We start from the raw sequence: 131,231 nt of genomic DNA on the forward strand, positions 1-131,231 counted from the left end.
CACACAGTTGAATGCCTTTGCATAGTCAATAAAACACAGGTAAACATCTTTCTGGTATTCTCTGCTTTCAGCCAGGATCCATCCGACATAAGCAACGATATCCTTTGTTCCACGTCCTCTTCTGAATCTGGCTTGAATTTCTGACAGTTCCTGTCGATGTACTGCTGCAGCCATTTTTGAATGACCTTCAGCATAATTTTTCTTCATTTTGATATTAATGATATTGTTTGATAATTTCTGCATTCCGTAGGATCACCTTTCTTTGGAATGGCACAAATATGGATCTCTTCATAATTTTTGATTACCAAAATGTCTCCAGACATTGTCAACTGTCTCCTGGGTGTGCAAAATTGACCCCAGTTGAGAATCACTAATGTAGGGGAAATAGCTGGAAATGGAATCACCAGGTCATAGGATGTGCACTTTCATTGTTTCCAGATCTGCCAAATTGTCTTCCAGCGTTTATCCTCACTGACACTCCCATCAGTATAATTTCAAGTCTAGTGATTTACTTGTTTAAACTAAGCTCAGTTGTCTTCAATAAAGTGATTACTGCCCGCGTAAAGGACAATATGTCTGAGTTTTCACAGCAGGAGTGGAAGTGTAATCAACCCTATCTCTTGTGGCTCTGGTAATAAAGGGATTAGACTTTATTTAAGCGAACTATAGCCCTCACACTTAAAGTATTGATGAGACAATAATTATGGACTGGTTACTTTTTCTCCCCTGCTGTGGACACTTGTCTGCTGTTCCCTCTTTACTCACAATACAAAGATCCTTAAGGGAGAGTATCCAATGAATAACTAGGAAGTCCCTGGGAAGGGGTCACCCCATCTTTTCGGGTATCTGAGAGTTAAATGGGAGAAATATGAGAGATGATATCCAGGGTTACTGAATGGAGTGGAGCTTCCTGGGAATAAGTGTCATATAATTGAATATCAGACTCACTGAAATCTGAGTCCTCTTCTTTTCCCAGTGGGTTTGGGTCAGAGTCTCTCTTCTGTTTCTTAAGTGGATGCTTACTAACCCTGAGATATCAACAAGAACCATAACTTACATTTATTGAGTGTCAAGCACTTTGCTGAACACTTGGCATACATTATCTCCTTTAATCCTCACAACAACTCAATGAGGTAGGTCCTATTATTCCCATTTTACAGATGGGAAAATGGAGGCTCAAAGAGGAGAAAAATATGCTCAGCGTACCCAGCTATTACATGGTGGGGCTAAGGTTCAGACCCAGGTCTCTCTGGCTCGGAGGATCAAACCAAACCCATTGCAATCTAGTCGATTCCAACTCGTAGCTACCTATAGGACAGGGTAGAACTGCCCCATAGGCTTTCTAAGGCTGCAGTCTTCACGGAAGCAGGCTGCCACATCTTTCCCTACTGAGGAGCAGCTGGTGGTTTCAAACTACCGACCCTTCCATTAGCAGCCAATCGCTTAATCACTGTGGCACCATGGCTCCTTAGTGTCAACCAACTCTGCTATAACTCTGACTTCAGTTCAAGAACTCTGTCGTTCACCATGAAGACTCCTGGCACCAAATCTGGCCCTGGCACTAATACATGGCTTCAGGAAACACAGCTGTCTGGAGGACGCAACAGCTGTTCTTTCATTTACTACTCCACCAAGCCACCCGAATTAAAACACCATAAGGTAAGCTCACTCGGTCTCAAACACTAGGATAGGTAATTGTTGTTTTAATTAAAGGAAATAAATACCCACCTTGCTTCCTATGCAAGACACTTGACTATTGATTTCTATAGGAGGTATGGGAATGATCTGAGGCAAGAAATATTTTTTATATTATTTATTGTAACAATTCTACATGCATCAGTGTGTATTTGAAAGAGAGACAGATAAATCAGGGATGCTTACCATACGTTCATTCATTAAAAAAAATTATTGTGTTTTTGGTGAAAGTTTACACAGCAAATGAGGTTTCCAAGTTGATACCTTCTATACAAATTGTTCAGTGACATTGGTTACATTTTTCACAATGTGTCAATATTCTCTCTAATTGCATTCTGGTTGTTCTATTTCTAGTGCTCTAGTTTCCCTACTGCCTTATCTTCTCATCTTCGCTTTACGGTAACTGTTGACTTTTGGTCTCATATAGATGGTTTTTAAATGGAATGATGGACTCACGGATAATATCGTTTCCTTTGTGTGCCAATCTATTATTTCACTAAAAGGTGACCTTGGAGGATAGCTTTGGTTCAAAGCTGAAAGAGTATTTCAGGGTGATAGTCTCAGGGAGCCCTCTAGTCCCAATTGGTCCACTAAGTCTGGACTTTTTAAGAATCTGAGTTCTGTTCTGCATTTTTCTCCCATTCTATCAGGGTCCATCTATTGTGGCCCTGATCAGAATGGTTGGTAGTGGTAGCCTGGCACCATCTCGTTCTGCTGGTCTCAGGGTAGATGAGGCTGTGGCTCACGTAAGTTATTAGCCCTGTAGACTAGTTTCTTCTCTGAAACTTTGGTTTCCTTTTTTTTTTCTTTTGCTCCTGATGAATAGAGACCAATAGTTGTATCTTAGATGGCTGCTCGCAAGCTTAAGACCCCAGACGCTACTCACCTCACTACGATGCAGAGCATGAACTCGTGAACTATATTATTCCATTGACTGAGTTGTCCCATAAGTCATTCACTCATTTTTTCCTTCAACATATACCAGAATGCATACCTTATTTCTTCACTCTATGTGAGTGTGGTTGCACATCTTTGCAACTGGTAGGAAAAGTTTTCTCCGCGTGAAGGTATCAACTGGATTTCCATGAACTGTTTTCCAAAATGTTGTTGTTGTTAGGTGCTGTCCAGTCGGCTCTGACTCATAGTGACCCTGTGTACAACAGAACAAAACCCTGCTTGGTCCTGCGCCATCCTCACAATCATTGCTATGTTTGAGCCCATTGTGCAGCCACTGTGTCAGCCCATCTTACTGAGGGTCTTCCTCTTTTTCACCGACCCTCTACTGTACCAAGCATAATGTCCTTCTCCAGGAACGAGTCTCTCTTAGTAACATAGCCAAAGTACATAAGATGAAGTATCACCACCCTGGCTTCCAAGGGGCACTCTGGCTGTTCTTCCTCCAAAACAGATTTGTTCGTTCTTCTGGTACTCCATGGTATATTCAATATTCTTTGCCAACACCATAATTCAAAGGCATCAATTCTTCTTCGGTCTTCCATATTTATTGTCCAGCTTTCGCATGCACAACGAGGTGACTGCAAAGATCATGGCTTGCGTAAGGCACAACTCGGTCTTCAAGGTGACATCTTCGCTTTCTAACACTTTGAAGAGGTCTTTTGCAGCACATTTGCCCAATGCAACGAGTCCTTTGATTTCTTCACTGCTGCTTCCATGAGTGTTGACTGTTGATCTAAGTGAAATGAAATCCTTGACAGCTTCAGTATTTTCTCCATTTATCATGATGTTGCTTTTTGGTCCACTTGTGAGGATTTTTGTCTTCTTTATGTTGAGGTGTAATCCATACTGAAGGCTGTAGTCTTTGACCTTCTTCAGTAAGTGCTTCAAGTCCTCTTCACTTTCAGCAAGCAAGGTTGTGTCACCGCTTATCACAGGTTGTTAATGAGTCTTCCTCCAAATCTTGATGCCATGTTCTTCCTCATTTAGTCAGATTATTTGCTCAGCGTACAGACTGAATAAGTACAGTGAAAGGATATAACCCCGTTTCCAAATAAATAAATAATCCCCTAAAAATCCTACTCCCTTCAAGGTCTCCAACAAGACACACAAGAGGAAGAAGGGGAACAGCTGAATAGTCCTAGAACTCACCACTTCTCAAGAACTCAGAAAAATGTCCAAGTACATGCTCACCAGTAAAGGCAGTCATGGTCTAGTGAAGTCTCTGCTTCTAGTTTCCCTTTTATGACGTTTTTCATTGCCCTCCATCCTTCTTCCCAAGTCCCCAGTGGCAACATAATGCTAAAGAGCACAAACTCTGTATGATCTTGGATAAGCTACTTACAAGCTCTGCGTCAGTTTATTCATCCCTATTACAGGACTCATAAAGTACCTGTCTCATAGGTTTGTTAGAAGATTAAAGAAGTTGATATGTCTAAGGCACTTAGAACAGTCCCTAGCACAGAATTAGCACTCTATAAGTGTTTATTCCAAGAGGCAGTCGTTTGAACAGAACAAGGGGATACTGTGTGACTTAAAATTGGAAAAGATGTGCACCATGGTTCTATCCTTGCACCATACTTATTCAATCTGTATGCTGAGTCAATACTCTGAGAAGCTGGGCTATATGATGACGAATGCTTGGTAAAATAGAGGGCCAGAGAAAAAGAGAAAGACCCTCAGTGAGATGCAATGACACAATGGCTGCAACAAGGGGCTCAAAAATAGCAATGATTGTGAGGATGGCGCAGGACCAGGCAGTAGCAATAGTTTCAGTGGCAACTTTTTTTTTTTTTTTTAAGCAGTTGCCAGAAAAAGCAAATTCTCAGGGAGAGTAACATGAGTCCTAGTGGTACAGTGGTTACACAGAGGGTTGCTGTTAGTCGGAGCCGACTACATGGCACCTAACAACAACAACAACGTGTCTATTAACCTAAACATTAAAATTAAAAATTCACTTATACTAAAGTGTTAACCCATTACTGTCAAGTCAATTCCAACTCATAGTCACCCTATAGGACAGAGTAGAACTGCCCCACAGGGTTGCCAAGGCTGTAAATCTGTACAAAAGCAGATTGCCACATCTTTCTCAAGTGAAGCAGCTGGTGGGTTTGAACCACCAGGCTTCTGGTTAGTAGCCTAGCATTTAACCACTGTACCACTAGGACTCATGTTACTCTCCCTGAGAATTTGCTTTTTCTGGAAACTGCTTTAAAAAAAAAAGTTGCCATTGAGTCTGTTGCTACACATGGTGAACCCATGGGTGTCAGAGTACAACTATGCTCTGTAGGGTTTTCTATGGGTGATTTTTCAGAAGTTGATCACCAGGCCTTTATTCCGAGGCTCCTCTGGGTGGACTTGAACCTCCAAATCTTCAGTTAGCAGTTGAATGCATTAACTGTTTACGCCACCCAGGGACTCCTGGACATTGCTTAACATCAGTAAATTCACAGTAGGGCAACTATATTTGAGGGCATGAATCGCCAACATTCTTCGAAGCACATCATTTAGCGATTACATGATCTATTTTAAAACATCAGCAGTAGCCAGTGCCAGGCACTGCGCTAAGAGCTTTACCAGCATTATCTTACTTAACCCTGCCAACAACCATGTGAGGTAGGTACTGTTATTATTTTCACTTTGCAGGTGAAGAAACAGAGGCTCAAAAAGCCAGGGCCCAAGGCCAAGTTCTCCAGTTAGTGACTGGTGGGATAGGACAGGATAACTCCAGTGTGCCCAAATCAGGGGCTGTCAGATTTAGAACAGCGGGGAGAGAGTGGTCTCCCCTCTTTCCCACTTTTTCATCAACAACTTCTCCTCTCCCTCGGCTGAATCATGTGTCCCCATGGCCAAGACTGCACTCTCAGCTACAGAAAACATCCAAGCGGCTGGGACTGGACCCAGCCACCTTGTGAGCCCAGCATTTCGAGGGGCAGGCTTCCAAACAGGGTAATAATCGTCCCATTAAAATTAATGTCCATGAAGTGAGCCGTTAAAAGCGTGCAGATTAAAAAGGGGCAGGGGGAGAGAGGGAATTGTTCAATTTAAATCCAAAGGGCTTTTTAAATAGACACTGTATCTTCATTCTTGGAACGCTGCACTTGGGCAGTGGATCAGGGCCCCTTTGCAAAGACTAGGAGGGATTAAGGAGGTGAGTCCCAAGAGAACAGGAAAGTGGCTCTGGCCAGAAGCGAAGGGAACCGAGGTTTATCCAGGCCCCACTGCATGCCAGGTGCCTGGCATACATTTCTCTCATTTAATCTTTGCCCCAATCCTGGGAGGGAGGTATTATACTCACAGATTACAGGGGGCAGTATAAAACCATGGTTAAAACTTTGGAGCCTGCAGCTGACAGACTGCCTGAGTTTAGATGCAGGCTGTGTTCTTTACTAACTCCATGAGCTTGGGCAAGAGACTTTCCCTCCTGTGCCTCAGTTTTCTCATCTGTAAAATAGAAGTATAACAACATCTTCCCCACAGGATTGTCGGGAGATTTGCATGAGACAGCATGGGCTAGGATATTCACCCAGTGACTGACACAGCAGGATGAGTAAGTGCTGGGCATTATTAAAGGTAGGAAAACGGGCTCATTGAGGGTAAGGGCCACGAAGACCACACAGCAGAGCTGAGAATCTGAGCCTTGATCTTTTCATTTCACCATGTGCAGAAGCCAAGGGGAAATAGCTCCTCAGGATAAATCCAGATCAATGCTAAATTCACAGACTTCAAAGAACCTTTTCCCAGGGACTAAAGGAATCATCAGGCCTTCCCGTGGGAAGAAGAGAATGGAAAGACTCAGGAGCATTGGCAGCTTGGAGCCAGTGTTGGGTGTCTCCATTTTCTGGTTCCCAAAGTTGTCCTAAAAACAACTCTCAGTCCTCAGCCTTTAGCAGTTTTTCTCCCAAGGGAACGTGCGGGCCATGATGAGGGTGGGGGCCTGTGATGGCTTCTTTTTAGAGACTTAAACCTGCCCTTTAATCTTGGATAAATATAGCGGCCTACAAGGAAATAGAGGTGTGCAGATATGCTGATGTGTTGTGGAGGAGGGGGAAGATCCCCCACAATGGATTTAAGATTAGAAGAGCTCATTCTCTCCCAAAGAATCCTGTGAGTCGCCCTTGCCCATCTGTACCTTCACTAGTGGTGACAACTGCAGAATTTCTCAACTGGAGGGGCACAAGGGCGGCTGTCAGATTGCAAAGAGGGGGAGCCAAAATACCCCCACCCGCGCTGGCCAATTAGGGTCGCCACTGCGCATTTGCTGGGGATTGCCGCTAGAAACTGTAATCCTGCTCGGGTAAACAATATTCACAAAAGAAAGCAGACAAAAAGAAGAGTTTCCTTCTAGAAAGGCCCTTGTGAGGTTCTTTTGGGTGCGGGTGCTCCACGCCGCGAATGCGTGTGTCCGTGCCCTGCCAGTTTAAGGACAGACCTCCCCAAACCACCCCTCCACCATCAGGGTTTCCACTGTCCCCTTGCTGCAGGTGCGTTAGGGTCAGGCCGCGAATCCCAGAGGCGAGGTGGAGGAGTGTGCCTGATGTGCTCAAACGCGAACCCTACAGGTGCCAAGTCAGCCCTGAAATGGGCAAGTTGGGTTGAATCTGGCCCTCGCATGAGGTTTTGAATCAACCCACCTCCCCAAAGCCAAACAACAACCTCAGAATATTTTTGAATAAAGCAGCAGAATTTGGTATCAGCTTCATCCAAAATGGCAAACAAGCTTCCTTCTCTCGCCAAATCGGAACCGGAGCTGAATTCAGGAAAAGAGGTAGGAGAAAATCTTTCCTCGCGCTCCTCGCCTCCGCGGGGGCCTCCCGTGGCCCCCAAAGCCCAGGACCTCCGCGGCGGGACGCCTTCTCGCGTCCCCGCGCGCCGCGCTCCTCCTCTCCCCTACGGCGCGCCCCCTCGCTGCCGGCGTCGCTAGGGTTAAAAGTTACCTCTCGGTTTCTTCTGCCTGCAGCCCCCCCCCGGGGGCCGGATGATGTAACCCCCCTCCTCGCGCCCTCCCCGCCCCCCTCCACCATGTGACACTTTAATTAATAATAGCGCCGTCAGCACAACAAACGCACAACACAAGGAGAAACTTGGTGTCCAGGGGAGGCCCCCCGGCGGCTGGAGCGCGGCGGCGGTGGCGGCGGGCGCCCAGGCCGGAGGGAGAGGAGGCGAGGGGCGACCCGAGCGCGGGGAGGGAGCCAGGCGAGCGGTCATGTGCCCTTGCCCCCTGCACCGCGGTCGCGGCCCCCCTGCCGTGTGCGCCTGCAGCGCGGGTCGCCTGGGTCTGCGCTCGTCCGCCGCTCAGCTCACCGCCGCCCGGCTCAAGGCGCTCGGCGACGAGCTGCACCAGCGTACCATGTGGCGGCGCCGCGCGCGGAGCCGGAGGGCGCCAGCGCCCGGCGCGCTCCCCACCTACTGGCCCTGGCTGTGCGCGGCGGCTCAGGTGGCGGCGCTGGCGGCCTGGCTGCTCCGCAGGCGGAACTTGTAGGAACGCAGGGCTTCTTGGTGGGGCCGGAGCCGAGACCCAGCCGGAGCGAGCAACAGGTACGCGAGCGAGCGCCAGGGCGCGGCAGCTGAGGATTGGAGACTCCGGGCTCGCCCGGGAGCGGGAGAGCGACAAGTTTAGCTTTCTTCTCTTCCCTTCTCTTTCTTCCTCTTCTTTCTTCTCTCGCTGGGACCTCCATTCCGTTTGACTACGTCCCCTTCACTCCTTCCAAGTGTCAGGGCTACAGTTTCTGTCCATTTCTCTCCTACTCCTTAAGCACATCTTGCCACGCCCTCAGGTGCGGTGGCTTGCAGGGCGCGGGGTGGCGCGAACGTTAGCCCCCATAGTCCCCACCAGCCCTTCAGGTAAACACACAATGCAAGTAAAAAGTGTGCTTGCTGTTAGAAGGTAGTTTCAAGCCTCTGCAAATAATTATAATCTGTCGCGGTTTCAGGACAATTCCAGGTCCTCTTAGAAGCAGTTCTCCGCCCCTAAGTCGCCACCATCTCCATCACCTCTGCTTTCAGCCTGCTTCTCAGCTTCCTCGCCTCTGGGTTTCTGGCTAGCTCTCTCTTCCTCCCCAAGGCCCGCGGACTTTGCAGTTTCCCTTCACTCTGTCAACTTCTTAGCGCCTTCTCCAGTGAGGTGTCCCGTTTAAGGAGTGTCGCTTCATCTTCTCCAGACCTGGCGGTTGGAGCTGCGATGGAGGAGATGTCCCCGAAGAAGGATGGGATCGGATGCTCTAAGGGAAACGCCTGAGAGACGCCTTAATCTGAGCATTTACTGAGCTCCTTCTGGGTGCTGGGCCCGGTTTAGGGAGGGGATGTTTTGAGAGCAGGCGTGGTTAGCTAGGCACTGTAAGGGAGTGGAGGTGCGGGGTGCATATTGAGCGCCTAGAGTGTTTGATACCTCGGGAGGACGATACTGAGCACCTACTGTGCGCTAGGCTTTGGGAGTGAGGCAGTTATTCAGCACCAACTGTGCGCCATGCAATGCCCTAGGAGCCTTGGGGGAACAAAAGTGGGTGAAGAGCTCCTTATAGGTTTTGGAGATGAGGGGAGCGCCGCAGAGAACGAGGGTGGAGAGAATCAGGCGGAACCAATTAAAGATCGGTCTAGGGCCGGAAGGTGAAGGTCGAAGATGAGAAAGAGGCACCAGGATGAATCCACCGCCTACGGGTGCCCCGCGCTCGGATCCAGGCCGAGCCCCGCCGTGCACCGACAACTTGGGAAGTTGGCGCGGCGCCCGCAGGCGAGGCCCGAGCGTCTGCGCCCTCGGGGAGAGGCGGCAGCCGGAGCGTGGGGGGTGGCAGCGCCCGGGGAGCTGCGGGGGTGCAAGCCGGGAGCGCGGGCGACAGATGCCGCGTGGGCTGGCGCAGCTCTGGCGCTGGCGACAAGAGGTGCGCGCTGCAGGGCGCTCTCTGCCCGGCACGCAGGCGGCGCCCGGATGCCGGGCGCTGGAGGTCCCCTCCGTTGCTTCTCCGCAACGCGGAAGAGCGGCCCCGGCCTCCGGCGGCCAGAAGAACCCAGGGCTGGGGCTGCCGAATCCCGGGGCTGAGAACAACGGTTGGGGCACAGCGCCGGAATGGGAAAAGGGATTTGAGCGAAAGAGCAAAGGGAGGAGTTTGGGGAAAAGGAGAAAGGAGGAGGGAGAAGAGGGAAAGAAACACCGGCCTCGAGATGGGGAGGGAAAGGAAGGGCGGGAGAGCTAAAACAAAAGAGAAATTGTCTGGAGAACAAGTTGCAAGACAGTGGGAAAGTGAATTTAGAAGGGAAGATGGGAAGGGAGAGAAGTCTCAGAAATAGGGGAGGGGGCTGGACACGGTTTCCTCTGGTCTTCTTATCCAGGCGAGTTTGGCAAAGCGCTCCCTTTCCTGGGACCAGGCGGTGCGGGATGCCGGGCGCCCCACCCAGGGTACTACGTGTGTCTGAAGGCGTGTGTGCGTGTTCAGGGTCGGGGTGCTCCGAGACCTCGAAGGGGAGGCTGCGGGCCTGTAGGTGGCCCTAGGCTGTCAGGAGGCCGCCCCTGGCGAACAGAGTGCGCCCCTTTGCGCCTGGACGCGGGGGAACAGCTGGGAGACTGGGGCCCTTCGGGCAGGGGTGAGGGGCGGAGAGGAGTTTCCCTGGGGCGGCGTTGTGCTGGAGGGAAGGCGTCATAGAATTTCTTTCCCCTTCCTCGCTATGTTTCGGCCCCAGTTAGTTCTCTGCTGCGTCCTGACCTCGGGCCACCCTCTCACCACGCCTCTAGGTTCTCCTGCCTCCTGCACTATCCTGCCAGGCTGTCCCCAGCAGCCCTATCTTCCAGGGTTCCCCCGCCCCGGGGGCCTTGACCCCAGAATGCCCCGTGGCTGTCCTCCAGCGCCGCCTCACGCGCTCAGGGTGTCGACGGAATCGTATCACCCCCCCCTCCTGCGCTTCCCTCCCAGGCTCGCGGTCCTCCCCCGGACCGCACCCCGCTCCCTGCTGCAGACATCCTGATCCCAGTACCTGCAGCTTTGAGCTTTTTTTTTCTGGCGTTTTTGGTTTAATCTGTGGAAACTCATCTTCTTCCAGCCTCCAGTAAATGAGGAAGAAGTGAAAGAAGATCCACTGGAGAAAAGACAGTATGTTGAGTTCCGTGCTGGATGAAGGGTGTTCTCCACCTTTCCCTACCCTGTCCGAGCAATGGGAATGCTCATCAGTACCATATGTGTTTCAGGGAGGCCTGTGCCAGCCACAGAGGGCAGAAGCCACCACTTAATTCTTCTGTTAGGTGTTAAGGGTGAGCTTACCTATATGCAGGATCAGTAGTTTCAGCAAACTTGTTCTGAATCCCTACTGTGAGCCAGCCATTCTTTTCTCAGAAGACATGTACTTAACCCACAGGGTTGTTGAGAGGACTGAATGAATTCATATACAGAAAGCTCTAGAACAGTGCCTGGTGCATAAGAAGTGGACATGAATGTCTTATTATAGTGTACTTAGTATCATTCTTTCTCAAAGTAGCCAACATTTTACCATTGTTATTGCTAGCGATTCCACACCATTCTTACTTGTCCTGGTGGGAAGTCAGTGCCAGAAGGGCCAGGATACCATAATGATTAAGAGAATGAGTTTAGGGATCAGATGGAACTGGATTTAAGTCCCAGCCCAGCTACCTGCTGGCAGTGTGACTTCAAGTAAGCAGCCGTACCTTTCTGAGCCTGTCCTTTATCTGTAAAATGGAGCTACTACCTCCAGAAGGAGCCCTGGTGGTGCAGTCGCTAAGTGCTCGGCTGCTATCTAAAAGGTCAGAGGTTGGAATCCACCAGCCGCTCTGTGGGAGAAAGATGTGGCGATCTGCTCCCATAAAGATTTCAGCCTAGGAAACCCTATGGGCAGTTCTACTCTGTCCTGTAGGGTTGCTGTGACTTGGAATCGACTTGATGGCACCTAACAACAATAACAATTTCTTCCAGGGTTGTTACGAAAATAATAGGAGATCATCTGTTAAAAAGCCCAGTCCAATGCCGGGCACTTAGTTCACACCCAAGAGGATGTTATGATATGGTTACCAAAACAACAAACCAAACCTGTTACCGTAGAGATGATTCCGACTCACGGTGACCCGGTGTGTTACAGAATAGAACTGCTCCATAGGGTTTTCTTGGCTGTAATCTTTACAGAAGCAGATCGCCAGGCCTTTCTTCCGCAGCACTGCTGGGTGGGATCCAGCAGCCAAGCTTTCAGTTTGTAGTTGAGCACAAATTATTTGGGCCACCCAGGGACCTATATATTATATGGTTGGTTCCCATTCTTATTATTTCAAAGGGGAAACTGAGGCAGAAAGAGTCCACTTGAGTCATCCCGAAGGATCAGGAGCAAAGTCAGAATTGCAGTGTCTGCTTTTGAGGGCCTGCTTCATGCCAATACTGTGGGGAATGCAGGAGAAGAGAAGATACACCAGGCAGCAAGCAGAGGGGTGGTGAGCAGTGAATTCTTGCACTAGTGAGATTCCCTGGGGGAGGTTCCTTGGGAGGCTGGGGAGGCCTGGAGGAGGATGGGTACGATTTAACCAGTCACTGCTCAGAGACACAGGAGAGAGGGAACAAAAGATGCTTTATGGTGAGTGCTGGCTGGGGGAGGTGTGGGAGGGAGAAGAGTGGCTTTGGAGGGGGCGGGGAGGGACAGAGCAAGGAGCCTAGGAATCTGGCTGGGAGACAGGGCCAGGGTAGGCAGACTCCTGCCTTGGGACCTCGCAGAAGGGGAGAAAGGAGGACTCTGCAGGCCCAAGAGGTGATGTGGTCAGTGGCATGGATATAATGGGCCAGCAGGAGCCTGCTTTAATGAATTAATGACAGCCTGGCTCACTAGCCAGACATGCTAACTGGTTCTTGGCAGGTACTTTGGGAATTAAGTGGTTAAACCTCCAGGCGCATCCTGTGGGCCTCCCTCCGGGCCCTCAGCACCCTAGCCAGGATTACATTTATAGCTTGAAAGCCTGGGCTTCTGCTAGGAGCCTGGGAGGGAGCTGAAGAAGATAGCTGTTGGGGACAAACCCCTGCGAAGGGGCCAGATGTGTAGGACCCCAGCAGCCTTCCTGCCACATGGTCCCTGTCGAGAGTCATCCACTTGTCTAGTGAGAGGCCGGCGCACAAGTGACAGAGCTGTGGATGTAAAAACAGCTACGCTCAGGGATAATTAAATACACCTCCAGATGTGGCTGGGTGGACTTGGCAGGCATACCTCTGGTTTTTGAAAAGTCAGCTTTTCAGACCTGTGTTGGGGGGTAGGGAGGGGTGGGATGGGGGCTTCTGTTTCCTTTCTTATCATCACTGAGTGAACCACAGAATTTCATCAGAACAGTGAGCTAGCTCCTGGTGTCCCTAGCCCCTGGTGACTTGCTTGTCACATAGTAGGGGCACATTAAATATGTGTTGAATCCATGAATCAGTCAGAAACTATGCAAGATAGGTAGTATTGTTTCCCAAATTCAGATTATTTCACTCATTCAGCTATTAACTATTGAGTGCCTACTGTGTGCAGGGCACTGTGATACTCTCAGAGAGCTTATGTTTTAGTGGGAGGAGACAGACAATAAGAAAATAAAGATTGTTCCGGTTACTATTGCTGTGTAACAAATTATCCCAAAATTAAGCAGCTTAAAACAACTATTTTATTATGTTCACACATTCTGTGGATTAGGAATTTGGGCAGGGCATAGCAGGGGTGACTTATCTTTGCTCCAGGATGGCAAGGGGGTTGGAATCATCCAGAAGCATCTTCATTTATATATCTGGTTGTTGATGCTGGGAGTCAGCTGGGATCTCAGCTGAGCTGTCAATTGGAGCACTTCCATTGAGCCTCCTCCTGTGGTCTGGGCTTCCTCACAGCATGGCAGCCTCAGAGCATGGTGACTCAGAGCTCCAAGAGTCAGTGTCTCAGTGAATAAAGTGAAAGCTGCTTTGCCTTTTCTGACCCAGCTTTGGAGGTCATGTTGATTAGAAGTGAGTTGCAAGCCCACTCAAATTCAAATCAGACTCTGGTCCTTGGTGTGAGGAAGTAGAACCTTCTTCTAGAGGTTGTGAAACAGGAGATATTGTTGTGGCCATCTTTGGAATATGCAATCTAACACAGAAATCATTTCAGAAAGTGCTGAGGTTCTCTGAATATAATGCATGAAGGTCAGTGGAAGCTTGTGTGTTGCTATGATGGCTGAACAGGTTTCAGTGGGGCATCTAGACTAAGATGGGCTAGGAAGAACAGCCTGGCAATCTACTTCCAAAAATCAGTCAGTGTAAATTCTTTGGATCATGATGATCCAATCCTGTTGTGCGTGGGGTCGCCATGAGTCAGGGGCTGACTGCAGGACAGCTAACAACAACAATGCAGTAGAAACTGCCTGGGGACTCCTCACCTCTGGAGGCCAGGTAAGGCCACTTTGAGGAGGAACCACTGGAGTCATGACTTAAATGACAAGAAGGATCTGGCCATGTGAAGACCTGAAAGAAAGGGGTTGTGGGACGAAAGACTAGCAAGTCCAGTGGCCTAGAGGTCAGAATTCTCATGGTATGTATGGGGAACAGTAAAACAAGCAGTGTGGCTAAGGCCATATGAACCTGGGGGGAAGAAGCTGGAGAGGTAGGCAGGGGTTAGATTGGACCATGGGTGGGAGTTTGAGTTTGAGTCTAAAGATCCATCAATGGGAAGCCATTGGAGGCGTTGAAGTGGGTGAGAAAAGCGGGCTTAGAGAGGTTTTTGTAAGTAAAGAGATTCACAAATGCCAGCAGTGAATGAGGAGGCATGTTACAAGAGGAAGATTAGATGGGTTGCAATCAAGGGGACTGTATCCTGTCTTCAGTCATCATGCATTTACAAACACGAATTAAGCACCAGCTCTGAGCCAGGCACTAGGATGCAGGGATGCAGAGATGGTCAAGTCCAGGCCCCTGCCCTCCAGGTGCTCCCAAGACTCCTTCAAGAGGCAGCAGACCTGGCTCTGACCCCCACCCCAGCCTCTCAGGGGAAGCGAACCAGTTCAGCTCTGAGCCAAGGTCTGTGAGGTCCCCCGACCCCTGTGCCAGCTCAACCCTCAGTGCAAGGGGGCATATTATGGATCCTGTTTGTATTTCCATTGCCTAAGAACTTTCACCATTCAACTTGGCATTGTTTCCCCTCTGCTTCCTGCTGTAAACTATGCCCCTGCTATTGGGTGGGGGAATCTGTCTCTGTTTAGCCTACATCCATGAGACACATCCTTTTATTACTGCTGGATACCCAGGAAAGAAGAAAACTCCTTTACCCCTGTCTTAGGTTCCTACAGTTGCCGTCGAGTCGATTCCAATTCATGGCAACCCTATGTGGGTCAGAGTAGAACTGTGCTCCATAGGGTTTTCAATGGCTGATTTTTTGGAAGTTGATTGCCAGGACTTTCTTCCAAGGCGCCTCTGGGTGGACTCAAACCTCCAGCCTTTCAGTTAGCAGCTGAGTGCGTTAAACATTTGCACCACCCATAACAAAATGCCACACAGTGGGTGACTTTAAAGAACAAAAATTTATTTTCTCATAGTTCTAGAGGCTAGCAGTACAAATTCAGGGTGTCAGCAGCACCATGCTCTTTATCTGCACTAGGAGAAGATCCTTCCTTGTCTCTTCGAACCTCTAGTGGCTGCCGACAATCCTTGGTGTTCCTTGGCTTGCAGATGTGTCTGTCACAGGGCTGTGCTTTCTCCTGTGTGTGTCTCCCTGTCCCCCTTTTATAAGACACCACTCAGAAGGGATTAAGATTAGGACCCACCCTACTTTCTACTCTGTCCTATAGCGTCGCTATCAGTTGGAATTGACTCGATGGCAACCGGTTTGGTTTTTCTTTTTTTTTTTGGTGGGGTGGCACAGTAGTTAAGAGTTTGGCTGCTAACCAACGGTTGGCAGTTTGAATCCACCAGCCGCTCCTTGGAAACCCTATGGGACAGATCTACTCTGTCCTATAGGGTTGCTATGAGTCAGAATCAACAGCAATGGGTTTAGTTTTTTGGTTTTACTTCAGTATGATTTAACTGATAATATCTTCAAAGAAAGACTCTGTTTCCCCAAACAAGGTCCCATTCACAGGTTCAGGGGTTAGGACTTCAACATGTATTTTGAGGGGACACAGTTCAGTCCATAACAGTCCACTGTCTGGAGAAAAAATCGGCCTGTCCAAGATGGCTGCCCCACAGAGGTTTACCATCATTGAGTCTTTGTTCCATGGGCTGCAGAATTTGGCAAGATGAAATTTTAATTGCTCTGGGAAATTTTGTTTAATACGCCTTTAAATTTTTATTTTTTTCTCATTACAAAAAATGTTACAAATTCATTATCGAATGTTTGGAAATGGTGAAAAAAGAAAATGTTAGTTGATGGTTTTTATCTCTCTACCCATGTTTACATTTTGATATGTTTCTTTCCATTTTCTACAATGCATTGATAGGTACTTTAACAAATAGAATCACTCTGAATATATTGTTTGTAATCATCCTTTTTTGGTTTATCATGGGCATCTCTCCATTTCATAAAATACTTTTCTATCACATTCTTCTTAGTGGTCGCTTAGTATTTATTTTAGGGGTCTTCCATCATTACCTTCCCAATCTGCTATTCTTGGACATTTTGATTGTTTCCAATATAGTGAAGAACATCTTTGTGGATAACGCTTGGTGCATATCAATGGTTATTTTCTTAAAAAATTCCTAGAGGTGGAACTTTGATATCAAAGCCTATGCTAACATTCTTTTATTATAAAAGTTATCTGAAAATCAGTTGCTGTCAAGTCCGTTCTGATTCATGGCAATCCCTGGTGTCTTAGAGTAAAACTGTGCACCATAGGGTTTTCAGTGGCTGATTTTTCGGAAGTAGATCGCTAAGCCTTTCTTCTGAGGTGCCTCTGGGTGGACTTGAACCTCCAGCCTTTCCATTAGCAGCCGAGTGTACTAATCATTTGCACCACGCAGGAACTCCATAAAGGCTGTCTAAGGAGTATAAAATCTTGTGGAAGGGTCGATAAGAGTTTTCTAGACAAATATTGCTGTTTGTTCCCATTTCTCATTCATGACACCGACCTCTATATTAATGTGGCTACTGGCTTGGCTCTTGAGCTGGATGTTACTGTCCTCAAGTAAATCTGTTGTCTTCTTGTTGAATGTTGTTTGCATCCAGTAGACCGTACCTCTAGCCATTGTTGGAGTCTGTGAGAGCACACATGGCTCCTTGCATGCGTGTCCCAGCTTCAGGGAGAAGGCTGCAAGTCATAACGATGTCACTAAGGTTTGGGGAGCTTCCCTGCCTGCTTGGTTGTACCCAATCACCCTGAGGGCAGGAATCGTGTCAACTTGATATTATGGGGTGTAGCCCGTGTTGTTAGATGCTGTCAAGTCTGTTCCGACTCATAACGATCCTAAGCACAACCGAACAAAACTACCTGGTCCTGTGCCATCCTCACAATCGCTGCTATGTTTGAGCCCATTGTTGCAGCCACTGTGTCAATCCATCTCACTAAGGGTCTTCTTCTTTTTCGCTGACCGTCTACCTTACCAAGCACGATGTCCTTTTCCAGGGACTGGCCCCTCCTGATAACATGTCTAAAGTACATGAGACAAAGTCTCACCATCCTTGCTTCTAAGAAGCATTCTGGCTGTACTTCTTGCAAGACAGATTTGTTCGCTCTTCTGGCAACCTGTGGTATATTCAACATTCTTCACCAACACCAAGATTCAAAGGCATCAATTCTTCTTTGGTCTTCCTTATTCACTGTCCAGCTTTCGCATGCATATGAGGCAAATGAAAATATCCTGGCTTTGGTCAGGTGCACAGTGCTTAATAAATACAGATGATGGGAAACTTAGACAAAGTGGCTTTGAGGGGGTCTTCAGTGAGTGAGGCTGTGTCAGGGGACAATGGGATGGATGAATTCAAAAAGGAGTATCATGTATACAATCATTCCATGTTCAAGGACAGCCCAGATTTAAAATATTTTAGCACTATTTAGCAATATTTAACCACTGGCAACTGTTTGTCTGATTTACCAATATTTTATGCTGAGGCAGGGAAGCTTGGTAGAAAGCAACATGAACTTTGGAGCCAGGCAGACTTTTGGATCAGGTCCCTGATCTGCCATTTACCAGCTGTGTGCCCTTAGGCAAGTCCCTTTACCTTCTGAGCCTCAGTTTCCTTGTCTGTGAACTGGAAATAATAATAGCATGTGCATTGGAGGGACATGGTGTATAAAGGGCCTGCCACATAGTAGGCAGTCACTAGGACACGGTGTATAAAGGGCCTGTCACATAGTAGGCAGTCACTAGGTGTGAGTCACTGTGAGAGCTGATCCTGTCTTGTCTCTGTAATTAAGCCGTGAGCTCCTAGTGTAAGGGACACATGCTATATTTAACTTAGCACAGGGTAAGACACGCTGTTGGTATTCAGAAAACGGTGTAATGGTGTGGATGGAGTATGTGTTGTCTTTTTTAAAACAAACAAACAAACAAACCTCGTTGCCATTGAGTCAATTCCAACTTATGGCCACCCCATGTGTTACAGAGTAGGGGTCTTCTGGACTGTGATATTTATGGAAGCAGATCGCCAGGCCTTTCCTCTGCAGCACCACTGGGTGGGTTTGAACCACCAATCTTTAGGTTAGTAGTCGAGAACAAACTGTTTGCACCACCCAGGGCCCTTGTATGTTGTCCTTATTTGGTGTAAAATTCAGTCCATGGGCCCATATTCATGGTATGGGTGGGAGCTCTGGGGACTTATCTGAGCCTTTTCCTGAAAGCAGCTGCTAATCCTGCCTCCCCATTTCCGTGGCTCACCAAGAGTTGCTTAAGCCACTTTGCGAGGGCTGGGAGAACCTACAGGACAGGGCTTCCCAACCCGGGCAACACTGGCCTCCAGATCCCATAAGGGTGGAGACCATGTCTATTTTGCTCATCACTGTATCCCAGCACATGGCATAGCACACAGTGGTCATTCACTAACTAGTGAATGAATGAATGGGGGTAGGCCTCAAGGAATTTGTGACCCCCCAGAAATTAGACATAAAATTGGCTGATTTCATACTCCTCTGCTTCCCCCTACCTGAGAGAGAAACCATAGTTTTATCCAATTCCTCAAGGATCTGTGACCCTAAAGGTCACAGCCAGAGCTCAACAGGACTTTGGAGACCATTTAACCCAACTCCCTCACCTTACAGATGGAGAAACTGAGGCCCAGAGATAGCTCAAATACTCTTGTTGTTCTTGTTGTTAGGTGCTATTGAGTTGATTTCGACTCACAGTGACCCCATGTGACAGAGTATAACTGCCCCATAGGGTTTTCTAAGCTGCAGTCTTTACGGGAGCAGATCACCAGGTCCTTTCTCCCGTGGAGGTGCTGGGTGGGTTTGCACTGCCGACCTTTTAAATAGCAGCTGAGTGCTTAAATTCCAGTTGGGTTCAAATAGTAGCTGACTCAGAGTATAAGAAAGTCTGAGTATCTAAGGCAGGGGTGGAAAATTGGTGGACTGTTGGCTGAATTTGGCCTGCAGTTGCATTTTATTGGGGCCTTGGTGCAGTGGTTAAGCGTTTGGCTGCTAACCTAAAGGTTGGCAGTTCGAATCCACCAGCTGCTCCTTGGAAACCCTACAGGGCAGTTCTACTCTGTCCTATAGGGTTGCTATAGGGTCACTATAAGTCAAAATCGACTCAACAGCAATGGGATCTTATTGGGAGGGCCTGTCCTTTCCATCAGGACTTACAAATTTAATGCAGTGTTTCCAAAAATGTGTGGTACTTGTACTATGAGTCGGAATTGACTCGATGGCAGTGGGTCTGGTTTTTTTGTTTGTTCGTTTGTTTTGAGTTGTATTTGGCTTCCACAGTTTTTTCGCCAACACTTAAAAATAAGGCATTTTTGTGTAGAAGCCTGTATATCCAGTTTTCCTTGAAAAATGGAAAGATCAGGTAATGCTGAGTCTATATTCCCACTTGTCAGCAATGGACTGGAGATGAGTGTCAGAAACCCCAAAAGATGGGACACAAACTCTTCAGCTAGCTCCAGTCCCTAAAGGGTGCACCATATTGGCTCAGTGCGTTTAAATTTGTGCCCTGATTTAGGGGACCATCCTGCTAGACATCCCTTGATGCATATACACACCCACACATGTATCCTATTTTAAATACATGAGATCATACTGTTCATGCTGTTTGGTAACTTGCTGTTCCCTCCACTAAAACTAGGTTATTGAGATCTCCCCATGTCCATGAAGAAAGGTTTTCATCATCCTTTTTAATGGCTGCATGGTGCTTCAGTGCTTGGATGTACCATGATTGACTTAATCGGTCACCTCTCCCAAGGGACATTTCCGTTGTCTCTCATTTTCTGACCCTGTAAACAAGGTGTACCGGAGATTCTTGTTTGGACAACTTTGCAAACAAAAAGTGAAGTTCCTAGAGGTGAAACTGCTGGGTCAAGGAATGAGCATATTTAAACATTTGGTACATAAGAAAAAACCCAACCTGTTGCCATCCAGTCGATCCCAACTCATAGCAAGCCTACAGAGCAGAGTACAACTGCCCTGGAGGGTTTCCAGGGGGCAGCTGGTAGATTCCAACTGCTGATCTTTCGGTTAGCAGCCAAGCTCTAAGCCACTGCGCCACCAGGGCTCCTTTGGTACGTATGACTAAGATTATTCTTATAGGTCACAGTTTAAGAAGGGTCTGCACATTTTTATTTGGTGTCGATTCTGTGCTGAGCTACTTCCTCCTAAATCTCAGTGCTTCTCCTCTTGGAAGTCAAGTTAGTTTGGCACTCAAGGCCCACCTGCCATAATTTGCAGTGTGTGGGAGCTAGGATTTTTCTAGTCTTTCTCTGTAGACTTTGGGTACTTTGGGATTTGTCAGCTCCTGCAACCATGAGTCAGGAGAAGCCTCCAGCCTGATGCCTGACCCACGGATTTGGGACTTGCCAGCCTCCACAGCTGTGTGACTAGAAATAAATCTGCCTGTCTATATATTTTTACATATATACACTTCACCGGTTTTGCCCCTCTAGAGAACCTAGCCTAAGATAATGGGGCAGGGAGGAGGTAGATAATCCAGGGGCTGGGGACAAACTAGGTGAGATAAGAAACCACGAGTTGGTTACATGAGCTTGTCCAGTCAATTTGCCTAATATTATTTTAAGAGTTTTCGCTCTTCCTCCTAGTTCAGTGGGTAGTAGCTGGGATGTTAAAAGCTTGCGAAAGGCCATCCAGTATACAACAACTGGTCTCTAATCACCTGGAGCAACAGAGGCAGGAGATCCAGGAATCAGAGAAGGGAACAGTTTGCAGGTCTAACTGCCTTCCTGAAATTCTACCTCCCTTGCCATGAGACTTCGGGTAATCAATAACTATTCATTGATAATATTGGTTACTATTCACTGATGGTATGGGGCTGGGCAGATGGGGGCAAATACTTCTTCCAGAGGCTACCAGGTGGCCTCTTTTGCACATCCAAAACCTAGCCTTTCACACTTTCAGCATCTCATCATAGTCTTCTTAGCATACAGCTTCCTAACTGGCCAGTATGAGCTATATGGATGCATGGAGACTTAAGTGATAACAAAGACCAAAGCAACCTTCTTCCTTCTAGAAGGATTCTTTGTGGAGAGCTTCTCCCCATGGATCTGAGGCACTAGGACAGCTGGCACCATCAGAGTTCCGTGGTCAAAACCAACCCTCTGAAACCAAAGATGGAAGAGCCGGGAGGTTGCCACCATTATTCACTTGCATCGAGCACCTACTGTGCCAGGCATTGTGCTGAGCTCTGGGGACATAATGGTAGGCAGAAATGAAGAAATAAATAAAGGCAAACCCACTGCCATCAAATCAATTCTGACTCATAGTGACTCTAAAGAACAGAGTAGAACCGCCCCATAGGGTCTCCAAGGCTGTAGATCTTCACCGAAGCAGACTGCCACATCTTTCTCCCACAGAGCGGCTGGTGGGTCTGAACTGCTAACCTTTTGGCTAGCAGCGAGCCCTTTAACCACTGCACCACCAGGGCTCCTTAAATAAAGGCAAGGTGTCTGTAAATGCACACAAAATACTTCGGAAGCCTATACAACCAGCTGTTAATACCGGCTGCCTTTGGGAAGGGGAGTGAGATTTAAGGGTGGAGTGAAGGGAACTTTACTTTTATTTCCCTCTCTCTTGTTTGAATTTGTAACTTATCACTTGTGCAAATAATAAGAGCCGAAAAAGGTATTTTTTAAATTAAAAATTGGGTTCGAATTCTTAATAGAACCCAGACTTTCTGGACCCACTGAGACTGGAGGAACCCCTGAATCTATTGCCCTGAGATAATCTTTAAACCCTGAAGCAAAAACTATCCCCGGAAGTCATCTTTAAACCAAATAATAGCTTAGCTCAATTAGTAAAGAGTGTTAGCCTTGAGCACTGCATTCTTTTAAATAATTATATACTGTATATGGGATCAAATTAAGAACAGTAACTCTAAAGCACAGATGAGAAGCTGAAGGGGCAGAGCCCTGGTGGCACAGTGGTTAAGAGTTTGACTGCTAACCAAAAGGTCGGGAGTGTGGATCCACCAGCCGCTCCTTGGAAATCTTATGGGGCAGTTCTAGCCTGTCTTATAGGTGCGCTGTGAGTTGGAATCGACTCGACCGCAACAGGTTTGCTTGTTTGTTTTTGAGTCTAAATTAACAGTGATGAAATAATTTGGAAAGAGATGGTGAGAATGACGTCACAATGCGAAGACTATAACCAGCATCACTGAATTGTACATATAGAATTTGTCGAATGGGTGTGTGCTTGGCTGTGTATGTATTTTCATCAAAAACAATAAAAAATTTGAAAAAAAAGTTGGGACCTCTTAGGAGGGAACCAAAGACTTTTAACGCTTCTCAGATACGGGTATCCCCCGCTTTTCAAAAGTTCACTTTTCGCTTTTACGAAAGATCTACATTAGTACCTGTTTTCGAGAACAGAAAGAAATCTGAAGAGAACTCTTGCTTTTACGAAAAAAGGTGAAAGGTGGAAATAGCATTCAGTGCTTGTTTTGCAGTGAGGTGTTGAAGGCAGCGCGCACCCCCAGCAGCGGCAAGAGTGGCATCCCCAAGCTCCTTCCCTGGGAAATACATTCAGCATCAAGCTGCCATAGCTTTGAACTGTGTCTGTGAGCATCTGTGCTTTATCTCGATTTATTTTGTGTATCCGTTAGCAAGAAGTGTCTTAAGGTATGAGAAAAGCCTAAGATGATTTAGTAGGTTATTTTTTGGGTCTGGGAACGCTCAAAATATTTTCCCATATAAATTAATGGTAATTGCTTTTTCGCTTTATGCCATTTCAGCTTACGAAAGATTTCATGGGGTGGGGGCGGCAAGGAACCTGTATAGGAAAAGGGGAATGAGGGTCTTGTTTCATCAAATGCTGCAGTAGGGGGTCACGGTTTGCAGCTCAAGGAGTTAGGACCCTGAGCTTTCACATTCCCCACCTCTGCCCTCCTCTCCTCTCCACATAGGGGGTGAAAAGTGGAACTACGGAAATTTTTAAAAAGACGTTTCATTACTCTCTTCAGTCTTGAGCTTTGGTTGTAAGTCAGCATCTGAGAAAGTTCTTTATGAGCCAAGGTTGAGGGGACACATCCCTGGTGCAGGACAGTGGCTCATAGTTTGTGATGGACTCGATGTTTTAAAAATAGTTTGCAATTGTACAACTAATACTTGCTCCTTCCAAAAAAAGAAAGAGAAAACAATACAAAAGTATGTAAAGTAACGCACTGCAGGTACCCTTCTTTCGCCCACACAAAGAAACGGAGGCCCGGAGAGGTTAAATAACTGGTCCGAGGTCACATAGCTTTTAAGTGACAGAATCAGAATTCCAACTCAGGCATCTGACTCCAGAGTCTGTGCTCTTAACCATTATGCTATTTTGCCTCTCTGTCATACATTTTTATGTACATAAGTATGGCCAGAATGCTCCTTAGAAGCAAAGATGGTGAGACTTTGTCTTGCTCACTGTCATGGATTGAATTGTGTCCCCCAAAAGTATCTGTCAACTTGGCTAGGTCATGATTCCCAGTATTGTATGACTGTCTACCATTTTATCATCTGATGTGATTTCCCTATGTGTTGTAAATGGTATCACTATGATGTAATAAGATGGATTAGCGGCAGTTATATTGATGGGGTCTACAAGATTAGATAGTGTCTTAAGCCAATCTCTTTTGAGATATAAAAGAGAGAAGCAACAGAGAGACATAGGAACCCCATACCACCAAGAAAGCAGTGCCAGGAGCAGAGTGCATCCTTTGGACCTGAGGTTCCTGCGCTGAGATGCTTGCAGACCAAGGGAAGACTGATGACAAGGACCTTCCTCCAGAGCTAATGGAGAAAGCCTTCCCCTGGAGCTGATGCCCTGAATTTGGACTTGAATTTTGGACAGCAACCAACAACAATACTTATATGCAGAAACGTATGTGCGTGTATATCTATCTATCTATATATATGGAGCCCTGGTGGTGCAGTGGTTAAGAGCTACGGCTACTAACCAAAAGACTGGCAGTTTGAATCCACCAGCTGCTCCTTGGAAACCCTATGGGGCAGTTCTGCTCTGTCCTGTAGGGTCACTATGAGTTGCAATTGACTCGACAGCAATGGGTTTGGTTTTTTTTGGTATCTATATATATGAAACAAATATACATATATTAATTAAAGGAAAAACATCTGGGATCATGCTCTTTGGCCATTTTCTTTTTTCAGTTAAGAATCATAGCCATTGCTCTGGCTCAGCACATTTTAGATGTACCTTTTTCTAGAGTCCCTTAGTGGTGCAAACAGTTAACACGCTCGGCTGCTACCTGAAAGGTTAGTGGTTCAAACTCACCCAGAAACATCTTGGAAGAAAGGAATGACGATCTGCTTTCAAAAGGTCCCAGCTATTGAAAACCCTATGGAGTGACGTTCTACTCTGAAACACATGGGGTTGCTGTGAGTCAGAATCAACTTAACAGCAACGGGTTAGTGAATCATGAAATCAATTTAATGGGTCACAAGCAGCATTTAAATAGTAACTAAAATAGAATGAAAATAGATCTACCTCCTTCTAATATGGAGTCCCTGAGTGGTGCAAACGGTTAACGTGCTTGGCTGCTAACTGAAAGGTTGGAGGTTCAAGTCCACCAAGAGGGGCCCTTGGAAGAAAGGCCTGGCACTCTACTTCGGAAAAATTAGCCATTGCAAACCGTGTGGAGCACAGTTCTACTCTGACACACATGGGGTCACCATGAGTTGGGACTGACTTGGTAGCAACTGGTTACTAGTCTTTCTAATACGTGTGTAGCTTAGTATGTTAATCCAGGCCCCTATCGATGGACAGGTAAGTTGTTTCCAAATTGCTGCTACTACAAATACAGCTGGAGGGAGCACCCTCAAGCACATGTCCTTGCACATTTCTGTGACTATTTCTGCGTGCTAGATCCCTAGGGGCTATCCCCGGGTGGCGTACAGGATTAAGCGTTGGACTGCTAGCTGAAAGGTTAGCCATTTGAACCCACCCAGAGGTGCCTGGGAAGACAGGCCTGTCGATCGGCTTCCAAACGGTCACAGTACTGAAAACACTGTGCAGCAGTTCTAGTCTGCACACATGGAGTCACTATGAGTTGGAATCCACTCTATGGCAACTAACAACAACAGGTCCCTAACTTAGGGTGTCCAATTTCAGATCCCTTCAAAAGGCCCATCCCCTGACCATGGGATGGGGTGACGTGGTGTCTATGGCACGGGAAGCACACCTCTGTCGGTGCTGTGCAGAGGCGTGTTCCTGTTGTTGGTGTGTCACTGTGGACACCAACCCAGACATGTAAGTGGGTGCAGGAATTCATCTGGTTAGCCACCTGGGAAAATCCCTTAGAAAAACTCCCTGTAGGCTCAATGATTTACAGGCAGGAAAAATGAAAATCAGATAGGCTGGCTGCAGAGAATGCTCCTTAGAAGTGAGGATGGTGAGACTTGTCGCACATACTTTGGACATGTTGTCAGAAGGGACCAGTCCCTGGAGAAGGACATCATGCTTGGTAGAGGGTCAGTGAAAAAGAGAAGACCCCTTAACAAGATGGATTGACACAGTGGCTGGGCTTAAGCATAGCAACAATTGTGAGGATGGTGTACGACCGGGCAGTGCTTAGTTCTGTTGTACGTAGGGTCGTTATGAGTTGGAACCGACTCGACAGCATCTAACAACAACAAGAAGAAACAGCTCAAAAGCAGAAGGCTTGTAGTCATTAATTCAGATCCTCATGATAGTCAGCTAATGTAGATTGTGTGGTCCAGTGTTTATGACCCACCTCTTGGTGCTGTAGTGGTTAAGGGCTATGTCTGCCAACCAAAGGGTCGGCAGTTCGAATCCACCAGGTGCTCTTTGGAAACTATGGGGCAGTTCTATTCTGTCCTATAGGGTCACTGTGAGTCAGAATTGACTCGACAGCAACAGGATTGGGTTTTTGTTTGTTTGTTTGTTTCTTTCATGCAGCTGTATGTACTAGTTAGGGTTCAAGGAAGAGGCAGAGAGCACCCCCAAACTGAGTAATCGGAGGAGAGTTTAGTAAAGGTTTGAGCAGGTGTAGGCAGTGTGTAGGAAACAAGGGGTGATGCAGTACCCCAGGGTTGGCGATGGAAAGGAGCTGTTACTACCCTTAGCCTGAAGGGGCAAGGGGAGGGAACAGGATCTGGATCTTGGAAAGGGGGCTATAGCTTACCAGTGGGCCACCTGGCAGGAGCCATGGCCAACCTGTGACCCAGCAGGAAGCCAGAGACCAAGAGAGACTCTTGATAAGGTCAACATGTGGGGACACAGAGCATGGGAGTGGGAGAAGGAGAAGGTGGAGTTTGGGTCTGGAGGGGCAAATGGGCGATGATGTAGCACACCATTCCTTCTCTTCTTCCAGCTGGAAATAATAAGGTGATTTCTCTTCCTTCTACATCACTTGGTTTGTATTACACACACTCCAGTTATTATACTGCCTGCTTTAGAGCAGGTGTGGAATGTTTTTTATCTCCCCTGCTATCTCATAACCCCTGCTAATTTTCCACACTCGTCTCTCCCCAGGCCTCATCACTCTGTCTTTGCTTGAGCCTCAACAGGCTCCACTGGGGCTCTGACATAGTCATGCTGTTTCATTCCTCTCCCCTGGCTTTCTTCCCCCTCTCACCCTTCGCTCTATCCTCCTTCTCTTCTTCTTTCTTCTGATATAATTAATGTCCCATAAACTCCACCCTTTCAACATGTATCAGTCAGTGGTTTTTAGTATATTCACAGGGTTGTGCAACCACCACTACAGGCAATTTTGTGGTTGCTGTTGTGTGCCTTTGAGTCCATTCCGACTCATAGTGACCCTGTAGGACAGAGCAGACCTACCCAATAGGGTTTCCTAGGCTGTAATCTTTATGGGGAGCGGAGGGTGAGTCTTTTCTCCCTTAGAGTGAGCAGCTGGTGGGTTCCAACTGCCAACCTTTCGCTTAGCAGCAGAGCGCTTAACCATTGCCCTACCAGGGCTCCTTACAATCAATTTTAGAACATTTTTATCTCCCCAAAAGAAAACCTGTAACCATTAACAATCACTCCCCAATCCCCCCCACCCCGGCCCCAGCCCTAGGCAACCACTTAATCTAGTTTCTGTCTCTAAAGATTTGTTTATTGTGGGCATTTGTATCAAGGGAATCATGCAGTATGTGGCTTTCTGTGCCTGACTTTTCACTCAGCATAGTGCCTCCAACTTTCATCCATGTTATGGCATGTAGCAGGACTTCATTCCTTTTTATGGCCAAATAATATTCCATTGTATGGATGGACCACAGTGTATGTTCCCATTCATCAGTTGATGGACATGTGGGTTGCTTCCACTTCTAGGCTATTCCAAATAATGCTGCTGTGAACACTGGTGTACAAGTTTTTGTATGGACACCCGTTTTCATTTCTCTTGGGTATGTGCTGTTTCTTCTGCTCTGCCTGGAGGGCCTCATCTTCTCATCCTGGCTGATTCCCTGGTATCCATCCACACTCAGCAGGGGTCTTCTTTCTCCAAGGACTCCCCCCTCCCACGAGCCCACCCATGAGCACCCAGATTCATGTTTGTCACACAAGACTGTCATTATCGATTTCTTTCCGTCTCCTTTTGTTGGCCTCTGACCCCTCAAGGGCAAGATCACTGGATCTGCAGCACCTGGAATGGTGCTTGGCATGTTTGGGAATAAATGAATGACTGACTGAATGAATGAGAGTAGAGGCTGTCTTACAACTCTGCCTTGAGAAGGGATCTATGACATGAATAGATGAAGGTCCTGTTCCTAATTTGGAGGAGCAATAAGGTAGTATGGCTGTATTCTTGTTTTTAGTCACACAAGATGATTATGTAAAGATCTAGGTCTGAAAACGGAGCAGGGTGCTGTGTGTGTGCAAATGTAAATTTAGCGAGGTTGCTACATGGACAGAACTTCTGTGGGAAGCCCTAAAACTAGCTCTTGGGGACCTTTCTTCCAAAATCAGAGCTCGGTATCTAGCTGCTGTCCCCCATCCCCCATCTACCGCGACATACAACATACGGAGGCTGGCTGTGCAGAGCCCTCTGCGCTGACGTCATCCCCATCAGCTGTCTGCATGCGACTACTGACCGAAATCTAAATCTTTCTCTCTGCAGGTTGGTGAAAACCCTGTGTCCTTGGAGAAAGCTGGTTCCCGTTTTTCTGAGGGGAGCCCAGAGCTTGAGAGGCCTTGGTTGGCACTTCGAGAAGGAAGTGGAGAATAAAAACAGTGCCTGGAGCAATAGTAGAAATGCGGAACAGGACTGGGGAAGCCCTTCGGCTATCCGGCTGCGGAAACAGACACCCTGATGCTGTTTACATACAGCTCTATATATTTAAAAAAGAAAAAGAAAAGAAAAGAAAATATGAATATTACTAATCAGTGCATGCCTTGTCGAGGACGTGGTCCCCTCCCTTTTCTGCACCTTGCGATGTGAACTGTGATTCTCTTTCATGTCTCGGGCACCAGAAGAGAGATGCCTGCCTAGAGAATTTGCAAAGACTGGTGGGAATTAGCCTCACAGTCAAGCAATTGCCTGGGGGATAGATGCTGATGGAGGAGGAGGGGAAGTTGCAAAAGGCAAGAAGATAAAAAAGACGTTGAGGTGGACTTGGGGCCAATTTTCTAAGGGCAGTCTGGGATACCTCCATCTCTAAAAATCTTGACAAGTCTAATCTATGTATACATACCTAGATAGATGGATCCCACTATCACAGCAAGAGAAATGGGATTTTTTTTTTCCCTACTGATTTTGTGTCTCTGGTGCTTCACTTAAATTTTGCCGGTGCTACATGTGTTTTTGCTGGTGCTGCCACGTTATTTTGTTGATAGACCTGTAAGGCCAGAGGACAAGAGATTTCTATTTTGCTGTTTAGGATTCTTTATTTAAAGGGACGAGTCGCAGAAGTGCCACTTGATTGTCTCTTCTCTTTACATGGGGATGGAGCCAGAAGTGTTTTGAGTAAACCTTGGGGTCTGGGAGGGAGGAGAGAGGGGATGGCATTGAGCGACTCCATGATTTCCACTGATATGGAAAGCTGACCTCACAGGTGACTCGTGTGTCTTCTCTCCACCCCTACAAAAGTATCCTGGGAGTTTAGCCCATGGCCTCCCCCACTCCTCAAGGGGATTTCAGAGTTTAGGTTTTATGGATTAAAGAGCCAAGAAATGGCTACCTTGTGGTCAAGGGTGATTTATAACCAAGGGATGTTGGGGGGGGGAGCGGGTCATTCAAATGAAATGCACCAGCATCTCAATGACTGACAGATGGTCTGCTTTTTCCAGGAGAAGCTACTATTTTCAGAAGTTTCTAGAAGGGCTTAAAAAAAAAAAAAAGATGTGTGCTGGACTGAGACTTGGCTGCAAAGACTCTTCAGGGAGCAGTAACTATTTTTTGCTTTCATTTTTAAAAATCCCACAAAAACAGGTATTATTTCTCTGAACAAGGTGTCATGCACTTCCATTTTCAAAGTGGAAATGGCGAGGTGTCAGGCTGCAGATTGAGATGGAGTCATTCCACAAAGCTGGCTTTGCAGTCACCACCCAGTATGTATGGGGGGGGGGAGGGGGGGGAGGAGGTCCCGTGGGCTGGTTGGCAGAAAGCCCTCCAGTCCTAAGAAGTCAGCAGAAGGATCCGGAGTTGTTAAGGTCCATGGGGCTAAAAGGTAATGCCCCCCACCGCCCCCCATAGCCTTTGATGCAAATAACCAGATCCTTTAGAATACACCACATCCCTCATGCTGCGGCAAGCTGGGAGCATGGTTTCTTTTCTTGCTTTCTTTTTTATTAATCCATGCCTTATATTTCCCTAAATAACATTTGAAAGAAAAATGCAACCCAGAACTGCTGAAGGTGAGGGAAGTCCCCTCAGACAGCTTTGAACTCAGCAAAGCAAAAAGGAAAGCTTGTTTATGGACAACTTGTTTCTCAGCCTAGCTCAAGCCCTCCCCCAGCTGATGTGTGCAGGGCACAGGCATGTAGGCAGGGCAGCAAGAGCAGCTGGTGAGCTCCCCACCAAGGCACGGACTTAAAGAAAGCAAATTAAGTAGAATGGTATGAGCCACAGTCTCTGCTTGTATTTAGGCACCTGTTTAGCCTTAGATTAGATCTTTCCAGCTCACCCCATTTTCCGGGGAGGGGGTTGGCATCTCTACTGTTATATTTGATCACAGTTCTCTGCTTCTAGAAGCCTGTACCTTCAAGACCACAATGGGGACATACTTGGCCACCTAGACACAGGAGAAGGGTGAAAGCTCAGAGAAACCCTTTTTGGACCCTGAGTTGCCTACTACCTTAACACATTTCCCCTGAAGGATCCAAACTCCCGAATGGTGGGGTTGGCGTTTTGGGCGGTTTTGATTTCAATGAAGCCAAATTGCTGAGAGAACTGGGCACCCACGACCTCCTGATGAAGCTTTACAGCCAAGTTGCTTGTACATAATTCTCATGTATTATTAGAAACCGTGTATTTATCTAATCCCTGCCTTTTCTTGCACATCATTCGAGTGCACTTCTTGATTGCCCCGATTTTTGACAAGGGGTTGTTTTTAATGGTTGTTTTTATATGAGATTTGACTTCTTGAGGGACATTTGTATTAGGAAATTGAAGCATGAGATATATACACATATATATGTGTATATATATATATGTGTATATATGGTCCCCACCATCTCTCCTGTTGCATTACTTGGATTGCATGAGATAGTGGGGTGGTTTTTTTTGTTTTTCTTTTTACTATTTCCACAGTGTGCAAAGTGCTGGCATCATCCCTCCCTCTCTCTCTCCTTTTTCTCCAGCTGCCAAGGAGTCATTGATTTTGATTAGCTTCACTGTAGAGCGTCTGTGAAGAGAGAGAGAGGGAAAGAGGGAGGCTTTGAAATAAATTTTAAAAAAGACCTCATCGGGTTTCAGCAGACGGGGTGTGTGTGTGTGTGTGTGTGTGTGTGTGTGTGTGTGTCCACGCAAAGCAGAGGGAGGCCTCTGAGATCATCGTTTAGGTAGCTCACTGCATAATGAGGTGGGGGCAGACAGAAGGGCCTCCTCACTGCTGATGGGGCTGCTTGCTCGCAGAGGTGGGGGTGGAGGAAGCTGTAGAGTCTGGGGCCTCCTGGGACTCCAACATCCCAGATGAGATCCATTCCCTTCTAGGAAGCTTCTCCCACCCCAAACACCACAAGCAAATAAGATCTCCTTCCTCCCTTTCAAGTGTGGGCTTCTATTTCATCTTCCCTTTGGCACAGGTGTAGCGTGAGTAACATGCCTCTTAAACCAGTTGCTGTGGAGCTGATTAGACTCACGGTGACCCTATGTACGCCCCATAGGGTTTCCAATGGAAGTAGATCGGCAGGCCTTTCTTCTGAGGTGTCTCTGAGTGGACTCGAACCTCCAACCTTTCGGTTAGTAACCGAGAGCAGTTAACTGCACCACCCAGGGACTCTAACATGTCTCTTTAGGGAAGCCTGCTAGCCCCACTGGCTGCTGTCCATGCTGAGTCATGAGTCTTCTTGGGCACAATTTGTGTCCCCCCCACCCCCCGGCCTTGCTTCCTTGGGATGCTGGTGACTTCTTTTCCACTTCTTCCAATGGTCACTTCTTTTTCTCTCTTCTATTTTGATGAAAAACTAGTGATTTAAAAATACTGTCACAGAACAATGGAGCTGTGATTCCTGTTTCACAATTTATGTAGCTGATCTAACTCTATTATGTTTCAGACAGCTAAAAACCATCATTCCCCCTCAAGCGGAAATTAGGGGATCCCTCCCCCAATCCTACACAAGGATCTTTTGGGGATACTGCCTCATCCCTGTGGACTTTTTGAGGGTCCATCTGGTATTAGAAGCTGCAGTGACTATCACATAAGTTTTGTTCCTTTGTGTTGATACCAATTCCTTTTCTGGATGTTCCCTTGAGTCATCCTGGGCCAGTCAGAGGATCAGAAGTGGGAGGGTTGGGGGAGCAGGCTAGACACCCTGGCCTTGACCCGTGGGAGCTGATGGAGGAAGGAAATTGATGTCAAAGTCCTTTCAAAGCTGAAACAGACATTTTTATTTTTAAAAATTTCATTCACTCATTCAACATTTATTGAGCACTGACAATGTGCCAAGTTGTAGACACCGTCTTGGAAGAGACTCACTTATTGATTGTGGAGGAGCAGTCCTGCTTGGAACCAGTTGATACTAGATGCCCCTTTCCAGCCTGGTTCACGATTTTTCACAGATTTCTTGGGTCACCACTGTAACCCCACACCTGGTTGGCAGGTTGTTATGTGGTGTTTACCGAGAGCCACGCTGTTCATCTAAAGGTTGTTAAAAAGCCTGTGCTCTCAGCTCATTCCCAGCATGAAAAGCCTGGCTTTTGCTGCTTTCCATAACCATAAAAGCTACTGCCCACTGAGTGCTCACCATTCCCGAGCACTGTGCTGAGTGCTTCATGTGGAGTCTCCTCAGTTCTTCCTCCTGTCAACTCTAATGATTCCCCTTTTATAGTTTAGGAAATTGAGGCTCAGAGAGGTTAAGCAACTTGGCCTAAGGCCACAAAAATAGTTAAGTGGTTGACTCAGATTTGGACTTAATCTGTGTACTCCCCAAGGCCATGAGTGGACTGCTATGCTACATGGGATCCCCCTGTGATGTCCTTCCATGGAGTTGTTAATTCAAAGGGAAGTGCACAGCAGGGAGCCTGACTTAGGTCTGCTGTAAAGTGTCACTTTTGGGGATAGTTGGGGGCAGGTTGGATTGTTTAGCTTGGGATTTTATATATTCATTCCCTACTCTTCCTATTCCTGGTTTCTATAAGGTCCCTGGGAGAAGCATCTAATTTGCAAACAGGGCCCGTTCCACTTTTCTCCTAGGACGTGGAACGCTTTTACTTCCTCCTTGCCCCTCTCCCCCCCTGAACCCCCAAGTTGCTTCCCAAGGTCTTTTGCACTGTAAGTGTTGAGGAGCCCGTGTGTGTGGTAGGGATGGCTGTGGGGGTATCTGGAACCTCAGTGAGGCCCCTCACCCAGCCAGAGAGGCAATAAGCTTGGGTAAATTCCGTTCTGGTTTCTGATGTTGTTGGTTCATTCATCTTTTGTAAGAGGAATTTCATACCTTGGAGACACTTTGTACATATTTGTAATGTCTTTATTAAAAAATTGGTTGTGCACTTGTAGCCAACAGTCTTTGTGTTTTCATTTCCTTTTGGGAGGTTGATCCCCAAAGACTATGGGAGTACCTGGCTTCAAAGGAGGGAGAGAGAATCCCAGTCCCCATATCCTGCACACCCCAATCTTCCTGGGGGACAGAAGGCCACACACTCACCTCCGTTCTCTGTCCTATTCCTGAGAACCCCCCAAGAGAAAGGTTACCCTAAACAATACCCTTGGTTTGGGCAACAGGGTTTGGGGAACTTACCCAGCGGTACAAGGCCAGTAGACAAAACTATAATGTATGGCATCATGTGATATGTTCATAAGCCTACAGATTGATTCTCCAGCTATGGGCAAATAGGCCACTCTGGGTCAGTTACTTTTCACCTGCATTTATCTGGTCTGAGATGTACCAAGAGACCAGGTTCTAGTATTATCCTAAGAATGGTGGGTGGAGGCCAGGTTGTTTTTCTCGATGATCGATCCCCTCCTTTCCTTTGGAGACCCTTCCTCACTCTCAGTCCACGTGATTTAGAAGGGCTAATTCCATCCTTGCCACCTACTTCTATCCCCATTTCCAAGCTCGACACCTGATCCAGGCCTGGCCAAAGCTCTGTATCCCACAGACCATAGTAATTGTTTTGGGGACAAACTCATGAGAGTCAGGCTCAGGTCTCTTGTGGGAGTTCTGGGGAAGCTGTATCTCTGTTTGCTGGGATTGTTAAGCTGGTAGAATATGAGCATACAGCTGCTGGAAGCCATCTTACATGGGATGCAGCTGCCGAAAAATAGACCATCTCAGAGGAAAACAGCGTCAAGACATGCTTCTAATGTCATCACTGGAGCCTCTGGATCCAGCTGTGCCTGCCATACCATTACATGAGCCAAATAAAATCCTTTTATTTAGGCCAGTTTGAGTTGATTTTCTAACACTTGCAGCCAAAAGGTTCTGGCTGATGATACTTTTCATGGCTGGCCTCATAATGTTGCCCTGAGGGGAAGGAATTGTCACCTAATGCTGTTAATTTACATTTAAGTGTCCATCATAATCTGGCAGCACTTCTTGAACCAGTCTCTACAGTCTGGGTCCATACAACCTATAGTTGACCACTTAGTGGGCACTCTGGGTGCCCCACCGAGATCCCTTCTGATCCCTTTCATCAGTTCTGTGTTCCCATCCCACAGCTTTGTGAGTTCTGCTGTCACCTGTGATCTTCAGAGACTTGCCCTTGGGCACTGGGGCCTCCTCAGTGGAGAGTCTGAAGTGCTTGCAAGATCCCCCCATCAACTCACAGCCAAGGACTGACTAGCTCTCCCTGGGGAGGGACAAACTCTGAGGTGCAATTTCTGCTCCAGAGCTCCCCATGGGATCAGGCTGAGGCTGGGATTTACCTTGAAGTTACACTCTTGACTGGCTTCTTCTCCTTCTCTGCCCTGTTTCATTCCTTTATGGATGGTTTCTACTGGGATGGGAACACTTAATAAACCACGTGCACCTCAGTCGGGTCTGCTTGGAGGATAACCCCATTGAACTAGGGCTTCAAACTAGTTCTTCCCAGTTCAGTCATGGAAGAGTAAGCAAAACCGGAACAGATCCAAAATTTGTAAAATCTAGGTGAACCAGAACGATAATGGAACGGGAAAAATCATAAGTTGAAGCCCTGATAGAAACCTAATCTCCTCTTAGAAAACAAAGGCAGCATACATGTTGCATAGCAACCAAATCTCTTGCCACTGGATTTTGAGCAGTGCAGGAAACAGCGGTGACCTGCTCAGAGATGGTGGCTGACTGAGCCACTGTAAATGTGTGTCATTCTCCACAGTGTTGGCAATAATCCAATCTCATGCATCAGGCTCCTGAAAGGGCTCACTATGCCTCTTCCAAATCTCCCATTGCAGGGCTTTGACCCGTAATTTTTCCCATTCCAGTTATTGTTCTGGATCACTGAAATTGTAACAATTTGTTTTTGCTTCATCAGCCATGACTGAACCGGTTTGAACTGGCTTGTAGTCCTGTATTGAACAACCATGTACTTCTCATTTGTTCTGAAACAGTTCCACTTGGCTTCAAGAGGGGAAAGGCGAATCAAGGCCACAAACACAGGTTACACTGAAGGGTGTTATTTATCAGCAGATGGGAACTTAAGACATTAAAAACACCACAGGCAGCTCTGTTTGGCTGAGAGCACAAGTACTAGAAGATTCCAGGAATCACCTCACATTCCCTCTTTCCAATCCCGAGTCTTAGCAGTCTGAATGTCTCCCCAGTGTTTAGCACGCTCTCCTTTTTTGGAAGTGATGAATATGTTACACCCAGGTCCAAATCGTGCCTTTGTATTCTATCACGTTTATTATTCTCAAGCTCTTTTACATTTGTGGAACTTGAGTCAGTGAATCATAAAATATTAAGAGTAGGATACTCTGAACTTGATACTTGATTAATCCTTCTTATAGGAAATGAGTCGCAGAGCCAAGATGGACAAAGGAGAGTGGCATTGTTCTTGATTTACAACAGTGACTCCGGGCTGCCGTTGAGCTAGCATGGGGGAATCCACACAGCCCCATTTTCTTCTTTGATGCTTGCAAAACGGCATTCTCCACTTTTTCTCCCTCGGGCAGAAGTTAAATCCTCCCATCCACAAGGAAACCTCCAGACAGGGCTTTCCCCCAGAGGGTTCAGAATGAATAAATAAAATCCTAAACTAAACCATCCCACCCGTCCCCGAGTGCCCCCCACATATGATGCTCTTTACAGCGTCAGAGCCATGCTCGTTATTTGTGGAATGTTCGAGAAAACCATTAGCGTATTCACTGGTAAGCTACATTGTTATCCAGCAGATAATGTACTAGATTTTGTCACCAGGGAGATGGCTATAGGGAGGTGAAGTGACTTCCCAAAGTCATGCAGAGTTTGGAATCAGAGGTCCCAGGTCTGACTCCCAACACGCTGCTTTGTCTGCTCCATCCCAAGGGCCACTTTGCTAAGTCTTCTCCAGCTCTAATTTATCGTGATTCCTTGGTGGCATCTGCAGGCAGGGAGATCTTTCTGACAAAAACCAGTTATAAAAACTCCTGTTGCTTCCCTTCAGTTCCTCAAGGCAGAGAGAGCAGAGCCGCCGCACCCATTCAGCCCCGTTTCCCTTGCCTTCCCCTTCCTACTTGATTATCTGGGCAAGTGGGATTGTAACATCACAGCCATTTCCATAGTAACAGGGCTTGAAAGATGCCATGCTGCCCTGGAAGAGATGTCTTGCTGGGTACCGGGAAAGAGCCAGGGTTGTCAAGCAAAGGAAAAAGTGCTGGCTTGGTGGCACCCGGGAGCAAATGCCCTGAATCTAGTAGGGTGGGGGGCATGTTAAAACAGGCTCAGGACGAGAGGGCAGCGAAGCGTCCACCATTTCTCCTGGGGCGTGCATGCTAATCTGCTTACTAGCAGCACAGATTGCTTTCTCGGTAACGCCGCCGGCACCAGCCCGTTGTGCTGAGGTTGACAAGGAGACCATAGAGCTGGGAGAGGGGTAGGGTAGGCCAAGACTCCAGTGGCTTCTATGTGGTCACCTGTTCCATTGCATCCCAGATTTCAACGTAGGGTGGTGGGGGGAGGGGGTTCACAGATGGAGAAGGAGTTCTGTTATAGGCATCACAGAAACACTGATTGGTACCGTGCTCTTTGCCATCACTGTGGCTTGTAGAAAAATGCATAACATGGATCATCCCTTTGCTCTGAAGGCTACTGGGAGAGAAAACAATGTCCACGGGAGTGGCTGACAGGCCTGAGACTTAAGTGAGGGAGAGGGCAAGAATAGAAGGGGGAGGAGAGAAATAAAGATGGGAGTGGCCCCCCGAAACTATGGCCCCTGTAGACTCTGCTAACTCAGAACTGAAACCATTCCTGAAGCCCGCTTTTCAGACAAAGATTAGACAGGCCTATAAAACAAAAAATAACACACGTGAGGAATGTGCTTCTTAGTTCAATCAAATATACGAGATCAAATGGGCAACTGCTGTCCAAGAGCAAGACGAGAAAGCAGGAAGGGACAGGAACTGGATGGACACAGGGAACCTGGGGTGGAAAGCGGGAGCATGCTGTCACATTGTGGGGATTGCAACCAACGTCACAAAACAATATGTGTATAAATTTTTGAATGAGAAATTAACTTGAGCTGTAAACTTTCACCCAAAGCACACACACACAAAAAAGATGGGCGTGGGGACGGAGTAGTACTCATACCTGGGCTAAGCCTGCCTTTTCTTCCTAGTCACACGTGACTGAGCATCCCATCCAGAATCCAGAAAAATAGTAATTTTTAGGACCCAGTCTCTCTGTGGATCCGACTACAACTAGATTGTAGGAGCTAATGTTCACCGTTAACATTCGCTATGCAGTGCAACGCTAACATGCTACACACCTGGACCACTGATCCTGAACCAGAGATAGGCATCAAAATCACCTGTTGTGATTTTTTAAATCACCTTTGCTGGGCCCTGCACCTGGAGTATCTGAGCAGATGGTCCAGCACAGTGGGTGACAAAGCAGACTCTGAGGCCAGGCAGGCCTGTGCTGGAAACTTGGCCCGCCGTTGCTAGCTGGGTGACCTTGGGGAAAAACCACACCAAACTCTGTGCCTCAGTTTCCTCTTCTGCAAAATGGAGAAACAACAGTACCTCCATCATAGAGCAGTTGTGAATATTAACCTAAGGAGTCCCAAGCAGGATGCCGGATACTGTGCTTGGCACGCGCTAAGTGGTTGGTACATTAAATCATTAAAGGTATCAGGTGGAGCCCAGCATATGTATACTGAAGATGCTTCACAGTGATTCTAATCCGTGGTCCTGGGCCATTTTGGTGAGAGGCAGGGATCTTCAGGCCCCTCCCCAGTTTGCAGCATTAGGTACTAGGTCACCACAAGTTAAAATAACCAAGAAGTGGAACTTGATGTATTAGCAGTTCCTTTTCAACTGACTTACAGTGGGGCTGAGGGACCTACCTACCTGGGTGGAGACCAAGTCAGAGTTAGGAGAACTTCCCCATTTATAGGCGAAGGGTGCACTGCTCACACTATCCCACAGAACGAGAGAAGAAGGTGAAGTGGGGGCAGCTGGGGGCCTGGCTCTTCACTTCCTCGGTTTCCGGCCCTAATACACCTGGAAGTGTGCAGACGTGGCCCCGTCCTTCCAGCATCGCAGGGTGTCCACGGCAACAGAGCGGCAGAGCGGGCAGGTGTGCTCGCGGTCCAGCCAGAGGCACAGGCACTCCTCGCAAAAAACGTGCTGCAGGGACAGCAATCGGCATGACCAGCGACTAGTTACAGAGTGTCGACTGCCTGTCTGCCATGGCTCTAGGAGCTGGGGACAAAGCGGCGAACAAAACAGACAAGCCCTGCCCTCAGGCTTGCATTCTCGTAGAGGAGAAAATCGACAAAATAAATCACTAAAATATAGAGAATGTTTGTGGTAAGCGCTAAGCTGAAAAAGGAGGGGAGGGCTGGAGACAGAGTGCTTGCGAGGGTTGTGATTTTAAACAGGGTGGCCTGGGAAGACTTCACTGAGATTAGTGACATTTGGGTAAAACTTAAAAGAGGGTGAAGAGTGACCCTGATGACATCTGGGGGAAGAGCATTTCTGGTAGCGGGAACAGCATGTGCAAAGGTCCTGGGGCAGGAGCATGCCCAGTTGCTGGAGGAACTGTAAGGAGAAGAGTATGGCTGAGCTGGGGGAGAGGGAAATAGAGGAGATGAGGTCAGAGAGGTGCTGGGGAGGCAGACAGTGCAGGGCCTTGTAGGCCACTGGAGGACTTTGGCTTTTATTCTGAGAGAGGTAGGGAGCCACGGCAGGGCTTTGAGCAAAGGAGGGACCTGATCTGATTAGTGTTTTAAAAGGATTCCTTTGGCTGCTGGGTTGAGTAGAAGGCAGGGGGACCAGAAAGACCAATGGTGAACAAGGCCACCAGGCTCTACCACTTTCTGATCCTATAAACTTAGGCAAGTGACTTAAACTTCCTGAGCCCCAGTTTTCTCATCTGCAAAATGGGGATAATAATAGTAACTCCCTCATAGAAGGATTAACTAACATACGAAAACTACTTTGACATGACAACCAAATGCAGTACATGATTTTTGATTAGATTCCGGACGGGGTTGGGGGGAACCTAGCTATAAAGGACATTTTAAAGACATCTGGAGAAATCTGAATGTGAACTATATACTAGATAATATTATATCAATTTTCCTGGCTGTGAAAGTGGAATTGTGGTTTTGAGGGAGAATGTCCTTTTTCTGGGAGATGCATACTGAAGAATCACTATGTCTGCAATTTACTCTGAACTGGTTTAGGGAAAAAAAATTATATCAAGAAAAGGCAAATGTGGTAAAATGTTAACGATTAGCAAATCTAGGTGAGGGACAGAAGGATGTTCATTCTACTTCCCTTCAACTTTCCTGTAGGTTTGAAATTATTCAAAGTAAAAGGTTTGGGGGAAATAGTAATATAAAAATCTAAGCAAAATAAAGTAAAAAAACAAAAAATAAGTCACTTAGAATAATTTCTGGCAAACAGTAAGTTCTCTATAAATATTAGCTTTTATTATCATTATCCTATATTAATGATATCATTTATTATCTGTTTGGCATGTTTTACAATTATTATCATCTGTTTCTCGAGGCCAGACTATAAGTTCCTCATAAACCCTTTCCTAGCATGGCATTCAGTAGGTGCTCAATGGTAGACAGTGCTCTACAAGACAGCTCCATGGTGCTATGGGGGTGTGTAACAGGAGGGCCAGACTGATCTGGGTGTGGTCAAGGAAGGCTTCCTGGAGGCGGGGACACTTGATTTGATGTCTGAAGGATGTGCAGGAGTTAAGTGGGCAAAAAGAGGGATAGGGAGAGAGCATTACAGGCTGAGAAACAGCTTATGTGACGCTCCTGAATCCTGCCAACACCCATATGACTGAGCTCTGAAGCAGATCCTTCCTCAGTCTAGCCTTCAGATGAGACCCCAGCTGTGGCCAACACTTTAACTATAGCCTGTGCGAGACCCTAAAACAGAGGACACAGCTAAGCCTTGCCCAGACTCCTGACCCACTGAACCTGTAAGATCATAAATGTGTGTTGCTTTAAGTCACTGAGTTTTAGGGTAACTTGTTATGCAGCGATAGATAACTGATATACAAGAAATGTATGAAAGCAGGAACTCTTGTCCATCTGACCTAGAAGACCATGACTATGTATAGTGGTCACACATAGAAAATGTGGGAAGGGATGTCTGAGGTACTTTGAAGATTGTGAAACATGACATTATTGAAAATGTGGCTACGGCATGTTGCTATGATGCTAAACAGGTTTCAGTGGCGCTTCCAGACTAAGACTAGGAAGAAAGCCTTGGCGATCTAGTTCCAATGAAAACCCTACGGATTACACTGGTCTGATCCACAACTGATCGTGGGGATGGCGCAGGATCAGGCAGTGTTTTGTTCCATTGTGCATGGGGTTGCCATGAGTTGGGGGCCGACTCAATGGCAGCTAACAACCAGACAGGGAAAACACACACATACACCCCTAACCACAGATCTTTAATTACACAAACCAGGTCAGCTATGTCCAGATCTTTGAACTAAACACTAATACTGAATATTGATATAGTACACTGTGCTTTTCAAAACCCACACATAACTATGCATATCATTTGATTGTATTACCATGCAGGCTTTCCAGGACAAGTGTTTTCACTCTTGGGTGACAGAGGACATGGAGGGTCCCAGAAGGGAAATATGCTGCTCAGGATTACGAAGTCAGTGCTTGGGATACTGTGGGACACTGTAGGTGCTCAATCAATAGCTGAGGCATGAAAGGATGGATGGATGAATGATGGACGTAGGAGCTGGAAGCAGGTGCAAAGAGCTCCAATCCCAGCTCAGCCATTCCTTCCTTCCTGGGAGGCAGTGTGTTGTGCACAGGCTCAGGTGGACAAGGCACTCTCAGGAATGCCCAGAAAAAGCACCTGCATCTTTTAACGCAGCCTTTAAAACGTCTCAAAGCAAGAGGCTAAGCCTAGTGGAAAAGACACGGCCTCTGGATCTGGGTTCGAATCCTGACTCTGCTACTGAGGAGCAGTGGGACCTTGGGCAAGTCCCTTTACCTTTTTGAGTCCAAGTTTCCTTCTCAGTAAAATAGGACTAATATTTCCTTCACGAGATAGCTGTGAGGATGGAAACAGATAAGGCCTATAAAGGCATCAAGTGTGGGCAAAATGAACGCACAATCAGTAGGAGTCGCCATTCTCTTGCCCTCTTTCCTTTACATCATAAAACACGCCAAAACCAACAAATTCACAGTGACCAAGAACTGCAGGCAGTTTGTTTTCTAAAAGCACTCTTACTCTTCTCTTTAGCAAAGGAGTCCTTCAAATGAACCAAGCTGCTGACTTCATTTTCCAAATGCCCTTCCCCTGGCCCCTGTAGCCTGGGCAGGAGGCATGCTGTAAATACTTGGGGAATGACTAACTGGGCAAGAGTGCTTTGTCGGAGCCAAGAGTTCTAACCTCTGGGTATGCTCAGTGTCTGCCTGACTAGCTTCAACAGACAAGCTGCTTCCCAGGCCTGGCTCTGGGCAGGGGAGAAGTGGGAGTTAAATACCGAGCTTAATTTGATAACTCTTTGAAGGGGAGACACGATGTTCCATTGGCCTAGTGGGTTCTTCTCTATCCACTCCTTGGTCTATCCGTCTATCCATCCACTCATCCATTTATCCATCCATCACCCAACCATTCACCCATCTACCCTCCTATTCACCCATCTAGCTGTCCATCCATTTGCCCATCCACCCAGTCACTTATCTACTTATGTCTCTATCCACCCACCCTTGCACTCACCCACTAATTCCTCCATCCTGCCACCATCCCTATCTATCCATCCATCCCATCCCATCCCATCCCATTCATATCTGTCCATCCATCTATCCATCCTACCCCATCCATCCAATATTTACTGAGCCATATTGTAGCTCTGCTGCTAAACAAGGCAGACATGGTCTCCACTCTCAAGTTGCTTATAATTTGGCAGTGGGGAGACAGACCTGATGCAGCCATTTACACAATTAACCATGTTATGAAGGAAATGTACAGAGATTTATGAAATCACATAGCTGGGAGCACTGACCAGTGTGAAGAGGCGGCACCAGGGAAGGCTTCTTTGAGGAAGCAACATTTAAGCTGAGGCATTTACTCATTTGTTCATTCATTCATTCAATGCATTCATTAGGTCCTTTTACCTGTAAAGTCATCTCTGCCATGCCAGCTCCAGCTCACAGCCCATCTCTTCCCCATGACATAGAAAGACTAGGGGGTGTGCTTGTGCTTGGCCTGGACATGTCTGTGGTCCTAAGCCACCACTGGGCATGGTCATTGCTCCCAGATCTGGGATAATGGTGACTCTTGTCTGGCTCCTCCCAAGAATTCTATCAGATTTGTGTAGATGTAATGGTACCAGGAGAAGAATGGAAGGGAGACAGACTGAGGCTTGCTGAGATTGCCAGGAAGGAAAAAAAGAAAGACTCTGACCTTGGCATCATGCTCAAATAATCATTGCTACTGAAAAGGAAATACAGATGGCTGAAGCATATGAAAAGATGCTCAACCTCACTCATAATTAGAGAAATGCAAATTAAAGACGCACAGAGATAGTGTTTCTCACCTGTCAGAATGGCAAGGCTCAAAAAAAAAAAAAAAAAGCTTGACAACGCAGTGCTGGTAAGGGCGGGGAGCAAGAGGCCTTGTCACACTCCGCTCTGGGAGCGTAAACTAATACACTCTTTATGGAGGGCAATTTAGCAATATCTGTCAAAACCATACACCCTCTGACCTAGTAATTCCACCTCTAGGAATTTATCCTACCAAGAGGTGGCATACACGTGAAATGTAGTGCGTGACAATAAACCAAAAAACCCAAACCCGTTGCCATCGAGTCAATTCTGACTCATAACAACCCTGTGGGACACAGGAGAACTGCCCCATAGGGTTTCCAAGGCTGTAAATCTTTACAGAAGCAGCCTGCCACTTCCTTCTCCCATGGAGTGACTGGTGGGTTTGAACTGCTGACTTTTTGGTTAGCAGCCGAACTCTTAACCACTGCACCACCAGGGCTCCTCGGCTATTGTAAACATTCTTTTTAATAAACTTTTTATTTTGGAATAATTTTAGACTTACAGAAAAGTTGCAAAGAGAGCACAGGAGTCTCTGGGTACCTCCCACCCAGTTTCAGTCTCCCCTAATGCTATCAGGTCACATGGCCGTGGTACAATTGTTACAAATAAAAAATCCACAGTGGTACCTTAGTACTGACTGAACTCCAGACTTTATTGGATTTTATCCATTTTTCCACCAATGTCTTTTTCTGTTCCAGGATCCAATCCAGATCCCACAATGCAATGAGCTGTCATGTCTCCTTAGTCTTTTTAACTTTTGAATCATGCAAATATATGATTGATTTAAATATAAATAAAATTAAAACTGACAGTTGCTGTGGAGCTGACTTCGACTCATGGCGACCCCACGTGTGTCAGAGTAGAACTATGCTCCATAGGGTTTTCAATTGCTGTTTTTTGGAAGTAGATCACCAGGCCTTTCTTCTGAGACACCTCTGGGTAGACCTGAACCTCCAACCTTTTGGTTCACAGCAGTGTGTTAACTGTTTGCCCCACCGAGGGACTCCAAAAAATTAAAATTTTTTAAAAATTAAAAATAATCCCCTAAAACTCCAAAACAGCAATCACAAATTTTTTTTTTTCCAAATGCACAAAAAGGATCTCTGGGAAGATATGGTGGGGGGTATATGCCCTCCCATTCCTTCAGGTCTCCAGGCTTATCCCTCCCCCTGAAATCCTCTCCAGTATGGAATTCCTCGCTCTCTAACCTGGTCCCCAGAGACATGGCATGAATCTCTCTTACACAGCATTTATCACCACCTGCCTTGTTTCATAGTTATTTATGTATGTGTCTGTCTCCCCAAGGAGGCCGTGAGCTTCGAGAGCAGGGGCCAGTGTCTGTGTGCCCTCTGTCCCCCAGCCCTGATGTCTGCTATGGTGCTTTGACTCAATACTCATTTGCTGAATTGACATTTTCGTCCCTGATGTTGGGAGGAGGCGGAGGGATGCATTTGGGGAGTTAAAAGCAACTGACCAGCATTTACCACCATGTGACAGTGACCTAGAACTAATAATAAAAACTAATGATAATAATGATTGTAATGAGACTAACAGCAGCTTCTACGGCTGAATAATTCAAATGTAGCTCTTTTCTTAGGTGATCTCATTTAGTCATAATCATAGCTCTATGAAGTCGGCATTATTATCACGCCCAAGGCTCAGGGAGATGGAGTGACCCACCCGGCATCGGGTGCCGCTGGGATTCAAACATGGGATATTCTGACCCTATGCCATGCTGAATTTGGTATTTTACTGATGAGGAAGCTGAGGCTCAGGGAGGTGAAATAGTCACCATTTCATCATTTCACTACATGGATATCTGGTGAAGAACATGGACTATGGGACTCAGACTGAGCTGAGTTTGAAATCTTGTCTTGATGCATGTCCTTGGGCCTCAGTTTCCTCATGTACAAGATGGGCCACCCAGCTAGTAAGAAGTAGAGCTGAGATTTGAACCCAGGTCTGACTGAATCCAGTCCTGACCAGACCAGATTGCCCCCAAAGACCCATCCCTGAACCCCAGGGTCTGACATTTCTGGCTTTTCCATGGGACCCTGCCATCCCCGGCCTCAAGCCTCCCGAGGCTGTGCCCAAACTCTGCTCACCTGGCACATGAGGATCAGAGGCTCTCGGAACTCGGCCTGGCAGATGGCGCAGATATCACCGGCTTCTGTGCACTGCTGTCCAGTGGCCCGGACTCCATAATTCTGTGTGAGAGAGGAGAGAGACAGACACAGTTCCGCACCTTCAGAGGAGTGACAGCCTCAGAAGCAGTGTGAGATCTGCGGGGCGAGAAAGGGACCGCTTGGGTTCCCATCATCTCCGTTGGGACCCTCTGAAGCCAACTCACCTGAGAGGTGCACAGAAGCTTCAAGGCTTTCCTGACACCACCCACACGGCCACAGATGTCGAATGACTGAAAGGACAACAGGGTGATGGTTGAAAAGCATCCACGGTTTGTCCAGGTTCTCTCCCACCACCCCTGAACAACCACTGTGTTATAGATTGAACTGCGTCCCCTAAAAAGATGTGCTGAAGTCCTAACACCTGTCCCTGTGAATGTCACCTTGTTTGGAAATAGGGTCTTTGAGATGTTATGAGCTAGGTTAGTACAAGGTCATACCGGAGAAAGGAGGGTCCTAATCCCATCTGAGTGGTGTCTTATAAAAGAGAATGATAGACACAGGGAGAAGACACCACGTGAAGGTGCATCCCTAAGCCAAGGAATGCCAAAGATTGCTGGGAGCCACTGAAAGGTAGGAGAGGCATGGACAGATTGTCACCCAGAGCCCTCAGAAGGAATTGACATGACTGATAGCCTAGTTTGGACTTCCAGCCTCCAAAACTGTGAGACGATAAATTTCAGTTCTCCAGAGCTGCCCACTTTGTGGCATTTTGCTCTGGCAGCCCTAGGAAATTAAGACACCCTCAGTCTTTGACCAGGAATTTCTCAGAGCACCTTGTCAGATTCGAACCTCTTCATTCTCATCAGGTTTGCTTGCCTTTTGTCTTGCTGCTTTGTATCAGCAGTCTCGTCTCCGTTTCTACCTAGGCCAGGATAGCGAATATGTGGCATGCATACTGCCTTTTTCCCTCCCAACCCCAGGACAGGCATTGTTAATCGATTAAAGCACTCTTCCTCTCATCCTGTCCACCAAACCCAAACCCGTTGCCGTCAAGTCAATTCCGACTCATAGCAACCCTATCAGACAGATTAGAACTGCCCCATAGAGTTTCCAAGGAGCAGCTGGTGGATTCGAACTGTCGACCTTCTGGTTAGCAGCCAAGCTCTTAACCACTATGCCACTAGGACTCCTCAGCCTTTCCAGAGCCTGATAATCCTTCTCCACCCAGCACTATAGTCAGCCACTGCCAGTCTATAGAATCAGCAAGGAAGATAAACTACAATGGCTGGCACTTCCTGGCTAGTCCTGCTGGGTGAAACGAAAGAGAAGAACACATGCATTTCCCCCAGGATTCTCTAAAATCAGAAACAGAGATGGGAAAAGAAAGAGGAGGATGCTTTTATTGTTAGGGGGAAGAATGAATTTGTATTATTGATGAAAAGAGGACTGCATACTGATTTGGGGAGTTAAGGCTGTGCAATTTAAGAGGGATAGAAAACAAGTTTAGTGCCTGTCAATTAAAAGCTGCAGGTCTTTGGGGGCAACTCTGCCTGGGCTTCATGCTCTTCCTATTATGTCTAGCTGAGTGACAACTTGGGCAAGTTATGTTATCTCCCTGGGCCTCAATTGCCTCATCCATAAAATGGAAGCAATATTGGTATCTATCTCAAAGGGTTGTTGTCAAGAGTACTACGTGAAAAGTTAGCATATGTTGACTTAATAGACAAGAAATTAGGGTGGTTATCCCATGGGGACTCCCCAGTAACCCATCCAGTCCCCAGGCCATGTCACCTTGCAGAGGCTGTAAAGAATGATCAGGACCCCTCCCAGGAAGTAGCTGTTGGAGGAGTCGTCACCCATAATGTACTTGTACCAGAGCTGGATGGGAACGAGCGATCGGAACAGCTGGCTCAGCTCCTCGATGACCAGATAGAACTTTCCCTGCAACCACATCAAGAGCATCAACTATTATTAGTAGTAAAGACCCAAAGGACTGAGCTGGGGGGCCCTGGCCGGAGCAGTAATGACATTCCAGGTCACTGGCAGGCCATTAATCAGCTTTGGAAAGCACTCAGACCCACTCCTAATGGGGCCAAGATATGGCCAGGGAGACGTGGCCCCTGCCCGCTGCCCTCGCCTGCAGCCCACCAGCCCCGAAGATCAAACCACTGAGGATCGCGTTTCAGGGAGGCAGAAATTCTACACCTCTGGCAGAGGGCTGGAGTGTGGGGTCACTCCCTGGCTCCTGCTGCAGCCAAATGTGGGGCACAGTTCCTGCCCCTGCACCCAGACACTGTCTCCAGACGGCTGATTTAGGCATGACTGGTGGCTGCCTCCAGGGGCATGGGCCACAGGGTGCAGGTGGGGCCAGGCCATGAGGCTGAAAGCTAGGGAGACGTGGGTCCTCCTTCCCAGCTCCATCATTTACTCCCTCCAAGGAGGCAGGAAGAGTATCTGGTACATGAACATGGACTCTGGGACTCAGACTGAGCTGGGTTTGAATCTTGTCTTGCTGCATGTTCTTGAGTCTCAGTTTCCTCATCTACAAAACGGGAATCACAATTCCTACCTTATAGGGTTGTTCTGAGGATTAAATGAGATGAACATGAAAAGCACCTAGCATTGTGCCTGCCACAGAGCTTGTTGTTGTTAGCTGCCACAAATCAGCCCAACTCATGGTGACCCCGTGCACAACAGAAGGAAATGCTGCCCAGTCCTGCGCCATCCCCATGATTGGATGCAGACTGGACTGTTGTGATCTATAGAGTTTTCATTGGCTGATGCTTGGAAGTAGATTGCCAGGTCTTTCTTCCCAGTATTCTTAGTCTGGAATCTCTGCTGAAACCTGTTTAGTGTCATAGCAACACGCAAGCCTCCACTGACAGATGGGTGGTGGCTGCGTATGAGGTGTACTGGCTGGGAATTGAACCTGGGTCTCCTGCATGGAAGGTGAGAATTCTACGCCTGAACCACCAAAGCCTTACTGTTGGGTCTTGTTGTTGGGTGCCATTGAGTTGATTCTGACTCACGATCAGCCCCTCTTTTGTATATTTAGTTTGTTATTTTTTCTTTCTTTTTTATTGTTACAAAGAATGTTTAGTGATGTTTCCAATTGGCACATCCTTGCCCATGTCCCTGATCATTCTGTTGACCCCACGTGACAGAGTAGAACTGCCTCATAGGGTTTTCTAGGCTGTAATCTTTATGGAAGCATCCTGGTGGTGCAGTGGTTAAGAGTTGGGCTGCTAAGCAAAAGGTTGGCAGTTTGAATCCACTGAGTCCACTAAGCTGCTCCTTGGAAGCCCTATCAGGCAGTTCTCCTCTGTCCTATAGGGTTGCTATGAGTTGGAATCAAATTGACGGCAACAGGTTTTGGTTTTTCGTATTGCCAGATCTTTCTCCCACAGAGCCACTGGGTGAGTTCGAACTCCCAACTTTTCAGTTAGCAGCTGAGTGCTTAACCTTTGCGTTATCAGGGCTCCTTCTTGGTAGAGAGTCAAAACCAAAAACCCATTGCTGTTGAGTTAACTGCAACTCATAGCGACCCTACATGACAGAGTAGAACTGCCCCATAGGGTTTCCAAGGAATGGCTGGTGGATTCGAACTGCTGACCTTTCGGTTAACAGCCGAGCTCTTAACTACTGCACCACCAAGGCTCCTGGTACAGAGTAGTGGTCAATAAATTCTACTTCCCTTCCTCCTTTTGCCCTTGGACACGTTCCTCAAGCTTTCTGTTGCCTGTGCTATAAAATGAAGGTGAAAATAACCCTGCCCTGTAGTTTCTAACAGAGTTAAACATATATACCTAGCTTACTGCTAGGAATTCCATTCCTAAGTATTTACCTGAGAGAAATGTAAACATTATGGCCTTTACAGTAGAGACTAGATGAACCCCGAGACTATGGCCCTGAGATACTTTTTAAACTTGGAACTCGAACCACTCCCAAAGGTCAACTTTCAGCCAAATGACAGATTGGCCCATAAAATAAACAATACCACCGTGAGTACTGCACTCCTCAAAATAATTCTCTAGATGAAACCAAATGGTTAACATTTTCCTAAACCAAAGATGAGAAGGCTAGGGGGGACAGGGAAGTTAGATTAATGGAAACAGAACAACCAAAATGGAAATGAGAATGCTAATATATTGTGAAGACTGTAACCAACGTCATTGAACAATATGTACAGAAATGGTTAAATGAGAACCTAATTTCCTGTGTAAACTTTCACTAAAAACACACTAAAATATTTTAAAAAACAAACTAACCAAAAAACATTCTGCCCATTTGTATGCAAATGTTCATAGAAGCTTTATTCATCATACTCCAAAACTGGAAACAGACCAAACGTCCATCATGGAGGAAAAGATAAACAAATTGTGGTATATTTATACGATAAGATACTACTCAGCAATAGAAAAGAAAAAATGGCTGACATATGTAACAACATGAATGAATCTCACATACATTATGTCGAATCAAGGGCAACAGTCCTAAGAGTATAAACTATATAATTCTGGTTTATTTGGCTTTCTAGAATAGGTAATGCCAACCTGTGAGAACAGGAAGTAGTACAACCAGAATGCTCCTTAGAAGGAAGGATGGCGAGACTACGTCTTACATACTTTGAACATATTGTCAGGAAGGATCAGTTCCTGGAGAAGGACATCATGCTTGGTAAAGTACAGGGTCAGCGAAAAAGAGGAAGACCTTCAATGAGATGGACTGACACAGTGGCTGCAACAACGGGCTCAAGCATAACAACGATTCTGAGCATGGCGCAGGACCAGGCAGTGTTTTGTTCTATGGTGCATAGGGTTGCTATAAGTCGGAACCAACTTGATGGTATCTAACAATGACAACCTGTGAGGACAGAAATTAAATCAGTGTCGGGGGAGTGAACTTCTGGGGGGCATGAGGCAATCTTGAGTGGGGAGCGATGAAAATATTTTATATTTTAATTGAGATGGTGGTTATATGGATGTGTACCTTTGCTAAAACTCTTTGAAATATATGCTTCCCTACACTCCTCCCTCTCTTCTATTACTGAGTGCCCACTATGTACCAGGCTCTGGTGATATCAAGATAACTATTACATCATTCCTGTCCTCAAGAAACCCACCACCTAATGAGGAAGACAGCTAATAAACAAATTATTATACTATATTTAAATTATATCTCAGTAAAGCTGATCAAAACAAACAAACAGACATACAAACAAGTAACCCTGTCCCAGGCATCCACAGCCTTAAAAATGTAAATAATCTTTGCTTCAGCAATTCTACTTCTAGGAATGTATCTTAACTAAATAATCAGGGAGATGTGTAATGCTGTGCTAACTGGAAACATCACTGCAACATTCTTTGTAATAATAAAAAAAGAAAAAAAAATAAACTAAATGTGCAAAAGAGGGGCTGATTATGGTAGAACTGACAACAGAAAGCCACGCAGCCACTAAAAAATTATCCTAGGAAAACAATAACTTCACAAGGAAGAAACGCGCCACACACCACATTAACCAAGTAATCAAGATCCTGAAAGACAAAGGAAAAAAACAAGAAGGAACTGTCAGATTGGAAAGGATTATGAAGCCATGGCAAGTAAATGCAATGTGGGATCCTGGATTTAATCCTGGATGAGAAAAAGGACAATAGTGGGACAACTGGTGATTTGAATAAGGGCTGTAGTAGTTAATAGCAATGATATCCACCTTAAGTTCCTGGCTTTGCTCATTGTTGTATAATTACATAAGATGTTAACATTAGGGAAAGCTGGGTGAAGGGTATATGGGAGCTCTCTGTACTGTTTTTGCAACTTTTAAGTCTAAAATTCTTTCAAAATAAAAAATTAAAAAGTAATCATCCTGGTAAAAATATTTATTGACCTACGGAAATGCTGCATACAAAACCATTCATTTTCTTTGTGTTTTTCTGCTTTTTCCAATTGTTTTGTACTAAGCATATATGTTTAAATTGCAGGGAAAAAAACAAATGTTATAAAAACACGTTGTATATCCATCAAATGGATGATACCTAATAGAGACTTTATAGCTACCCCTTTATATTCCGTTCTGATGGGCAGGGTATCCCTTGAAGCCGATGTTCCCACATCTGCCAGAGATCAAGGACGCTCACCCCAATGCCTGACCTTGTGGCTATTTGGCCCCTCCCCATTGTGAGGTCACCATTTCCCAAGGGATCCTCCTCTCCTGACTCCCACAAACACAGTAAATGCTGGTTTCCCTCCGGAGCCTATGGCAAGGGGAGGAGGCTGGGGAGGAAAGATGTGGGAGACGGCCACCATGTTTGTTTTACATGGCCAATAGCATGACGGGATACTGGACCAATAGTATAGCTGCTCAATGAACGGCTACAGTTGCCCCATCCTGTCCACATCCTGACAGCAGGCCCTAGGCTCTGCAGAATACCCATGTTTTGGCCTTTGTTTTCCTGAACCACCTGACTTCAGCTGCCTCATGCTTCCCTCATTGCTCTCAAAATGCTCAAATAATGCATGTTCCGTCTCTTCTTGGATCAACAGCCCAGTCTCTTGCAACTTCCCACTTTAAGCTACTTTTGTCACTCCTCTGTGACTTCAGGGCATTCCCAGAGAACTCTCCTTTCTTTCCTGTCTTTATATTTTTCTTCCTCCCTCCCTCCCTCCATCCTGTTTCCTTCCTTCCCTACCTCCTACCTCCTCTCCCATCCATCCATTCAGCTTTCCTTCTTTCCCATTCATCCTCCCACCCACCCATCCATCCTTCTTCTTTCCTTTCTTCCTTCCCGCCCATCCGTCTATCCACCATCTACCTTCCCCTTCCTCCTTCCTTCCCTCTCTCCCCCTCAGTACACTCCTCCCTCTCTTCTATTACTGAGTGTCCACTATGTACCAGGCTCTAGTGATATCAAGATAACTATTACATCATTCCTGTCCTCAAGAAACCCACCACCTAATGAGGAAGACAGCTAGTAAACAAATTATTACATTATAGTGTAGTAGAACTATGCTTGAGGTAAACACAAGGGGACCCTGGGAGCAGAGCTGAGGTATGGTGGTGAGTGGCAGGTGGTGATGGTGGTGGTTAGGGAAGTCTTCTAAGAGAAGGTATCATCTAAGCTAATGTTAAAAGCCTTGCTACTCAATGTGTGGTCCACGGACCAACAGCATCAGCATCTCCTAAGAGCTTGTTAGAACTGCAGAATCTCAGGTCCCACCTCAGATCTCCGTATCAGAATCTGCAACTTTACAAGGTCCCCAGGTGATTTCTGTGCACATTCAAGTTTGAGAAGTGCTATTTTAATGGATGAGTAGGAGCCAGGTAGGTGAAGGAAATGTGGAGAGGACAAGGGAGAAAAGGGGGAGAGAAAGGATGGCTAATGCCCCCTGTTCTCTGTTGGTGGGCAGCCTCCTGCTCAGTCCGCCTGGCTTCATGGCGTGTGACGACGTGGCCTCTAGATAAAAGGTCCTATGTCCCTGTGTCTCTGGGGGTCTCTGCATTCTGGCATCTGGCTGACTCTCGACAGACCCTTCTGGCCCGTCTGCTCCTCCTCTTAGGCTAACCTCCCACAACCAGGCTGGCTTAGTGGTTAAGACCGCAGCCTTGAGAGCCAGACAGCCTGGGTTCGGAGCCTGGCTCTGTCACCTACCAGCTTATTATTATTATTCTTATTTAGCCTTCATCACTGTTTTTGGATCTCTCAATCCTCAGAGATTAGCTGTGAGTTGGCTCCCTATCCCAGACTCTAAGCTTCTCACGTGTCTATTGAGGGGGTCTAGAATAGGGTTCAGCAAACTTTTTCTGAAAAAAGCCAGACAGTAAATACATTGGCTTTGCAGGCAATATAGTCTCTGTTGCCACTACTCAACTCTGCCCTTGTAGTGTGAAATCAGCCACAGACAACATATAAGAAATGGGCACGGCTGTGTTCCAATAAAACTTTGTTTACAAAAACAGGTGAAGGGCCCTATTTGGCTTGCAGAGCATAGTCTGCCAATCCCCTGGTCTAGGACATCAGAACCTACATAACTCAAGTCACGACAGGGACTCCAACACATCCTAGACTTTTCCAGGAGGCTCACGTGTCAGCCTCTTTACCCTTCCTTTCTGCTCCTTGACTACATCAAGCTCTTGCTTTGCTGATGGAACACCAGGCCCCCTACTCTTTGCTGGGAGTCTCTGGGTAGTGCAGTTACCGTGCTTGGCTGCTAACTGAAAGCTTGGAGGTTCGAGTCCATCCAGAGGCAACTTGGAAGAAAGACCTGGCAATCTACTTCCAAAAAATCCGCCATTAAAAACCTTATGGAGCACTATTCCACTCTGACACACATGGGGTTGCCATGAGTTGAAGTCAATTCGACAACAACTGGTTTTACTCTTTGCTGAGCCAACACCTACCTATTCATCTTTGGGTATCAGTTAAACGTTACCTCCTATGAGAAGCCATCTCAGACTCCTTAATTAAATTAGATTAGATCCTCCTGTTACACTCTCCCAGAGCACCCTAAAGCACTTCTTCAGAGTGCTCCTCACGATGTTTTAAGAATTATTTTAGTATCTGTCTCTCCCATTGGAGATACAAGATAATTTGGTTTGTGCCTGCATCCCCAGCATCCAGCACATAGTAGGTGCTCATTTAATAGTCAGAAGCCTCTGAAGCTAAAGTTCATTTCCTAGAGTTCACTGATGGAGAAGGAGCGTTGGAACAATGGGAGGGAGAACTTCTCTGTATAAGCAAACACAGATGTCATGGAAAATTAAAATAAAAGGAGTGAGGGCTTGTGTGGCACTATGTTAGAGGTAGCAATTAGCTGCAGAAGGGCAGGCCACTTTGAGAAGGAGATAAAACCACCGGGGAAAACTGGGCATATCCCAGGGAAACCATCTCTCCCTAATTAAGCAGTTTTATAATTCCAGGTTTCTCAAGCACGTTATCTCTGACGACCACCAAATGGAGTGTGTGGTTTCTCCAGGGTGTCAGAGCACAAGGAAAACAATCAGACGCTGAGCCGTCTGGCCTCCCTGCCACCCGTGACGGGTGAATGGTAGCAACTGCTGCGGAACGTGCTTGGGCACGGAAGGTTCTCCGCCTGGATTCTGATACAGGGGGCGGGAGCATGCATTGGGAAGGCAGCTTCTATTCTGACTTCTTCAAGGCTGGAATGGGGGGTTGGGGTGGAGGGCTTGATAAAAAGTGAAATAGGAAACAACAGAGGGCTGGCTCCGGAAGGGGGAGGTGGTATGTGAAGGAGAGTGGGATGCGATGCTGAGAAACAAGGAGAGATGCATAGAGAAGGGGAATTTCTGAGAAAAAAATGCATCTACACGGGGAAGAAGATTTGAAGAATTACAGGGGTGGGGAAGAAGGGAGGAGACACATATTTACAGAGCTGTTAGTGGCGTAAATGCATAAAGATCAGAGAGATAAATGAAAGGTTTTTTTTATCTGCATCAAGATTAATAATGAATTTTTATACAACTCGGCCTCTTTACAAACCTCTTTTATATACACTCTCATCTACAGAGGCAGGACGGTATAGAAGTTAAGGGTATGAGATTTTTGATTCCAAGCTCAAATTTGCCACTTACTAAATTGTTGCTTTGGGATACTAATTTCACCTCTCTGTGAGCTTCAGTTTCTTCATCTGCAAATTAGGGTTGATTTCATATGTTTATATAAAATCCTCTTTGCTACTCCCTCACTGAACTTCCAGAGGTCACCTTCCAAAGAAACAACCCACACCCAAATGTGTCTCAGGGTCTGCTTTGAGAGGAACCTTGTGAACTTCACAGCGCCTACACTATATAGGGTTACTATGGGCATCGAACTAAATCAGCACTTCTCAAAGCGTGGTCCAGGACCTTTCCAGAGGGTCCGCAAGGTCAAAACTATTTTCATAATAATACCAAACCGAAACCCATTGCTGTCGAGTCAATTCTGACTTATAACAACCCTACAGGACAGAGCAGAACTGCCCCATAGGGTTTCCAAGGAGCGGCTGGTGGATTCAAACTGCTGACCTTTTGGTTAGCAGCCGTAGCTCTTACAGTGACCCTATAGGACAGAGCAGAACTGCCCCACAATGTTTCCAAGGCTGTAAATCTTTACAGAAGCAGACTGCCACATCTTTCTCTCATGGAGTGGCCGGTGAGTTCGAACCACTGACCTTGCAGCCGGCCGCTTAACCACTGTGCCACCAGGGCTCCTCATCATCTATTAAGCCAGACACTAATGAAATCTGCAAAAATGTAAAACAATGCCCCTCCTCAAAAAAAAAAAAAATTTTTAAAACACAGTTATGTTTCATTTAAAATATTTATCTTAACAGTGTAATGGGTTAATTAGTGTTACTTTAAATTAATTAGTAAATAAGTATTGTAAAAAAAAAACTCTCAGTTTTGATTTTATGGTAAATATACTCCAAAAACAAAAGCTCTTTGGGGGTCTTAAAATTTTTTTTAAACTGTAAAGAAGTCCGGAGTCTAAAACATTTGAGAATCTCTGAACTTGAGTAATCCACGTATAGCGCTTGGCAGAGTAAGTGCTCAATAACTTTGTTATTGTTGTTTTTGTTCTTATCTGTTTCACTGATTAGGCTGCGAGCTTCATGAGCACAGGGAACCACAGCTTGGTCACCATCTTTCCCCTGTGCCTAGCCAGGGTGTGGTGCTAGCTACTGGCTGTCACCCCCACATCTCTTTTTCTCTTCTTCCTTAGTACTAGAGCTCTCAATTTCTTAGCCGGATGCACAGCTATCTTGAATGAAGGCTATATCTCCCAGCCTCCATTGCATCTAGGTGTAGATAGGCTATCATTTTAGTCTCTAAGATGTAAATATAAGTGTCATGTGGCAATTTCAAGGAACTTTTGACCTTATTCTTACCCCTCTTCTTCCATTCTGTGGTCTGGGACTTAGATGACTGGTACTCTAGCCACCACACTGGACCATGAGGAGGAGTCCCATACACTAGAGCTGGTGGGGCAGTAAGCTGGAAGGAGTCACCATAACAGGCTTGGACTGCCTATCTTTGGACTTCACATGAAAAAGAAATAAATTTCTCTTTTATTTAAGCCACTATTATTTTGGGTTCCTTGCCCCTTGTCTCTTACAAGTTGGTAAGGCCCTGAAGCAAGCATGATGGTGGTCATGAACTCTGGCGTCAGATGACCTGGGCTTGAATTACTGAGAGATCATGGGCAAGTTACTTCATCCTTCTATGCCTCAGTTTCCTCATTGGTAAAATGGGGCTAAAAATAGTATCTACCTCCTAGGATTGTGGGGAAGATAAACGAGCTAATGCATGCATAGCATTGAGTTCAGTGCCTGGTACATGGTACGTATTCAATAAGTGTTAGCTGTAGCCATGGCTAGCAATTTGGCAATCATTTAAAAAAAAAATCAGACAAAATGAATTAAGCCTGATTAAACAGGATGGCAGTGGACCAGGAAGGCAGAGTGGGAAAGAATATATTTTTACATGTAACCATTTGTGATGTGAAATCAATGTTAAAAATGTGGAGTTTGAAGTCCGCTAGCTAGAGTGCATCTTTCACGGCTGTGTGGCCTTCACAAATTGCTCTCCCTCTCTGGGCCTCAGTCTTCTGTTCTGTGATGGGGGTGTTGGTCCAGCTCTGATATTCTGGGCCCCTAAGCACTGTTACAAGAACTAGTGGTTTAAGAGTATGTATAATAGTGTCACTTTTGGTTGTAAGCGACAGAAAGCTAACCCAAGTAGTTTATACAAAGATGATTTATCGGGTCACAAAACTGGGAATGTGGAGGTGCCTCTGGCTTCAGAAGCGCACACAATGTGATCCAAGATCTTTCTATATTGCTATAGTTCTATCTTTCTCTCTCTCTCTTCTTCCCCACCTCTCAGCCTAAGTTGTCCCAGCTGTTCTTTGTGTGCAGGCCTCATTTTCTCCTGCCAAGGAGATGCTCCTTCCAACATAATGATAATGATAGTTCAGCTCCCACTATGTGCTAGGCACCATTCTGCACACAACAGTATGAGTTAAGTGCTATTAATACTCCCATATTGCAGATGAGGAAATGGAGGCACAGAGAGGTTAAGTAACCTGCGCCTAGTCACATAGCTAGAAAGTGCTGGATCCACTTATATCTGGTAGGAAAGATGGCCACTGGCAGCCCCAAGTCAACACTCTTACAGCTTAAATTCCAAAAGGAAGAGTGACCCTCTTCCTTCCTAGGTGCATTTACCAAATCGAATGGCAGGTGTCGGATGCCCTGCTGGAGTCCAGCATCCACTCTTAAAACCAAGCTCTGAGGATAAGCAAGGTGACGGGGTTCCATGATTGGCCAGGCCCACTCACATGGTGGACAGTGCACCGTGACTCACAGTCTAATCAGAACCTTGAGGGAGAGGTGGTTCGCCTAACAGTAAAAGGGTGTCAGGAAAGGAAGGAGCAAAGCCTCACTGAACAAAAGCTAGCTAGAAGTACCACAGAGATGAAAGGAGTCCACATTTAAAAGCTCTCCTTTAACTTGGAGGAAAATGAGCAGGAATTGCTTCTAGCCTCCCAGGTAAGAAGTGCTCCTGGGAAGACCAAACAGCCCTTCTGTCTCCACAGCGATTTTCCCTCCTTTGCTCTCCTTCCCCTGGACTGCTCGTTAGCGCCTAACTGCCACAGGGGACGGGGCCACATTTCCTGCTCTGAAATGGGAGGGCTAGGCAGGCGCCCCGGCCTGAAAATAAACGCTTGTTTTCCTGGGAAGGTGGCCTGCGGGTCTGTTATGATTGTAGGGCCGAAAGGGGGACAGCTGCTGACAGAGCCCTTTAGAACAAAACAGCCTGAACACCTACCTGTGGAATGCTGAGCCAATGGGCAGAGGGGACAAGCTGCCCAAGCTGGGTCTGCTCCATCTTGAGAAGGCTTTAAAAGGAGGGGGAGGTTTGACAAGTAACTTCAGAATGAAGGAATCACTGGAGAAAATAGTGTTGATGCCGGGGGGACAAGCAATGGTAGAAAGGCTACAGGGGAATGAAGTAAGGGAGGGAGGGGTGAGATAGAAATAGACGAGGAAAAGGCACTGCAGGCAGAAGAGAGGGAGAATGATAGTTATAGGCCTGCAAAAAAAGGGAACCCAGGAAGGAGAGACCAGAAGAGGAGGAGGTGGAGAGGGACAAAAGTAATCTCTTTATTAAGCACTTACTATGGGCCAGGACCACCATCTATCTGTCAGTTTGTCCTACTACAGTGGCTTGTGTGTTGCTATGATGCTAGACGCTATGCTGTTAGTATTTCAAATACCAGCAGGGTCACCCATAGTGGATAGGTTCCAGCAAAGCTTCCAGACTAAGACAGACTAGGAAGAAAGGCCTGGCAATCTACCTCTGAAAATTAGCCAATGAAAATGTTATAAATGACAACAGAACATTGTCCAATATAGTGCTGGAAGACGAGGCCACTAAGTTGGAAAGCACTGTAATAGTTGCAACAATGGACTCAAACATACTGATGAACATGAAGATGGCATGGGGCCAGTGAACATTTTGTTCTGTTGTACTTGGGGTTGCCATGAGTTGGAGCCAACTTGATGGCAACTAACAACAACACAGACCAGTAATTGTACATCACATCCTCCCCATAGCCTTATGGGGTAGGTATGGCCGATTCCCATTTCTCAGATAAGAAAGCTCAAACACAGAGACAGAGGAGGAAGGAAAAGAATGTAGGAGACTAAACAAGTGAGACGATTATAAGAGGGCAGAGAGAAGAGACCGGCGAAAAAGGGAAGGACCAGGACAGACTCAGAGCCCTGATGGCACAGTGGTTAAGAGCTCGGCTGCTAACCAAAAGGTCCGCAGTTCGAATCCACCAGCCGCTCCTTGGAAACCCTATGGGGGCAGTTCTACTCTGTCCTACCGGGTCGCTATGAGTCGAAATTGACTCAACGGCAATGGATTAGGACAGACTCATAATTCAGCGATGAAAGTTTCTTGGTTGAACACTTACTACCTGAATGCTGCTCCCAGACTCTAACAACAACCCTAGGAGATAGCATCAGGTAACACCAGTTAACACCAATTAGCACCATTTAACAGATGAGTAAAACAGAGGTTCAAAGAGGTGAAGCAAGTTGTCTAAAGTTGCCCAAAAGTAGTAGAGATAGGATATAAATCAAATCTGACTTTCCACCTAGCCCGTTTTGAGCCACAAAGATAGAAAGGGAGACTCTATGAGAGAAAGTGCAATGTGGGGAGAGCGAAAGAAAAGAGAAGAGGAATAATGATAAAATTCAGATTAACAGTACTTCAGCAGGGTGCTGTCTGGAAGGGGTTACCAGGAAGCCTTCCAGGTAGGTGCTGAAAATGTTCTAGATCTGCACTGCTCAATACAGGAGCCACTCATCACACGTGGTCATTGAGCACTTGAAATGTTGCTAACCAGAACAGAGAGGTACTGAAAGTGTAAATTACACAGGAGGTTTCAAAGCCTTCAGAAACCTGAACCAAACCCGTTACCATCGAGTCAATTCCAACTCACAGCTACCCTATAGGACAGAGTAGAACTCCCCCACAGGGTTTCCAAGGAGCGGCTAGAGGATTCGAACTGCCGACCTTTTGCTTAGCAGCGGAAGCTCTTAACCTCTTGCCGATAAAAAAGAAGGTAATATAGCTCATTGAAATTTTTGATACTTTTTACATGTTGGGATGATTCTATGTTGGGCATATTGGCCTAAATAAAATATATTCTTAATATCACCTGTTTCAGTTTACTGTTTAACGTGGCTAACTGGAAAATTTTACATTGCCTACGCAGCTGCATTATAATTCTATTGGACAGAGCTGTTCGATATCCTGATCTGGGTGGTGGTTACGTACATACAAAATTCATCAAGCTTATATACTTATAATTAGAGCACTTTACCGTATGTAAGTTACATCTTAAAACGGATAAAGAAAAAAAACAAAGACCAAGGACGGAATGAGGCCGAAAGCGCGGCAGGTTGGGGACGGGGACGGCGGCCGCGCGTTGCCTGGGAACGGGCGCTGCCGGTGACGTCACCGGCCGGCGGCGGCTATCAATCCCCTCTCCGCGTGGCGCAGGGGGGCCGGGCCGCCTGCCTCCTCCTCCTGCTCTCCCAGGCCGGATGAGATCACCGCGGCGGGCGACCGGCCGTCCCTGGGCTCCCAAACAATCGACTCCTCGGCGAGCGCTGGCATCTCATGATCTCATGGCCCCGCGGGACGGCGCTGGCCGATGAGGTCACAGCCCCGCGCCCCAGGCCGCCCGCTCTGCGTGCCGCCGACTTGGGGCCGGGGCCTCCCGGCGCCCCCGACTGGTAACAGACCCCGGGCCTGAGGTCCTTTTGCCTTTGTAGACAAAGGAGGTGGCCGTTTGCGAAAGGCAAAGCCGTCTTCCATTTTTTTTGACGCGTCTTTGCCCGCTCACACCAGCCCTCTTATTTGAAAATTTCACCGAGGCTCCCTTGGACTTGAGGTCTGGAGCGATGGGAGGCGACTTGCCTGCATGATTCACAGCTGCCCGGTGAAAGGAGTTCTGTTCTCAGGGAACTGAGGCTTAGAGGGATAAGAGACCTGCCCCAGGTTACCCAACTGGGGAATGGTGGCGCAGGCACTTGAACCGAGATGGTGTGCGTTAGTCCTTTGCCTTTCCCTTCCTCTCTCTAGTTTATTCAAAAGGCTTTTTGAGGAAGTCACCTCTGCACCTTTTCCCCAGTTCCTCTTTGCTCTAGTGGGAACAGTGATGATAATGGCCCACGCTTGCTGGTGCTCATGATATGCTGGGCACGTTATACTGAAGTCTTTGTTCCACATGGTAACACCCACGGGAGAGGTATTATCACATGGACCATTTTACAGATGAGGTACAGAAGGCTCAAAGAGGTGAAGTGACCTGCTGCTGAGCCAAGATTTATACCTGGGCTTATCTGATTCTACAGCAGAACCTTTCTATTACTCTCTACCACCTTCTCTGGAAAAAGATGAAGCCTTTCCTGTCGACCAGTGGACAAAATTCCCCTTCCCTCATTCCCCCACTTCCCCTGGAGGCCTGGGGATACAACACTGCTCACTAACACAGCTGCTCGTGAACACTTCTCAGCAGACCTCTGGCACAACACTCAGCCAGGGTGGACAGGGAGCAAGAGACAGGACATTTCTTGAGCCCTATGCTGAGCCAGGCACCGTGCCAGGGCCAGTTACCAAGAACAAAGCTGTGAGGTGGGTATCATCAGCCCCATTTTGCAGATGAGAAAACTTTATTTTAACCTAGTCAGATGGCGAATGCATTTCAGCTTCAATGTGATTTCCACAGAGAAAGCCCGCTTGTGCATTTATTTGTTTAATGGTGATCTTGATTTCCCTAATCGAGGTCAGGGACCCTGTCTGTTCCATTCACCATGATATTCTCACACCTAAGCAGTGCCTGGCAGACTGTAGACACTCAATAAATAATTTTGTAGTGAATGCAAAGAATCAGTGGCTTAGGCTAGTGGGGAGTGTTGATATTCAAACCCAGGTTTGAGTGTAAAACTTGGGCTCATTCCATACTCTCCAGGAAGTCTAAGCCCCTTGATGTATGTACTTTACTCACAGTAAAGTCCCTCTGGTGTTTACTCAGAGGCTATTAATTCTGAGTTTACTACATATTGACAAGCTTGATGTCTGGTTTCCCTTGCTTGGTAGCAGAGAGAAGGAGACAGGAGGAGGAACTTGGTAGGAAATTGGGTATGGAAGGGAGAAGGTTATGCTAGTCTTTAGTAATACCTTAGCAAGGAAGGAGTTAGAAAGACTACAAAAAGTGGGCACAAAGGGCAAGGGGAGTGAGGGAGAAGGATGGAACCCAGGAAGCATACAGAGGGGGTTTCTAAAGCACGAGTAACTTTCTACTTAAGCTGGGAATACAGATGTCATTTTAAAAAAAAGCCACAAATGGAAAATGTACTTGCCTACTTTTTTTTTTTTTCCTGACCCTATACAGCTCCATGAGGCAGTTTAAGATTATTACCCCAAATTTGCCGATAAGGGAAATTCTTGAAGCAGCAGAGGTGGGATTTGAACCCAGGTCTGTCTGATGTCAATTCAAAAAATGCTTTTACCCACTACCGCATCCTGCCTCCTGGTAAGTGGACACTTATTATTAAAGACCAGAGCCAGGGAAAACATGTGTCACCTTCTCCCTCCCACCTCCAATTTCCTACAGAGATCCTCTCTCTGCTCTCTGGCTCCTGTGCCAGGATGAGGAGAAGGCCAGAAAGCATGCTGGTGGCTGGGATCGGCCTCTGGTACTGAGGTCCCTGGGGTCAGGCTGAGACCCCACAGGAGTTACTAAGCTGCAAGAAGAAATCTATCCTCCAACGGCAGTAGTAGGGAGCTTAATTTCATTGGCCATGGTTCCGTTGATTTAAGAGCCTCAGCTCCATGAACGGGAAGGGCCCAGCCCACATGCCCCAGCAATGTGTCAGGGGCAGGGCTCTGCTTCCCCGGACCCAGGAGAGGCCTAATTAGAAGGTGTTGATGATTAAGCCTGGGGTGGCCTGGGACCCTGTTAGCTGTGGAAAAGTGGCCTATTCCCTCTGTCCTGGTCCTAGGTGGATGGATGGATGTGCTTATCTGCATCCCTGCATCAGCTACAGTCTTGGGCACAAATGCTCTGGGTCTCAACTGCCCAAGCCTGGCTGCCTCTCAAAGGTGCAAGGAAGGAAAGGCAGAGACAGGCAGTGGCTGCCTCCTTTCCTGCAGGTCTAGAGCCCATGACTTGGAACTAGATAGATCTGGGCCCCAATTACAGATCTATTCTTTTGCTGGGGGTGCGGAAGAAAGGATGACTTTGCCCCAATCACTGCTCTGGGCCTCAGTTTCCTTATCTGCAGAGTAGGGGAAGTGATAGGCTGAATAATGGATCCCCCAAAAGATGTACATTTCCTAATCTCTGGAGCCTGTGAATATGTTACTGTACATGGAAAAATGGACTTTGCCAGTGTAATTAAGTTAAGGATCTTGAGGTAAGGAGATTATCCTGGATTACCTTGGTAGGCCCAATGTAATCACAAGGGTCTGAGGGAGGCAGGGGCATCAGAGGGAAGAAGAGGATGTGACAACGAAAGGAGAGGCAGGGAAAGAAGAAATGTGGTAACAGAACAGAGTTTGGAGTCATGCTCTCTGAAGACAGAGGAAGGGGCCACAAGCCAAGGAATGCAGCTGGCCTCCAAAAGCTGGAAAAGGAAAGGAGACAGATTCTCTCTTAGACACACGAGAAGGAATTACCCTGCTGACACCTTGACTTCTGCCCAGTGAGAATGATTCTGGACTTCTGACCTCCAGAACTGTAAGATGATAAATTTGTGTTGATCTAAGGTACTGTTTATAGTAATTTGTTACAGCAGCAATAGGAGACTCATGCAGGGGAGAAATCATTCCCATCATCATGAAGATAGTGTCAGGATGGAATAGTCAGAGCATCTCAGTTGAAGGTGTCTTCCTCACTGACTGGCTTCCATGGCAGGATGGGAAGAGGCCAGAAAGTACGCCCAGGGCAGGCAGTGGCCTATGGTGCTATGGTTCCCTGCCATCCCTCTGACTGTACGTCCTACCACCAGGACTGGCTATGTAATTTGAAGGCCTAGTGCAAAATGAAAATGCAGGGCCCCTTATAAAAACATTATTAAAAATTTCAAGATAGCAATCATAAAAATTAAACCTGTTGCCGCCGAGTCGATTCTCATAGCAACCCTACAGGACAGAGTAGAACTGCCCCGTAGGGTTTCCAAGAAGTGGCTGGTGGATTCAAACCGCCAACCTTTTGGTTAGCAGCCGAGCTCTTAACCACTGTGCCACCAGGGCTCCAAAGCAAGTACAGGGCCCTTCTAAGCATGGGCCCTGTGTGACTGCACAGGTCACCCACCCATGAAGCCAGCCCTTCTCCCACTTATCCCCTGTCCTCCACTCTGCTCCAGCCACACTGGCTTGCTGCTCCTTGAACTCGCCAAGCATGCTTCCACCTCAGGGCCTTTGTACATACTATTTCTTCAGCCTGGAATAAACTTCTCTCAGGTATCTGCATGGTCGGCTCCCTTGCTTCCTTCAAGTCTTTGCATAAATGTCCCCTCCTCAGTGGGCCTTCCCTGAGCACTGTCTAAAAGCGCAGTCCCCCACCACTCCCACCACGACACTCCCTGCTCTTTTTCTCCACCTGACACCTTTTCATATTTATTTCAGCATCTTGTTTATTGTCTGTCTCCCCAGCAATAATGTAAAGCCTTGTCTTACCACTGATTGTGAAGACCTAGAACAGGGCCTGGCACAATGTAGGTGATCAAAAAAAAAATACTTGTTGAATGAGTGAATGAATGAATGTAAAGAGCGTAGGACAGTGCCTGGCCTGTAGTAGGTATGTGGTGATTGGCTGCTGTAGTGACTATCACTATCATCAGACTCCTGGGGAATGATGGGGAGGAGCGATGTCATGCCTTCTGGGGCCCCTTCTCCTCCGCCTACCTTGTTTTTTCATTAAATAATAAACAGTGGCTACCACTTATTGGGAGTCCCTGGGTGGTTCAAATGGTTACTGCACTTGGCTGCTAACTGAAAGATTAGAGGTTCAAGTCCAGCCAGAGGTACCTTGGAAGAAAGGTCTGGTGATCTACTTCTGAAAAATCAGCCATTGAAAACCCTATGGAGCACAGTTCTACTCTGACACACGTGGGGTCACCATGAGTCTTGCTCAACTTGATGGCAACTGGTTTACCACTTATTAAGATTTACTGATCGGAACGCTTCATTCAGAGGCATGATCTTGCTTAATCATCACACTGAAACTATCCTCATTTAACAGATGAGGAAACTGAGGCTTACTGAAGTCTAGCAACTTACCCAAGGTCCTATGGCAAATGAGGGAAGCAGCTGTGATTGAACTTGTTCATTTTACTCCAACTCTAGAAGATCCTCTCCCCCGATTTGGCACTGGCTCCTTTAGAGAAAAGAAGCCCTGGTGGTGCAGAGCTTAAGCACTCGGCTGCTAACCAAAAGGTTGGCAGTTAATCCTTGGAATCCCTATGGGGCAGTTCTACTCTGTCCTACGGAATCTCTATGAGTTGGAATCAACGTGATGGTGATGAGTTTTGGGTTTGCTTTGGAGAAAACATGCCTTGGCAAACTCTTGTTCATTAGTTACTTAGTTCAATGTATGTGTTCTGAGTGCCTACTTTGTGCCACGCACTGGGCAAGGGATAAAATGAAACAAATGAGAGACCTGGTCTCTGCCCTCACCCAGCCTGCATTCTAGTGGGGGAGACAAACCAGTAATTACACCATCGCATGATGCGTGCAGAACAGAAGTAACCCAGGGGAGCATGCAGGTGAATGGTCCTACCCTGCCTGGGCCAGGCTTCCCAGGGGAAGTACCAACTAACCAGAGACTTGAGGGAGACTAGGGGTCAGCCAGATGGGACTGGAGGCTAGGGAGACAGTGTTCCCAGTAGAGGGAACGGCCACTGTGCCTTTGGCCTGGAGAAGAGAGGACAAACACATGATTCATAAGGGAATTCAGAGATGTTCATACATCTGGAAAGCAGTGGGATCTACTCTAGAACCTTTTTGGACAAGCTGAAATTAAGAAATGTCATCCGTAGGTTCTTTGAGCCAAATCTCAGTTCTGACCCCCTTACTTCCCCCAAAGGAAAGAAGAAGCTTCTGGAGAAACATGAGTGAGTGCAGGCCAGCTCAGTCACCTACCCACAGCAGTGGGAGCAAACGACAGGAACCTAACCTCACCCAGGGCTGGTGCCCGCTGTGGACAAGCAGACCCTCGTACAGCCAGGAGGGAGGAGGTGAAGTGGACGCCGGCGAGTCCACCTCAGGGAGCCTGGTTGCCTCCCTAATCATTAGCTGGAGAAGAGCAAAATAATCATCACTTAGCTGGCTAATTAATCCCCGCAGCACCCCAGAGTGGTAGCTGCAGCTACATACCCATGATGTGGTTTGGGAAGGTGGGCAGGGCAGGTCTGGGAGCCAGGGCATGGACCTCCCTGCCTTGCCCTTCGTGCAAACTCATACCAAATACTTATCTTTCACTCACTCATTGATTTGCTGTTCACTGCACACCTACTATGTGTCCCTGTGCATCAAGAATGAACATGGGAGACATCATCCTTGCCTTCATGGAGCCTGGAGTCTAGTGGGGATGAGACGTTCAACAGTTACCAGAAATACGGATATATGCACCGGCCAGACTGTCTCCCACTTCCGTGCTTTGGCTGCAGCTGTCCCCCTCCCTGGCATGCCCTTTTGGCTTCTCTTTGCCCATGCATCTTTTAAAACTCAGTCCCAAGGTTGCCTTCTCTAGGAAGACTTTGCTGGGGGCTGGCTTAGGTGGCCCTTCTCTGTTTCCCCATAGGGCCCTGGGGTTAGTGCTTCCCTGCCGGCCACCCCACCAGAGTATGAGCTTTGAACTTGAAAGTCCTGGCTCTGGGTAGCCTAGCATGGTGTCTGGCACTCAGCCAGAGTCTAATAAATGTTTGCAGAATGAACATGTGAGAGAACAAATCATGTGACCGGGAACCAGTCACTCTTGGTCCTTGGTTTCCTCATCTGTAGAATAAGAAGGGTCTTCCTTGGTGGTGCAAGGGGTAATGCACTACTCAGCTGTTAACCAAAAGGTTGAAAGTTCGAGTTCCCCCAGAGGCACCTTGGAATAAAGTCCTGGCGATCTACTGTAAAAAATCAGCCACTGAAAACCCAGTGGAGCACAGTTCTACTCTGAAACTATGGGGTCAAAATCGACTAGATGGCAGCTGGTCCTGGGTCTACCACTACCAGTTGGTCACTTTGTTGTACTGTGTGCTCTGCATGCTTCTGTGATACTGGAAGCTATGTCACCAGTATTTCAAATACTAGCAGGATCACCCATGGTGGACAGGTTTCAGTGGCGCATCCAGACTAAGAAAGACTAGAAGAAAAACCTGGCGATCTACTTCTGAAAATTAGCCAGTGAAAACCCTATGGGTCACAACAGAACACTGTCTGATACAGTGCTGGAAGATGAGTCCCCTGGGTTGGAAGACACTCAGAATCACAGCAGCAGCAACAATGGACTTGAGCTTACCAAGAATCATGAAGACGGTGAAGGACCAGGCAATGTTTTGTTCTGTTGTACACGGGCTCGCCATGGGTTGGAGTTGATTTGACAGCAGCTAACAACATCCTGGGTCTGACAGTCTGTGAACAAGCAGGCAAGGGTGCAGCCCAGCCTCTGAGGGATCTGAGGCCTCAGGAATGTCCAAATGTGGCACCAATCATTTTGGTTTGGCCCCTGCCAACGCCAGGAGCAGGCCAAAGCTCTTGTGGAATCCCTTCAGCCTCTGCCAAAGGGGCTGGTGGATGCATTAAAGTTCTCTCTCCTTGCAAGGAACTGAAACCAACGCTGGCCCGCTTATGCACGAAGGGACTTTGGAAGGATTCTGGGTCATCTCAAGCCTCCAAGAAGTGCTGGACCACCAGACCCCACGAGGGGCAGCTCCGGAAACCTCGTGGCACGAGTGGAAGTGGAGAGCCTCTCCTCTTGACCAGCGCTGCTCCCACTCTGCACAGGAATCGCCCAGGGAAATGGGTAATGTGCAGACTCTGATGCAGCAGGACCAGGGAGGAAGCCCGCGATCCTGCTCTCAGTCAACTGCTGTGAAGGGGTCTCAGCTCTAACCATCATGCCTGGCCACTGCGGTCCTCAATTTCTGGGAGAGGGGGCAGGGTGGGCCCTAGTGGGGCCAGGCGCCCGCCCAGGATGGTCAGTGATGGGCAGGGGAGCAAGGGCACACCCAACAGCCATGACCCAGCACCCCTTCCTGGTGTCCTGTTATTCCCAGAGAAGAGTGGGCCCTGGGGCAGGGCAGCGGTTCTAAGCGGGGTAGACTGACGCAGGGGTGGAGCTGGCCAGCTCTCTAGACAGTGACCATCAGAGCTGGTGAAAGGTATTATCTTTCAACCTGGAAAAAATGGTTCCAAAGGCGCAGCACTCTACGAGGGTCTGGGTGGGGGGCTAAGAGATGGGAGCGCACGTTTAAATAGCAGCTGTGCTCCTAATTTCCCCAGAAGGAGGCCTGGCTGCCACTCCTCCGCGCTGAGTGTTTGCCATTAAAAACAAACAGTATCATTTGGTTCAATATAAAATGAATTAAAGGAAATTAAACTGCAGGGGCCATGTGGCAAGCCCTGTCCCCCACTGTCTGCAACGGTTTTTCATCTGCCCCAGCAGGGGAACAACAGCTTGGTGGGTGTGGAGCTGGGCAGGAAGAGAGAGCTAAATAAATACAGAACACGAAAGGCTCACACGGAGGCTGGGTTTCGGGAAGTCCCAGGTGTCTGCTTGGCCCTGTCCCTGCTGCATCCCTTGGTGGCAGAACGTAGCCTTTGAGAGTCTCCCAGGGAACGGAGTGAAGGGAAAAAAACAAAACAAAACAAGAACAACAACAAAAAGTGATATGCTGGCTCCTGAGATGGAGGAGGGAGGGCTGGGATAGTTGAGGGAGGAGGATGTGGGTCAGAGGAGGCTGGGAGAGGTGGTACCTGGTGCAGGATTGGTGGGGAGCCATTCTAACTGCCTCAGCTGCAGAGTAGTTGCTGCTACAATCTGAGTTGGGGAAACTGCATCAGCAGGGCGGGAGGTGGGGGTGGGGAAAGAAGGACACAGAGGCAGGATTGCATACTGCTTAAAAGGGTGGGGTCTGGAACTAGACTGCCCAAGTTCCAATCCCGGCTCTGCCACTTACCAGCTGTGTGATCTTGGCAAGTCACTCAACCTCTCTGTGCCTGCAATACCATTTTCTTAAAATGCTGTCCTGACGCAGTTTTGCGACTGGCTGGAGGCTGGTTCCTTCCCCTTTTTGAGCAGCTGATTAAGTCCACTCCCCAACCACTCCCCTTATCAGGTTCTCAGGCTCCTGGACAACTATGTACTCATCCTAATTGCCCCGGGGCCAGTTACCCAACAGTTAGGGGCAGTCCCTATATCTCCTGAACCTGCAGAATTATTCAAAATGCTCAATCCCCAGGAAGTCCCCACAACCTAGCTAACCCCAAACCTGCTTGCCATACATCAGTCGTCTCCTACAATTCCAGCTTGTTATTACCTTGTCCCCAGTGCACACCCGTGTGGCCCTGCATCATGGCCTGCTGTGCCTCCCTATCTCTGGGACCTTGCTGAGTTTCATCGACAAAAGAGGGATAAGCATCCTGGGACAGAGACAGCTACTGCCTCCCAATATTCATTCTTTTCTTTCTCCTTTAAAATAAGAACTTCGATTTTTTGCCCAAGTCCATTGTTATGCAGATGGGCCCTGGTGGTGCAATGGTTAAGCACTCAGCTGCCAACCTAAAGGTCAGCGGTTTGAACCCACCAACTGCTCTGTGGGAGAAAGATGTGGCAGTCGGCTTCTGTAAAGATTACAGCCCTGGAAACTCTGGGGCAGTTCTGCTCTGTCCTATACGGTCGCTTCGATGTGTTATTGCCACGGAGCTGCAAAATGATGTTCCCCAGCCTCCCCTACAGCTAGTGCGACTGAGTGGTGGCCAATGAGATGGAAGTGAAATGACGGGAGCAATTTCTGGGAAGTCACCTTAAAAGGGAGAAGGACTCTTATGAATACTGATGCAAATGTCCTAAGTGAAACAGTAGTGCACAGGATCCCGAAGCATATTAAAAGGATAATATATCATGATCAAGCAGGGTTCCTTGCAGAAACTCGAGCATTAGTAGGAAACCTGATAATGCAGTTTGTCCTACGAACAGATCTCAGGAGAAAAATCTAGTGATTTTTGATCAAATTCAACAACCTTTTTTGAATTAAAAATTCAATAAACTGTAATGCAATGGATACTTCCTTGACATGATAGAGCACTCGCCTCAGCCCATTTTAAACATGGCGACACTGAGGCTCAGCGAGGTTCATCAAGGTCCCAGAGGCAGAAAGTGGTGTTGCCGGGACTTGAATCCAAGTGTAATTTCAGAGTCTGTGCTCTTTCCTTAACCCTATGGTTCTTCAGAGAAAGACAATTTTTCTTTTTTAATGAAACCAAACGTCAACAATTTATTTTTTCATATGGCGTGGTGCCATCATTTAACTAATCCCCTATTAGCGGACAGTTAGGTCGTTTCCCATTTTTCTTTAATTGGACATTTTTATAGATAAAACCTTCTTTACATCTTTAATCATTTCCTTAGAATACATTAATAAAAGTAAAAATACCGCATCAGTGTTTGAGACTGTCCATTTTCTTTTTCTGACTCCTTCACTAAACCTGAATATTACGATTATTTTTGGGCTTAGAAAATCTGATTGGTGAAAGTGGTATCTCACTGTTTTACTTAGTATTTCTTTGATTACTAATCAGGATTGAATAGTGAAAAACAATTTCCTAACCTTTCTTGTGTAAGTGCCCTAGAATCTTCTTAGCAATGACAGACACAGAGATAAGTTTTTAAAGAGCATAAAGCACACTAAACTTTAGGTAATATTAATATTGCTAAATACTAACATCTTTGTTGCTGGCTTTCTGTTCCATCCATGAAAACTGATAATGAGAAAAGGATCAACACCTTTAATAACAGCTGCAGACAGACAGATCACCCTTCTGGGCTCACACTCTGGCTTTGCCGCTGACCAGCTGGGTGACTTCACTTCTCTGACCCTCAGTTTCCTCATCTGTCAAATGGGAATAACAGTACCAACCTCACAGTGTTGACAGGACCAAATGAAATACTGTAAATAAAGTACTTCACACATTAGTTAAATAAGCAAATAAGAAAAAAACAAAAACAAAAAAAAAACCCCTGAGAAATATTGGCTGTTATTATGTCTCAAACTGAAAGAGCTGGGTTTGAGTCCTAGCTTTACCACCTACAAGCCTAGTAACTCTTGACAAACCAGTTAGTTTCCCTAAGCCTCAGTTTTGTCTGTGAAATGGGTATAGGCAAACTTGACCATCCACTTCACAGGGCCAACGTAAGAATTTTTTTTCTTTAACTAAAGAGGTGGGCTACGTCAGTGAACAAGACAGACATGTGTCTGTCCATGGAACTTATGATCCAGTGGAGGAGACAAAGACCAAGACAATTATAGAGTTGTGTGGTAAGTGAGGGGGGTGGTGGGAAGGTAAAGGAGAGGAACTTTGTCTTGAGGGGACTGGGGGGAAGTGACATCTAAGCTGAATCCTGAAGAACCAGCAGAGTCATCTGGGCAAAGAGGGCTAAGCAATTCAAAACTGTCCAGAGAGTCTTTAAAGGAATCCCATTCAAAAGTCCTTAATCAAAACACAATCAGAAAATCCAGGATTCTTAGAAACAAGTTAACTTTTATATAGTGCATACCAGGGAATGTGCAATGAAATCTTCATAACACCTTTCTGAGGTAGTCTGGTGAGCAGGATTCTAGGATGGCCCCTCAATATTACTCCCCTGAATCCCCAGTACTGTGAATATGGTAAGATGTCACTCCTGGTTTATGTTACCTGACAAAAGGGATTCTGCAGATATAATGAAGGTTACTAATCAGGTGAATTTTGAGTTAATCAAAAGGGAGATTGTCTGGGTGGGTCTGATCTAATCAGATGAGTCTTTTAAAGGCAGAGTTTTCCCTAGTTGGTGCAATGGAGAAGTCAGAGAGATGTGAAACATGAGGGTTCAAGATATTGTTGCTGGCCTGAAGATGGAGGGGGCCACATGCAAGGACCAACTAGCGGCGTCTAGGAGCTGAGGGTAACCCCTGGCCAACAACCAGCAAGGAAACAAGAAGCTCAGTCATATGGCTGCACAGAATTGAATTCTGCCAACAACCTGCATGAGCCTGTAAGTGGATTCAGCCCCAGAGCTGCCACATAAGATCCTAGTTTGGCTAACACCATGGTTTTGGCCTTGGAAGACCCTGGGCAGAGAACTTGGTCAAGCTCGCCTAGACTTCAGACCTATAGCACAGTGAGCTAATAAATGAGAGTTTTTAAGAGCTTGGCTGCTAACCAAAAGGTTGGCAGTTTGAATTCACCAGCCGCTCCTTGGAAACCCTAAGGGGCAGTTCTACTCTGCCCTATTGGGTCACTATGAGTCAGAATCAACTCGATGGCAATGGGTTTGAAGTTTGAAGTAATTTGTCAGGCAGCAATTGAAAACTAATACAAACCAGCTGCTGTCAAGTTGACTCTGACTCCTAGTGACCCCATGTGTGTCAGAGTAGAGCTGTGCTCCATAGGGTTTTATTTTTTCCCATACAAAAATTTATACATATGTTGTTATGTGACTCTAATCGCTCTCCCCATACTGTAACAGCACATTCCTCCTTTCCACCCCGGACTCCCCATGTCCATTCAACCAGCTCCTAACCCTCTCTGCCTTCCCATCTCACCTCTGGACAGAAGCTGCCCATTTAGTCTCTTGTATGTACTTCAGCTAAGAGGTACACTCCTCACGAGTATCACTTTACATCCCACAGTCCAGTCCAATCCCTGTCTGAAGAGTTGGCCTCGGAAACTGTTTTAGTTCTGGGCTGATAGAGAATTCAGGGGCCATGCTTTCCGGGGTTTCTCCAGTCTCAGTCAGACCATTATGTCTGGTCGTCTTACTAGAATTTGAGTTCTGCACCCCACCTTTCTCCTGCTCCATCCAGAACTCTCTGTTGTGTTCCTTGTCAGGGCAATCATTGGTGGTAGCCGGGCACCATCTAGTTCTTCTGGTCTCAGGCTGATGAAGTCTGGTTTATGTGGCCCTTTCTGTCTCTTGGGCTAATACTTTCCTTGTGTCTTTGGTGTTCTTCCCTCTCCTTTACTCCAGGTAGTTGGGACCAATTAATGCATCTTAGATGGCCACCTGCAAGCTTTTAAGACCCCAGACGCCACTCAACAAAGTAGGATGCAGAACATTTTCTTAATAAGCTTTGTTATGCCAATTGACCTAGATGTCCCCTGAAAGCATGGTCCCCAGACCCCTACCCCTGCTACTCTGTCCCTCAAAGTGTTTGATTGTATTCAGGAAACTTCTTAGCTTTGGTTTAGTCCAGTTGTGCTGACTTCCCCTGTAATGTGGCTGCCCTTCACCTAAGATAATTCTTATCTACTATCTAGTTAGTAAATAACCCTCGCCCTCCCTCCCCATCCTCGTAACCATCAAAGAATGTTTTCTTCTGTGTTTAAACCTTTTCTTGAGTTCTTATAACAGTGATCTTAATACAATATTTGCCCTTCTGTGACTGACTAAATTCACTTAGCATAATGATCTCCAGCTTCCTCCATGTTGTTTCACGGCTTCATCGTTGTTCTTTATTGTTGCATAGTATTCCATTGCGTGGATATACCATAGTTTGTTTATCCATTCATCCGTTGATGGGCACCTAGGTTGTTCACATCTTTTTGCTATTGTGAACAGTGCTGCAATGCACATGGGTGTGCATATATCTATTCGTGTGACGGCTCTCATTTCTCTAGGATATATTCCAAGGAGCGGGATAGCTGGATCGTATGGTATTTCTTCTTCTAGCTTTTTAAGGAAGCGCCAAATCGATTTCCATAGTTGTTGTACCATTTTACATTCCCACCAACAGTGTATAAGTATTCCAGTCTCTCCACAACCTCTTCAGCATTTATTATTTTGTGTTCTTTGGATTAATGCTAGCCTTGTTGGGATGAGATGATATCTCATGGTAGTTTTGATCTGCATTTCTCTAATGGCTAATGATCATGAGCATTTCTTCATGTGTCTGTTAGCCGCCTGAATATCTTCTTTGGCGAAGTGCCTGTTCATATCCTTTGCCCATTTTTTAACTGGGTTATTTATCTTTTTGTTGTTGAGGTTTTGCAGTATCTTGTAGATTTTAGAGATTAGACACTGATCGGATTTGTCATAGCCAAAAATTTTTTCCCAGTCTGTAGGTTATCTTCTGACTCTTTTGGTGAAGTCTCTTGATGAGCCTAAGTGATTTTTAGGAGCTCCCATTTATCTAGTCTCTCTTCGTAATGCTTGTGCATTGTTATGGTTTATAGTGTGTTTATGCCTTCACAGGGTTTTCAATGGCTGATTTTTTGGAAGTGGATTGCCAAGCTTTTCTTTCAAGGTACCTCCGAGTGGACTTGAACCTCCAACCTTTGGAGTTAGCAGCCGAATTGTTAACAATTTGTACCACCCAAGGACTCTGGAAACTAATATAAAACCAAACCCATTGCTGTCAAGTCGATTACAACAACTAATATAGGTACATACTCCTACTATTCCATTTTATAGATGAGGAAATGGAAGCAGGGAGAGGTGAAGTAACTTGCCCAAGGCCACACAACTAGTAACTGCAACGGGTTTCTCGAACAGGATTTGAACACAGGCGGTCTGGCTCCAGAGTCCATGCTTTTACCCATTATGCTATACTCTCTGTGGAGACCTGATGGTGCAGTGGTTAAGCTCTCAGCTACTAACTGAAAGGTTGGCAGTTCAAACCCACCAGTTGCTCCGGAGGAGAAAGATGTGGCAATCTGCTTCCGTAAAGATTACAGCCTAAGAAACCCTATGGGGCAGTTCTACTCTGTCCTATAGGGTCATTACAAGTCAGAATCAACTTGATAACAACAGGTTTGTTTTTTTTTCTAATCTACAGGGAAAAATCTCCAAGATAGATAATTAAGCGAATAAAGTAAAATGACAGTCATGTGTACAGTATTACCATTTGTAAATATAAAGGTGGGGAGAATATATAACTATATTTGCTGTTATATATATATATTTATATATATATATACACACAGTAGCTATGAAAGGATTCAGGGATAATACTGTTGTCTCCAAGAAGTGAGTGCCTGGGGTCAGGAGGAAGGAGACTTTTCACCATATACCGTAAAACCCGCAAAAGCCAGAACTGTGTAAAGCGGAAACCTGTCAGAGAAGAAAAGCTCAAATATTTTCCACTAATAGACAGTGATAGAAAAGTGGTAAGACTGCACCCTGTCAAAGGCGGAAAACTCGTGAGACGTGGAAAACCAAGGCTGTCCCATGGAGTTCCAGCTCTCATGGATATCAATGTACCATTTTGGATACTATGACTTTTCAACTCTGTGATTACATTATCTATTTTAAAAAAAGTATCCTTAATAAATCAAAGGGATGGCAAAAAAGTTGGGCGACCTGAATGGATGCAAAAGCATTCAACAGAAGGGAGAACTGCGGGTGAACTGGCGGGTAGGGGAGCTGTCCCAGGGCCACAAAGTAAACCTGTAACCCGGGTTTCTCCACCTTGGCACTACTGATATTTTGGGCTGGATGATTCTTTGTTGTGGGGGAGATACTCTGTGCATTTCATGACACTGGTGGTTCACTGGTACAATTCCCACCTTCCATGCAGGAGACCCAGGTCTGATCTTGGCCAGTGCACCTCATGCACCGCCACCACCCATCTGTCACTGGAGGCTTCCGTGCTGGTATCATGCTGAACAGGTTTCAGCAGAACCTCCAGACTAAGACGGACTAGGAACAGAGGCCTAGCAATCTACTTCAGAAAATAAGCCAATGAAAACCCTACAGATCACAACGGTCTGACCTGTAACCCATCATGGGGACGGCACAGGACCAGGCAACGTTTTGTTCCACTGTGCGTGGAGTCGCCATGAGTCGGAGCCAACTCAAAGGCAACCAACAACAGCAGCAGAAATCCTTGGTCTCTACTCACTAGATGCCAGTAGCACCCTCCTCCCCCAGTGTGACAACCAAAAATGTCTCCAGACATTGCCCAATGCTCCTTGGGAGGCAGAATTACTCCAGGTTGAGAACCACTGCTTTAACCCTTTCCAGTAACCCATGCAGCAAAGCTCTGGGAACTGGTGGGGTACTGACGCACTGCCTTTATGCCTACAGAATGGTGTGCTGCGAGAACCACAGTTTAGACCTAGAAAACTCAGACCTGCCCTGGTGCAGACAGCTGTCTGCTCAGGAGGGGAGGAGTGAAAAGGGGAAAGCTTGACCTCTCAGAGCGAAGATGACTCAATCAATGGGAAACCACTCTGAGAGCAAAAGTGCTGGGCTGAGGGCCCAGAAACGTAGGGATTTTAACAGCACAAAAAGCCTCATGAATCCTATCGGCTCTCACATTAGAGAAAACCACTTTTCTTACTTTTGTCTGCCCTCTCCTCACTCAAACCTATACCTAGAGAAAAGTGCTCTGTAGAGTTTTCAATGGGTGAATTTTGGAAGATCACCAGGCCTTTCTTCCTTCCTAGGCACCTCTGCGTGGACTCTAACTACCAACCTTTCAGTTAGCAGCTGAGCACGTTAACTGTTTGCACCACTCAGATATTCTCTGTAAGCAAACAGGTCCTTAATAATGTCAGTGGCATTGGTGAGAGAAAGGAAAAGTGACTGAGAAGAACTCTCTGTAGTGGGGGACAAGCAGGCCTGGTTTTAAACCCCTTAATAGTTAGAGGGCAGTGGTGGTTCCGTGGTAGAATCATCACCTTCGACACGGGAGGCCCAGGTTCGATTCCTGGCCAATGAACTGCAACCACAGCTACCACCTGTCTGTCATTAGAGGCTTGTGTGTCACTGTGATGCTGAACAGGTTTCAGTGGAGCCTCCAGACTATGACAGACTAAGAAGAAGGATCTGGCAATCTACTTCTGAAAATCAGCCCGTGAAAACCCTATGGATCACAATAGTCCAACGGGTCACTGTGAGTCAGGGCTGATTTGACAGCAGCTAACAGCAGCAATAGATAATTTAACTATGAATAAGGCTCTTCATTCAGCCGTTAATATCTACTACATACCAAGACAGACCTACTCTCAAGACAGACCTAGTGGCCCTTATTCTCATGAGTTCACATTCCAGTGGAGAGAGACAGAAAATAAAACATTCTGATCATTTCAGATAATACATGATACAAAGGACATGAAATGGAGGTATGAGAGTGGCAGGTTGCAGAAAACTATTTTAAACAGTGTGGCCAAGGACGACCTCTCAAAAAAAGTGACATTTGAGCTGAGAGTTGAATGATGAGAAGGAGATGACCACAGGAACATCAGAGGAAAAATCGTTCCAGGCAGAGGGAACAGCATGTGCAAAGAGCCCGAGACTGAAGGCAGTGGGTGCACTGGAGGGACAGCGAGGTTGCCAGTGAGGCTGGTCCAGCGTGAGCAACGTAGAGAGTCACGGGTGATGAGGTCAGAGCAGTGGGCAGACACGAGATCAGGCAAGGCCACGACATATGGGTTATATATAAAAGTTATCTGGATCTAGAACTAAAACCATTCCTGAAGACCACTCTTCGAAGATTAGACTGGACTATAGAACATAAAATAATACTTGTGAAGAGGATGCTTCTTAGTTCAAGCAGATACATGAGACCAAATGGGTGGCTCCTGTCTGGAGGCAGGATAAGGCAGGAAGGGACAGGAGATGGCTGAATGGACATGGGAAACCCGGGGTGGAATGCGGGAGTGTGCTGTCACATTATAGGGATTACAACTAGTGTCACATAACAATACATGTATAAATTTTTATATGAATGAGAAATTAACTTGAGCCATAAACTTCCACCTAAAGCACACACACACACACACACACACACACAAAAGTATCTGGATCTATAATCACAAATGGTAGCACAACACCCAGCCAGAGTGGTGGTTTGGCTTGAGGTTGAAAACCAGAGGCCGCCATCTTTAAGCTCATCCCATCACAGTGGCCAACCAGCCTGATTCTCCTGGGAGGCCCAGGTGTGCAAGGATGCCTGACAGAAACCTCCCGTGTCAGGAAGCAGGTGGGAATTGGTGTTGCCAGAAGGATGATTAAGAATACAAGGAAAATGAAGAGATTCCCAAAGTCCCCAGACAAGATGGCTCACTCAGCCTCACACGTCAGGGGCCATCAAGCAAAGCCAAATACCAACAGCCCTTCCAATATAATAATGATCATATTAAAAAGAAGCCAACCCTCTCCGTGGATGGTGTGGAGGCCCAAGGAAGAGCATCTGTGTTGTGAGCCATTAGGGTCCCTGACAGATGCGCTCTTACCACCCTCCCACCCCAGCTGCAAATGAAGACCCGTCCTTTTCTTCTCCTCAGACAAGGATTGATGAGGATTTGGGAGAGTACCCAGACAGGCAAGAAAAGGCTGTGAACCTTTTCCAAGCCTGCAATTTATCTTGAGGAGACTATTCACATCACTTTCACAGGCTGGATTATGCTGTGACCTGGAACATTAATCTCTCCGAATAAAATAATAATAATCAAAAAGAGGGAGCTGGACAGTTGCCAGGGAGGCATTAATAACTGTCGTCCACACCTTGGTGGTGTAGGGAAGGGGTGCTGGTTGCCATCCCCACCCCTTCACCCCTCAGCAGCGCCTGCTGTACAAGAAGGAAGGAAGGTAGTTCTGGCCTGGCTTTGGGGGAATTTTCTGTAGATGGTGTATGGGGACTTGTCTCCTCCATCAGCTCTGAGGAATTTTCCAAACAAATACAAGTAACTTATTTGGGAGTGGGTGTGTCTAGTAGCCAAAAGCAGTGGTTCTGAGTTGGACTGCCTCAGTTCAAATCCCTGCTCAGCAACTTACAAGCTGTGTAGCCTTGGGCTAGTTCCTTAACCTCTCACTGCTTTTGTTTTCTCTTCTAGAAAACAGAGATAAAAACAGTACCTGCCAGGAACGTAAAATGATGCAGCCACTGTGGAAAACAGTTTGGCTGTTCGTCAAATGGTTAAACACAGAATTACCATATGACCCAGCTATTTCGCTCCTGGGAATATACCCAGAAGAACTGAAACCAGGTGTTCAAACAAATACTTGTACACGCATGTTCATAGCAGCATTATTTACAATAGGTAAAAGGTGAAAAACAACCCCCAAATATCCATCAACGGATGAATGGATAAAAATGTGGTATATCCATACAATGGAATATTATTTCAGAATAAAAAAGGAATGAAGTACTGATACATGCTACAATGTGGATGAACCCTGAAAGCCTTATGCTAAGTGAAAGAAGCCAGACACCAAAGGTCACATACTCTATGACTCCATTTATATTAGATATCCAGAACGAGCACATTGATTGAGACAGAACACAGACTGATGGCTTCCAGGGGCTGAGGGAAGAATAAGGGGTGACTGCTTAGTGGGCATGGGTTTCCTTTTGGAGGAATGAAAATGTCTTGGAACTACAAAGTGGTGATGGTCTCACAACACGGTGAATTTACTAAATGCGACTGAATTGTACGCTTTAAAATGGTTAACTGTATGCTGCGTAAATTTTGCCTCAACTAAAAACGCCAAAAAACAAATAAAATACAAAAATAAACAAGAAGGAGCAGGTGTTAATTAAGACACGAGAAGGGGGAAGGGTGTTTGAGGCAGACGGATCAGCAGGTGCAGGGGGTGGGTGACAGGGGAGCACACAGCCTACTCTGGAAGCTGTGTGGCCTTGGGCTAGTTACTCAGTGTCTCAGTGCCTCAGTTGTCTCATCTGGAAAATGGGATAAGAAGAGTATCTACCACATAGGGCTGCTGTCAGAATAGAATAAGTTAACGTGTGCAGGGTCACTGTGAGTCGGAATTGACTCAATGGCACACAACAACAACAACATGTGTAAAGAAATGAAAGAAGCATGGTCTGCCTGAAGCACAGAGAATAGAGTGAGGCGGCAGGAGGGAGTGGGGATGAGAAAGGATGTTGGACAGGTAGACAGGGACCAGCAGTAAAGGCTGTATAAACTTCAATTGCCTCATTGGTACAAGAGGTAACAAACCCACCGCCTCATTGTATTGTCATTCTGATTCCATAACCAACAAGCTGGTGTTCCTTGGACGACTTACCTCATCCCTCTTTGAACCTCAGTGTAGGAGGCTTAATAACGGCCACCCAAAGACATCAGGTCCTAATCCCTGGAACCTGTACATGTTACCTCAGAAGGAAAAAGGGTCTTTGCAGATGTGATTACATCAAGGATCTTGAGATGGGGAGATTATCCTGGATTAGCTGGGTGGGCCCTAATGCAATCATGTATGCCCTATAAGAGATAGGCAGAGGCAGAGTTCATAACAGAAGAGAGGAAGAGAGTGTGATGACAGAGGCAGAGAATGGAGTGATGTGGCCACAAGCCAAGGACAATCAGCAGCCATCAGAAGGTGGGAGAGGCAAGGAACAGATCCTCCCCTAGAGCCTCTGGAGGGAGCACGGTCCTGCTGACACCTTGATTTGGGCCCAGAGATACTGATTTTGGACCTCCGTTCTCTAGAACTATGATAGAATAAATTTCTGTTGTTTTAAGCCACCATGTTTGTGGTAACTTGTTACAGCAGCCACAGGGATAGTTCAGGTTTTCATCTCTAAAGAGGTGATGATAAATTCTATCTCACAGGGGTGTGGGGAGCCTTAAGTGAGTCAGGCCATGGGAAAGAATCTAGCAAAAACCCAGAATGCAGTAGGTGATGAGTAACAATTAGCTTCTTGCCTTCCTTATCTTTCTCCCACATCCACTGTAGTTCTGGAGACCTGGGCTGGAATTCTATTTCTACCACTACAAGAAGCTGTCTGATCTATCCAATCTTCAATCTTCTCATCCATAAATGAGTGTAATGGCACCTCTATTACTGTCCTAAACAAAATCAAAACAAACCCATTGCCATCAAGTCAATTCCAACTCATAGAGACCCTATAGCACAGAGTAGAACTGCCCCATAGGGTTTCCAAGGAGCAGCTGGTGGATTTGAACTGCTGACCTTTTGGTTAGCAGCTGCACGTTCAACCACTACACACGAGGGCTCCATTAGTGTCCTAGGGCTGCTGTAACAAATTTCCATAAACTTGGTAGCTTAAAACAACAGAAATTTATTTCCCTACATTTCTGGAGGCCAGAAGTCCAAAATCAACTGTTAGTGGCGCCACACTGCCTCTGAAGGCTCTAGGGGAAAATCTTTCCTTGCCTGTTTCAGCTTCTAGTGGTTCCAGGCATTCCTTGGCTTGTGGATGCATCACTCCAATCTCTGCCTCCATCTTCACATGCCTTCTCCTCTGCCTGTGTCCTCTCCTTCTCTTCTAAGGACATTTGATGATCTAATCTTGAGGTCTTTAATCACATCAGCAAAGACCAAATAAGGTCGCATTCATAGGTTCTGGGTGGACATATCTTTTGGGGGACCACCATTCAACACGCTATAGTACTTATCTCAGAGGATGTCATGAGGCTAAGTGAGATAATTCATACCTGAAGCACTCTTAGCACAGAACCTGGAGTACAAAGTTGGTGCTCAATAATTCTAAGCTATTACTGTTAAGGGTATTACTATTCTAGGTAGTCACTGCTGAGCTAGCTTCCTCACATGCCTGGATTCACACGTCTTGTCCTCTATGGTCATTCCCAAGACCTCTTTATCACCTGCCTGCAGGCCTTTCTCTATGGTACACTGCAAAGCATTGCTGCCACCATATCCCCCTCCTGTGTCCTTGGCAGACATCACTAATCGATCACAGATCACCTTCCTTTTGCGCCTCAGTTCGCTTTCTAAAACATGCTCCTGGAAGCCACAAAATGTCAAAACTTATTGCGGCTATTCTCCCCTGGGAGACACAAGACCCAAGGCAAATCAATACGCTTCTCTCTCTCAGGTGAAATTTAGATTAAAAAAAGCATTAAGGGCAGCCTTCAATGATGAAACTTAGGAATGTCGGAACGTAGAGAGTCAAAGTGTGACAGAAAGGTGGACACAATGAAGAGCCATGCCCAGCTTGAAGGACTTATAAGAGGTAGATGATGGAAAAAAAAACAGTGGGGCAGTGGTGGTTCAATGGTAGAATTCTTACCTTCTGTGCAAGAGACCCGGGTTTGATTACAGGCCAATGCACCTCATGTGCAGCCACCACCTGTCTGTTAGTGGAGGCTTGTGTGTTGCTGTGATGCTGAACTGGTTTCAGTGGAGCTTCCAGACTAAGAGAGACTAGGAAGAAAAGCCTGGCGGTTTACTTCTGAAAGTCAGGCAATGAAAACCCTATGGATCACAACGGTCCAATCCATAACCGATCAAGAGGACGGTGCAGGACTGGGAAACATTTTGCTCAGTTGTGCACGGGGTAACCACGAGTCGAGAGCCAACTCAATGGCAGCTAACAACGACAACAGCAGACGGGTTCTACTAGGTCAGGCTCTATTTTATACGCCGACATCAACTGTGCCTACTCCCTTATTTATTCCTCCAGAAGGCACCTTGAGTGCCTGCATAATCAGCACGATTGAGGCTACCTGGTGGCCACAGCCAGTGCCTACCTTGGACTTGACAGCCAGGATGATCTTAGGCAGGGCCACAATGAGACACTTGAGGGCGATGGTGATGTACTTCAGCACAAAGTCTGCGATCCCCACGATCCACAGCAGGTCAAAGAAGTCCAGCGTCTCCAAGTTGGGCTTCAGGAATATGAGGCTGCAGAGGAAGATGCCCAGAGTCAGGATGCTCACTCAGGGCCTGGCCCTCAGCAGCTCCGCTACTCATCCTGGGAGCTGTGTAATATTACTGCACTGGGACTCAGATGTCTGCGTCCTATCCCTGAATCAGCTACTAATCTGCTGTGTGAATTCAGGAGAGTCTCTTAACCTCTTTGAGCCTCAGTTCCCCCAAGGGTTAAACAACGAGATTGGCCTGGAGCATTGCTGTGGTCCTCTGGTTTTATGGGTTCACAACAAGCTTCACAAGAAGAGGAGGTGGAAGGAAGGGAGGGAGGGAGGGAAACTGATGTACCAGGTACTTGCTAAGTTCTTTACTCACTGTATCTCATTAAATTCTTGCAAAAGCCCTGCACAGTGAACACTGCTTATGTCCACTTTATAAATGAGTCACTAAAGCGTGGAGTGTCCAATCCCCAACGGGGATGGTGCAGGACTGGACAGCATTTTGTTTTGTCGTGCGAGGGGTAGCCATGAGTTGGAGGACGACTCCATGGCAGCTAACAACAACAAAACTTGGAGTTGCCCAAGCAAAAGGTAACTCATTCGTGATAAGCAAAAGGACACACGTGTCAGGGAGACTTCAATATGAATCTAGGCTTCTCCATTTATTTGCTGCCTGGTCCTGGGCAGGTTAACATCATCTCTGAAAGCCTCAGTGTTCTCATCAACAAAATGGGAATCACTCCCTCCCTCATGGTGTTGTTGGCAGGATTTGATGTGATAATAGACATACTACAGTCTCTGCCACGCAGCAATGACGACGAAAACAATTCTACAAGGCAGGCACTATTATCCACTCCATTTTGCAGATGAGAAAACTGAGGCACAGGAAGGTAAAGTAACATGCACAGGGTCACTCAAAAATGAAAGAACAGAGGTGGATTCGAACTCAGGCATCTTGGCTGCAGTTAGTGCTCTGAATCCTAATACTATAGCAGTGTTACAGCGTGTAAACCCATTTTACCTGTCTGCGACCAGGTAAGTTAAACTCACGCTCAGTTTCTGTGCTTATCTCGTTGCCGACAGACAACAAGCAGTTCTCAGTCTGGCGCTGGTCCATGGACTACACTCCAAGTAGCTCTGGTCTCTACCACCTCTGAGGATGATGATGTTATTTGTAATAATAGCTGCTTAAATATTTTGGCATCTTACGTCACGCCAGCCTGGCTCCACGCACTTTATATGCTTTAACTCATTTCGTTTTCCTAAAGACTCTATGAAGTAGATACTATGATTATCTAATTTTGAGTAAAGGAAACTGGGGTGCTAAGAGGTGGAGTGACTTGCCCATGGTGTCTCAGCTAGAATGCGGAGCTGGGATTGGAAGCAGCACTCAATCTGTGCCGGTTCCCCTCTCCTCTCTTCCTGCTGGATTAGCGGCTCTTGAGCAAAAGCCAGACTGAGTCTTATCTGTCTCTTCCAAAGCAGGGGACAGTATACACAGCACAGAGTAGCTGCTTTCTAAATGCTGTGGAAATACTCCGCCAGGCTATCTGAAAAGGGTGTAAACTGAGGCCCCCCTTATTGTAGCATCCAAGGAATGCATGGGGGGGCAGAGTGGTAGAATTACTGCCTTCCATGCAGGAGACTCAGGTTTGATTCCTGGCCAGTGCACCTCGTAAGCAGCCACCACCCGTCTGTCAGTGGAAGCTTGCATGTTGCTATGATGCTGAACAGGTTTCAGCAGAGCTTCCAGACTAAGATGGACTGGGCAGAAAGGCCTGGCAATCTACTTCTGAAAAATCAGCCAGAGAAAACCCTATGGAGCACAATAGTCTGATCCACACCAATTACAGGGATGGTGCAGGACCAGGCAGCGTTTTGTTCTGTTCTGCACTGGGTCGCCACGAGTCAGGGGCCGACTTGACAGCAGCTAACAACAGTAACAGGAACGTGCTGGCCTCTTTTTCACTTTTATTTTAAAAAATCTATTTCTATTAGAAAAAAAGAAAAACAAAACAATTGGCAGGCAATCGCCCACAAAACCACCAGTGTCCTTCGCACAGCCCAGCCCTGTCTCCGTGGGATTCCTCGCCTTCAAGTCTGAGCGGCCATTCACGTAAGGTCGGTGGGGTCCCGCAGGCTCTAGCCGTCCCCCAAGGAGCACAGTCTACTTGGGGGACTTCTGGGCCTTTTCTGATGAGTCTTAGCCTAGGATTCAGAGACCAATGCTCAACATCGGAGATTCTTAATCCTCCCACTTACTGGCTTTGTGACCTCTGGCGAATAATTTAACCTCTTTAAGCCTTCCCTAGTCTCCTCATTTGTGAAACCAGGAGCAAGCTAATTCCTACCTTATCCACTTCAACAGGATAATTAGGAAAGTCAAATGTTAGAATACAGATGAAAGTACGTGATAAAGTATGAAACGTCTGATCCACCATATCATAATTACTATTATTATGTTATGATTTATTACCATAATTATTGGTGGTGGCACCTAATGAGGAATAAAACTGACAATAAAATATATATCAGTCCATATAACTGATATAAGGAGCCCCGGTGGCGCAGCGGTTTAAGCACTTCGCTGCAAACCAAAAGGTCAGCTGTTTGAACCCACCAGCCACTCTGCGGGAGAATGATGTGGCAGTGTGCTTCCATAAAGATTACAGCCTTGGAGACCCTATGCGGCAGTTCTACTCTGTCATATAGGGCCGCTATGAGTTGGAATCAACTCAACTGCAATGGGTTTGCTTTTTTTTAATAACTCATATGTTATCAGTTACATAGTTATATAAGTTATTATAGTTCTCTGATAATGTCACTTGGATTGAGATCCTCCTTTTTGGGACTCTAATTAGTGAAGGTGATGTCAAATCTTTTAGTTCCTAAAGCATTAAATTTCTACTACTTTAGAAATAAATACAAGTAATTATCACTCTGTGGAAAAACACCCTTGTACTTCTTCTCAAAGAGAAAAAAAAAACTAATAAAAAGCACAAGAATGATGAAAAAAGAAAATCCAGCTAAGTGAATTTAACACCAACTGGTGTCTCTGAGATTAAACATGTAAAGTGCAAGCCAAGTCTCTAATTGGGATCACAGAAGGACAACAGAGATGGCCGACTGTGGAAGTCAACCAGCCAGCCTGGGATTACCACCAGGGAAGGCAAAGAAGGGAGCTAGGGCCACAAAACTCTATATTACAATGGCCGGGTACTACCTGAAAAGGAGTCCTGGTGGCCCCATGGTTAAGCACTCGTCTGCTAACTGAAAGGTTGGTGGTTTGAGCCCACCCAGCGGCTCCCCGGGAGAAAGACCTGGCGATCTGCTTCTGTAAAGATTACAGCCTAGGAAACCCTAAGGGGCCGTGCTACTCTGCCACCTAGCATCGCTATGAGTTGAAATCAACTTGATGGCACCCAACAATAACAAGAAGTGGGTGTATGAACCAAATTTAGGAATGCAAGTAGGCAGCACTACAGACAACACCCCTAACTGGTGAAACAAACCAACCGAGAGAGGTATAGGGCACAGTCAAAAACTGGAACAAAGAAAGGAAGGGTTTTTGATTGAGAACAAATACATGCAAATCTAAGTAAACCTGAGAACTGTCTGAGAAGGTTCTCCTGCTAACCCTGGTCAGGTCAGTGTAGTTGATAGGTTGTCATCATTTTATACTCCTTCTATTGGTTAAGAGCTTGGCCGCTAACCAAAAAGGTCAGCAGTTCGAATCCACCAGCCGCTCCCTGGAAACCCTGTGGGGCAGTTCTCCTGTGTCCTACAGGGTCACTATGAGTCGGAATCAACTCGACGGCAATGGGTTTTTATTAACTAATGGATTCCCATGGCAGAGATAACTGTGTTCACCACACAGTTCCCTTTTCCTGGGAATAGATGAAGGTTACATTTCCCAGAAGGAGCCCTGGTGGCTCAATGGTTAAGTGCTTGCCTGCTAACCAAAAGGTTGGTGGTTCGAATCCTCCCAGCGATTCCACGACAGGAAAACCTGGCAATCTGCTCCTGCAAAGATTACAGCCTAGAAAACCCTATGGGGCAGTTCTACTGTCACAATGGGTCATTAGGAGTCAAAAATTGACTCGACAGCACCTAACAACATTTCCCAGCTTCCCTTGTAGTTAACTTGGGACTGTGTGATTGAGTTCTGGCCAAAGGGATGTGGGTGGGACAGTCACCCTCTCCAAGAAGTGATGTTTCCCTAAAAGCCGTTGTGGAAGTCCCTGCTTTCCTATCATTCTCTGCCAAGGGGATCTTGGAAGCTACTTGTTCCAGATAGTGTAGCTAAAAGATGAAGGAAGGCTGTCCAACCTGCATTGGGTTGTGAATGAGTAAGAAACAAACTACTATGAAAGTTTTTTGTTTTACTCAGTTGCTGTCGAGTTGACTCTGTTCTGACTCCTGGCAACCCCATGTGTATCACAGCAGAACTGTGCTTCATAACATTTTCAATGACTGTGATCTTTCACAAGTAGATTGCCAGGTCTTTTTCTCTGAGGCATCTCTGGGTAGATTCAAACTGCTAACCTTTCCGTTAGTAGCCAAGTGTTTAATTATTTGTGAAAGTAGAAGTTTATCTGTTATAGCAGCATGGCGCAACTGATCCTGACTGATACAGTTGTGCTATATAGAGGGGATCACAGATGGGAGAAGGTGGAGACTCAAGCTTGATAGAGTTGGTCTGGGATTAGTACTCTCTTAGCCAGGCCAGAAGGGTTGGATTCTTTCAAGTAAAAGAGAAAAAGGGTGTCAATGGTATTGTCCTCACTTCCGGAGGAGATGGGCAGCCAGCCACACCTAGTTCTCTGATAATGTCACTGGGATTGAGATCTTCCTTTTCCAGAATATAATTAGTGAGGTGATGTCAAATCTTTTCATTCCTAGAGCAAAGAGCAGAGGTTCTCAACCTGAGTTGTGCATGTGAATCAAGAGGGGAGTTTTCGAAAACTGGTGATGTCCATTCTAACTCAGCCCAATTAAATCAGAATTTACAATGCACAGTAAGAATTAAGAACCAGAAAGCATGTGAGAGGTTCTCAAATTTCCACGTGCATCAGAATCACCTGGGGTGGGGAGGGAGGGGGAACGCAAATCACTAACTAGATAGTAGACAAGTGTCGACTTCACTGAAGGGAAGGACAACACACAATACAGGGGAAGTCAGCACAACTGGACCAAAGCGAAAGCACAGAAGTTTCCTGGACACATCCAAACACTTTGAGGGACTGAGTAGCTGGGGCTGGGGAGATTCCTGGGCCCCGCACCTAGAGATTGATTCACTAGGCCTGGGGTGGGGCCTGAGGATACACATTTTTACAACACACTCCCCGGGTGATTCTGATGAGAGACGGTGGTTAAGAGCCTGAGCTCTGGACAGAGTTGGCTGCTGGAGTCTAGCTCTGCTGTCACTAGCTATGTAACTCTGAAAAAATGTACTTGGCTTCTTTAAGTTTCCGTTACTTCACCTGAGAAATGGGCACAGCGATACCTTGCGCGGTCACTGGCAGGACAAAATAAGAAAAGGTGGCTGTTGGTACCACCCACAACCACACTCGAGATCTGAGACGGCAGTGAGGAAGAGGACTCTGCTCCGGTCCTTTCTGCTCTTTCTGTGACGCCAGTCTGACTCCTCCCTGGCTTGATGGGAGCACAGAGGTCTGAGCCTGTGAACCTGACTGTGCCCAGAGAATGGCATTAGCTGGAAATCCACCCAAGATTCTGGGAAACACCACCTCCTCCTCTCCCCGCTAGGACCTTGGCATCCTGGACCACACAGCTAATGAAGGATGTGAGATATGTACTGATGCCTTGGAACTGCCTCTCCAAATTGCTTTTTTGGGGCTGCCCCCAGAGGGTGGGGTAACCGTTCATTCCTCAAAGTGCATTTTCAAAGCAGATGAACATGATCTGAAAGCCTGGCTCAAGTCTCACCTTGTCCTAGAGGCTCTCACTGACCAACATTCTTCCCTTGCTTCCCCCTGCCCCCAGCCCATCCGCAAAAAACTCTTCTCTCAATCACAACAGTCCTGCTGGCTTCTGCAGCGGGCACCTCCAGCCTGGTGATGTTCTCTAGTTCAGTGACTCCCTAACATTTTTTCCCACCATTACATATTGGTTTTTTACATCATTAAGGGTTTAAAATTAGAATGGTAATACAAATTCATTGTAAATATCCCATCTATTCAAATCAAACATATATATTTTTAAATGAACCTAAATTTATTTCACCTAAAGGATTGTTCTTTATTCCTAATTGGTGTTAAACTGCCTTTTCTTTTAGGATATAATAGTGGTAGGGGATGATCATTTTTCTAGGTATTCTTAATTAAAGAACATGTTGGTATATACGGTGGACCCCTGAACTTTGCTTTGGGGATGTTTTAATGGTCTGTGAAATTCCAAACTCTGGGAACCTTTTTTTTTTTTTTTTTAAATGAAAGCCATTAATTTATTGAGAATTACAATCTACTATGACCACAGCAATTTAAATATTGCATTTGAAAGCCATAATACAAGCAATTAACATTCAGAGAGCAGAAGAGTTCAATTTAACCAGCACTTAAGCAGCTCTTGCAAGCTTGGCATTATCGGTGTTGTTAGGTGCCGCTGAGTCGATTCTGACTCACAGCAACCCTACATGACAGAGTAGAATAAGGCTGTATTCTTTAGGGAAACAGCCAGGTCTTTCTCCCACGAAGCTGCTGGGTGGGTCTGGGTGCCAGCCTTTTGGTCAGCAGCCAAGCACTTAACCCTTGTGCCACCAGGGCTCCCTAAGCTTGGTTATTAGTTCATTTATTTGTATTCACCTTTAATAACTATGTGCTACGGAAAAAACTTCGCGTGCCACCATAACCATTTGAAAGGGAAGACTGTACTTTTGCATGGTGTCTGGCTGTGTAAATTACTGATAAAAAGAACAGAGTATTCAGCTGTGCCTTAAACCAAAACCCATAGTTGATTCTGACTCCGCGTGACCCTATAGGACAGAGTAGAACTGCCCCAAAGGGTTTCCTAGGAGCAGCTGGTGGATTCGAACTGCTGACCTTTTGGTTAGCAGCTGAGCTCCTAACCACTAAGCCACCAGGGCTACTTTTTGTGTTTGATATGGATCTGTGACTCCTCCCCACTCTCCTAGGAGCCCTCTGCAAAGAGCCCTCAGAGATTCTGTGGAGCAGCGGAACGTGAGGTATTTGCCCAGCCCGGGCCCCTCTACTCTGAGAACTGTTCACCAAAGCCATCCTTGGGTAAACCCACCACATTCCCACTGGACTCTGTGGCCTGTCCTGCCACAGCTGTCTGGGCCAGGACTGGACCCCTGACCCATGAAACGACAATCACAGGCTCTTTCTCTTGAATTGCAAAGGAGAAATAGAGACTGCCAGCGAAAAAACCAATCATGCCAACAGCTGGACATCAGAGTGAATGTCCACGAATTCTGGCTGTCAAGTTCCAGAAATTTTCCTGGTTCCTGCCCTTTCACAGGTCTTCTTGTTAACTTTTTCTTGAACTGTTTGAGCCCCTGGATCAAGAAATGCCTAAAAAAAGAATGCCCTATTGGTTAAGGTAGGACCCTATTTGATAGCTTTTCTTAATATAGTTCTGGGCACACGCACAGGAAGCATCAGTTGACGCGACTTGTCGACTTAAAGTAACATACTGCTAAATGAAAAAGAAAAGGTTATTAAGTGGTACATTCTATCCGATACAACTTCCATAACAAATATGTACATATATGTAGGAAAATATTAATAGTTACCCTCGGGTGATAGGATTGGAGATGATTTTGGTTCTTTTTTTATGTGTTTTCCAAATTCTCACTATTAAAAATACACTACTTTTCAAATTAGAAGAACAAAGTTAATTTCAAAATTCTGAGACTATGAAAAGATATGGAGCAGCCTTGAATGCACACTGCTAGTGAAGAAGCCAGTCTGAAAAAGCTACATACTGTATGATTCCAACTATACGTCATTCCGGAAAAGGCAAAACTACAGAGACGGTGAAAAGATTAGTGGTTAACAAGGGTTCAGGGGAAAGGATGAATAGGTGGTGCATAAGGTATTTTTAGGGTGGTGAAGCTATTCTTTTTGATACTGTAATGGTAGACATGTGACATTATGCATTCGTAAAAACCCACAGACCATACAACACAAAGAGTGAACTCTAATGTAAACTATGGACCTTAGTTAGCAATAATGAATCAATATCGGTTCATCAGTTATAACATACATACTACACAAATGCAAGAGAATAAGGAAAACCATATACAAGCGAGAAGGAATAGGGGAACTCTGTATTTTTTGAACAAATTTTCGATAAACCTAAAACAGCTCTAAAATATTGTTATTAAAAAAATTGACGTATTTATTTGACAAAAATTATAGGGTAAATACTATGAAGTAAGCACTATGCTGGGCACCAGAGGAAACACACTCCTAATTTACTAGCAGCAGTCCTGAAAGCACTTAGTAAGGACAATTTTTGGTCATTCAACATGCTGATGTGAGCGAATAGGTTCTGTGTGCTCAGTTAATGCTGGAAGATCTGGGAAGGCAGCTTCCTTGCTTCAAAAGAATTTCCAGGTGGTGGGCTGCCAGGGTGATGGGGATATTTTAAGGAAGTTTATGCTAAATCAGGGCTAAGTAATCCATTTGATTTCTCTGGCTCTGCCGCACCACCTGTCACCATGTTGCACAGAACTCTGGGTTAATAATTCACATGGGAAGTTATATGACTTGGGTAAGGAGCCCGGTACCTTTGTTTCTACCCAGCTCAAAACCAGATGAGCATAGGTATTTTCACCCTCTAATTAAAAAAAAAAAAGCATTATTATAATAATGAAAAAAAATACATATTCATTACAAAAAAATTCAGTTTGAATCCACCAGGGGCTCCTTGGAAGCCCTACGGGGCAGTTCCTCTCTGTCATAGGGTTGCTATGAATCAAAATCAACTCAATGGCAATGGGTTTTTTTTTTTTTTTATTAAAAAATAATAACCCACCTAACACCTACAGGAACATAGCTAATATTTTAGGTCAAGAGTCAGCAAACTTTTTCTGGAAAGGGGCAGAGTGTAAATATTTTAGGCTTTGTAGGCCATACAGTCTCTGTTGCTATGACTCAACTCTGCCACTATAGCACGAAAGCAGCATGTAAATGAATGGGTATCGCTGTGTTCCAATAAAACTTTATTTATAAAAACAGGTGGCTGACTATAGTTCGCTAACCGGTTTTAGTGTATATGTTTATAGATTTTTAAAAATGAAAACATATATACATTAATATAATTTTTAAAAGCTATTACATTCATAAGCTAGAAAGAAGATAGAAAAGACAAAAGGCTACACGGTGAACAGTTTCTGATCTACAGTCCCCATTCCAGGGGCAACTATTGTTTCCAGTTTTCCTGTGTGCCCCTCCAGAGATATTCTAGGCCCACACTGTTCAATACAGAGACCACTAGCCATATTGGGCACTGAAATGTAACTAGTCTGAAATGACATGCACTGTAAGTATAAAATACCAATCTGCAAAGACTTAACATGAAAAAAAAAAGTAAAACATCTCAGTTAAATTTTTATATTGATTGCTTGTTGAAATGATAATATTTTGGATATGTTCGGTTAACTAAAATCTACTATTAAAGTTAATTCCACCTATTTCTTTAAAAAAATTTTTTAATGTGGCTACTAGAAAATGTAAAATTACATACGTGGCTCACATTGTATTTCTACTGGAGAGAGCACTGCTCTAGGTGTATGTGTGTGTATAACAGGGCAGAAACTGAAAGTTACTGCTGCATCATTCTCAGGTAAAGGGATCGGGTGATCCAAGTCCACCAATTCCCCCCTCCCCCTCACACCCACTGGAGGAGTCAAACTCTCCTGCTGACCTGTTGTATAGCTGCTGGGAACTGAACGTGTAGAGCACATACAGGGTGTTCCCCGCCAGAAAGGCCAAGATCCACAAGATGACCAGCACCGACCTCTTCTCCTGGAGACAAAGCAAGAGACCTGTGGGGACACTGCGATGCACCCATGGCACAACACTCCAGAATGTTTTGTGACTGGTGCCAACTCTTCCCTTTCTCGAGGGTTTGGAGAAGGCAGAGCTGATGCTGAAGGGAAGGGCATGAGCATCTTTCTGCTTCACTTGAACCCAAGGGGTGGTCACAGAGAAGGTGACAGAATGGTGGAAACCTGCTTGGAGAACTATCCATAAAGGCAGGAAAGCACTGTGGTTAGCAGCACAGACTCCGGAGCTGAACGGTCTAGGTTGAAATCCTCGGTCTGCTGCCTGGGAGCTGTGCAACCCAGGCAAACTATAAACTGTCTGCATTTCCTTTTTCTCATCTGCAAAATGGGTACATTAGTATCTACCTTGTAGAGTTCTTTGAATTAATATACATAAAAAAATGCTTAGAACAGTGGCTGGCACATAGTATCTGTTAACTTACATCTACTGCTAGGAACTGAGGCACAGAGAGGTTAAGTATCTGCTGCTAAAGGGCACATTTTTTAAAACCCAGTGTCCTCAGATTTGAAAATGGGGTGATGTTAAGCATTAACGTTTATACAGGCAGTCCCTGGGTTATGAACGAGATCTGTTCCTAAGTGTGTCTTTAAGAATTCGTAGGTAAGCCAGAACAGGTGCATATGATTCTTATTTAGCCTTACTTCAGTGCAAGAGGGAGCCCTGGTGGCACAGTGGTTAAGAGCTTGGCTGATAACCAAAAGGTCAGCAGTTCAAACCCACCAGCCGCTCCCTGGAAACCCTATGGGGCAGTTCTACTCTGTCCTATAGGGTCACTATGAGTTAGAATCGACTCAATGGCAATGGGTGTGTGTGTGTGTTAGTGCAAGAGTCCTGGTGGTGCAGTGGCTAAAGTGCTCAGCTGCTAACCAAAAGGTCAGTAGTTCGAACCCACCAGTTGCTCTGCGGGAGACAGATGTGGTAGCGTGCTTCCGTAAAGATTTACAGCCTTGGAAACCCTGTGGCGTAGTTCTACTCCAATCTATAGGGTTGACTTGATGGCAGTGGGTTTGGGTTTGGGTTAGTACAAGAAAAGGCTCGAAGCCTTTTCAGTGATTTAAAAGCTGCACGTGCAGCAAGTGAGGGTGATTGTGATGAAGAATTTGTTGCAAGCAGGGATTGGATCAATCGTTTCAAATTGAGGGCAAATTTATATAACATTAAAGGGCAAGTACCAGTTGTCCAAGAGTCAGAAGTTCGTAACTAAGGGACTTACTGTACAAAGCATTCACTCTGGTATGGGCACATATTTCAGGTTCACTAAATCGTTAAGTCTAATTGTTAAGACTTTTTATGACCCAGCAGTAGATTCAGATTCACTGGTTAGAAACATCTGTTCTAACCTTTTCCTAGAATGGATTTCCAGAACACTCCCTTGGGCTGGTTGTTCATTGTAGGGCCATATTTATAGGATTAAATTCAAACTCATATGTCTGACCACTCAAGCCCTTCACAATCCAGCCCCAAATAACTTTCTCCATCCTCATTTCTGTTTACTCCCAGAAAGACAAACGGGAAGCTCTTCTCAATTTGTCATTTCATAGCAGCTTCTTAGCCTGAGAGCAAATCCTTAGAAATGTCCGGAGGAGGTGCAGAGAAGAGCGTGTGTACCCTAGCAGACAGACACAGACCCCTCTGCTGCTGATGCTCAAAAGTGCATCTTTTCCTGGACCAGGGTGGCTGCATTGCTGGAATAAGATGAGGTCATAACTTTCCCAGTGTAACCTTCCCTGCAGTTTCGGTAAATGCTCAACACACACTGTCTCCAGACACAGCCCAGTGCCCCATGCGCTGTTACAGTACACATGTCCACAGACTGGATAAAAGAAATGATGCATCTCCATCTACCCATTATTCCAAGGGCATTCAAGGTCAACGACCCTAGAAACCACCTGCAACCATGCAAGGGTTCTTATCAATGGGATTAATCCAGTCGGCAAACATTTTTATACCAATAAATAATAGATTCCAGTTTAATTCTCTGTAAATCCAGACCAAAGGTGGAGCAGAAAGGGGGAAGCAGCAATGCTCGGAGCAGTCAAGCTCTGAGAGACAAAGAGGGGTAGCTGTCTAGTAAGAATCTGAGATTCCTAAGCTTTCTGAAAGTCATGTGGAGTCTCTCACAGGAAAGACACATATTCAGGCAAAATGCCACCTGTAGCATTGTAGGGTTCCAGGACTCCTGGAAGCCTGCCCATGGATCCAGGCATACTCTAGTCCCCTAAAATTCAAATCAAGGCCCCATTTGGGTTTTACTGCCTTTGAGAGAGAGCCAGCCCCTAAAGCCTCCCACTGTGGTATTGAGTCAACGTGCTGTTTTAACAGCAGCAGAAGGAGTTTAAATGAAGAGGATGAGACTAAGGGTCAAGAAGAACCTCTGGCTCCAGTCCCAATTCTGGACCTCAAGGTGCTGATGGGTCAAATGGAGACTAAGCTGTCCTCTGTGCCTCATGGAGGCTTAAGTGATTCTGAGAAAACAGAGGGCGCCACAGAAAGGTCAAAGGTGACGGCAATTACTATGGGATCCTGTGCATGGTAGAAATCATAAGTTTAAAAAAAATAGTGTCATTCAATGTTTCCCATGCTGAATACCTTCCATGCATGATCTCATCCAATCTTCTCAATGCGCCTATGAAGTTAGCACAATTAGACCCTTTATCTGAGGTGGCAACTGAGGCTGAGATTACCAAGGTTATCTGTTCAAAAGCTCACAGTGGGTGGAGGAACTGGGATTTGAACCCAGGATGGACACAGGCTCTGGGTCAACCACCTGGGTTCAAATGCTGAGGCTACCACCTGCACTGGCTGTGTGACCTCAGGAAAGGAACTTGGTGTCTCTGAGCTACTGTTTCCTGATTTGGAAAATAAGAATGATTTTGCTTCCCTTCCAGGGTTGCTGAGATGAACTGGCAAGATGAGATGTGCAATAGGCTTAGCCTTGTCCTGGGCAAATAGTCACTAAAGAGAAAATCTTAGAGGGGATTCATGATGATGGTGGTGAAACCCAGTAGCACCAGTGGAATGGTCTTCATCGTGAGGGTGGGTTGGAAGTGAGCTAACAGACTGAATGCCAGGAGGGTGAAAGGGACTGGGCCAGGAACACAGAGAGGATACACTGCTGGGTGCCGAGGAGAAGGACGGCATGTCTGGGGATCTGCCCACAGGTGGTCGGCAGAAGAATGGCACCCAAAGACGTCCACGTCCTAATCCCGGCAACCTGTGAATATGTTATGTTCCAAGGCAATGGGGAATCAAGATGGCAGACAGAGTTAAGGTTGCAAATCAGCTGATCTTAAAAATGGGGAGATTATTCTGGATTACCTAGGTGGGCCCAGTGTAATCACAAGAGTCCTTAAAAGTGAAAGAGGGAGGCAGAAGAGGAGAGTCAGAGGGAAGTGCAACATTGGGTGAATGGTCAGAGAGATGCAATGTTGTTGCTTTGAAGATGGAGGAAGGGGCCATGAGCCAAGGAATGTGGGCGGCTTCTAGAAGCTGGAAAAGGCAAGGAAACAGATTCTCCTCTAGAGCCTCTAGAAAGGGGTATCTTGTTGATCCCTTGGTTTTAGACCCATTTTGGACTTCTGATCTACAGAACTATAAGGTAATGAGTTTGTGTTGTTTTAATCCACTAAGTTTGTGGTCATTTATTATAGCAGCCATAGGAGACTAATAAACCAGGTAACTCACCTTCAGCGAGACCTGTTCTCTGAGTGTGGAGTTGGCGTAGGCGAAGGTGCTGGCCATCCCAATGCACACGGCAATGCCTGCAGGACAGAGGAGGGTCCAACAATACCCACTTATCATCAGGCTTGCACTGGGCCTGTGAAGGCCTGTGAACAAGGTTAAAAAAGACCCATTCCTGGTGCCCTTGGAGCATATAGGCTACTCACAGGAGACAGAAAATCCCACCTCCGGGGGATTTGGGCTGCCATGTGGACCATCGGGAACCCTGAACCACTCTGAGGATAGGCCTGATTTAGGGATGGAATTTAGGCCACTGGGGGCATTTTATAGCACCAGGTTAGGACTATGGCTCTGTAGACCTGGGTTCAAATCCAGGCTCTGCCACTTCTTTTGTGTGTGAGCTTGGGCGAGACACTGCACCTCTCTGAGCTCTAGTTTCCCATCTGTAAAATGGGCAGAATAACAATAGACACTGGGGAGGGATAATGCTTATGCTGCATAATCTCTAGCATTCAGTAAGTGGTATCTATATTATTCTACTTCTAAGAAGAACCCAAAGTGTGTGTTTGTAATAAAAGCATGCAAAGAAGACCGCAACACAGTAAGGAATTAAAGTTTAGTGTTAAAGGAGAAAAAGATTCTGGGCTAACAGGTAAATGTGACCCAGACAGAAGGGAGATGTACTTGAATTTTATTCTGTATTTCATTTTATTGTTCCCAAGCTTTGCCAAGCTGGAATCCTGGGGTTTGCACTAGTAGTGATTTTTCACAGAGTCCCTGGGTAGTGGAAACAGTTTATGTACTTAGGTGCTAACTGAAAGGTTCAGCGTTAGAGTCTACCCAAGGTGCATCAGAAGAAAGGTCTGGCAATCTACTTCCAAAAAACCAGCCATGAAAAGCCCTACGGAGCAGAGTTCTACTCAGATATGTTTAGGGTAGCCATGAGTTGGAATTGACTTGACGGCAACTAGTGGGTTTAATAGAGCCCTGGCGGCAGAGTGATAGAGTTCAGCTGCTAACCAAAAGGTTGGCAGTTTGAATCCACCAGTCGCTCCTTGGAAACCCTATTGGGCAGCTGGACTCTGTCCTATAGGGTTGCTATGAGTTGGAATCGACTCGACAAAACTGTTTTTTTTTTATGCACCACGTATGCCTCTACTGCCTTCACCTTGCCCAGACCCACAGGCTCCAGGTGATGCCCTAGGCTGCTCACACTCAGGCACTTACCCAGCTTATGCTGGAAGCAGACTTTCGCCAGGAGGATCAGCATGAAGGGGAGCCCTTTCTGGAGCCAGGAGATGACAGCCTTCAGCTCTGACAGGGCAGGGGCGGGCGTCCCGGGCTGCTCATCGCCCCCCTCCTCCGAGTGCCCGCGGTGGTCCCCGCCCACATGCTGCAGCAGCGAGCTCCCGCGATGGTGGCCGTGGTGGAAGTGGTGCGGGGGCTGGCGGTGGTGGTAGGTGCCCCCTTCGCCCCGGCCCCCGCCCTCCTCCCTGGAGGCTGGCATCTGGATGAACACGTCTCCGCCGCTGGCCGAGGACCCCAGCACCAGGCTGGATGGGAAGGGGTTGGCGGGGATGCTGCCTGCAGGGAGGCCAGTTAAGCCGGTTAAGCCAGAGAAGAGCGCTGGGGGAGAGGTAGTTTCTGCCTTCAGACTTTCAAAGACGCCACCTTCATCCACACTCGCCTCGGAGCTGAGCGCTTGGCTGCGATTTCTGGGGGCAGGGGGAGAGAAAACCTACCAAGTTAGGTGGATAGAAAGATAGACACCACTCCAGTGGAGGAGTGGGGACAAACAACAATATCAACAAAGACAGCAATAGGATCATAACTACTGAAAACTTACTATATGCCAGATAGTTTTCTAAGTGCTTTGCCTAACAAATCATTAAATCCTCCTATCAACCCTGTGTGTTGGAAATAATAATAACATAAAAACTAGTCGCCACTGAGTCAACTCCAACGCATGATGGCTCCATCAGTGTCAGATTAGAACTGTGCTCCACGGGTTTTAATGGCTGTGACCTTTTAGAAGTAAATCACCAGGCCTTTCTTCTGAGGTGCCTCTGGGTGGACTGGAATCTCCAACCTTCTGGTCAGTGGCCAAGCACTTATCTATGTATGCCACCCAGGGACTCCTAATAATAATATCCCCATTGCACAGATTAAGAAACTGAGGCACAGAGAGATAAGAACTTGCCCAGAGTGGTACAGTTACTAATGAATGTTTCAAGGGGGATTCAAACCCAGGCAGACTAACTATAGAGTCCACATCTTAACCACTATACTGAAAAGGATGCACAGAATTATCTATGATTCTAGAATAACCTCAGAACCCAAGGGCCCCTGGCTCTAGAATCAAGTTCAATAGCTCCCAGTTCCCAAGAGGGTCCAGTCTTGCTCATAGCTGGTATTTGTGGGGAAGTAAACTGTAATGGGAAGAAGACTTAATAGAGAAGCCCATATTCAAACCCCAGCTCCACTCTTTCTAGGCACCTTTAACAGCCCTGCACTCGGTTTCCTCAGCTGAAAAATAGGCATGAACATTATTCATGCATAGAATGATTCCTGTGGAGGGGATCACATTTCAAACACCCCTTGCAATATATCTAGCAGATACTAAGTGTCAATAATCATCTCTAGTCCTTATGAAAGACTTTAAGGGCAAATTGCCTTTTCTGGTTCCAAGAACAGGCCTCTGGTGTTGAAAGGTTTTGGTGGCAAATGTTTCAGTGGCCCTTTCAGAGCCATTGCCTGAGAAGCAGAGAGCTTGGGGTCACCTCCCTGGGAACAGAGAGCCCCGAACTGGGTATAGTTCCTCATAGACACCCTGTCCTGGGGTTCTGGACGTCATCTCTCTCCTCTCGGACTTAACTTCTTTTCCAGTGGAATCATGGATGTGGGAACTCAGTCTACACAACAGATACAAGTGGTGTTGATCTGCTTGATATGTGTGTGTGTGTGTGTGTGTGTGTGTATGTAGCAACTTCTTTTCAAACGGAATCATGATGTGGAAACTCAGTCTACACAACAGATACAAGTGATGCTGATCTGCCTGATGTGTGTGTGTGGCAAAGAGCCCACAAGACACCTCCACAGATCCTATGACACTCCAAACATACCCTGATCTTACTGAAAACAAACAGCTGAGTTTTGTTTTTCCTCTGGACCCAGTTCCGGGGCACACGGTAGGTGCTTAATAAATGTATGCCCCATATCTTCCAGTCACAAAATGGCAGCAGGAAGGAGGCTGCAGAGAAGGTTTCACACCACTTTCACACTTAACCCTGGATAATCTATTTTTCACTCAGAGACCAGGGTGCATTTTTAAAAACACATACCATTTCACTATCCTTCCAGGGCTTCCCATTATAAACTGCTTGCCACAGCTCAAATAAACCCCCATTTTACAGATAAACTGAGGCTCAAAGAGATAAACTTGCCAGAGTTCATTATCTGGCCCTAAACTCCAATCTCCCCATATGCCTCTTTCTCACTACTCAGATGCTTCCTACTTTAGGGCCTTTACACTGGCTGTTGTCTCCACCCCACCTTATCTGTGTAACTTTAGGTCATCGATCGGCTTTCAGCTAAAATCTTTCCTCCTTGGTAGAGCCTCCCCTACCTTCCAGACAATGACAAGCCCCCTGCTCCTTGTTCTCCTTGCACCTTGTTATGTGTTGAATTATATCCCCTAAAAAGATACGCTGACTTTCTCACCTCCTGTGCCTCTGAATGTGACCTCATTTGGAAATAGGGTCTTTGCAGACATAATCAAGTTAAGATGAGGTTATTAGGGTGGCCCTAATCCGATATGATTGGTGTCCTTATAAGGAGAGGAGAAGAGACACAGACACACAGCAAGAATGCCATGTGACAATGGAGGCAGAGATTGGAGTGATGGATCTACAAGCCAAGAAGGAATGCTGGCAACACCAGAAGCTTAGAGAAAAGCATGGAAGAGATTCTCACCTAGAGCCTTCAGAGAGAGCATGACCTTGAATCTCAATTTCTAGCCTCCAGATGGTGAGACAATAAATTTCTATTGTTTTAAATCACTCCAAAACCAAACCAAACCCACAGCTGATGAGTTGATTCTGACTCATAGCGACCCTACAGGGCAGAGCAGAGATGCCCCATAGGGCTTCCAAGGCTGTAAATCTTTACGGAAGCAGACTGTCACATCTTTCTTCCACTGCGCAGCTGATGGGTTTGGACTGCAGACCTCTCAGTTAGCAGCCAAGAGTTTTTAACCACTGCACCACCAGGACTCTCTTTAAATCATCCAGCATGTGGTAATTTCCTACAATAGCTAGGGAACTGATACCCTAATCTCACCTGCACGCAGCTGACCACAGCAATCATTTTACTGCTTATATTTCCCTCTACACCTGTCAACCTTTCTCAACACTGGCTGCACATTATAATCACTCAGGGGAGCTTTTGAAAAAATACAGGTACCCGGCCCCCACTGCAGACCCAATGAATCAAAATCTTAAGAGCGTGGGCCCAGGCATTTATATTTCTTCAAAGTCACCCGGTACTGAGAACCACTGCTTTAGCCTAGACCTCGCTCCATGAGGTCAAAGACCATTGTATCTCTACCACTCAGTACAATATCCCACACATAAACCAAACCCGTTGCCGTCGAGTCAATTCTGACTTATAGTGACCCTACAGGACAGAGCAGAACTGCTCTGCAGGGTTTCCAAGGAGCAGCTGGTCGATTTGAACTGCTGACTTTTTGTTTAGCAGCCAAGCTCTTCACCACTGCACCACCAGGGTGGCACATAGAAGACGCTTAATAAATATTATTGGAAAGAATGAACAAATGAGCAAACTAAAGGCTCTGAGAAGGCCTGCAGTTGAAAAAATTAGCTTTGTTTAAATTCAGTGTTTCTCAAACTTATTTGACCATGAAATTTTTTTTTTTTTTTCACAGAAAGCCTATTAATATCTTGCAGAACACCTGTAAAACAGCAGGAGCAACGCCAGTCTGGAGAAATCTCAGGGCTGTTTCTTTCGGCTTTGAAAACTTGACCTAGGGGTGAGTTATCATAAACGTGGTACAAGGTAGGGTACTTGCTGAAGACAGCTACTCATTCCCCAGATGCCCTGTCCCTGCTGGCTTTTGGAGCCTGGAAATGTGTGCTCCAACTCCCTTGGGTTCTGGATAATAATAATAATAGGATTAATAGTGACAACAAGAACCAACACCATGGCTATGATCCTCAAGGGTCCTTGAGCTTTTTCTGCACTTCAAGAAGCAGATCAGAAAGCAGGAATCCTGGCAGGTGCCCACTTTGGCCCATGTGGGGACCATCCTCTCTCACTCGCCGCCCCATGGGGTCCGAGAAAGTCCTTCTACCCACCTTTAGCTTGCCAGCACTCTGAGTTCACTGGGCTCAGGGGGCCTTGGGTATTCCCAGGGGACAGTCTGCCCACCAAGGGGCTTTTTATAGCTGGCCTCTCTTCCCTGGGCCTCTGCCCAGCATGCAGCTGAGATTTCAGCCTAACCAAGAAAGAGTATTCCTTCGGGGCAGAGGCTGTGCTTCCAATTTAACCATTTAAGGGCAGGAGCTTGCGGCAGCCCAGAAGACAGCAAGGTGGAACTGTAGACAAAATGTGGCTGGCTCAAAGCACAGACTTTGCGGGGGCAAACAGACCGGGCCCGAATCTCAGCCCTGCCATTTCCTGGCTGTGTGACTTTAGGTAATATGCTTCCGCTGGGTGATTCTGGGTTGCCCCCCTCACCATATGAAGCCCAGTGCTCCCTAATGGAAGCAAACCATGGAGGAGCCTACCTTTCAGGTGGAATGTTATCCGTGTTGCTGCTGTGGCGCCTCTGCATTTTCCTTAACACCTGAAACCCAACACAGGGAGTGAGCCTGTTTCCAATTGCTCCCATTGCCTGTCAGTTTGCTATGGTAACCATAGAGCAGTAATAATCATACTTTACCTTTCCATAGCTCATATACATTTTCAAAACCATGTTTTGGTTTTTTAAGCCATTCAACCCTGAATTCAACATTCAATCCTATGAGCAAGGAGTTATCAGCCCATTTCACAGGTGAGGATGATGAGGCCCAGAGAGGGGCCTGAAGGGAAGGTGAAAGGAGAAAGGAGTGAATCAGGCAGTAGTCAAAGAAGGGGCTGGAGGCGGTGAAGTGAGCACCAACTGGGAGTCAAGAGACATGGATTTGGGACGGATGCTGCCCTGAACTTGCTGTGTGCCCCAGAACAAATCAGTAGCCTCTCTGGGCCCTTGGATTCTCCATCTGTTAAATAGGACAGGGTGGAGTGGCTGACCCCAAAGCTTCCTTCCCTCTTCGTATTTAATAAAGTGGTAATGGAGATGTGAGTTCTAATGGAGACATGTCACCTGGTTCACTGTGAGGAGCCACATTGACTTCAGAACTCCATGGTGAGGACAGCTAGGGTGGGCATTCAGGGCTCCTGGTGGGGATGTGATCACAGGATCCCAGAGAAAGCAGGCCTCCACCTCCTCTTCCTCTCCAGAGAGATGCACAGGTCAGGGGAGCTTGCAAGACTGCAGACCCTGGATGGGACAGAACACCTGGGTGAATAGTCCGTGGGATACCTTGAGGATACCAATACTCATAAGTCTTGGAAAATCATGAGTAGCTACAAGCAGATCATTCCTTCTGCTCAACGTATCTCCTTAGCCTCTCATTGGCCTCTCTGTGGGCTCTCGAGGACAGTCATGATCTTAATGAATTTTGTCCTATTGTCAAACTATGAGTCCTGACTCGGGAATACACAAAACATGCTTTAGAGCCTCCAATGGCTTCTCAATGAGATAAGAATAAAATCCAAGCTCACATTAAAATCCATGACTACAAGTTGTGCCTGATGTAGCCTCACTTACGTTCCCAATCTCATTTATCTCCTTCTGCCAGTCCCCCCACCTAGCTACACTGGCTTTTCTGTTCCTCTAACATGCCAGCTTGTTCCTGCTTCAGGGCCTTTGTACTTGCTGTTCCCACTCCCTGGAATGCCTTTTCCTCTGAATGTTGCATGGCTACCTCCCTCAGGTCGAATGTCCTCCCAGTGTCCTCTCACCTCATGACCCTTCACAAAATTGCCCTGCTTTGTGACTTATTTACCCACTTGCTTATTTGTTTATGATCTGTCCCCCATTAGAATGTAAATGCTATAAGAGCAGGGATCCTGTCTGCCTCGTGGGCCCCTCACCCTCAGCATCTAGAACAGTCTGGCACAGAGTAGCACGCAGCAAGTATTTATTGAATGAATACACCTATAGGTTTCCCAGTTATCCTTTCCTAGATTCTTATTCTCTCTCCCGTTTCACCATAGGGGACCAAAAAAGGCCATATATTTTCCACGTATAAGTTAGCTTCTTTGAATATTTTTGTGTACCAGAACCAAAGATGGTATCTGATCCCTAGTTCAGGGCACCATTAAAAAACACCCACTGCCTTGAGCCAATTCCGACTCATAGCTACCCTATGAGACAGAGTAGAACTGCCCTACAGGTTTCCAAGGCTGTAATCTTTAAGGAAGCAGATTGCCACATCTTTCTCCTGTGGAGCAGCTGGCGGGTTCCAACATCCGACCTTCTGGTTAGCAGCCGAGCACTTAACCACTGTGCCACCAGGGCACCTTTCAGGGCACCATTATTGGCTGTTTAATCCTAATCTTCATCAGCGTTTTTGAGGGAGCAGCACCAGTTAAGCCTCTCCTCTTCTAGAAAACTGGCTGAGAAATGGGTCATTATATAAGTATTTTTCAAGAGCTTGCAAATCTCAGCTGAATGCTCACCCCAGCCCCAAATATTCCCCATCACTTGCAAATCCTTGGGGGGAAAAATACAATGGTTCAAGGTTCCATCCATAAATCCGACAGAGCCTCCTATATCAAATGCCCAAGCTTCTACTTTCAGATGCTAGCTTTCGAAGAGCTTTCAGATTCTCCGTTGGAAGCAGGCCGTATATAATTATTCCAATATCGAATTGTGGAATATATTTTTTGCACGTGGGATGCATCTGAATGACTGAATGAAACGCCTTTTAACCGTCTGCTCCATAAATCGCACCTCATCCCTATGAAGGATTACACCAGGACTTTTATGCATGCGATGTTTTAAGTTGCGTCCCCGGGCCGTTACAAGTCTGCACCCAAACACATGCAAGGGAACGACTGCTGCATTACTTGCATCGGAAGCACGCAGGTGCACGTCGGATACAACGCCGCGGGCGTTTACCATTCCTGCTACCAAAGCATAGCGCAGAACGCTCTAGAACTGCAAGGACAGGAGCTTATACCGACCGTCCAGGGGAAAAAAAAAAAAAAAACGGTTATCTTTTTACCTGCCCAGACAATTCAGCAATCACCGCAGCATCATTCACGTCTAGTCAAGCCAATCACTCGCGCGCTGTGGGAAGCACGTGACTTCTGAGTGCTTCCGGCCTCCAGTTTGGCTCTTTCTCAGGATTGCCGAGGGCCTGAGATAGAACCTCGGCACAGCCACTCCGGCCCCACGGACACGATTGCCCGCCCCCTTTCCCGGGCTGCAGCCAATAGGAGGCCCTTACTTCGGAGGGACCAATGGCTGAGTGGGGCTGGAGCGTGACGCGCAGAGGGGAGGCGGGGCGTGGAGCGAGGTCACGTGACGCGGCGCGCTCCGGCGCGGGGAGGCTGCCGGGAGTTGGTGGGTCGGGGCTATTGGGCTGGCTACCACCTGACGGAATGGAGCTGCCGGGCACTTAGGGGCCATGTCGCCCGGTCCCCGGGCCTGCCGCGCTTCACGCCCCGGCCGCCGCTCCCCGCGTCCGCGCCGGGATGGTGAACGTGGCGGCCATGGTGTGGCGCCGGGTGCTGAGGAAGAGATGGGTGCTCGCCCTGGTCTTCGGGCTCTCGCTCGTCTACTTCCTCACCAGCACCTTCAAGCAGGTTAGTGTCCACCCTCCTTCCAGCTCTTGCTCCGGCCGCCTTGGGGAGCCCTCCCAGCCGCCCCCGAAGCGAGAGAAGCTGCCAGAGAGGTGGGAAGTCCTGTCCCGGCTCCGGCTCCACAGACGGGCGAAGGGACCTGCGGGTTTCGTAGATGCTTGGGACGAGAAGGCGTGAATTACGCCACGGGCAGGGCTGAGACTCGAACCCGGTACCATGGACTGTCTAGGTTGTTATCCCTCTTCTAGGTGCCAGCGGGCATTCCACCCCCAGGCCCTGTGCTAAGAACCCTGTATGCATTTTCTCACTTAAACCTTGCAGCAGTTCTGGAAGATGGGGGGCTTCGAATTACAGCGGGGATACCATTCCTCGGAGAGTTGGAGATGACTAGTGCCAGTAAGTGTCTGAGCCGCGAAACCAGCATAGGCGGGGCTGCCGTTTGTTTATTTTGGGGCTCTGCGGTTCCACCTGGGTGACTCAACAGGACCTATGAGGTGCCCTTTCTGTGGGTAAACTGGTTGAGTGGAATTTTTTTATCCCCTTTTTCCTCCTGAGCTTTTCTTCCCTGTGGCAGTTTCTGTGAGAAATGGCAAGGTGCCTTGGTGGGAAATGTTACCCAATAATTAATGTTTGTTTAGAAGTCCAACTTGAGCGTTTGAGTTTTTATAAAGGGACAGCCCTGGTGTATGCTGTTATCCTAATGTAATTATTGAACTTAGCCCTTGTCACTCCCAAGGGTCGTTTGCAAGTAAAATGTATAAAAGAATAGAAAATAAATAAGCGATATGAACACCCTTAGGTCAACGGGCTGAGTGTTGTAAGCCTGTTTTATTCGCTGGGATATATGGGTGAAGTTCACACGAACTACTGTGTTTCTGTGACTTGTGTTTTTTGCTACACCACAGATGCTTTCTTGTAGTCATGTGTTGCCTTTTCTCTCATGGACCTCTGAGTTTTGAATGCTCCAGGATTCAGTCTTCTGCCTTCTTCTCTACCTGACCCAGGTGATTTCCTCTGGCCCGATTGTTTAAACACCAGCTGTATGCTGTTAATATTCTGGTTTGTAACCCCAGCCTAGACCTGTCCAGAAAACCCCAAATTCTTATGCCCGTTTACCTGCTTGATGTCTCTTTTTCAATGTGTTGTAGGCTTCTCAAACTGGGCCAAAACAGAAGTCTTGATTTTCCTCCGCCTACCCTCTGCCAACACTTGTTCCTCCCCCAGCTTCCCAGTCTCACTGAGTGATGTTACTGTTCACCAGTTTGTTCAAGCTGTAAATACTTCATTCTTCTCTTAATCTCATTCCGTATGTCCAAACCATGGCTCTGCCTCCTCAGTGTATCCTGAATCTGTTCATCTCTCCTCAGAGTCCAGCTGCCATCATCATCTAAACCACTGTCATCTCCTATCTGGACCACAGTAGTAGCCTACCACCAGGTCTCTGCTTCCTGTTTTGACCTACAATCTATTCTCTACCCAGCAATGGGGATGATAATCTTTTTCAAAAATCCAAACACAACATTCCCCTGAGCATACCTTCCTTAGGTTCCTATTGTGCTCAGATTAAAATTCAGACTTCATTCTAAGATTTCTGCGTGGTTGAATCTTTTTGTCATTTCAGGTCAGGCTAACCGTTACAGCCTCAAGCTGCACCCGATGGCACCGTCAAATTACTTCAGTTCCTTGCTCATAGACCTGCTTTATTTATTTATTTTTGGTGGTAGGAATCACTAACTGAACATTTCTTGTTCACTTGTTGTTCTGTCTCTCCTCACTCTCCTTTTTAGAATGAAATTTTCTTGAGAATAGGGACCTTATGTGTCTTGTTCATAGAATCCCCAGCCCCTGGAATACTGCTAGGCACTTTACTGGCATTCAGATATCACTTGACTAAACAGTGAGTGTTCATCTTTCCAATTGGGATGGTTTTTCCTTTCTTCTCAGTCTGGCACACTGCTACTGATTTTTCATCTCATGGCTCAGATGTTGCCTACGCTCACCTTTCCCTATACCTGCTTTTTAAGCATTCCAGGGCACCTTGTTCCTTTTTTTTTTATTACAGTGTGTCTTTTTTTTTCTTATTTAACCGTGTGATCTAGGGAAAGGAAGATTTATGACTGAATCCTCTAAAACTGTTGGCAGATTTTTATTTTGTGTGTTTCTCTGCTTTCTCATTCCCCCAAGGCATAAGAAACACTGTTCTGTTTTGTCTTAACACATGGTATCACTGCAGTGATTATTTACTTCTGAAAAGTCAGCCACTGAAAACGCTATGGAGCAGAGGTCCATTCTGACACACATGGTATCTCCATGAGTCAGAATTGACTCAACAGCCACTGTTGTTTTTTGTTTTTTTTTTCTTTTATCATCATTGTGTCCAAAGGTCTTTCCCTTTCTGAGATGAGTGAACTCCACACAGAGGGGGCCTGCCCCTTTCATTTCTCTGTGCTCTGCACCCAGTGCTGAACCTGAAACAGTCAGCACCCACTACATTTTTACTAAATTGAAGAACTAGCCCCACCTCCTCTTTTTTTTCCTTCAAACTTAAGTGTGTTTCTCAGGTTCCATATGGTAGTTCTGAAAGGAAGCCCTGACCTGCAAGCCCAGGGAGCATAGATAGAATGATAATGGCGGCTCATGTTTACTGAGCACTTGCTATGTTCCTTGTTCACCTTCTTATGTGTTAACTCTCTTAAACCTACACTAACCTTATAGCCTGTGACTGCTGCCAGTGACCCAGCTCTGCCACTCGATATCTCCAAGGTTAGGGGTGCCTCTGTTTTGAGGGAGTTGAAGTAGGTGACCTCTGATATCGTACGAAACGCCCATTCCCTCCCCTGCACTTTTTCTGAGAAAACTTCAGCCACATTTTTAGTGTCTAAAAATATCTGAAAGTAATACTTGCCCGTTATAAAATCAAACAGTAGAGATGTAAAAGAAAAAGTAATAATTGTCCCTCAGTTTTCTTTATTCCCACGCCCTTGAGATAACCATTGTTAACAGTTTGGTGTCTATTCTTTCACATCATCTCTGTGGTTATATAAACTTACATTTAAAAACCTTGGCCCACCTACAGATGCATGAGTGAGAAATGAATGCACATTATTTTATTCTGTCGAGTTTGGTGGTGTGTCTTAGTTGTCTAGTGCTGCTGTAACAGAAATACCACAAGTGGATGGCTTTAACAAAGAGAAGTTTATTCTCTCACAGTCCAGTAGGCTACAAGTCTGAATTTAGGGTGCTGGCTCCAGGGGAAGGCTTACCCTGTTGGCTCAGGAGGGATGCCCTTGTCGTCAGCCTTCCCATGATTTGGGAGTATCTCAGCGCAGGAACCTCAGGTCCAAAGGATGTGCTCTGCTCCCGGCACTGTTTTCTTGGTGATATGAGGTCCCCTTGTCTCTCTGCTCCCTTCTCTGTTTTATGCCTCAAAGAAGATTGGCTTAAGACACTATCTAATCTTGTAGATCTGAGCAATATAACTGCCACTAATCCGTCTTATTAGTCGTAGTGACAGAATTTACAACACATAGGGAAATCACATCAGATGATAAAATGGTAGGTAGTCATACAATACTGGGAATCATGACCTAACCAAGTTGACAGATGTTTTTGGGGCACACAATTCAATCCATGACACAATGGTTTCTTTTTTATTCTTATTTTTTGTTTATTGTTGTAGTTTAAGTGAAAATTTACATTTCAAGTTAGTCTCTTATACAAAAATTTGTACATACATTGTTATGTGACCCTAATTGCTCTCCCTATACTGTGACAGCACACTCCTTTCCACCCCTGATTTCCCATGTACATTCAACCAGCTCGTAACCCTCTCTGCCTTCTCGTCGCACCGCCAGACAGAAGCTGCCCATTTAGTCTCTTGTATCTACTTGAGCTAAGAAGAAGCACACTCATCACGAGTATCATTTTACGTCACACAGTCCAGTCCAATCTTTGTCTGAAGAGTTGGCCTCAGAAATTGTTTAAGTTCTGGGCTGACAGTCTGGGGGCCATGCTTTCCAGGGTTTCTCCAGTCTCAGTCAGACCATTAAGTCTAGGCTTTTTAGTAGACTTTGAGTTCTGCACCCTACCTTTCTCCTGCTCCATCAAGGACTCTGTTGTGTTCCCTATCAGGGCGGTCAGTGGTGGTAGCCGGGAACCATCTAGTTCTTCTCGTCTCAGGTTGATGAAGTCTCTGGTTTATGTGGCCCTTTTCTGTCTCTTGGGCTAATACTTTCCTTGTGTCTTTGTTGTTCTTCATTCTCTTTCACTCCAGGTGGTTGGGACCAATTGACGTATCTTAGATGGCTGCTTGCAAGCTTTTAAGACCCCAAATGCCACTCACCAAAGTAGGCCAATCCATGACACGGTGGTTTCTTATGCAGCATTGTTGTGGCAATATCTGGCTGATAACAAACAGTGATAGGCCTTTCCAAGTGTTTGCCTTCTTTTGTATCCCTTAGTGACACTTAAACATTTTCTTCAACTGAATTTTATAAATTCTTTAAGTTTATGCCTAGTCATTATTTTAATTTATAGTTGTGTGACTGTTGGTGACGTTGAACATTTTGTGCTTTTCAATAATTTGAGTGTTGAGCTCCTTATGCTGCTTTCTCATGTTCTTTGACCATTTTACTATTGGCATGTCTTTTTTTTTTTGTGCTTTAGGTGAAAGTTTACACAGCTCAAGTTAATTTCTTATACAAAAACTCATATGTGTGTTGTAATGTGACACTTGTTGCAGTTTCTGTAACGTGACAGCACACTCCGCCTTTCCACCTTGGCTTTCCCGTGTCCATTCAACCAGCTCCTATCCCTTTCTGCCTTTTCATCCTGCCTCTGGACAGGAGCTGCCCATTCAGTCTTGTGTTTCCACTTGAACTAAGAAGCATCCTCTTCACAAGTATTATTTTATGTTTTATAGTCCAGTCTAATCTTTGCCTGAAGAGTTGGCTTCGGGAATGGCTTTAGTTCTGGGTTAACAGAAAGTCTTGGGGCCATGTCTTCTGGGGTTCCTCCAGTCTCAATCAGACCGTTAAGTCTGGTCTTTTTACATGAATTTGAGTTCTGCACCCCACTTTTCTCCTGCTCCATCAGGGGCTCTCTGTTGTGTTCCTTGTCAGGGTGGTCGTTGGTGGTAGCCAGGCACCATCTAGTTCTTCTGGTCTCAGGCTGATGCAGTCTCTGATATTTGTGGCCCTTTTATCTCTTGGGCTAATATTTTCCTTGTGTCTTTGGTGTTCTTCATTCTGCTTTGCTCCACGTGTGTTGGGACCAATTGATGCATCTTAGATGGCTGCTGGTAAGCTTTTAAGACCCCAGATAGATTGATTTGTCTTTTTAATCATGGTAAGAATTCTTTGTATGTAGGGATACTATTCCTTTATAAAGGTTCAAGGAGAGAAACGGATTCCGGTCTGCCTGATTTTTTTTTTTTTTAATTGTACTTTAGATGAAGGTCAACAGAACAAATAGTTTCTCATTAAACAGTCAGTACACATATTGTTTTATGACATTGGTTAACAACCCTATGGCATGTCAACACTGTCCCTTCTCAACCTTGGAGGACCTTTTGTTTGGTGAAAATATACATAGCCAAAGTTACACCATTTCAAAAGTTTCTACATGTACAGTTCAGTGACATCGATTACATTCTTCCAGTTGTGCAGCTATTCTCACTATCCTTTTCCACATTATTCCATCACTATTATCTTCAACTCACTGCCCCTAGACTTCCCATCAAACCTTTTGAGTTGCTGTTGTCAGTTTGATCTCACATAGATAATTCTTTTCTTTTTTTTTTTTTTTGTACGTTAGATGATGGTTTGCAGAACAAATAGTTTCTCGTTAAACAGTACACGTATTGTCCTATGACAGTGATTAATAACCCCATGACATGTCAACACTGTCACTTCTCAACCTTGGATTCCCTTTCACCAGCTTTCCCGTCCCCTCCTGCCTTCTAGTCCTTGTCTCATTAGTCCCGTTTTGTTTTATGAGGCTGTCCAATCCCTGGCTGAACAGTGAACTTTGGGAGTGACTTCACCACTGAGCTAAAAGGATGTCCGGGGGCATACTCTTGGGGTTTCTCCAGTCTGTTAGGCCACTAAATCTCGTTTTTTTTCGTGAGTTAGAATTTTGTTCTACATCCTTTTTCAACTCTGTCCGGTACCGTCTGTTGTGATCCCGGTCAGAGCAATCAGTGGTCGTCACTGGGCACCATCTAGCTGTACTGGACTCAGTCTGGTGGAAGCCGTGGTAGCTGTGGACCATTAGTCCTTTGGACTGATCTTTTCCTTGTATCTTGTTGTCTTCATTCTCCCTTGTTCCTGAAGGGGTGAGACCAGTGGAGTAGCTTAGATAGCTGTTCACAGGCTTTTAAGACCCGAGACGCTACTAAGATAGAATGTAGAACATTGTCTTTATAAACTGTGTTATGCCAGTTGAGCTAGATGTTCCCCGAGACCATGGTCCCCAAAGCCCTCCACCCAGCGATTCAGTCCCTCAGGGAATTTGGAAGTGTCTATGGAGTTTCCATGACCTTTCCTTGTACAAGTTGTGCTGGTTTCCCTAGTATCGTGTACTGTGTTACCCTTCACCAAAGTTACAACTTATCTATTGTCTATTTAGTTCCCCCTACTGCTCCCATCCCTTGCAACCGCAAAGTTTGTTTCTTTTTGTGTGTAAACTTTTATATGAGTTTTTACAGTAGAGGTCTCATACAATATTTGTTCTTTTGTGATTGACTTATTTCATTCAGCATAATGGAGAGGAAGGCAAGGCGATACCAAGTAGTAATAGACTGGTTCAAATGTAGGAAGATAAGGGTAAATTTGAAGGCAACCACAAAGAAAGTTAACAAACTTACTCATCAGAATAAAGAAGAAAAACATAAAGTCTGACTAAAAACAAAACCTACAAAAAGAAAAGAAATGAAAAAAAAATCCACAAACAAAAGGAACGCAGCACAGGAGAGTTAAGAGGAACAAAGAAAACGTCAGCACCACAAAAAAAAGCACTACAAAATGCAATCCCACTCCTAGGAATATATCCTAGAGAAATAAGAGCCGTCACGTTAATAGATATATGCACACCCATATTCATTGCGGCGCTGTTCGCAATAGCAGAAAGATGGAAACAGCCTAGATGCCCATCAACAGATGAATGGATAAACAAACATGGTACATACACATAATGGAGTATTATGCAAAGATAAAGAACAATGATGAATCTATGAAGCACCTCATAACATGGATGAAACAGGTCTGCCTGATTTTAAAGCCCATGTTCTTAATTCTTAACCATTGTTACAGAGATAAAAACAGATAATCTGCACAGTGTTTAAAAAGAATTTTAAAATTTTGAATTTGTGTATGAATCCTCACTCCTGGTTTCTCTTGAAAATCAAGATGATTTGGCAGCACTAGGTCTACATTCCAACAGGCAGGGGGTGCTAAGTTGAGGCTGCATCCTTCAGATTCTGGAGTATATTTCCCCCCCTGGGCCGTAGCCTCATGTATGTTTTCAGCCTTATCTCCTGTGTTAGTTATCAGTGTAATTCACAGATAACCCCGTTATCCTCCTTCTGGGCACGTGATAGGGTCAACTCTGCTGTTTTAAGTTAGGGGTGGCCATGTGGCTTGCTTCAGATAGTAGAACGTAGGATGTCATTTCCAGGCAGCTATGGGTAGTGTACGTTGCCTTCCCCATGCCACGTTGATCTTGGAGGCCACATGTTGAGATGGAGCCTCCTTCATTTTGTCAGATTCCGTAATCTACCACTCCCCTATCCCATCATTTGCACTAGTCCTATGCATCTACCAGTCTATTTTCTGTCTCTCTAGATTTGCTTTTTCTGGACGTTTCCTATAAATAGAATCATATAATAAGTTTTTTTTATGACTGACTGCTTTCACTTAGTATTGTGTTTTCAGGATTCATCCCTGTTGCAACGTGTACTAGTGCTTCCTTCTTTGTTATGTAAATATTCCATTGTATTGATACACATTTTGTTTATCTGTTCATCATTTGATGGTCATTTGGGTTGTTTCCACCTTTTGGCTGTTACAAAAATAACCATGCTTTGAATATTTGTGTACATGTTTCTATGTGGACATGTGTTTTCATTTCTCTAGGGTATATATCTAGGAGTGGAATTGCAGGATCAAATCATAACTATTTGAGGAACTGCCAGACTGTTTTCCAGAGTGGCCGCACCATTTGCTGTGAACTTAAGAAACTACCATTTGTCAGGTTTTTGGGTAGTTTCAAAGAAGAATATACATAATTATCTATTAAGATACTTCACTAATTTCCAACTACAGATCTGTATGAGGTGGGAATGAGTTCATACGCATCAACTAAAACAGCATATTGCAACAGATTGAATGCAGAAGTAGATATGAGAATCCAGCTGTCTTCCATGAAGCCAGACATCAAAGAAATTTGCAGAAATGTAAAAACATTACCCCTCTTCTCAGTAATTTGTTCTTTGAAATAAACTCTTTTCACAAAAACGTTATTTATGTTAACATATAACGGGTTTATTGTTATTTTTAAATGAATTAATACACATTTTTAGAATTTACATTTTAATTTACAATATGGTAAATGTCAATGGCTATAACCCACATAAACCCACATATTGGGGTCCTCAGTAATGTTAGGAGTCCTAGGACCCAAAACTTTGAGACGCACAGGCCTAGCCCATTATAACTAATACTCCGCTACAGACTGCAGCTTTGTTCATCTGCCACTCATAGCTGTGTGATGCCAGGCGAGTTTGCTTCATCTTGCCTAGCCTCAGGTTCTTCGTCTGTAAAATGGAGATGAGGTGTGGAATATCCAGAGGCTTTTAGGATTAATTGAGAAGAGGCTATGACAAACTTCAAAGCTCCATATGATCTTAGCTCTGCTTCTGTGAGACTATGAACTCATGGAGCAGATGCAGTAACATTCTGCCTAGAGAATAGTTGATTATCCTCTGCTGCTCTGAATTCTTCTTTTCTTTAGTTTTCATGTTAATTAATGCTTTGGGGGATAATTTTAAATTGTAGAGATGGGAGCATAGGAGAAATTAGTGATAATGGTGGGGATGTGATTAGGGGAGAGAGTTGGGAATGGTGAGTGGTGCCAGGTGACTTGGGTGCATTTATTGAACAGATGTTTAGTGAATACCGACTGTGTGCTAGACACTGTTCTGCTAGATGCAGTGTAGAACAAAGCGGATAGGGTCTCTGCTCTCCAGGAGCCTATATTCTTCTAGAAGGTGGGAAGGACAAATAGTAAATAAGGAAAATTATTTCAGATAATGATTTTTGCTATGAAGAGAACAAAGCAGAATGATGTAATAGAGTAACAAGGGGATCCTAACTCTGTGGGACATGGGAGCTGAGATGAAAGAAGTTTAGAGTCTTGGAAGGGACCATAGAGGTCCTCTTATGTAAATAAATGCTCTTACACTTGTGCAAGTGGTGCAGTTCCTAGAAGTCTCAGAGCTGTTCACATAACTCCTTGAAAATATAGTAACATCTTCAGCTTTAAAGTAATTGAGTATGTAAATTGGTGCCATGTTAGACACTCTCTAAAGGGTCGCTGTGAGTAAATTGATTGGATGGCAACAGGTTTAAAGTGAAGTGTAATAAATCATAAGAGAAGGTTGCTAATCTAGTTTTTTATTTTGTTTTTCACTGATCACCAAGGTTCACTTATTTTTTTTCAGAAAATTTGTAAAGCATTACACAGAGTAAAGGAGAGAAATAATTACCTGTATAATCTTACCAACCAGATGTATCCACTGGTTATATTTGGGCATATATTTTTTCTGTTGTTTTTCCATAATTTTTTTTCTGTATATAATTAAGACATACTGTTTCTTAACATTACATACAAGTTTTCCTCCGTCATAAAAAGCTCATTGTAAGCATAATTTTTTTATGACTGAAGCCTTCCATTATCTGGTTGTACTTAGGCATTGCCCAAATACTGGACATTTAGGATACCTTCTGATCTTTATCACTTTTTTCTTCTTCTTTTTTTTTTTTTTTTAAGAACCAAAGTGCATTTTTAAATGACAATATTGCCTTATATTTAAGTGCTTTACAGCTTATATGGAATATTTATCTCATTTGACCCTCAGGATAATTCCTGAAAAATAGGGCAGGTGTTAATATACCCGTTTTTTAATAGTGAGGAACTTAGTCAGAGATTAAGCAACAAACGTTAGTAATTGAAAACATTTCTGTAGCTCTTACGCAGTTTATGGAGAAAGTTCTTGTGTATTTTTTCACTCCTTTTTGTTCCTCTTTTCTTCATCGCCCAGTGAACCCCACATGGACAGCTGTTCTAGCATCTGTAGCAAGTTATTGCACTGATATATGTACGTATCTCTTTATCAACTGCCTTGGAAGCTCTTTGAGACTAGAGACCCTCTCTACATTTGTCTCTGTATCCTTAGTATCTTGTAAGAATGCAATGAATATTTTCTGAATGAATCTTGAATGAAAAAAATATATTTTGAAAAACTTAAAATTGAGACAACATAATAGGGTCAGTGGAACAATTTGGGAAAGTTCCACTGAAGGACTCCCCCCAGTGTCCCTTCACAGTACCCTCTGCAAGGCTGGGCCTTTGGAAAAGTGAACGAGTGCTAATTCATTACAGTTGCGTGACATCTTGGCAATTTGCTCGCATAGTCCTTTGGCAAGGTCTTGAATATTCATGTTTGAAAACAAGTTCAAGTGCTAGGAGAATTGCTTTCCTGTTTATCAGGAACGTAGTTATGTTGAAGAGGTCCTTCCGGGATGCTGTGAACTTTTTTTCTTTTCTTTTAAGGAAGAATAACGGTGGTTTGGGAGTAATGTTAAGAGCGTTTTGACCTTGTTATAGATCCAGTTTACTCATGTTGACCATCCTCTTAATGGTCTTTATGGCTATTAATTTATCTAAGGTCGCATTTGAAGCTCAGTTTAGCTTGCCTATAGCTTGATTATGCAGTTGCCTGATGCGGTCCCAGCAGGGCAGAGGAGTATGAATTTACATGTAGTTACACAGCATGCACCAAAGTGATTTGCTTCTGTGCTTAGCTTCTCTTCTCGTGCTAACCGAGGAGTACAGGTGTTGTTTTTGATAACCTGTCCTGCTTCTGCTAGAGCCAGTGATTTCCTTTATTTTTATTTTTTTCAGTGCTTTCCTTTAAAAGAAACCAAAGGGAGGGGACAGAATACAAATTAAAGCCACCTTGAAGGGCTATTTTACACCTAGTAAATGAAAGAACAAAATCCAGTAGTGGTGAGGTGATGATAAAATTGTAAACACTCTTATTGTAATGCTGGCAATACTAGAAATGATATAATCTTTGGGAAGTTATTTGGCTTTGTATAGCATTGACTCTACTTCTGGTACTAATTACTGCTACACATTATTCAAGGGAATAGAAAAAAGCTCCACATTTTTATTGCAGTGCTATATATGATAACAAAATTCTGGGATGGGCCTAGATGTTAATCTAGAGGACGTGTTTACCAAATTATGGCATAGCAACATGATGGATTTTTATATAACCTTGAAAATGTGATTATCAAGACAATGTAAGAGCTTGAAAATTGGTTACTATGCAATTAGTGTCAAGAAGAACTGAACGTAAAGCATACTAATCTGTAGTGTAAATGCCAGGGGTCAAAGGCTAGACGTTAATATGCAAAAATAAATAGAGCTTTATTTATGTAATGAGATTGTGGGTAATGTTTTGTCTTTAATGTTGATGATTTATGCTTTTTTTAAATAAGCTTTTTTATTTTGGAACGATTTTAGATTTACAGCAAAGTTACAGCAATAGTACAGATTTTCCATAGACTTCTGACTCGAATTACCCTATTAATAATCTGTTTTTTATAGTATCTTTGTAATTTTTATTTTAAATTAAAAAGACAAACATTCCAAAGGTGATGAAAGATAATGTTAATGATCACCTGTATCCCTCCCATGTTAATAGCCTGTAGTGTAACTTTATCTGTGCTCTTACAAATTTGTCTATATGTATTATTGTTATTATTAGGATAATGTGATGTGTGATAATATCATTCTGCAACTTGTTTCACATAATATACCATGGACAAAAGGAGCCCTGGTGGTACAATGGTTAAAGCAATCGGCTGCCAACTGAACCATCAGTGGTTTGAACCCACCAGTGGCTCTGCAAGAGAAAAGACCTGATGATCTGCTCCCATAAAGATTACAGCCTAGGACCAACTCTTCAGACAAAGATTAGACTGGACTATGGGACATAAAATGATACCCGTGAAGAGTGTGCTTCTTAGCTCAAGTAGATACTTGAGACTAAATGGGCAGCTCCTGTCCGGAAGTGAGATGAGAAGGCAGAGAGGGTCAGGAGCTAGTTGAATGGACGCGGGAGATCAGGGGTGGAAAGGAGGAGTGTGCGGCCACAGTATAGGGAGAGCAACTAGGGTCACATAGCAATGTATGTATAAATTTTTGTATGAGAGACTAACTTGAATTGTAAACTTTCCCTTAAAGTACAACAATAAAAGGAAAAGTGAGACATGAAGAATCAAACAATGCGAAACCCGCCCATAAAGCAATGCCTACCTAGAATATCGACGTTTTCTAATTAAGGAGAGCTGAAGATTCTAAAACAGGTGCCAAGCAAGGCATCTGGCACCAGAGGACAGGGGTTTGTAGAGTGGACCCAGGACTGCTTCAGAGCTGCGAATCGCTCCCTCATTTCAGCTGCAAAAGCAGCTTAAACGCTAACCACAAGGCGTATTCACATAATGTAGTTAAGGCCATGGGGCGTTATTTAACCCAGTAATTGCACTTCGGAGTCTTCTCTATTCTCCTTTATACATATTTCTTAGATTTAAATTTATGTTCAGGACTTGGATGTCTAGGACGATATTGAAACAATAACTTGTAACTTGACAACATCAGAATTATGCAGTTGGATAAACTTGCATGAAAAATAGGTAGGAGGAGGGATAAAGAGGTGGAGCACAGGGTATCTTCAGGGCAATAAAACTGTTCTGTACGATACTGTAATGGCGGACGCATGATATGATGCATTTGTCAAAACCCACAGGACTGCACAACACAAAGAGTGACTAAATTCTCATGTCAACTGTGGACTTCAGTTAATAACAATGTATTAATATTGGTTCATCATTTGTAACAAACGTGCCACAGGAGTGAAAGATGTTACTAACAGGATAAATAATGTGCACAGGAGCGAGGGGGTATATGGGAACTCATTGTACTTCCTGTGCAGTTTTTCTGTATGCCTGAAACTGCCCTGAAAAAATAGTATCTTTAAAAAAAAAAAAAAAGTTTACAGCCTAGGAAACCCTAGGGGGCAGTTCTACTCTGTCCTATGTGGCCACTGTGAGTCAACATCGACGGCACCCAACAATGACATACCATGGACATCTAGTGCTCTGCAACCCTGCCTGTTTTAAAGAAATACTGACTGCCAGTATCTTTACTGGATTCTTACTCTGTCTACAATTGGGCTCAAGAATCATAATTTTTTAAAGCTCTCTACATAATATAATGTGCAAGTCAGGCCTAAGAACCAGTACGTTAGATAGTTCTCAGTCATAGCTAGGTTTTAATTTTTTTATGGTGTGGCTATGCCAGTATTTGTTCGGTGGTTTCTCTGTTGATGGGTTTCCAGCTTTTTCCATCATTTAAACAATGCTGTGTGTAATTAAACATTTTTGTGCATCCTTATGCATCGGTGCTCTCTGTAGGATGTTGTTGTTAGGTGCCATCAAGTCGGTTCCGACTCATAACGACCCTATGTACAACAGAACAAAATGCTGGCAAGGGCTCAAAAATGATTTTACTGGGCCAAAGTGTATGTACATTTTAAATGTTAATTGTTCTTCCCAGTTTACTTTCCTAAAGAAATTTTAGTAACTGTAAAGATTTTTCTTTTTACGTATATAAGCTTTACCATCAAACTTTCAAGGTTAATCCTTTTTGCTTACACAGTGACACATGACAGATTATTCTTACTGGCAGAAGCCACAAAACACTGGCACTCTCATTATAATGTTGGAATGTTTAATGTACACAAGAAGCCTTTAGGAGGGAATCTTGTATTGATTGTTTTGTTTTCCAACAATAGGCTTAAGCATTCAGAAGATAACTGTCTCATGCTTGACTTGTTTTCTGGCACTCAGGCACCTTCTTCATTAGTTCCTTAAACATCGTTTTGAAAGCTCAATCCCGCATAGCTTCAAGGCTAGGAAAGAGGGTCTAAATTCTTTCTTCTGGGGCAGCTCTTCACTTTGAAGTCTGGGTAAAGGGCTGGCAGATGATGTCTTTTGTAAAGAAAGGTATGCTATAAGGGTTACATACTCAGTGTTCTTTCATAGAAGAAATTTACAAGTTGTCGTCCTTCATCTTGCCCCAAGTCTGCTTCCTAATTCAGTATTCCTGTAGGTGTACTACTGAAATACTCCTAACTGCAAATGAAAGCGGCCTGGTGCTCCAGAGGTGTCAGGAATTGCCTGAAATGACATTTGCAACATTTCTTTGAAGTTTTCTCTTCTACTTTAAAAGTTTGTTCAAATTTGGTATTCTGTTCCACAATTTGTTTTAATGTCAAAAAATGTAAATGACTTGCCATCAGAGAGGAAAAGTTCAAAACTTTTCCCCATTCAAAGGTTTTGATAAAATTAACAAATGGGAGGCACATTTGTAACGTGCATGTAACCCAGGGGCCATGCATGTAAGTATGACAGTTTTGAAGCATAGCCCTAATTTCTTTCTTTTTGTTCTAATCCAAAAAACCCGTTGCTGTTGAGTCAGAATCGACCCTATAGAACCGAGTAGAAGTGCCCTATAGGGTTTCCAGGGAGTGGCTGGTGGATTCAAACTGTTGACCGTTTGGTTAGCAGCCGAGCTCTTAACCACTGCGCCGTCAGGGCTTCACTTTTTCTTCTAGGTTTATTTTAATTTTGTTTTATGATTTTGACTCAGACTTTGTTTACATAGCAGGGTGCAAATGCCTGTTATCCAGGCTGTAGTTTCTATGAGAAGTTGGTGAAAATGCGAGAAACCATACTTTACCCTTGTCATTTGTGGTCTCTTTGTAGGAGGAGAGAGCAGTGAGAGATCGGAATCTCCTCCAGGTTCAAGACCATGATCAGCCCATTCCCTGGAAAGTACAGTTTAACTTGGGCAATAGCAGTCGGCCAAGCAATCAGTGCCGTAACTCCATTCAAGGGAAGCATCTCATCACAGATGAACTTGGTAAGGCTGGGCCTTTTCCTGTCCTGCAGTCTGTGAAATCACTGGTGGAGCCATTTGTAGAACATTTTTATAGAGATTTCTCTACAATTTTCTCTAAAAATGTTTCATTTCCAACATTTCTCACATCTGTTTCATACCCTGCTCATCATTTGAAGATCCCCTTAATGTCAGAGAAGTGTGCTTTGATAGCTCTTAAGTGTTCTTTTTGCCTGTGACTTACAGTTAGCATTTTATCATGCATCGGTCCGTACGTGACTTCTGCCAATTTCTCCCCATCCCTGTATTCTCTAATCTTGCCACGGTTCACATCTTGGTGGTGAACTCTGTAGGATAAGAGTTCAGTTTTTCTCCTGGGTAACCTCGATAATATCTTTATGGTGTTGGCACTCAGGAAATGTGCTTGTTGACTGACTGACCAAATAGTTTCAAATGAATTATAAACACATTCAAAATGTATTACTCTTAAACAGTTGAAACATGAGTTTGTTTTGGTGCTTTCTCCCAGGGCTTTCTTGCTTCCTTTTAAGCTTTAAGAAAGGAGATTCCTGCATGGGTTACATGGCTAGACTAGACAACTGCTGGAGCTCTTCTGACTTTGTGCTGGGCACTGTGCTGAAGGCCTTCCTTAAATATTTCATCTAAATATTTCATCAGATTTGTGCAGATCATAAGCACAATACCATTACCACACTTAAAAAAAAAAAAAAAAATCCAGTTATTCCTTAATGTTAAATATCCAACCAGTGTCCAGAGTTCCCTGATTATAAACTTTTTTCTTCAACAGGTAGTTTGTAAAAACCTGTTTTTCTGTTTGTTTGCAAAAGTAAATTTTACTGTCTTTCACAGAGTCCTAGAACAGTTAGGTTATGAACCTGACAATTTAAATTGATACAGGTAGCCTTGTATTAGAATCTTCATCTATACTTAATGAGGCTAAACAAAATGAAGACCACAATGCACTCTTGTTTTAAAAAAAAAAAGTTTGCATTCCCAACAAAATGAAAAAAAAAGAGTTTTTGAAGGCTCTTCTCAGAATTATCAAACAAGAGATGAGAGTGCTGGGAGATGAAGGAAGGAGTCAGGAAAACTACCCAAATAGGGTGGAAGAGCTGGAAAATTTTGCACGACAGAAACACTCCCAACATGGTAATGATGCCACTTTCAATCTCTGTTTTTATAGTCTCATGTTGCAAATAACCTGTTTTTTGTTTTAAACAGACTGACTAAAGTTTAGTAAAGGAAAATTACTTCCACAAGATATCACAGCAAGTTGGTGGCCAGAACTAGGATGAGGACCAAGTATCTTGACTTCTAGTTCAGACTGTATAACATTCAATGAGAAAATATAAAATCTTACGGTTTGATTTAATATGTAGCACTGGATTATGAACAGCTTGTCATTTTCTTTTGTCATAGCTATCAGAATAATAATTTTTTTCTGACTAGTTTAGATGAAACACACTCTCAGTCTCCTTGAGTAAAAAATTCTAAGAATCAAAAATAAATACATAAATATCCAAGAGCCACAGGTTTTATTTTACCTCTGTGAAAGGGGGAAAAGAGGTAAGTAGCTTAATACAGAAAACTTGCAAGAATTTGTGCCTTTTAGAAAACAGATGCCACTGTGAATATTGCCAGAGCAACACATTATTAAATAAGATAACCAATTAGAATTACAAACTTTTCAGACGCTGGAAGTTAATTTCCCAGGCAATGGCATCACACTTGGAGGTTGTGATCTTACAGGACTCATTGGAAGTAATGTTTGCATGAGTAGATTGAGAATGCAAAATAAGAAATCTTGATGAGTTTTCTTTCACCAGAAGTTAGAGGGACCTGTGCGGGTTTCCAGGCTAAGTACTGGAAGTTAGCACTGCGAGGAAGAAGAAGGCCTGAGAAACTGACACTTATAATATGATATAGAAGAGAAAGGGGGAAGAGATAATATCAACAAGTGGAGTTTAGGTCACATAATATTTTGCATCTTCCGGATACAAAGGTGATAGAGTTGCCATGCATTTATTATTTTTGGCAGAATTTTGAGAAAAATGCTGACTTAATTTGGATTCTTTTTGTTTGTTTATAACCCCTGTGACAAAAATGAGTAGGAATAGTTAGGAAGACTCCCTGAAACATTTACTGTGGTTTTAGAATCCTGCTCTCTTAAAAAAAAGCACCAGCTCCCAGGTAACTGTGACCTGGTTCTGTTAAGTGAGGGCCCTTTTAATCTTTTACCACAGTCATTATTCTACTGGTGACCCTTGCTTTTGTACAGACTTTGTTTTCTAGAGTAGTTACTGAAAACAACCTTATACTTCACCAACTCTCATTCTCTGAGGAGTAAGAAGCTGGGGCATTTGCAATAGAAGGATGCTGGTAACAGCTGCTCTGTACCTCAGAGCCCGTGTGTGTACCTGTGGGCCCATGCCTGCACCTGGGGTTTCCCAAGGGCCAAGTGGTATCCCACATGGACTTAGTCTTACATTTTTCTATCCCACTCCCAGAACGATGTAGAGAAATGCCTATTTAGCAGCTCTGAAAAATAAATTAGCCCTTGTAAAGAGATTGTTTCTCAAAAGTTAAGCATGAATTAACTGGGTCAGAGGGTGTGTATGTGTATAGATGATGGGATTTATGAGGGGTGGAGGGAATTAAGAAGTTTCTCTGCCTTGGATATTAGAAAACTCTGCATTCCCTAATGCTGAGGGGTTATTAAACCCTGGCATTTGTACTTAAAAACAACCTACATTGATTTATAAAGATCAGGTAATAGCTAGTTACTTCTTTAAAAATATAAGAAAAAATTAAAGCTACTGAATAAATGGCAAGAATTCAAAAGAGATTTCTAAAGAGTTTTTTCTAATGTACAAGGCTCTCACCTTGATTTTTCTCATTTTCAGATTTTTGTTTGAAAAAGACTGACATTTTTCTTCAGGCGTGATGAAAGATGGTCTTGCATAGGTTAGAATAGGAAAATGTGGATGTGATTAAATGAAATGTGTGACAGCAGACTGAAACACAGGCGGATTATGGTGTGAAACCTGGTTATAACACGAGAGTACATATTTCCTGTAACACATGTCTGATTTCGGCTCTTTGGTGCTTGGGGTGTTCCGGGCTGCAGATTTTGTCTCTGTATTCTTTGAGTGCAGTATTTGCATTGTTTCTTCATGATAGGGGTGGGAGGACTGCTGGTTTTATGCTAAGGTTAGTCTCTGACTTTCAGGATATGTTTGTGAAAGGAAGGATTTGCTGGTGAATGGTTGCTGTAATGTCAACGTCCCTAACACAAAGCAGTATTGCTGTGACGGCTGCTTGTCTAATGGCTGCTGCAGCGCCTATGAGTACTGTGTCTCCTGCTGTCTGCAACCCAACAAGGTATGTGGAGTCACTCTTCATCCTACATCTCCTTTTTCCTTTCTGCCTTTAGTTTATGATGAGTATTAGACTCTTCACGTGAGAGTCTTTTGAAAATAGAACTGGGAATGGAAGTTTGTAGGTGTCAGAAATTGCTGGTGTGAAGTCACCTTTGTCTACTAGGCAAGGAGGTGGTGCTCAGTTACTTGAATGGTTCTCTTGCATAGTGGACCATTGTGTTGCTCTTCAGATATCTGATGAGTAAGATACCCAGCTCCCTGTCTCTCCCTGTGTCTGCTTTTCTCTTAGTTAAGGTGAGATATCCAAGGTTACCTTGTTCTGGCTTCATCTGGAATGTATTACAGGTACAAACTTTTGTTTCCATAGCAACTTCTCCTGGAGCGCTTCCTTAACCGGGCAGCCGTGGCATTCCAGAACCTCTTCATGGCAGTAGAAGATCACTTTGAATTGTGTTTGGCTAAATGCAGGACCTCATCCCAGGTCAGAAACTATGAATTCTCTTGCTGGGGGATGGCTGTTGAGAGTCAGGGGTGAGGTCGCTTTTGTGATGTGATGAGGGAGAAATGATTCAATGAAGCCATGTCCAGCATTGTCTGGTTTTGCGTGGCGTAATGGTAGTATTTAGGATGGCAAAGAGAGATTCAAACAAGGGAAGTAAAACAGAGTAAATCAAAGTCTAATCAGCTTGTATCTCTCCTATCTGAATTGCATGTCTATGCTTTAAGGGGGAGCTTAAAATTATTTTTGAGTCTGGGTGGTGTGCTAATAGTCCAGTTCCTGAGAGAAGTTCTCTCCACCCTGTCTGACTGAAATTTGACTAAGGCTTTGCAGCAACCACTAGTTTAGAGTAAGTAGTAATTTGTTCTGGGGCAGAGTAGTGATTTATTTTAGGACTTCAAGTGGAAGGGCAGGTGGGTATTTAAAAATACATGAATAAATCTGTAGGTTGTCAAGCTCTCAATACTTATTTGCATGCTGTCCTTAACTGCTTTGCTCTTTGGACATCACATATTGCGTCTGCTGCTGTAAGCGTCTGAGAGTCCTTAGCCTTTCCATCGCTCTCTGTGCTCTTGTCTGTCCGCTTTTGTGGTTCGGCATCTGTCATGGCTCTCTTTGTGCAGTCACCAGACGTCCCTCACTATTACACAAGCACGCTTCTCCTGGCTTCTGTTCATGGTGCATCCCAGATTGTCCTGGCTTCATCTGTGATAACTGAGTCATTTGTCTTTCTCCAGAACTCTTGTACCCTTGGTCAGGTTTCTGTATTCCAGCTTTTGATTTTGCTCCTCTTTCATGTCTCTGCTTTGCTCTGAGTGCAGTCGGCATCACTGGATAAATATTTCAGGGGTTGTAATGAGCATTTGAAAACATTAAGAAATTCCTGATAGTCTTGTTTTGCTTGCAGAGCTTTCCACTTGAATGGGCTCTAAAGGAAATGTGGAAGAAGGCTGAATACATGACTCATTTTGATTCAAAGTCTCTCTAATTCTGAGAAATGTTAGAAAAGGCTAAGTGTTTTTTTTTTCCTTAACTGATAAAACCTGGGAGTTAGTTCTAATCTTTAGTGAAGCTACTATGCTTTCTGACTTTATATTTTTATTGTAAAGAGAGATTTCCCAATTGCCATTCAATTTATGTTGATAACAGTATCCCAAGAAAGAGAAGATTTGGCTTTACATCTATTAAATTGGATTAATACTTACAGTTTATTTGCTTAGCGCTGTTCTTGGGCTAATTAACGAACTCCAGACTAGCCAAAAACTCAAGTTGCTTGTATGAAAACAAATTGCTCAAAAATTAGCCATCGGGGATGATTGTCTGTATTAAATCACACTTGCAATTTACTGAGCCAAATGAGGCGTGAGTGGTATTGTGGGGTTTGGCTCGTGTGCGAGACCTGTAGGTACATAAACTTTATGGAAGCGACTTGAAGTGCATCTCCTCAATCTCTCTGCAGGGTTCAGTACCCAGATCTGAATTTCTTTGAAGCACAGGATCAGGCACAAAATACCCGTGGACTCTTATTAATCTAGCTTAAAATGATGTGGAAAAATGAGTTGTCTTGAGACACCCAGGTCACAGCCAGGTTGTTAAAAAACTCACTAGTGTACATAAAAAGAAATGTGTATGCCATGATGTCATTTGCATTTTAATGCTCTTCTTTGGCAGTCCGTGTCAAGTGTTCCTCCTTGTTCCAGAATGTGCCTTGGAGCCTTTTAGTGATATTTGGAGATGGACGTAGCCAGGCTCCTACAGGGAGTAACTGACGGCAGTCCTCTTGTGACTTTTGCCATTCCGTGAGGGAGGTGGTGTGATACCGTGCTGTCTCTCACGGCGGTGTTATCTCCCTTCTTGCCCACAGAGCGTGCAGCACGAGAACACCTATAGGGATCCCATAGCAAAGTACTGCTACGGAGAGAGCCCTCCCGAGCTCTTCCCTGCGTGATGGGCGCAGAGGACTTAAAGCAGGGTGAGAAGGGCACTGCTGAAGGACTGCCACCTGAAGCCAGACTTGAGTGTCCACGCTGCTGCGATGGAAGAAGACAAAGGCGGCGTGAGGAAACCTCGGCGTTGACCCTTTCTTGTGTTGTACTCTTTGGCTTCTCTCAGTGCCTGGGCTTTACCAGGTGGAACTGTACTGTAAAGCAGCCTGGAAACTCCAGCCCTTCTCTCCCAGAAAAGACTAAACTACGGGCCGAGCTTCCGGTGCGGTTGACATTCTTGAATGACTCTGACGTACCTGCAAAGGGAAATGTGACTTGTGTTACCTCTGTGTCCGAAGTCAAGTTTTCGCTTACATTTTTGACCTGGGCCCTTCCACTGTAAAATTATTTATTGAGTTTCTTTGGTGTAGTAGGAAAGTTATAATGTTTTGTGTAGGAAAATGCCTTGCCTTTCTAGTTGAATATATTCAAGGAAATTAGTTTTTTGTTGTTGTTCTTGTGTTTGATCAGTTAAATTATTCTTTTGCCCAGATAAAATGTTTTGTTTCTTAGAATGTGGATCTTCTGCCTAGAATATTTTTGTTTTTGTTTTAACAGCATCTTCCAGAGTGGTCCCTGAACACCAACGTTCTAACCATATCCTGACATATAAAATTATCTGAAAAGTCAAAGACACTGTTGCATTCTAATCATGTGCAAGATCTCTAGCAGTTCATACCCTATGACTTGCACTTGAAATAGTTCATAGCTAGCCTACATTTAGAAAAAGAGGAAAAGAAACCCCAACTTCCTGCCAAAGTGCTCTAAGAGACTCTCATGGTGCCCTTGGCGGGGAGGGGCAGTGGGGTGTGGAGCTGTGTTTGATTGTCATGACTTAGAGGATGCCTGGCTCGTGGGTTGTGGGGTGTCCTGGATCCACACACTTGAGGTGCTCCCCGTTTTTCTGGTGTAACACTGAATCTCTCTGGCTTGAGGCTTAAAGTATTTGGTTCTAAGGTCACGATATTGTGCCCCTTGAATAGTATTGCTTTTTGATTTCAGGAGCCACATTAACTCACAACTCTTTCTTGGAGTCCCTCACTATCCTTGGGATTGGACAAGGCCTCTTTCATTTTCTTCGTTGTTCACATTGTTGATCTGGGAGCAGGGCTCACTACTCACCATCTCACCGCTTTGGGTTTACCTGTCGTGTTGTGGGGGATGACCTTGTAGCGTAGTGGTTAAGAGCTCAGGCTGCTAACCGAAAGGTCGACAGTTTGAATCCACCAGCTGCTCCTTGGAAACCCCATGAGGCAGTTCTACCTATTCTGTACTGTTGCTGTGAGTCGGAATCGACTCGACAACAATAAATTTATTGTGTTGGGAACAAGAGTTACCTCTAGTTTTATGATGAACTTTCAACAGTTTTGTCAGTGATGCTTTCTCCTTTGGCTTCCAGTATGTTTTTACAGTACACAGTGGTAATCCTTAACTTCCTCCTCCTACGTTTCACACTTACCTTCCCAGAGTACTTTGCTCTCCGAAACAGGCCTTCTGAGAGGGTCAGCAAAAAAGAGGAATACCCTTGACGAGGTGGATTGACACAGTGGCTGCAAACAATGGGCTCAAACATAGCAACGATTGTGAGGATGGCGCAAGACTGGGCAGTGTTTCGTTCTGTTGTACACAGGGTTGCTAGGAGTCAGAACCAACTCGATGGCACCTAACAACAACAGAGAGTAAACTGTCAGGCAGTTGTTTTTTAATGCTAGACACGAAGGAATTTACTCTGTTTGCATTGTACTTCTTGGATTCTATGTGTATTCCCTGGTGCTAAATCTTTGCGTGTAGAAGAATTGTGGCATGCCTGAATGTTTTACGACCTTACTCTTTTTGGTAACTCAGAATTTGAGTGTCTGTCTTCCTCTGGTTGTCATTGGTATCAGCAGCATCTTTGAGCTTATCTTAACCCTTGAGCAACCTAACACAGATTTAATGTGACGACATTACATTGTAGGCCAACCGTGTCTACTGACTGGTCGTCTCCAGCTTTGTAGTTGAATAACACGTCGTACGTTTTCAGTGCTTTCACGAACAATAACTATCACCTTTGGAGAGAGAATTAAGCCTGCTTGTGTTCCCACCTCGTCGATGAGGAAATAGCAAGAGGTGAAGTGACTTCCCAGAGTCCCCACTGAGAGTTAATGGCAGAAGCAGAATAAGCACTTCATCTGCGACTCCTGGTCCAGCGTCTTTTCCACCGCTTCTTGCCCGTTCCAAGGCTGACTCATCTGTAAACATCTCTCTTGAGGGCGTATGTATTTCAGTTGTCCAGGCCAAAAGAGGGGAGAGGTGGCATAAATATCCAAATTAAGTTGATAATCCAAAGGTCATTTTCAGTTGGCCATGGAATATGTTTTTTGTACTTAAGTCAGTTAGGGGTATGTTCACTGTTTTGGGAATTCGCGACACTTCGGACTACATAATGAAGCCATGACACCGAAGGACCTAGAATGACGCTCGCCTCCCCAGCCTTCCAACCAAAGATCCCTTTCTGCCCCCTACTCACTGCTCTCTACTCTCTGGTTTGTTTCTAGAAATAGGGACCTTGTCGTATTTTGTATGTTAGAGCCTAGCAAAATGTGTAATTGATGCTTGGAATTTAGGAAAAGGTCACAGAAGGGGAGAAAACATCTTCTTTGCTTTAGAGAAAATGTGTTACTGAGTGTTTTGGGCTAAAGGTAGTTTGGTAATTCCAAGTCTTTTCCCCCATTCTGAATCCTTCATTTACTGGAGCTATAAAGATGAACTGTGGGCATAGCAGGGAAAGAAGTGTACAGTAGAGTATAAATAGGGCTCTGATACCCACTCCCCCCACAAAAAAAAGCCTTAAACCCATTGCTGTTGAGTGAATTCCAACTCATAGCAACCCTATAGGACAGAGTAGAACTTCCCCATACGGTTTCCAAGGCTGTAATCTTTACGGAAGCAAATTGTCACATCTCTCTTCCGTGGAGCGGCTGGCGGGTTAGGACCACCAACCTTTCGGTTGGCAGCTGAGCACTTAACCACTGTGACACCAGGGTTCCTTGGGCTCCGATATAGGCACATAGAAAGGAGGCCATGATTGCCTCCATGGCCTGGAACCCTGGGGCTGGTATTGGCAGCTCTTGGAAAAAAGGGCAGAATTTTAGAGCAGCGATTGTACTTTTCACCATGTTCCCCAAAGCTGATTGAGAGGGCCTCAGGGGAGTGCCTCAGTGATTGTGGATCCAAGGGAACTGGGGGAAGTGTTTCCAGCAAAGCTTTTACCATCATAGGATTCGCAGATAATTTGGAAATGTGCGGAGATGTTGCTTATGTGGGATACTATTCCTAGGTAGGGTAGAATTCTACCTTGTAGTTAGTAACTAGGGATTCCTGGATGGCACAGGCGATTAAGTGCTCGACTACTAGCCGAATGGTTGACGATTCGAACCCACCCAGTGGTGACTCTGAAGACAGGCCTGGGATCTGCTCCCGAAAGGTTATAGCCTTCAAAACCCTATGGAACGTTTACTCTGAACACATGGGATCGCCATGAGTTGGAATCGACTGACGGCAACGAACAGCAGTTAGTAACTACTACTTACTAATGGTGTGCCCTTGGACAGGCGTCTTACTGAGTCTCAGGCCTTTCATCTGAAAAATGAGGGTAACGACATCTGCCTCCCCTGGGTCATTGTGAGGTGTCAGTGTGGGAGAGGACCCCTTGAGGACAATGTCAGGTCGTGGGCGAGGGTGAGGGAAAGTGGACCCCTGGTGTCAAAAGGGTGGTCATTACAGCTCTCTTTTATTACTTCTATTTTAAAACCAACTTATGCTAAAAATAAATTTCAGATAATTCAAAAATATGAAAAAGAAAGGTAATGATAACTTAAAAACCTGCAATCTGTAGATAAGCACAGATTTTTTTTCTATTCCTATGTGACATTTTTTTAGATGCTTTTCCTCTTGAAAACAGTCCTACAGCGGACATCCGTCTATGTTACATATTGTTGCTGTTGTCAGGTGCTGTCCAGTCAATTCCGACTCATAGTGACCCTGTATACAACAGAATGAAACACTGCCCGGTCCTGCACCATCCTCACAATCCTTGCTGTGTTTGAGCCCTTTGTTGCAACCACTCTGTCAGTCCATATCCTTGAGGGTATTCTTTTTCACTGACCCTCTGTTTTACCAAGCATGATGTCCTTCCTTCTCCAGCAACTGATCCCTCCTGATAACATGTCCAAAGTATGTGAGACGAAGTTTCGCCATCCTTGCTTCTAATGAGCATTCTGGCTGTACTTCTTCCAAGACAGATTTGTTCATTCTTCTGGCAGTCCGTGGTATATTCAGTATTCTTCGTCAACACCATAATTCAAAGGCATCAGTTCTTCTTCCATCTTCCTTATTCATTGTCTACCTTTCACATGCATATGAGGCGATTGAAAACACCATGGCTTGGGTCGGGCACACGTTAGTCCTTAAAGTGATACCTTTGCTTTTTAACACTATAAAGAGATCTCTTGCAGCAGATTTGCCCAATGCAATGCATCATCGGATTTCTTCCTTTTTTTTTTCTGTTGTACTTCAGGTGAAGGTTTACAGCACAAATAGTTTCTCATTAAACAGTAGTACACATATTGTTTTATGACCTTGGTTAACAACCCCACAACATGTCAACCCTCTCCATTCTTGACCTTTTTTTTTTTTTGCTGAAAATACACATAGCCAAAGATACACCATTTCAAAAACTTCTACATGCACAGTTCAGTAACATCGACTATGCTCTTCCAGTTATGCTGCTATTCTCACTTTAGATGAAGGTTTACAGAACAAAATAGTTTCTCATTGAACAGTTAGTACACACGTTGTCCTATAACAATGGTTAACAACCCCACTACATGTCAACACTGTCCTTACTCAACCTTGGGTTCCCTATCACCAGCTTTCCTGTCCCCTTCTGCCTT

General features: G+C 45.4%; 3 protein-coding genes and 1 non-coding gene across 5 annotated transcripts; 2 read left to right on the forward strand and 2 right to left on the reverse strand.

The window, feature by feature from the left end:
* The first annotated feature begins 7,855 nt into the window (after window positions 1-7,855).
* HRK (harakiri, BCL2 interacting protein) lies at window positions 7,856-8,131 on the forward strand. The gene has a single exon (XM_004379042.1). It carries the CDS (start codon window positions 7,856-7,858, stop codon window positions 8,129-8,131), a length of 276 nt encoding a protein of 91 aa, XP_004379099.1.
* A 30,308-nt stretch (window positions 8,132-38,439) lies between these two features.
* RNFT2 (ring finger protein, transmembrane 2) lies at window positions 38,440-102,641 on the reverse strand. Its single transcript, XM_004379043.1, has 10 exons — window positions 102,618-102,641; window positions 102,040-102,098; window positions 97,463-97,950; window positions 96,239-96,315; window positions 92,412-92,512; window positions 82,380-82,533; window positions 46,919-47,068; window positions 45,352-45,417; window positions 45,107-45,208; window positions 38,440-38,574 (listed from the first exon to the last, which is right to left on the reverse strand). Exons 1-10 carry the CDS (start codon window positions 102,639-102,641, stop codon window positions 38,440-38,442), a joined length of 1,356 nt encoding a protein of 451 aa, XP_004379100.1.
* LOC111821053 (small nucleolar RNA SNORA15) lies at window positions 89,312-89,452 on the reverse strand. The gene has a single exon (XR_002824539.1). It is a non-coding gene; the product is annotated as a small nucleolar RNA SNORA15 (small nucleolar RNA).
* Window positions 102,642-104,917: 2,276 nt separating the features above from the next.
* On the forward strand, window positions 104,918-129,216 carry SPRING1 (SREBF pathway regulator in golgi 1). 2 transcript variants are annotated; one of them, XM_004379044.2, is made up of 5 exons: window positions 104,918-105,169; window positions 120,280-120,436; window positions 123,663-123,814; window positions 124,181-124,294; window positions 126,177-129,216. In XM_004379044.2, exons 1-5 carry the CDS (start codon window positions 105,059-105,061, stop codon window positions 126,258-126,260), a joined length of 618 nt encoding a protein of 205 aa, XP_004379101.1. In that variant the 5' UTR covers window positions 104,918-105,058; the 3' UTR covers window positions 126,261-129,216. The 2 variants fall into 2 exon arrangements, with proteins under 2 accessions (XP_004379101.1, XP_023589545.1); XM_023733777.1 differs by lacking the exon at window positions 120,280-120,436 and having other exon boundaries at window positions 104,992-105,169.
* Window positions 129,217-131,231: the final 2,015 nt, after the last annotated feature.

Source organism: Trichechus manatus, unplaced genomic scaffold, assembly GCF_000243295.1.
Source record: "Trichechus manatus latirostris isolate Lorelei unplaced genomic scaffold, TriManLat1.0 scaffold00061, whole genome shotgun sequence".
Lineage (NCBI taxonomy): Eukaryota > Metazoa > Chordata > Mammalia > Sirenia > Trichechidae > Trichechus > Trichechus manatus.

What these genes read in the sequence shown, in the direction of transcription:
- HRK (XM_004379042.1), top strand. Translation starts at nt 7,856, where the DNA reads ATGTGCCCTTGCCCCCTGCACCGCGGTCGCGGCCCCCCTGCCGTGTGC.
- RNFT2 (XM_004379043.1), bottom strand. Translation starts at nt 102,641, where the DNA reads ATGTGGCTCCTCACAGTGAACCAG. An exon ending in TCCTGGCTGTCAAGTCCAAG is followed by an intron (nt 47,069 to 82,379) that starts GTAGGCACTGGC and finishes ATGTGGTTGCAG; the next exon opens with GGAAAGTTCTATCTGGTCAT. An exon ending in AGCTTCTGTGCACCTCTCAG is followed by an intron (nt 45,209 to 45,351) that starts GTGAGTTGGCTT and finishes TCTCTCACACAG; the next exon opens with AATTATGGAGTCCGGGCCAC.
- SPRING1 (XM_004379044.2), top strand. Translation starts at nt 105,059, where the DNA reads ATGGTGAACGTGGCGGCCATGGTGTGGCGCCGGGTGCTGAGGAAGAGA. An exon ending in TCTCATCACAGATGAACTTG is followed by an intron (nt 120,437 to 123,662) that starts GTAAGGCTGGGC and finishes TCTGACTTTCAG; the next exon opens with GATATGTTTGTGAAAGGAAG. An exon ending in GCTGTCTGCAACCCAACAAG is followed by an intron (nt 123,815 to 124,180) that starts GTATGTGGAGTC and finishes TTGTTTCCATAG; the next exon opens with CAACTTCTCCTGGAGCGCTT.